Genomic DNA, 123,994 nt, shown 5'->3' on the forward strand with positions numbered 1-123,994 from the left:
CTTAAAACTGGATATTCCCTTTTTTTTCTAATATAACATGACCTGAAATCTCTCTATATCAATTTCTATTCATCTTTTTATTGTATTAAAAGCACTTGGGATTTTATTGGACTTTTGTGATATAATATGTGTCAATGTCTGAAATGCGGTAATTGTATGTTATACTTAATTAAAGTAATGGTAAGGCTCTGAGAACACAGAATCCTTCGTTTCCCATAAAGAAACTGGAGGGTCTTTATGGTAAACGCCCTTGCCAGATGTTTGCAGTGCAGATTTCCTCATCACAAGGTTACTTATACATAGATTTTCTTTTCCTCAACCGCTCTAACAGTCCGAGTGGGACCACAGGACCACTCGGACTGGTGAACATGCTGATGTGTGTGAAATGTGTCGGTTGAAAAGTGCCAAACCGACAACACCTTGTATGAACGCGGGTGTTTGTCTTGACTTTGCCCCTCAGGGTTTTTCTCTCTCCACCCTGAACACAGCCGGGGCCCGTTAGTAACACCTTGCATTCGATTTCTCATGTTCACTCGGTCTTACCTTGCATCAGCTGTTTACTGAACAGTTGCATCAGTGCTCGGCTGCAGGGCAGATAAAGCCTCCATAGGATCAGACCTGGGATCAGCTTACTCTTTTTACACCCTGGCATTTAGCATAAATAAGTAACTTCAGCAGGTGTCCTGGGGAAAATATGCGATAAATGTATTTTTGTAACTCACCAACTCAGAAACCACTTTGTGCTCAAGAGACACGTCTTAGTCTTTACACAAAAGCAATTACTGACGTCCTGCAGGCAAAGACCTTCTTTTCACTTACTCAAAGACTGAGGCAATTAACTCACTAACATTTACCCATGTGGCATCTTTAACTTCTACTTCTACACGGGAGCGATGCCAACCGAACCGTCCAATCACTGAGACGTCTGAGCGGCTCTATTTAACACAACTGTCCAATCGCAGTTCAGGTAAGACACAATATTGATACCCGTTATCGCTCAGACTGGTCCGATCCCTATCGGTCCCAGTGGGTGGTCCTTTAAAAGCCACTGGTCCTGACGATGTGGTGCCACATGCAGAAGGTCCCCACATGGTGCTGCTCAGTCAGACTGCAGGACCCCGTAAACCCTGTTGAGGTGAGAAGATGAAATCCCCTTTCTGACAGCACGGTTCAGAACTAGTGTTCCATCTTCTGTCTTTTCCTTCCAGCCTCTTCTCCCTGCATCCACCGACAATGTTTAACTCCACCTGGAGTCCCACCGGCAACTTCTTCAACTCCACCACCCCCGGTGCCCCTGCTGGACCTCCGCCGTGGTACCAGTACCACATGTGTTCAGTGGCCCCTTACGGCTACGTGTTCTACTTCTTGCTCAAGATTTTGAACCTGTTCGTGGGGACGCCCTGTAACATCCTGGTCATCTGGCAGATCATCTCGAAGAAGAGCGACGCCTCCACCTCGGACACCTTCATCTTAAACCTGGCCATCCTGGATGCCTTCTTCTGCCTGATGACCCCCTTAGATATGATCAACCGCCTGCTGCTGGGGGACAGCAACTTCTGGTTCTTTCTGAAATTCACTTACGGGGTCAAAGATTTTGCACCACTCTTTTTGGTGAGTTATTGTTCCCAATACTTCAGAGTTTATAGAGAAGTCATAAGTGTATATATTATATTTCTGTACAACATCCATTTCTATTGCTATTTTAGATTTAATGAAGCTCTTAAAACTCATAACTCATATAAGTGTCTCTGAATTGAATATGAATCTCATCTTTTGAGATGTATTTATTCTTTTAAGTAGAAATCTCATCAAGGTATTTTAGTATCTTGTTTCCAGAGAAAATAAGTATAAATTAATAATAATAATAAGATAATAATTTAATGAGAAATTAAGTAATCCATCTGTTTATCTACCTGTGAGATTTAAACACAGTCACTGATACTGTTATTGTTCGGGGTATTCAATTCCATTCAATATTTTATAATAAAAGAAAAAGTAAAGAAGTTCATGTATGGATATTTAAAAAAAAATGAGAGTGGAATTACAGTATTTTCTGCCCAGATTGAAAAATACCACAATTGCCTCTGAACGATTATTCTTAGTTTTAGTGCACTTTTTGTAGTTCAGTGTTCATTTTAAATTCTTCTCCACTGGTTTAGATTAAAGTCACTGAATCTGAAACAGGTAGAAATAGATCAAGCACTAAGGTCCCACTCCTTCACTGCTCTGCTTCCCCAGGTGTGTATCTGCCTCGACCGCTACATCGCTGTGGTCCACCCGGTGCTGTTCACCAGCGTCCGAGACAACAAGATCCGCATCGGCACCTCCGTGGCCGTGTGGGGCTTCGTGCTGGCATACGGCGTCGCCAAAAGCCTCCTGGACGAGGTGTCGGCCAGCGCCATCTTCAGCGGGGTCATCCTCTTCGCCTTCGCGGTCATGGTCTTCTGCAACATCGCCATCATCTGGGTGCTGCGGCGCTCCGTGGCGGGCAAGGAGGTGATGCACCCGGTGAAGAAGAGGGCCTTCAAGACCGTAGTGAACATCCTGGTCATCATCGTGGTCAACTACCTGCCTGCTGTGACGCTCATGCCCTTTGTGCCATACTACACACTGGTTCAGTACCACTGCCAGGTCACCACCAGCGTGTTCGCCCTCATGGATATGAGCTGCAGCCTGGAGCCTCTCCTCTACATCACCAAGATGGAGATCAAGTGCTGCGGGCGGAGTCTGTCCGAGAAGCCCGAGGAGGTCAGGGTGTAGGAATCAAACCACCAATCACGAATAAATTAATACTGAGCTGGACAAAACCAGAACGCAGTCTCTACAACATCTGGTTCAAACTGACTCTTTCTTGTCAGTTTCCTGAACATTACATCATTCATTTATCATTTGCAGTGGCAGTAAATGGCCGTAGAATATATTTAAACGCATAAGTTGTAAATGTATTAAATCTGTTAATGTAACATTGTATAACTAGTTAAAGATGGATTCAAAAGAAGCTCTAACTCATATTGGTTTGCTGCGTTTCCTCCTCACATCTCTGCAGATTTTCTAGAATCCAAGTGTTTTTACTACAAAGTAGAAACTGTGAGAATAATGTTTGCAGTAAAATAACCATTGGAAAATAAATAATTTCAGGGATTTATAATCTTTGTGTGTGGGAATGAGTGGGAATCGTTTTAAACCCGAGTCATTTTGTTGTGAATCTCCTTCAGACATTCCAAGCTGGCTTCAGGTCCATCCTCCGAGCTCACATATCCAGGGTATGTTGGGTAGAACCGGGGCGTTCTAGGTTCAGTGATGTCACCTCCTGCCATTGATGACGTCGGTGAAAACAGTGGAATCAACTTGGCATGTGCATAGTCAATCTCAAATCCCTCGAAAATAAGCCCCACCCGAGAGGCCCCCAACCCCTCCTCCAGAAGTCGGGACACCTTCTGAGTCGCCAGCACCAATCCTTCATAATCTGTTTTTTCTAATCTGAATATATCAGAGGTCAAAGGTCGGCATGGGACCAGCACAGTGAGTCCAGGGGAGTTGGGGAAAGGCGTGAGGAAGGCCACATGACCCTCGTCCTCCCACACGCGCCACTGCTGCTCCTCCCCACGCACGATGCGCGAGAACAGCCCGGGGTGAGCCGGGTCAGCCCCGAGGAAGGTCAGATTGGAGTCGCTCCACCTGGGGGCTGTCTTAGACGTGCAGTACCCCAGGTCCTGGGCGTTGTGCTCCTCCTCTCCCGCCAGGTGAGGGCGCCACTCGTCATCCAGACAATGCAAGGGGAGGACACAAATCTGTGGAAATGAAAATAACATGAAAAATGAAAACAGAATGGACTGACAGGACTCAGTCAAAGTCAGAATCAAAGTAAAACTGGATTGTTTTTAACGTGAAAATTACGCTTGTGTGTTAAAATAGCTGTTATGTCAAAGGAGTCTGGCAAGTGAGCTCGTGAGACAGTCAAGTTCCGGGTTGTTTTATTCTTAAATTAACGTTTTTAATTAAAAATGAACTGAACCGACCTTCTGAGGATGAAGCTTGTAAACAGCATCAAGTTACCATGTGACAATATACTGATTTCTTCTTCTCCTCTTCCTCTTTATATGAAATAGACAAGTTTAAAAACAGAAACATTAAATCTCACGCTTCCTTTTTTCAGATTCTTCTTCTAGCGTTTGGTAAAACTGTTATAAAGAGCTCTACCCCCATCTACTGGACAGGAAGTGTAGTGCAGTGGCCCAGAGGATGAATCTACATAGAAACAGAAATACATACATTTATAAATAAATATAGTAGAAATAAATGTCATATTAGAAATGTATATTTCAATAATAAAATTTAGAAACTAATGTGGAAAATATGTTTAAAAACAGATAGAAATTGTTTATTTTTCATTAAACTGTTTAAATCTGCATTCATTTAACTATTTAAACTTGTTTTAACCTACTTATCCCAGTTCTGTATTTATTGTATATACTGTACTTTATATATTATTATTTACAGTACTACAGTAACAAGCTCACAGAAACTCTCTGGCTGCAGTTTGAAGAAGTGACACCAGAGGAAGCTCCTGAGCTGCAGATTAAAGGACAGTGACTCACTACAGGAGACAACATGTTCAACAACAACTAGAACACAAAGGTGCAATAAACCTAATCACTCAAATTCCATCTGCACCACTTATCAGGTTTTCAGCAGACGTGTGAACTCGTCTTACGCTTGGTTTGTGTTGTCACTTCCTCTTTCTGCAGAAGATCACATTCCTGAGCTCACTCTTCCTCTTTCTCCCGCCTTTGTTTCCAGTTACTATGCCATGAAATGACTCCACACACACACACACACACACAGAAATGCACATACCCAAAAGATATTAGTCCTCACAATAAAAGAAATAGAGAAGGAAAGGAAAGAAAGAGAGAAGGATCCTTCCTAAATTAAATAATCTACTACACATGACAACAGGAGGACATAGTTAAGACATCCTGTGGTTTTCATGAGGTCTCACGTGAGGAGACAGTTGAGGTGCGGAGAGAAAAATGTGTCACTCCACTTTGTGGCAGTAAATCTGTTGTGCTAATCTTCAGCCTGTGACCCGGCTAATGAGCTCAGCTGCTCAGAGATCCCCTGATCTGAGAGCAGCAGCATCAGCTGAGCTCCAGGGAGATGATTCACTCAGACATGAGGGGCAGACACATGGAGAAACTCAGGAGAGGACACTGAATATACAGACATGTCCTTCTTCAAGTGTCATATATGGGATCCAACACAGTTTTCCATTATATAAATAACACTTTATTTGGTTTTTAAATTATACCAGTGTTGGGACATGGTTTTTGTGCAAACCACAGGCCTCCTTTCAGTCAAACTTGTTACAAACATGCCGCATGTGCTTGAGTGGACTCAATCCCCCAAGATGCAACAGGTTCCATCGATCTTTGAAAGTCAAGGAACTCAGTCTCCCAGAGGATGTAACAGGATGCTGCATGTCCTGGGGTCTGGGCAATGTCACACAAAGGTGTCAAGAGCCACCAGGGTCAACTCCTATTGGTCACTCTGGTCCAAGACCTGTGAGGTCACCGGGGCCAATATAAGGAGAGGTCTCCCCAAACTCTCTCTCTTTCTAGAATCCTTCCGAGGGCGGAAGGCTGCTACAGCCTCTCTTCTTCCATCTCTCCGAGGGCGGAAGGCTGCTCAAGCTCTGATCCAGCTTCCTTCTCTATCCAACCCACAACCGGAGGTCAGAGGTGCAGCTCCCCTGCCCACACTCTTCAAGGAAATCTCCTCGCCCTTCAAGCTCTACCGAACTCCTCGTAGCGACGCGATGTCCTGCAGGAAAACTTCAAACAGCATCTGAGCACACCGCTCGATAGAATCATGAATGCAGAACTCTACGACCACAAAGGAGACGTCACAGAACTGCAAACTGAACAGAAACTTCTTTTCCTCTTTCCCTCGGACTGGTAACATATACTGGGCTTAATAATTATACATGCTAAGCAAGACTGTTTACTCAATTCTGTGTGTTTACAAGTTTGATATATGCTGTGATGTTGTAGGTATAAGTTAAATGAACGTTAATGGCAGTTAGGCTCGCCACAGGCTTGGTCCCTGACTATCATTATCTGATTAACATACACACAGACACGCATAGCATCTCACCTAGTTAAACCTTCCCCCTGTGCCGTAAAGCAACCTCAGAAGAAGGGGGGGGGGCTCTTATCTTAGGGACCATTCTTTAAAGCATGCTAATTTACATTCACACACACACTCACACAACTCCTGGTTAGTTAGTTTGATTGTTTAGTAATTTGTGTTTTTATACTTTTTTATGTTCATAATAAATGTTCTTCTTTCACAAATGTTCTGTCATTAATATTGCATAAGTGAATTTTGCCAACCGTAACACTGTTAAGAACTCCATAACCTTCATTGTTCATTATATAATCTTTAATGGTAAAATATTGAGATTTCTAATTGAACTAGATCTAAATGAGACTGATCTTAATCACTAAATTGGCTATCTTTTCCCTTCTATGAAGGATGGCCCCGCGAGAACTTTAACCAGTTAAAGTTATGATTTAATATTAATATTTTAAATATTAATGTTTTATATTTTATTTTGATAACCAAATATATTGAGTGCTTAAGGCACACCATTCTATGGTAACACTTTTTAAGCACTATTGCACAACACCAGCCCAAACAGGAAACAGGAAAAACACAGAGAGGAACTTGAGCAAGAAATATATGTATTTACATACATCAAGGAATTATTTAGCAAAGGGGTTCATATAGAAAACATTTAATGGTTTATAAGTTATGAATTTTTATAAGAAGTCCTCATGTACCCGTAAAGTTTATTTAGTTTTGCTACTGTACATTCAATCTGATGTTAGAAGCAGGAAAAGTACATTTCCAAATACATGTTTGCTGCTATTTACTGGCAGAGAACGAGAATTAGTGAGGTGATCACAACATTTACTGACACAGGATGTGATGTCACAAACTTCCTAGGTCATTTTAATTAACCCAGAGGTAGGAGACGGAACTGGGCTCTTCCTTTCTCTGAAGTTGACTCATAAATGTTTAAACCACATGTAGTTTATGGGCGTGTCTAGCTTTACTGGTCACAAATGGCAGGAACTGTGTCATAAAGGTTTCCTGTTTTCAGGTCTCCACACAATAAAACACAGCAACACACATTTTCTCAGTCCCGTCCTTTTTCTTTTGTTCTCGCCTACGTTTCCCAAAGAGGAAACAAAACTCTGATCATCTTAAAACCGGTTGAGGAACCAGTGAGGTCTCTGGTGCAGGTTGTTTGAGGTTAATGCCCAAAGTGACTCTGATATTAATGTCAGAGTTTCATTCAGTATTCAGTGAGCAACAACTTTAAATAACCTTTGATATTTTATTGGTGAAATTAGTCTTTTAGTTGATTTTACTTAGATTTTCTTTGACTGTATCTATTTCTATTAAATAATAATATTATATTGTTATACACTTGAGAATTGTCGTCAAGGACAGAAGTCTTTTTCCTCTTCTCCTGGTTTGATCCATCATTGTTTGAAATATCTTCACCACCAAGTACAAATATATTTACTGTAAACTGTGAAGATGTTTCCTCAAAACAAGGTGTGGATGTGCAGGAAGATTAAAACTTTAAAACATTCAATTACATGTATGTTAATGTAATGTGTGATTTTGTTCACTAGCCCATATCTGTTGATGTCAATGCTATCACTAAAAGTAAACTTTAAAAATGCAAAGGGAGTGGAAACCAAGCTCGGAATCAGCGGAGCCAACAAACGCTTTAACCATTTGTTCTCAGTCCAGTTTGTTATGGCTGATCTTTCCTTTCACAGGGATTCATCTGAAAAAGTCCTTGAGGCCTGAATTCCACGGTTTGACTCTCGATTAGAGAGATTCAACGAACATAAGTCCAAATTATGATTTTAACGTACACACATTGTGAACAAAGTAATCACAGCCATCAACGAAACAAATCAACCAACAATAAAATCACGTGACCAATCGTTACCAATCACTGTTATCACAATAATACATTTAATTTAAGAAAACGATATTAACCAATAATAACAGACCATAACAAATCTAATAATGTTGCTACTTTCATTCTACTTCAGTCATTCTGCTTTCAGGCTACTGAAGTCTTTAAGTTATTGATTGCTGTTGTTGTTCATGGATATTAATGTATTTATCCTTATTTATTCACATGAACAGGTGAGACAAAGTTGTCTGAAGGTGAAAAATGAAAGAACCCTCGACTACATTCATGGCTCCTACACCATTCATATATAAGACACAACCTTGCACTGGTCGTAGAGTAGGTAGTAGTAGATCCAACTGTCACATATTCATGTGTTGTAGTTGATATCAGGCAGGAATACACCTGCTAACGGCCTGAGCTCACAATATCTGAAAGTGTCAGATTGCTTGGCTCTCACTGACTTACACTAGACTAACTTTAGCCTCATGGCCTTACTAGGTTTCAGCACCTTTGTGAGGCAGATGCCATCAAGTCTTGTGACATAATGTAAGATATAGCTGAGGACTGTCTCGGCGCTCAAACACTCCCAGTACTCCAGGGGCTTGGTGTGAGTCAGATCAGGCCCCGTCAGACCAGTTGAACCGGCTCGGCTCCAGGAAACAGACGAAACAGATGTGCAGTTTTTCAAAGAGCGTAAAGAAATGAGAGGAAAGCTTGAGACTGGACACTCAGCTGTTGGCTCATTTGGGTTCGTTCACACAATGGTATAGATGCAGATAAAAGCTAATGGAGGCAACTGCACCTTCATGAAGGTTGTATTTGTCCACACAACAAACTACAGCCTTCTTCTTCTCCGGGACAACAATGCTCCAGGAATGGGAGAAGGGGTTTTCTATGTGGAACTCGAGACACACAGTTATGTGCATTTTGAAAGAATATAGTTTAAACTTTGGGGGAAATGCTCATTTGTGCGTTAGAGGTGCGTAGATAATTTTACCTTTGGACAGAGCTATGCTAGTTCCCCATGTTTTACTCCTGCTAGCTAAGCTAACTGGTTGATTTTAGCTTCATAATTACCGTACATATACAAATACTGAAATGCTATAAAGCAATGTTCAATATACTGAGCTTATATAATTTATTGCATAAAAAGATGGACACCTCCCTAAACTGAAGCCAAAGGAGCTTGATTGCCCCCTGCTGGCTGGCTGCAGTAAAGGTAAAAAACCCTGCCTTCTCCATGTTAGCGGGTGGGACATGGGCCAAATTTAAAGCCCAAACATAAACTATAATATAGAAAATCATATTGAATGTGTTTTGTTCAACACATCATTTCATGTGTTTTCATGTGTTTTCAGCTGTTGAACAGCCTCTTCAGTCATGATGCTGTGTCTGGTCCCCGAACACAGAATGAGAACTGTGGGACCTTTGTGTTTAAAGCCATATGGACAACACAGAGAACAAAGTGTTTATCAGAGTCAATTACCGTCATCTTTTTTTATATTTAGACATCTGATGTTCAAAGAAATCCAAAAAGTCACTGGAATGATTCATTTACTTTTCTAACAATAGTTTTCTCTCTTTAAATTGCTACTGCCTGACTATTGCCTGACTATTTGACTACAAATCCAATTTGTACGACAAACTGGGATGTTTATATGATTTATTAAATAAAAACATTGAAACATATGTAAAGTTTGATATTGCATTTATTGTTTTAAAAGTTATATTTTCCAATCCTGCACATGCTTATTACAGAAACAGCGACACAAACACAATGTTGTAGCCTATGACTGTTGCATATTTTCTAAATAATGAATGTTGTTGTGGACGTACAATCAATGTTGAGTAGCTTCCTTTTTTATATCGACTCCTTATCACACATATAACAACAGTTGTAAAATTTAAAGAAAATCAAGGATACAAATTTTCTAGTTTCTGGTTTGCAAACAAGCATTTACACACACACACGCAGAAACTAACTGTGCTAATTTCAACTTTTGAATATTCTCAAAAGTAACTAGAAGATCTCATACCTCCACCAAGGCCGAACAATCAGAAACATGTCAAGTTCTTTAGTAAAAATGATAAATGAAAAGGAAAGTAAAGCCCCACCCATCTACACAAATTCAGGCAAATCGGTTACATAGATATTAAGTGATCCTGCTAACTAACTAACAAACAAACAAACGCTGATGACAATGCTCCATGACAAAGCTGCGTCTTCCATTATTTATCTCGAAACTGGCGGGAAAATGTTTTTCTAATTTGTCCTGAGACACTTTCATAAAGAACCCAAATATTTTTTATACCTCTCAAAATAACATAAGACGTCTCTAACTTGATGACCTCAGTCAGAACTCATCGTTTGCAGGTGGCATATGATCTAAACGCTGCAAAGAAATAAAGTAAATATTTAATATGTCTCTGTGGTTCACTAGCGTCTCAAAGCCGTGGTGACTGTCTTCGTCTCGGCAGCAGAGCCGCGGCGACACGGCAGCTTCTTGGTTCGCTTCAGATAACACAGCGGCTGAGCCACGCTGCTCAGAGACAGAACTGTGTAGGTCACACTGGTGAGGGCTGAGTAGGGACCCAGCAGACTGGAAAGACACGCCCTCAGCAGGTATTCACAGAACGAGGGGGAGTAGTGGACGATGACCAGCACAAAGGAGGTGAGCACTATCTTGAACGCGCGCTTCTTCATAGGGTGGAGCTCCTTCCCGCCGGGCCCTGTCTGGCGGAGGGACCTGAGAATCAGCACGCTGCAGGTGGAGATGATCGCGATGACACAACACAGGAGCACCATGATCACCTTCCACCGCAGGGGTCTGGAGTATTTCATCAGCAGGCAAGAGAGAGCTGTGACCACGTTCACCACGAAGCACATGGACAGCCTCAGCCTGGGAACCTTGAGCCGGAGGAAGACCAGCGGGTGGCAGACCGCGATGTAGCTGTCCAGACTCAGGAGGCAGAGCAGGAGCGGCCCTCCGGCTTGACTCAAACTCCAAGCCACGAAGTTGGCCGACTCCACTGATGGAAGCCACAAGAACCGGATGAACTCAGAGAGGATTATAAAGCAGAATAACAAGTCGAATATGGCCAGCTGGAGGGTGAAGATCTCGGAGGTGCAGCAGATGCCAGGTTTGAACAGCAGGAGGCTGATGACCAGAGCGTTGGCAGGAATTGCAAGTGGCGGCACGATGATGATCGTGGGCAGGTAGCAGTACAAGATCTCCAGGAACAGGATCTTCATGTTCACGGTTACGTTACCGGAGACGTGTGTCATATTTGAGGTTGAGTTGAATTCCTCTGTTGAATATCTGTAAAATAAAACAACAGGCAGAACTTTATCGTTTGATTAAGGTGATCACCGGGTGTTTCGTTCTAAATGCTCCACGTTCAGGTAACGTACAGCATCTGATCCTGTTTTAAAGGGGACATATTATGAAAATTCCACTTTTGTAGTGCTTCTACATGTTAATTTCGGTATCTGGCATGTCTACTGTCCCAAAAATTCTGGAAAAAAACAACTCCAATTTGTTGTGGTTCCTAAATGTCAGAAACGATACGCTAGAGTACGTCGAATGGGATTACGACCAAAATAAACGTCATAGTCACACCATGCCCATGTAGGGAGTCTCGCTACATGGCCCGGTTAGCTCGCGAGCTAACGCTAGCCGGGGAGCCAGGCCCGCAAGCCAGCACCCTAAGGGCTCCCCCGGCTAAGGGAGCCCGGCTCCCCAGCTGGCGTAAGCTCGCGAGCTAACCGGGCCGGTGGAGCCTGGCTAGCGTTAGCTCGCTGCTGCTACCCGTCAGACATTTAAGTGGCCGCATAAACGAGGGACCACCGGGACACCTCTAAACGTTGACTCAACAGTGTGGAAGGATGCTGCTGCTGCGCCAGCTCAAGCTCCAACTGCTCCAACTGCTCCCACTGCTCCCACTGCTCCCACTGCCCCCACTTTGGGACTGTGCTGGGGAGCTGGGGCTCTCGCAGCCAGGCTTTGGCCCACCTGACTCTGTTTCAAAACGATATGGTTGCAAGATTGTATCTTCGTCTCCAGTAGCCATATTTCTATAGAGGTAATGGATAGCTAAAAATCTGGGTGCTTGTATCTCGTGAAGGAGGGAGGGGGGGTGAGGGGGGGGCGGGGCACTCAAAACAGCTCAATCTGAGGAGGGCTGTTTTAGACAGGGTAAAAAGGTGCTGTTTTAAATGATCCTTGGGGCATTTTGACCAAAATATGTTACAGACATTTCATTAAGACCCCAAGGAACCATATCAACTTGTGGTAAAATGGGCATAATATGTCCCCTTTAAGGTCGAGTTTGCAAAAATGAAGGCAAAATATCTTGGATACAAGAGCTGCCATCTTGTGTTGACTGCAGATGTGATCGTGGTGTGAAGCCAAATACACTCAACTTTTCAGCCTCTTTTCACTCCTTGTTTTGTTTTTTGTTGGAACGTATTTGCTAAAGATAGAATGTTGTCGATGTAGAAACCAAAATTAAAACCACACAACCTTGTTCTGCTCCATGTATCAACAAATAAATGCTTAGACTTGATCCAGAGGAGGAAAATGTTGAAAACTGCTCACAAAGTTCAAGAAAGTCAAGAAATATTGGATTATGTGATGTTACCTGATCCACTCGACCTCCATCCGTCCAGGTTTCGTGGTTATTATCTAAACAAGCAAACAGACGGGTGAAAACATAACCTCCAGACATAACATCAGATTATTTGTCTTGTACCAGGTGTTTAACTCGATGCAAATTCACTTTGATGCCTCACATTCAAATCATGAGTTACTTTAGCTCAGAGTTTATTCTGTGCGGTTGAGTTTTACAGAGTTTTTCTTTTATCTTTGAGTATTCATGATGTTTTTCGGAGAAGCTCGGCCGCTCTCTTGATCAAATGACACGATGGCGCGTGATCTGTTCGGTCGAACCACAGTCTGTGTTGACTCTGACTCTGCAGCTGAGGATTCTGGGAATTCAGTCTAGCGTCCAACTTCTCTAACACCAACCTTTCCAGTTGTTTTCCCTGACGCGTCTTTCAGAAGCCTGTTGGTAAAATCAGGTAAATTGACATCGTCATGTCAGAAACAGACGTGTACTCCGGATCAGGAGTTTTTCCAGATCTTCAGAGTTTAAGACTCAACATGTTCAAACCCACGACTCGGCAGCAGGTGGAGATCATTAAACATCTGGTGCATCATCACGACATTAAGTCGTAGTCTAAGAAACTGTGGGATCTTCCACGTAAAATAAAAACTACTGTGAGTCTGATGTATATCAGATTATTACTAACAATCGTTTAGGGCGTATAAACATTTGTGAAAGAACCACTTCCTTTGAACAGAAAGATGATCTGAGCTTCTTTCCTTTGAAACACTTCAGCTGCACTTAATATTCACATGTTCACATCTTTTATCTTTTAGACTCAATCATTGTAACTAATGTATTTTTTGCATTCATTTAGAAAATAAAACAACTGAAAGAAAAAAAGCCAGACGAAAATTAACCCAACATGATTTTTATTAGTTTTGATAAAGCACGATGCAACAAAGGGAAATAATAAGAGGCTATTTTTTAAATACTTAAATTATTTTCTTCTATTATTAAAGTGACAGAATTTCTTTTGCAGAAGTCACTTAAGCAGCAGCATCGATGTTCTGCCCTTTGTATTATAGTTATCATCCAGATCCACATTCATATTGTATAATTACTTTTTATTGACGTCCATTTCTCTTAGATTTCTCCTCTTTGCAGCTGCAACACAGCAAATTTCCCTTTTGAAGTATTTTCTTTCTCTTATCTTAAGATTTAGTTTCATGAACCCGTGCATTTAACTCAAAAGAAACATTTAACGTTCAAGTCAATAAAAACACATTCCGTCAGAGCAACATTTACAATCACTTTACCTGTTAACACCGTGGCGTTGGTCACCGGGCAGAGATGAGATCGGTTCAGACGAAGACAAACACCTGAAACTTTTCCTCAACTACTCGTCTATATGTGGATTGATCCATGTAAATTCAAAGTTGTGTGTGTTTTTAGACCCGGTGCATAAGGACAGCATCATCTGCATTTTGTGACACCACCCAATTTAACTAATCCCTGGACATGAGGCGCATCCTCACATCCTGTAACAAAGTGATCTTTACATCATCGCTGACTGTCCCTTCGGTTTTAAATGAACAAACACCAAAGAGCCGGGAGAAAGAAATCCAGAACCACTGATTTAACCACAATAATCTATTGAATCTTGTCATTGATTTGATTGAATTCATCTGCCTGCTACATTCTTCTTAAAACTGGATATTCCCTTTTTTTACTAATACTACATGACCTGAAATCTCTATATATCAATTTCTATTCATCTTTTTATTGTATTAAAAGCACTTGGGATTTTATTGGACTTTTGTGATATAATATGTGTCAATGTCTGAAATGCGGTAATTGTATGTTTTACTTAATTAAAGTAATGGTAAGGCTCTGAGAACACAGAATCCTTCGTTTCCCATAATGCAACTGGAGGGTCTTTATGGTAAACGCCCTTGCCAGATGTTTCCAGTGCAGATTTCCTTATCACAAGGTTACTAATACATAGATTTTCTTTTCCTCAACCGCTCTAACAGTCCGAGTGGGACCACAGGACCACTCGGACTGGTGAACATGCTGATGTGTGTGAAATGTGTCGGCTGAAAAGTGCCAAACCGACAACACCTTGACTTTGCCCCTCAGGGTTTTTCTCTCCCCACCCTGAACACAGCCGGGGCCCGTTAGAAACACCTTGCATTCGATTTCTCATGTTCACTCGGTCTTACCTTGCATCAGCTGTTTACTGAACAGTTGCATCAGTGCTCGGCTGCAGGGCGGCTGCAGATAAAGCCTCCATAGGATCAGACCTGGGATCAGCTTACTCTTTTTACACCCTGGCATTTAGCATAAATAATTAACTTCAGCAGGTGTCATGGAGAAAATATTCGATTATGTATTTTTGTAACTCACCAACTCAGAAACCACTTTGTGCTCAAGAGACACGTCTTAGTCTTTACACAAAAGCAATTACTGACGTCCTGCAGGCAAAGACCTTCTTTTCACTTACTCAAAGACTGAGGCAATTAACTCACATACATTTACCCATGTGGCATCTTTAACTTCTACTTCTACACGGGAGCGATGCCAACCGAACCGTCCAATCACTGAAGAAATCTGAGCGGCTCTATTTAACACAACTGTCCAATCGCAGTTCAGGTAAGACACAATATTGATACCCGTTATCGCTCAGACTGGTCCGATCCTAAAGGGGCATCGGTCCCCGTGGGTGGTCCTTTAAAAGCCACTGGTCCTGACGATGTGGTGCCACATGCAGAAGGTCCCCACATGGTGCTGCTCAGTCAGACTGCAGGACCCCGTAAACCCTGTTGAGGTGAGAAGATGAAATCCCCTTTCTGACAGCACGGTTCAGAACTAGTATTCCATCTTCTGTCTTTTCCTTCCAGCCTCTTCTCCCTGCATCCGCCGACAATGTTTAACTCCACCTGGAGTCCCACCGGCCACTTCTTCATCAACTCCACCACCCCCGGCGCCCCTGCTGGACCTCCGCCGTGGTACCAGTACCACATGTGTTCAGTGGCCCCTTACGGCTACGTGTTCTACTTCGTGGTCAAGATTTTGAACCTGTTCGTGGGGACGCCCTGTAACGTCCTGGTCATCTGGCAGATCATCTCGAAGAAGAGCGACGCCTCCACCTCGGACACCTTCATCTTAAACCTGGCCATCCTGGATGCCTTCTTCTGCCTGATGACACCCTTAGATATGATCAACCGCCTGCTGCTGGGGGACAGCAACTTCTGGTTCTTTCTGAGATTCACTTACGGGGTCAAAGATATAGCGCCGCTCTTTTTGGTGAGTTATTGTTCCCAATACTTCAGAGTTTATAGAGAAGTCATAAGTGTATATATTATATTTCTGTACAACATCCATTTCTATTGCTATTTTAGATTTAATGAAGCTCTTAAAACTCATAACTCATATAAGTGTCTCTGAATTGAATATGAATCTCATCTTTTGAGATGTATTTATTCTTTTGTTAAGTAGAAATCTCATCAAGGTATTTTGGTATCTTGTTTCCAGAGAAAATAAGTATAAATTAATAATAATAATATTCATAATTTAATGAGAAATGAAGTAATCCATCTGTTTATCTACCTGTGGGATTAAAACACAGAGTCACTGATACTGTTATTACTCGGGGTATTCAATTCCATTCAGTATTTTCTGCCCAGATTGAAAAATACCACAATTGCCTCTGAACGATTATTCTTAGTTTTAGTGCACTTTTTGTAGTTCAGTGTTCATTTTAAATTCTTCTCCACTGGTTTAGATTAAAGTCACTGAATCTGAAACAGGTAGAAATAGATCAAGCACTAAGGTCCCACTCCTTCACATGCTCTGCTTCCCCAGGTGTGTATCTGCCTCGACCGCTACATCGCTGTGGTCCACCCGGTGCTGTTCACCAGCGTCCGAGACAACAAGATCCGCATCGGCATCTCCGTGGCCGTGTGGGGCTTCACGCTGTCATACGGCGTCGCCAAAAGCCTCCTGGACGTCGTGAAGGCCAGCGGCATCTTCAGCGGGGTCATCCTCTTCGCCTTCGCGGTCATGGTCTTCTCCAACATCTCCATCATCTGGGTGCTGCGGCGCTCCGTGGCGGGCAAGGAGGTGATGCACCCGGTGAAGAAGAGGGCCTTCAAGACCGTGCTGAACATCCTGGTCATCATCGTGGTCAACTACCTGCCTCCTGTGGCGCTCATGCCCTTTGTGCCATACTACACACTGGTTCAGTACCGCTGCCAGGTCAGCACCAGCGTGTTCGCCCTCATGGATCTGAGCTGCAGCCTGGAGCCTCTCCTCTACATCACCAAGATGGAGCTGAAGGAGATCAAGTGCTGCGGTCGGAGTCTGTCCAAGAAGCCAGAGGAGGTCAGGGTGTAGGAATCAAACCACCAATCACGAATAAATTAATACTGAGCTGGACAAAACCAGAACGCAGTCTCTACAACATCTGGTTCAAACTGACTCTTTCTTGTCAGTTTCCTGAACATTACATCATTAATTTATCATTTGCAGTGGCAGTAAATTGTCGTGGAATATATTTAAACACATAAGTTGTAAATGTATTAAATATGTTAATGTAACATAGTAAAACTAGTTAAAGATGGATTCAAAAGAAGCTCTAACTCATATTTGTTTGCTGCGTTTCCTCCTCACATCTTTGCAGATTTTCCAGAATCCAAACTTTTTTCCTACAAAGTAGAAACTGTGAGAATAATGTTTGCAGTAAAATAAGCATTTAAAAATAAATCATTTCATGGATTTGTCATCTTTTTGTGTGTGAAATTGTTTCCCTGCCTTAAAGCTTTAAATGCACTTTTTAATCTTACGTGGGTATAAACGTATATGAGTTAAAGATTCTTTCTTGACTGGTGTTTAACGTGGTCTCCACCTGAAACCAGCAGCTGGTTCCCAGAACATCCTTGGAGAAGTTTAAGAAAACTGTTTTCAAAGATCATTGAGAATAATGAAAGTAGATGAGGACCCTAGTTTAACTGGATATTCCAAGAGAGACTCATTAACTCGTTCACATCTTGAGTCCACGTAAATGACGGCCCGGAGCGGGTGCTGGTGCAGAGAGCACTGATTAAGCAATTAGTCCTTTATTAAGCCTCATCATGGGAAACCCACTGTGGGACCAATTAGCAGGAATGTAATGAGCGGCCACATTGTGTCATTGTCCACATCATAAATACACAACACACTTTAATAAGTAAAGAACACAGATAAACAGCATATTTATTCTAGTAAGAATCTTGCTGCACACTGCACAAGATTTAACTTTGTGACCTGGCCTCCACCAAGAAGGTTAAGTTTCTTTTTTAGAAAAATTACAAAAACACAACTGAACAGTTTTCAACGAGACTATGTTTCATAGGTCAGTGGGTGGATTTACATTTTAACTGGTTTCCTGGAGAATAATTCAAGTCTTGCTGAAGATAAAAACCCAGGCTTACAGTTCCTTGCATAAGTATTCACCCCCCTTGGACTTTTTCCCATTATGTACTGTTACTAACTGGAATTCAAATAGACTTAAATAAACTTTTTCCCGTTTGATCAACAAAACATGCTTTGGAGGTGCAAAATAAATTTTATTGTGACACAAACAATAATGAGAACAAAAAAATTGACATCTGTTGGGTGCATAAGTATTCACCCCCCTGTGTCAATACTTGGTAGAACCCCCTTTCGCTGCAATTACAGCTGCAAGTCTTTTGGGGTATGTCTCTACCAGCTTTGCACATCTAGAGATGGAAAGGTTTGTCCATTCTTCTTGGCAAAAAAGATGAAGCTCAGTCAGATTGGATGGAGACTGTGAACCGCAATCTTCAAGTCTTGCCATAGATTCTCTATTGGATTGAGGTCTGGGCTTTGACCGGGCCATTTTAAGACAATAACATTCTTTAATCCAAACCATTCCTTTGTAGCTCTGGCTGTATGTTTAGGGTCATTGTCCTGCTGGAAGATGAACCTCCGCCCCAGTCTCAAGTTTTTTGCAGACTGCATCAGATTTTCTTCAAAGATTTCCCTGTATTTGTCTCCATCCATCTTTCCCTCTATTCTGACCAGTTTCCCTGTACCTGCTGAAGAGAAGCATCCCCACAGCATGATGCTACCACCACCATGTTTCACTGTGGGGATGGTGTGCTCAGGGTGATAGGCAGTGTTGGGTTTTTGCCACACATAGAGTTTTGCATTGAGGCCAAAAAGTTCAATTTTGGTCTCATCTGACCAGAGCACCTTCTTCCACATGTTTGCTGTGTCTCCCACATGGCTTCTGGCAAACTCCAAATGGGATTTTTTATGGATCCCTTTCAACAATGGCTTTCTTCTTGCCACTCTTCCATAAAGGCCAGATTTGTGGAGTAGACGACTAATAGTTGTCCTGTGGACAGATTCTCCCACCTCAGCTGTGGATCTCTGCAACTCCTCCAGAGTAACCATGGGCCTCCTGGTTGCTTCTCTGATTAATTTTCTTCTTGTCCGACTCTTCAGTTTGGGTGGACGGCCTCCTCTTGGTAGGTTTGCGGTTGTGCCATATTCTTTCCATTTTCTTATAATGGATTTTATGGTGCTCAGAAAGATATTCAAAGCTCTGGATATTTTTTTATAACCTAACCCTGCTTCATATTTCTCCACAACTTTATCCCTGACCTGTTTGGTGAGCTCCTTGGTCTTCATGATGCTGTTTGTTCAGTAATGATCTCCAACAAAATCTGAGTCCTTCACAGAACAGGTGTATTTATACTGAGATTAAATTGCAGACAGGTGGACCCTATTTACTAATTATGTGACTTGCAAATGTGACTTGTGAATGCAATTGGTCGCACCAGATCTTTGTTAGGGGTTTCACAGTAAAGGGGGTGAATACATATGCACTCAACACTTTTCAGATTTTTATTTGTAAATAATTGTGAAATAATTTTAATCTGTGGTTATACCATGACAAGATGTAGAAAAGTCCAAAGGGGGTGAATACTTATGCAAGGCACTGTATCTAGGGAGCTGATATCTGTGTGTTCAGTTTGGTGCAGATTGAATTTAAAGGGATCTCCTTGGGGGGGGCGGGGTACATGAGTGGGAATTGTTTTAAACCCGAGTAATTTTACTGTGCATCTCCTTCAGACATTCCAGGCTGGCTTCAGGTCCATCCTCCGAGCTCACGTATCCAGGGTATGTTGGGTAGAACCGGGGCGTTCTAGGTTCAGTGATTTCACCTCCTGCCATTGATGACGGAGGTGAAAACAGTGGCATCAACTTGGCATGTGCATAGTCAATCTCAAAACCTTCGAAAATAAGCCCCACCCCAGAGGCCCCCAACCCCTCCTCCAGAAGTCGGGACACCTTCTGAGTCGCCAGCACCAATCCTTCATAATCTTTTTTTTCTAATCTGAATATATCAGAGGTCAAAGGTCGGCGTGGGACCAGCACAGTGAGTCCAGGGGAGTTGGGGAAAGGCGTGAGGAAGGCCACATGACCCTCGTCCTCCCACACGCGCCACTGCTGCTCCTCCCCACGCACGATGCGCGAGAACAGCCCGGGGTGAGCCGGGTCGGCCCCGAGGAAGGTCAGATTGGGGGGGGCGTCCGGAGACAGGAGTTTGGCTCGAATCTTGGTTTGGATTTCAGTCAGGCTGGAGTCGCTCCACCTGGGGGCTGTCTTAGACGTGCAGTACCCCGGGTCCTGGGCGTTGTGCTCCTCCTCTCCCGCCAGGTGAGGGCGCCACTCGTCATCCAGACAATGCAAGGGGAGGACACAAATCTGTGGAAATGAAAATAACATGAAAAATGAAAACAGGAACAAACTGTCACATCCACAGCTCCACGGTTGGTAACCTTCATGTCTACTGTTGCTGAGGTGCTGGAGGATGTTGTCATGTGTTGTATAGTGTTCATGAATGTCACCACCTGGTGGACGGGAGTGGAACAGCTTGTTGTAGCCATGTAGAGGCTAAATTTCCTTATTACCGCTCGTCTGCAAGAACCTTTTAGTTCCCTTTTAGAACGTTTCAGGGACTAAAAGATTACAGTTTTTTTTTTCCCATCATGGCAGAAGTACAACTTTTCAACACATTGGTGCTGGCAAATCGATATTGGCAGTAAAGTAGCTTTAAAATATGATGATGACCCTTCTACAGGTCTCACTGGCTGCACTGTACAGCTCTCACCTGGGCCGGCCTGTCTCTGTGGGGTCTGCTGACCAGCGCACACCTACGAACCCCCAACCTCTCACACAGCAGCTGGGACACGGCTCTCGCTCCCAGCAGCCAGGACAGGTACACCGGCTCCTGCAGGTGGAAGATGCTTCCTCCCGGGCTGCCGGGGGTCAGGCTCTCCAGGATAACGGAGCCAGGGGTCCAGGGCCTTGGGTGGAGGTAGGCCACCAGCCCCTCAGACTCCCAGAGGACATGACGGGAGAGAGCGGAGGACATTCTGTGGAGCGAGAGGAGAAGATCATAGTGGAAGATTGAAGTGAGACACATAGATTTTTCTTTTCAAAATAATAAAAACCATTGTGTCACAGTCTCGTATTCATATAAGATTTTTTTTTTTATTTGATGGGACCATGTATTTGATTTGTATTAAACTAGGTAGTGATAAAGCTGTATTTTCTAAAATGTTCTGATATTGTCTGATTTAAATAAATCTGCAGTTTATTTCATAGTTTTCAAAACAAATATTTGTATTGATTTAAATAAATGCAGACCAGATGGTTTATATTTACATAACAATAACATTTTATGAATATTTTCAGTATTCCAGTTCTATATGTAATTGTAGTTTTTAGATCACTTTGATAACGTTATCGATAATTGACACCAACTTCAAGCTTTTGCGTTAAAACACGAGCAACTTAATAAATGACATGTGAGCCGTATTGCAGAATGGACTGACAGGACTCAGTTAAAGTTAGAATCAAAGTGAAACTCAATTGTTTTAAACGTGGAAATGACGCTTGAGTGTTAAATTGGCTTTTATGCCAAAGGAGTCTGGCAAGTGAGCTCGTGAGACAGTCAAGTTCCGGGTTGTTTTATTCTTAAATTAACGTTTTTAATTAAAAATGAACTGAACCGACCTTCTGAGGATGAAGCTTGTAAACAGCATCAAGTTACCATGTGACAATATACTGATTTCTTCTTCTCCTCTTCCTCTTTATATAAAATAGACAAGTTTAAAAACAGAAACATTAAAACTCACACTTCCTTTTTTCAGATTCTTCTTCTAGCGTTTGGTAAAACTGTTATAAAGAGCTCTACCCCCATCTACTGGACAGGAAGTGTAGTGCAGTGGCCCAGAGGATGAATCTACATAGAAACAGAAATACATACATTTATAAATAAATATAGTAGAAATAAATAAACATGTCATATTAGAAATGTATATTTCAATAATAAAATTTAAAAACTAATGTGGAAAATATGTTTAAAAACAGATAGAAATTGTTTATTTTTCATTAAACTGTTTAAATCTGCATTCATTTAACTATTTAAACTTGTTTTAACCTACTTATCCCAGTTCTGTATTTATTGTATATACTGTACTTTATATATTATTATTTACAGTACTACAGTAACAAGCTCACAGAAACTCTCTGGCTGCAGTTTGAAGAAGTGACACCAGAGGAAGCTCCTGAGCTGCAGATTAAAGGACAGTGACTCACTACAGGAGACAACATGTTCAACAACAGCTACAACACAAAGGTGCAATAAACCTAATCACTCAAATTTCATCTGCACCAACTTATCAGGTTTTCAGCAGACGTGTGAACTCGTCTTACGCTTGGTTTGTGTTGTCACTTCCTCTTTCTGCAGAAGATCACATTCCTGAGCTCACTCTTCCTCTTTCTACCGCCCTTGTTTCCAGTTACTATGCCATGAAATGACTTCACACACACACACACACACACACACACACACACATACACACAGAAACACACAAACCCAAAAGATATTAGTCCTCACATTAAAAGAAATAGAGAAGGAAAGGTTAATGACAAATCTCATGTTGACTTGAATTCTGTTTCCTTCTTAAGATAAATAATCTACTACACATGACAACAGGAGGGAATAGTTAAGACATCCTGTGGTTTGCATGAGGTCTCACGTGAGGAGACAGTTGAGGTGCGGAGAGAAAAATGTGTCACTCCACTTTGTGGCAGTAAATCTGTCGTGCTAATCTTCAGCCTGTGACCCGGGTAATGAGCTCAGCTGCTCAGAGATCCCCTGATCTGAGAGCAGCAGCATCAGCTGAGCTCCAGGGAGATGATTCACTCAGACGTGAGGGGCAGACACATGGAGAAACTCAGGAGAGGACACTGAATATACAGACATGTCCTTCTTCAAGTGTCATAGGTGGGATCCCACAAAGTTTTCCATTATATAAATAACTCTTTATTTGGTTTTTAAATTATATAAGCCCAAACAGGAAACAGGAAAAACACAGAGAGGAACTTGAGCAAGAAATATATGTATTTACGCACATCAAGGAATTATTTAGCAAAGGGGTTCATATAGAAAACATTTAATGGATTACAAATTATACATTTTTATAAGCAGTCCTCATGTATCCGTAAAGTTTATCTGTTAGTTTTGCTACTGTACATTCAATCTGAAGTTAGAAGCAAGAAAAGTACATTTCCAAATACATGTTTGCTGCTATTTACTGGCAGAGAACGAGAATTAGTGAGGTGATCACAACATTTACTGACACAGGATGTGATGTCACAAACTTCCTAGGTCATTTTAATTAACCCAGAGGTAAAAGACGGAACTGGGCTCTTCCTTTCTCTGAAGTTGACTCATAAATGTTTAAACCACATGTAGTTTATGGGCGTGTCTAGCTTTACTGGTCACAAATGGCAGGAACTGTGTCATAAAGGTTTCCTGTTTTCAGGTCTCCACACAATAAAACACAGCAACACACATTTTCTCCGTCCCGTCCTTTTTCTTTTGTTCTCACCTACTTTTACTGTATCTATTTCTATTAAATAATAATATTACATTATTATACACTTGAGAATTGTCTTCAAGGACAGAAGTCTTTTTCCTCTTCTCCTTGTTTGATCCATCATTGTTTGAAATATCTTCACCACCAAGTACAAATATATTTACTGTAAACTGTGAAGATGTTTCCTCAAAACAAGGTGTGGATGTGCAGGAAGATTAAAACTTTAAAACATTCAAGTACATGTATGTTAATGTAATGTGTGATTTTGTTCACTAGCCCATATCTGTTGATGTCAATGCTATCACTAAAAGTAAACTTTAAAAATGCCAACGCAGTTGAAACCAAGCTCGGAATCAGCGGAGCCAACAAACGCTTTAACCATTTGTTCTCAGTCCAGTTTGTTATGGCTGATCTTTCCTTTCACAGGGATTCATCTGAAAAAGTCCTTGAGGCCTGAATTCCACGGTTTGACTCTCGATTAGAGAGATTCAACGAACATAAGTCCAAATTATGATTTTAACGTACACACATTGTGAACAAAGTAATCACAGCCATCAACGAAACAAATCAACCAACAATAAAATCACGTGACCAATCGTTACCAATCACTGTTATCACAAAAATACATTTAATTTAAGAAAACGATATTAACCAATAATAACAGACCATAACAAATCAAATAATGTTGCTACTTTCATTCTACTTCAGTCGTTCTGCTTTCAGGCTATTGAAGTCTTTAAGTTATTGATTGCTGTTGTTGTTCATGGATATTAATGTATTTATCCTTATTTATTCATGAACAGGTGAGACAAAGTTGTCTGAAAGGGAAAAATGAAATATCCCTCGACTACATTCATGGCTCCTACACCATTCATATATAAGACACAACCTTGCACTGGTCGTAGAGTAGGTAGTAGTAGATCCAACTGTCACATATTCACGTGTTGTAGTTGATATCAGGCAGGAATAGACCTGCTAACAGCCTGAGCTCACAATATCTGAATGTGTCAGATTGCTTGGCAATGACTTACAGTAGACTAACTTTAGCCTCATGGCCTTACTAGGTTTCAGCACCTTTGTGAGGCAGATGCCATCAAGTCTTGTGACATAATGTGAGATATAGCTGAGGACTGTCTCGGCGCTCAAACACTCCCAGTACTCCAGGGGCTGGGTGTGAGTCAGATCAGGCCCCGTCAGACCAGTTGAACCGGCTCGGCTCCAGGAAACAGACGAAACAGATGTGCAGTTTGAATGTGCAGTTGCGTAAAGAAATGAGAGGAAAGCTTGAGGCTGGACACTCAGCTGTTGGCTCATTTGGGTTCGTTCACACAATGGTATAGATGCAGCTAAAAGCTAATGGAGGCAACTGCACCTTCATGGAGTTTTTTTTTTAGTCCACACAACAAACTACAGCCTTCTTCTTCTCCGGGGGAACAAGGCTCCAGGAATGGGAGAAGGGGTTCTCTGTGTGGAACTCGAGAAACAAAGTTATGTGTATTTTGAAAGAATATAGTTTAAACTTTGGGGGAAATGCTCATTTGTGCATTAGAGGTGTCACAAGTAATGTTATCTTTGGTCAGAGCTATGCTAGTTCCCCATGTTTTACTCCTGCTAGCTAAGCTAACTGCTTGATTTTAGCTTCATAATTAGCGTACATATACAAATACTAAAATGCTATAAAGCAATGTTCAATATACTGAGCTTGTATAATTGATTGCATACAAAGATGGACACCTCCCTAAACAGAAGCCAAAGGAGCTTGATTGCCCCCTGCTGGCTGGCTGCAGTAAAGGTAAAAAACCCTGCCTTCTCCATGTTAGCGGGTGGGACATGGGCCAAATTTAAAGCCAAAACATAAAATAATAGTTTCTCTGATAGTCATTTAAGCCGTTCGATGTGTGTCCGCCAAGTTGGTTTAATATAATTTTCATACAACAAAAATGGGGTAAAACATCATGAATGACAGCTGAGACTGACTCGCAATTGGTCGAACAATTCAGGATTTAGATTTCATATCATAGTTTTGCTTCATTTCTGGATGGTGCGAGAAAGTGGAAGTCTGTCGTTCATCTTCATAAACAAACTATGATTCATACCAATAAGAGAAAACACAAAGACTTCATCAGTTTTATGACTTTTGTGTGAATGTAACACAACACACAACCCTCCCAGAGAGAGCCAGGGATGTTAATTCTGTTCTTTGTGTATCCCTCTGGCTTCCCTCAGGACGGACGTTTCCTCTTTTAACTTTCCTCCCTACAAAGCATTCTGTTGTGTCCTGGTTCAGAACAACTCAGTCGTGAAATACCTCATGACCTGAGACACATGACTGCACACAAACACACGCACAGATTCTGTCCCCTCAACTGTCTGTGTTTAATTGTGTGAGGCGAAAACAGAGTAACGTGACAAGACAAGAATCAACGTTGCCCTGCCCGGAGCCACCGAGTGTTTCATCTTTCAAAAGTGTCTCCAACAGAAACCGGATTCCACGTGCACATGAACCCACTCTGGATTCTTAAGGTCACTCGTCTCACATGGGGATGAACCACATGAGAAGCCGGTTCTCCCTCTACCCACACACTGCTCATCCCTCTCACCATAGTCAGTAATCATATGTCAGATGTCATTATCCATGCAGAAGGAGCACGATACAGCAATTACAGCTATCACCACAGATGATATGAAGTTTGAGAGATCCACAAACAGTAGAGGAAAGTTCTGAAATGTTTGTTTTTTTCCACCAATAAAAGAAACGCATCTCCACAGACTAATAATTAAAGGATTTTTCCTTCTTACAAAACCTGACATTTTGCAGAGCAGCTTAAAACAAGTGGTGTAAATCTGTCGGCCTCCAGATCCTGGTCAGGGATTTCTTCTTTAATGTTGCGAGATCAAACTTTTTTGGTGATTTCTCAAAGAATTATGTGGGAATCGTGACGGGAAATATTATATAGAATATAAATGTGGTTTCATAATTTGTCCTGAGGGACAAAGTTTTGGATTCTAGTTTTGGATCATATCACAAAGTCAGTTTGAATACTGATGTCTGAGGATCACAACCCACAGGACAAGGAAAACAGTTCGGTTCACATCTGGAGGAAATCAAAACTGAATACTGAAAAGCCCCAGGAAGAAACTTAAAGTAAAGAGAAAGACAGACATGTGATAAGTTGTGTGTTTGTATGCCGCGCACACTATAGACTCACACAGAGACTTGCTGAGTCATTTCAATGAAATAACAACATGGTTTCTGTGAGTTACGCAACATGGAGAAGTGTTTCTATTCTCCAGAAAAAATATCTGAGAAGCATAATATAAAACAACATGATTCACATGTATAAAATAATGTACTTTATATTATTTATTATTTATTAACAGCCACAAGCAACAGGAATCACCAGAACTAGTGGAGTGTGAAGCATGTGGACACTTGTATTAATCATGTGGATTAACTTGTGCTAAGCTCCCAGGTAACTCAGCTGTGACCTAAATATCCAAGTCACAATAGAGAGTCCTGTGTTATCGCTTCTGCTTCAGGTCGACGGCTCAGTCAGCGCTTCTTATCAGAGTGTTCCCAGGAGGGCAAGGCCTTTCTACTGGGGAATCTGTCAGGGAGGAGTGTGGGTGTATGTGTTGGTGTGTGTGTGTGTGTGGGTTCACTGCCACGACAAAATTTACACAGCTGCTCGACACCAGTCAGCACATTGAGCTCACACACACGTTCGGGTCCCTGTCAGATACTACGTCCACTTCATTCAGTCTCAAGAGGCAAAACTTTAATTAGAACCAAAACTAATTTTAATGTTGTTGCTGTTAAAACTATTAAACTAAGGATAGGTTTAAAGTTGTGTGTATTTTGAAGCAGTGACCAAACAGGCAATAGCTCTGAAGTGCAAAATGTCTCACACACGTTCACACACCTAACCCTAACCCCTTCACAGGCACCACAGAGACGTCCATTCATTACTAACAGCCCAACCAGAACCTGACCTCTGACCCTAAACAGGAGCAACTCATAACTTAACCAAACCTTAAGTAAACTTTCATAACTTAAAGTCTAACCCTGACCGAAACCTCATTCTTAACCCTGAAACAGATCTGGGAAAGTGGGTCAGAAAGTTAAGGGACCGGCCCACGATTCCCCAAGATGTCCTGACTCCTGAAGATAAACCCACACAGAGATATCTTCACACAGACACACACTCAAACTGAGACGTCTGTGCTCCACCCGCCCTCCTCTATCGCCCGCCTGTGAAACCCTCCCTGTGAGACCCTGGTGAGTGTTTTCTGTTTTCACGATTACAAGTAAGGACCTTCCCGTAAAACACTGGCCCAGCTGTTTCTCTCTCCACCCCCCCCCCCCCCCCCCCCCCCGTTTTCTCGCTTCCTGACTGAAAGCTCCAGGTAGAGACGGACGGCTCAGTCGACTGGTCTGAACTTGTCTTTCAGGTTAAACCTCAGGAATTTATTTGCACATGCAAACTACGAGGAACTGTATTTTCAACCCTACTTAGTTTTGCATTTTGCAAATAAAAAGTCCACAGAGATGGGAAAATGAAAAATAAAAGTAAAACTAATCATGAACAAGTCGAGAAAAGAGAGAAGTCGATCTTATATATCAAATGGACAAGGCAATTCTATCTTGTACCACATAAACAAAAGGTAACGTCGTTTTTACTTTGAACTGTTGTTTAAAGTTATTTTATCAATATTTAGCATTTCGAGAATTAAGTTGGAGTGTCGAGGAATATGTATATTATTAACTTGATAGTTCTTCAGAATCTGTTTTAGAAACAAGGACATTCTCTTTTCGTGTGATGAGTTTCATGTCAGTTCAGAAGGAACCGAACCAACTCGACAGATGGAACTCTGGCAGATCTGAGGTTTTTATTCTTAAACTGATCCTCAAGCGTTCACACCCTCCTCCTGCCACCAGCTTATCAGGGGTGTTAATTTCCCATGACTCAGCAAACAGAGTTTAAACACCCACATGTAAATCCTACTACTAGGAGTAGAATACTGGTTTATCTCTGCTGAGCTCTCTGTGACCACTACAAGACTTCATTAACATTTCATTAATAAATTCAGGCCTAATTTCTCTGGTTGTTTACATTATATTAAATGTCAACTATCAGATGAAAAACAAGCTGTCGTTTCAACTTTATTTGAAATTATAGGCCTGCTCACAAAGCTGTTATCAATATGAAATTCTTGATAACTAGACACCGAAGGCTGCATATTGAATGTTGTTGGTGGTGTTGATTAAACCTGATCAGTTGTCTTTTCCTCTGAGCCACTTTAGAAAAACACTCGACAATTCCATGTTGAATTTCAGCAAAACTGTTTTTAGACACTTAAGAGCAGCTAAATGAAATTCCACCACTTGAATTTAGATAGACTTTACCAGTCGAGGAAAGTCGCCTTTTCAGGCACGAGAAGAATGAAAAAGCACATCACACAGGTCACTTGTGTACAGAGATATTTATTAGAAAAAAAAATGAGCAAAGCATTTTACAAAACCAAACACCTGCAATAACAGACTGAGCTACTTGAGATATGATCAGGTCTTATCCAGCTTTAAATAACAAAAGCCACGATCAGCGAGCGGAAGATAAACCTATGTACACAAAGAAAAAAAAAGAAACACGTGGATAGTCTGACATCAAGAGTTTGGCTTGAGGCCCCTTTCTGGACTTGAAGCTGTTAAGAAGAAGGTCAGTAAACAGGGTGAGGCTGGGTTTTAAAAAGGAGTGGGTAACATGGAGTTATTTTATTGAAGGTAAGAATTTGGAGGATTGGTAACTGGTGCGAGGAGTGTGAAGGAATCTGTCAAGTCTACAACACTACTGTGAGCTCGGACTCACGCCTTTGCATCAAGTCTACAAAGACAGACACGCACTCTGCCGGGTGGTGGGACAGGAGTACGTGTGGGGATCGAACAGGGGACTGAGAGACGAGCATGTACAGATGCTTCACCAGACGACCCCCCAGCCCCCTGCTCTACTCTCATCTCAACTTCCACAGGCTCTATACGTCTCATTCAGCCGCAAGTTTCATACTTCCTCTCACGTGCCGTTTTTCTTTAATCTCTTAAGATAATATATTGATATACAATGCTGCTAGTTACAGCATGTGGGCACTGGAGCAGAAACACGACTCCGCTGCAGAGCGGCTGGACCACAGCCTCTCATTTAGCAGCAGAGAGGCTCTTGTTGCGGCGCTTCCGAACTTCCTCCATCAGATCCTTGAGATACTGAATCTCACGGCTTATGGACTCCGCCTTCTCCTCCAACTCTTGGTTCCTCTTCTCCAGCTCATCACACTCGTTGGACAACAGGTCATTCTCGACCCGCTTCTTCTGCCGGTAGCGTGTGGCTGCCGTCTTGTTCTGCTCCATCTTCTTCAGTTTCTTCTCAACCACCTTGGGAGCGCCGGACACCGACTTGACCTTGGCAGCCTTGGCCGAAGGGGAGGAGGAGGCGGTGGGCTCTGGTTTGGTGTAGGGCTTTGTCCTGGAGGAACCAGCTGTAGAAGAGAGGGTGGGAGAAGGAGAGGGGAGACGAGGCGGTGAGCCGGCAAGGGAGTCGATTCCAGAGTCAACGTCACAGTCGTTGGCCGGCTCAGGGATAGAGATGAGGGCCGGCTCTTCTTTGTTGGCAACAACCAACAATAAGGGACCAGGGATTGGGAGGGAGATCATAATGGGGCTGGTGGCCCCAAGGCTTCCACTTGGATCCTGGATGATGGCGGCGGTGACAGTTGTGGCCACTTTGTCCAGCATGTCCACTTCACTTAGCTCGAACATGATTGCTGGAGAGGTGGGTGGTGGCGAGGGAGCTGGAGACAGAGGCTCGGACTTCATAACAACAACCTGAGCCACCTCTATCTTCTCAGCCTCAGCTTCCACAGGAGACGGGAGCTCCAGAGGGAGGGCAGGGATATCGGACAAAGACAGACCAAGCACCAGGCTCTCAGGAGAGGTAGGGACGGCTGAGTCGAAGGAGTCGAGATCCAGATCCATCTGGGAGTCAAGAGAGGCCAGAAGATCCTCAGGAGAACTGGGAGAATCATCAGGTGAGCAGGCGCCAATGAGAGAATCCAGGTCAAAATCACTCAGGTCGATTTTCTCTGTCATCCATTCCATGCCTTCAAAGGAGTCATCTGTGGACAAAGATATATTTCCATTTAATCAAAGACCTCAAGCTAAAATCAGTTTCTATCAAAACCTGTCTCATATTTCTAGATGACAGTGTTTACCAAGACACACGCCTAACAAACAGATCTTTAAGGAATGTAACTAATGCCACCTGATGCTTATAAACCGAACAAAGAAGGTTTTTAATATGTACTTATGGTCTGGAGGAAATTCAGAAGCAGAACCTCTCTTCCTTCACATATCACCAATGATCAGTGAGTCACTCTTACCTTTGCCACAGTCTGCGCTGATGTGGGTGTCGAGCAGGCCGCCGGCACTCAGCCAGGGGAGGGAGTCTACTCCGGCCTTGGTTCCCAGGAACGAGGAGGGTTGGGCGGGAGGAGGGGAGGGGGGTGGAGAAGACGACAATGTCTGATAGGGAGACAGGGAAGATGCGTAGGAGGAGAAAGAGAGGGGGGGCGAGGCTGGAGCCTTCCCCTCTAGAGAAGAGGAGGGAGAAAGAGCTTCTTCTTCATCCTGGTCCAGAAGAGGCCCCATGTGGTCAGCCGCCAGAAACGAGGGTTCTGTGCACAAGGAAATCCTTCGTTAAGTATCAGACTCTACAAAAAGTATGCAATTATTAAAGTTAACCTGCTTCAGAGCATATCCATTATCCCAAAGTTAATTTAAAAAAGGACCGTTTAACCCGTGTGTGTGTGACACCAACCTAAGTACAGGGCCCCCACGTCCTCCAAGGCCAACTGCGAGAGTGTCATGGCTGCTGCTGGTCAGTGTTAAACGTGAATGGGTGATTAAAAACAAAGGAGAGTCCGGTGGTTCGGTACTGCTGTCGACGGCAGCAAAGCTGAGGGTGGTTCCCGAGAGAGACCTGGGTAGAGGACACAGAGATGCACATGACGTTAGGAGGAGAACACAAAAGAACAACACTCAGTGGGATTTAAGAGGTTAAAGGTGTGTGGAGGCACTTTGAGCTGATTGGGCACAAACCAGCTTTAGTCGTTTTTTTTTAAATCACACTCCTTCCATTTCATATCTTTTGGCTCTAGTTGTTATTCTGGGCTAAAATGGTGATGGATCTTTTCTGTCCAGTAAAACTCTTTATCCTGTTTTTAAATCTGCTACACACTCCTTTTATAAATGTGTGTTTTCCTGACTAGGGGGCCTAAATGCTTTTTGTACATTTCTTTACTTTAAACTTAGCTGTTTTATAAAACTGTATTTCATGTGTTTGTCATGTGAAAGACTAAGTTTTAATAAGTGCAGGTACAGTTTAACATTAACTATAAATAATGATTAATAACATTCCCACGAGAGGATCTGGTCAACCACGGCTGTTCTTCCTGCTACTACTGCAAATCACCCCCATGACGTCAACCCTCGTGCAAACACTGACACTTCCTCGTACGTGTCCCCTGACGTCACGGCAGCTGACAATCGTCTGTGGAAGGGGGTGTGGTTATTGTGAGTCTTTCCGCTTCACAGGAAACGCCCCACCCGCCACCGGGGCACAACATTGCCTAATTTGGTCATGTTTCTGTCGGAAGCCCCGCCCCCTCCGGGTGAGAACATCCGCCATTTTCACAACACAGCGCGCGCCATTTTGGCCGCGCCACGTTGTCAAGAGTTCTCAAACACACTACACAAAATTTAACGTGGGAAAAAACACGTGAACTGATAATTGGCTACTGACGCCTGCGTGCGTTTTAAATAATCTTTAGTTGACATGTGACCGGCAGCAGCGGAGATCAAACACTTAGAAAAGAGGAGGCGGAGGAGCGGCTCGGCTCTATCCTCAGGTGACACTGAAACCAGACACCGACACAAAGATCCACATTCCCCCCCGATCAGCTGTCGGTCCCCCCGCTGGAACTCCCAGGAAACCGCCCCCTCCCATGAGTCCGTGCGGTTCTCAACCCACTGCACAACTTCACCCGCACTTCCCGGGAGATTAAAGACTTTAAAACAGTTAAAAAGTACTTACGCCATTTTGCCAGAAACAGCCAATGCAATTCGCCGCTGCACTGCCGGGTTGATGCCGCTGCACAAGTAGCCGCTGCACGCCGTCAATGAGCCATAGCAGCGAGGGGAGAGAGTCCGTGGAGAGGAGAGAGAGAGCGGGAGGGCAGGAGTCAGGCACCGGGGGAGGAGGAGACGAGGATGAAGAGGGCCAGGTCAGAACATAAACAACCAGCGGAGACAACCAGGACACTGTCAGCGCGGGGAGGAGGTCACCCGGGACTATATAGAGCAAAGCACTGCTAACAGTGTTCCTCCGCAAAGCTGCGATCACTCCGCAGGATTCTGGGTTGTGATTGGCTGGAGTCGTGCGGCTGACGTACTTGATATAGTTCCTCTATGTACACGTCAAATATAGGTCACAGACCAAATGTAAACATAAAGCTGGTGATGGGTTTTTACATCACAGACGAAATTAGTAAATATCAAACTATCATATGTGTAAACAGAAGAACTGTGTTAAAGTCAATATACACGTTATAGCAGCTGTTTTGAACAGAGTTGAAGTTTTAGACACATCATCTGTCATTCAGTCCATAATCAACTAGATTAAATGTATATAGTATTACATTTAATATGTGTACATGTCTCAATATAAAGTAAAAACATTGGAATATAACTCTTTAACTTACATTTTATTACACTCTCAATATTCTCATTTTTAAGATGTTGTTTAAACAGAGTTAAAGTTTCACAAACATCCTCTTTCATTAGGCCCCTTTGTGTTTTTAAGTGTGTTTATTACATCACATGTTGTAATAACTTCATCCATTGTATGTAGTTACTTATGAACAAACCTAAGTAGGAACATATAATCATATTTGTGTATTCTACCATCACATATGTCGACAGGCTCTTTCCTTTCTGTGGTTGGTTCCTTCACTATAAGTCGTTTTTTCTATATTAGTTGTTGGTGTGTCATCACATCAGCAGAAGTCCGCCTCTTGCTCAGACTTAATAAAAAGCTCTCCTGTGAATTCACTGCAGCTGCTGGATAAACCGAATGAACCCTGCTGGAGTTCACAGAGCTCAGTGCTGGGCGCCCTCTAGTGGGTAGAATCATTATGAATATCTGAGCATCGTGTGGTTTAACAGAGAACAACAAATACAGAAAACAACAGGCACTCAGATTAGACCGTTTACTCTATGTAATCCAAGTTAACTACAAGGATGAAAACTGTAAAAAGGAGGGTTATGAAGTTTAAAGAATTTCTTTAACACAAACAGACAATATACTTACTGTCCTTGAATCAATAAGTCAATAATCAATAAGTCCTTGATTTGCATGAGCTCTCCCAGTTCATCATTGAGCACGTCTGACAGTCGGTGAATTTCATTTGCAAATTGGACTCAAAGCTGTTCTCCACCTTGTTAATCTTTTCCTTGGGTGAAGTAGATCTCAATGCTAAGCCTTGAATATTCAAATTAGTCAATTTAATTGTTAGGATCTCTCTTCTGGAAAGAGTCTCATGAGTCGTTTAACTCTTAAAAAAAACCTTGTTGCAAGTAGATTTATTTCGACTACAGCCTGAATGAAAGAGAAAACTTTAGATTTTGCTTTCCACAGAATAGAATGCATCAGAACTAGAAGTGAAACATTAACAACACACATGGAGAATAATCAGAATATGTGTCTCTCGAATTATTGAAAATGTGTTGAACTAATTCTTTGAACCTCTAATGTATCGCTCTCTCTACATAAATCTACTTTTTCATTTTAGAAATGTGAAAACAAAAGGTGACGAAAAGAGATGATGAATGACCAATTATGAGATATTTCATCATTATATTCATTAGGCATAAACTCATAAAATAAAATATTCACAATAGATCCTTATGACTAGACAACGATTGTAACTAGAGCCTGTCCAAAAGTAGCCATTGGCCAGTATGCACTGATATGAAGACTGCATTCTTTAGAATAAATAATGCAGAAATGATGGGTATTCATGTTTACAGTTTATTTTCTTAATTCCCGTTCAATTTCTATCATATTTTTGTTTGTCTTTTTATTTATACTAAAGTTTATGGTTGACATTAAAATATCAAGCCACAATTACCTTTCTTTTTCCTCGTGTTTTATGAATTACAGCCCACTAAATTCCAAGCTGGTAAATCAAATGGTCCCAGTGTGTGAAGTCCAAACACCAAAAGCGAATAAAAGCGTTTCTCCTCATGGGTTTCCTCCTTTCTTTATGAGACGTGAAGTCGATCCAACTTCCAGATCATAGCCTGGTCCAGAGAATCTACTCTGATCCACAAAATGCAGCCCAGACGTCTCTTCTCAAGCTGCAGAGTCTTTGTGTTCGCTTCATTTCTTCTGCTTGACAGTCGTGCCAAAGTATTCCTTCTGGAACTGCTGGAACTCCTTCTCTGTGAACACCGATTCGACTGGCTTGGGCTCCTTGGCCGGTCGCTCCGGGTGATCCCTAGACTGTCTCCCAGTGTTGTGATTCAGGATCTAAGTGGGAAGAGGAACAGTTGTCAAACTCATTTGATTGGACAAGTGAAGAGAAGCAGACGCAAATATGACTTAAAGGAAACATCATCAAATAATATAGAAAAATCGTGTTCCAAACGAGCCTTACAGGTTTGTGAAGTAAACTATTAGATGTCTCTCTTACATTTATACTTAGAAGCAAAGTGTTGTAGTTGTCTGTTGAGTTATCGGTGGACAAGTGTTTGCTAAAAGATGGAAACTGCAGGATTACCCTCCACGGTATAGCAACATCTCAACCGTACTCTGTAAAGTGCCTAATGTATGATATAATATGAATATAGACTGAATGTTGATGCCAGTGGAGCAGGACCGAGGACGTCCTTACCTTCAAAGTGTCTGAATCTGTGGTTTTGCTGATGGTTCCCAAAAAGTACTTGAGGTTTGCCTGCATGTGGCTCTTCCCTTGCTTCTTCCTGAACTCCTCTGTAACAAATAATGGAGGAGACGAGGCAAACATTATCACAAAGATTGTGCAACAACTGTTAAAGCACATTAACTATGACATGTGTGATTTAAGGATACTGAAAAAGTGCTGGTGCTGGCGCAGGACTACGAGCAGACGCACCCACTGCGGACTTGATCCTCTTGTTTTTGACCGTGGCTTTGCTCTTGCCGTGGCCCTGGCGGCCCTGCAGCAGCTTGACCTGCTTGGTGACCCCCTGCCGCTTGGTGCTCACCAGGTCCATCACAGTGGCTGAGCTGGGGGTCGGCTGCTGCTTCCTCTTCTTCTTCTTCCCTTTATTGACATCTGGCAACAGGCACAGGACACACAGCGAGAGAGAGAGAGAGAAGTTAAACAAGGTAAAATAGTCCTGCAAAAACACTGCATTTGACTCTAAAATGCAATAACTACTGATGACTGCAGCATAATAGATATATGTTTTAACTGTGTGCAATCTGTTATTTAATTCTTCGTTAAGTCTATGCAGCACACATCGTTATATTTGTTCAAAACAAGGAGAATCAATGCTCTCTGTTCTGTTCTCCATGACGCGAGGTCACTGGCCAATGATGCGAACCACTTGACATTAAGTTTTGATATTAGTTTCAAATTTAAACTGTTTAAATGTTAGATTTTTAGTTCAGTTTTCCATCGTCTGCATTAAACACTTGATTAATTGTTCCTTTGGAGGAATGTCAATGATATTCGAGAGAAACGTAGCTACATTAGCATCAGCAGCATGAATGAGAGCAAACTCCCACACGATGCTAATGCCCGTTAGCCGCCGAGCTAAGCGGCCGCGCTGACCTTTGATATCGTGGCTGAGCAGCTCCAGTCCTCTCCGCAGCAGAGACGCAGACATCCTGAGGAAACCGAGTCAACACAACGAGTCAACACAACACAAGAGACAACTTGAGACAGCCGAGCAGCGACACGTGAGTCCGTCAACATCCGCAGAGACACTTCGGTGTGCACCGGTCAAAACCTGCCGGGTAAGAAACAGTATGAACCGTATGTTCCTACCTAATAACAACAACATTACTACTACTACTACTACTACTACTACTACTACAATTAATAATAAATACATAAATCAATAAGAATTATGAAATTATTTATTGAGCACTTTTCAACACAAAGTACAAGGTGCTAATCATGGTTATTATAGCTGCTCTTCATTACTTTTGAATCCCTACTACCGTAGCCCAAAAATATAGGTACTATTACTACTACTATAAATAATTTAGTAATAATAATAATAATAAACAATCATGCGCAATTACAACTTTACTTTAGGCTTATAGGGATTTGTAAATATACTTATGGACATTATAATCACATTATAATGTTATTTTATTATGATTACTATACTACCTCTACTACTACAGTTAAACTTATCGTTATTTTTTATTTTTTACTAGTATTTCAGTAATGTTACATTTACACCTTTGTTTAGCCTGTAAGTGAATCGTTACAAAGTAATCACATTACTGTAACGACTCATCACTCACTTCCAGCTGCTGCAGGGGCGTGTACTTGTTGTTCTCCCTCTCTCCCTCTCTCCCTCTCTCCTCTCTCTCTCTCTCTCTCTCTCTCTCTCTATCTCTCTCTCTCTCTGACCTTTGGCCCAGGGTTCTCTGTAGAACGTGTATAAACTGGGAGACCTGTCAGTGTCTTCCTCTGCTCTCTCACCATGGCGCGTCAGGCACTGGTCACCAGTAAGTGGCTGGCGGAGGCTGTGGGCGCTAAGGGGAAAGTGCGCATCTTGGACGCGTCCTGGTATTTACCGAAGCTGCGGCGCAGCGCCCGCAGCGAGTTCGAGAGGAGGCACATCGCGGGCGCATCTTTCTTTGACATCGACCAGTGCTGCGACAGAACCTCTCCCCTGGACCACATGCTGCCGCCAGAGAAGCTCTTCGCAGACTACGTGGGGAACCTGGGGATAGAGAACGACACGCACGTCGTGGTGTACGACGCCAGCGAGTTCGGCGCGTTCTCTGCGCCCCGCGTGTGGTGGATGTTCCGGGTGTTCGGGCACCGCGCGGTGTCGCTTCTCAACGGTGGCCTTAGGAACTGGGAGCTGGACGGCCGACCCGTCAGTGGCAAGTACATGAGACCGGAACCCAGCGAGTTCAAGGCCTCTCTGAACCGGACCTGGGTCAAGACCTACGAGGACATGCTGGAGAACCTGGACACCAAGGAGTTCCAGGTGGTAGATGCCAGGCCCCTGGGCCGGTTCCGAGGACTGGACCCTGAACCCAGAGACAGTGAGTGGTCTGTCAGGGAGTCTGTGTAACCTGAACCATCTCCAGTTAATTAAACCAGTATATAATCAAACAAATCATAGTAAGAAATAACACAACTTCAGTCCTGTTTGATCAGGAGCTGCTTCCTGAAAACATCCTTTGATCTTATAACTTTAGTTTCCTGACTTGTCTCTGCTCATTTGACATTTTAATAATATATCACAACAACTTTATTTCTTCACAAAGAGGCCAAATAGAAACTTAAAGTAGGCCCCTGGCACAATAACAGTGTGATATTAAGATTGTTAATAGATGGCGGTACTGCACCTGGTCAATCTTAAACCTGAACATGCAGGGCCCCTTGGCATGGGGCCCTGCATGTTCAGGGTATTTCATTGGGGTTAAAGATCATTGGACAATTCTGGTCTATTTCTGGATCCTGTCACAATTTGATTCATACATTTAATTGTCCCTGACAATTGTCCCTTGTGTGATGATAGTATATAAAAACATGCTCTCCCAAAAGGTTTCTACACTAAGTTATATGAACCAGACTTGAATGAATCCAGGTCTATTGATTGCACTGATCAAGTTACACATGTTAACTGATTAAGACACTGTTCATTCATTGGTCAGATAAGTAGACGTGATACTATACAGGAGCAGATATGATATCACCATAACACAAAGACGATCACATTATTTCAATCTACTGGGTAGAAGTAAGGATTGTTGGATATTTGGGATTTAAAATAACCCAAATGATGAATAAACACCATATTAATAATAAACTATAATCACACCAGAGAATCAAATCACTCATTGGACCAGAGACCTTAATCAAATAGCAGCTTCTCTGTCAGAACACTTGTATATTAAATGATTATCTATTGTAGATCTCTGGAGGCTTTCATTCTGAAAAGGGAAAAACAATATTCTGATTTTCACTCTGAAATACAGTTTCTTTATATAATAATACATTTTTCTCACTAATGCTTTTAACGAGGTTTGCCACCACCACACAGATTCAAGTGATAAACATTTGACTTCACGATCTGTGAGACAATCATTAACTTTATTCAGCACAACACTGTACCTGAGAAATCAATGACAGTGACTGGTTTCAGAAGTGAAACACTAAAGAGTGAAGTGAAATATCTGTATCACTTCTCAATGATTAAAAAAAAAAGATTAATAAGAGCAAATTACGAGTTCCATAATGAAGATGTAGCCAACATTGTTCTTAAGTTTCTCAAAGGTTCTACAGTGAAATCCTCATGAAGCCTCTACTCGATTACTTCCTTGTCCTGCAGAGTTTATTCAGGGCAAACACTGAATCACTCAACAACACAAATACACAGTGAGCAAACAGGACCCACACAGTGTATCTACTGATCCCCAGTCACTGACCCATGAACTACATATAACACACACACACACACACTGGCACACAGGGTCCAGGCTCACCGGAGGACAGTAGCAGGGAATGAGTGGTTGTCTACACAGACAGATGAGGACAGTCTGTGTGCAGTGATAAGCAGGACGTGCCTTATCTACATCTTCACACACACTCACACTCACACACACACACGTATATGTGCTGCCACTCACACTAAAGATACACACACACTTATACCAAGTGCAGTGATGTGTTGGTTCAGTGCCCGTCTGCAGGTGAAACTCCACAAATCAGTATCAGCAGTGAACTTTGAATCCAGCTGTTTTCAGTGCAGTGCGTGTGAGGCTACTGCTGCCATGTTGTTTCGTCATATTAAAGTCATAATTCCACATCTATATCTATATCTATATCTTCTACTGCTCGTATCCCTGTGGACATTTTGCAAAGTATGATCCTCACAATTACAACCTTGTATCAAACCTCACTGTTTGGGACCAAATACATTATTATAACTGTATAAATCCATAAACATGGTATAAGTACACACTTCAGATTCAGAATCTCTAACTCTTCTCTCTCTCTCTCGTTGATTGACAGACACAGAGCCCGGCCACATCCCCGGCTCCATCTGCGTGCCTTTCAACTCCTTCCTGTCCACGTCGGGTCACTTCCTGCCCAAGGAGCAGCTGCAGACTGTGTTTGGCCGAGCGGGAATCGACCTCGGTCGCCCTCTTTGCATCCTGTGCGGCTCGGGCGTGACCGCGTGTCAGGTGGCGTTTGCGGCCCACGAGTGTGGGAACCCGGAGGCGTCGGTGTACGACGGCGGCTGGTCGGAGTGGTACACCCGCGCTGCGCCCGAGCACGTCATATCCGAAGGACGAGGGAAGCACTTGTGATTGGCTGAGAAGTACAGGTCGTGTGGTGGTTGGAGACTGGGATCAGACTGGGATCAGACTGGGACTGACTGACAGGAGAAGAGAGGAGGAGGTTCTTTGATTGCTGTCGGGGGGGAAAGTGTTTAAAGGAATAGTTTTACATTGTGGGAAATACTTGTTGTCTGATCTTATCCAAGGTTGGATTAAAAGATGGATTCCTCTCCTAACCTGCTTTATACTGTATGAAGCTACAACCAGCAGCTTGTTAGCTTAGCTTAGCACAAAGACAGTCCGCCTGGGTCTGTCCAAAGAAGCTAAATCCCCCCCCCCCCCCCCCTCCCTCCCAGCACATCAGAGGGAGATTTGACACCTGCATCGTCGGGCCCGGACCTTTGTGGTCTCAGTCCGGATCAAATTGAATCAGGGTTCAGTTCTTTTGCAGCGTGAAAACACTTTGTGGATAAACGATGGAACAAAGACGTGAAGCTTGATTCAGACCTCCCGAGTTTAAAATGATAATTTACTCACACAAATGTGAAATCTTTGAGCTCACAGATGAACGTTGATAAAGTGTTGGTATCAAAATCCTCTGTTTGAGTTCCCAACATGTGAAACTATTTCTTCAACAGTGAAAAAAAAAATTATATATATATATATAAATACATTAAGTAAATAAATATACAATAGATGATTCAGCTGAAGAGCCAGTAATTTGTGACCAATGACCTTTTTATAAATTTTGAAAAGATATGTTTACAGCTACAATGCTTGTGTCTAATAAAACACTTGGAATCACAACGAGTCGATATTAATATATTCGTGTTTTTGTTTATTTGTTTAGACTCAAGGTCTGAAGGTCATTGATCACATCTCACATACAGCTTACATTGTCAAGTAACAATTATAAGACACTATTACCAAATATAGTTTTTTCTTTGGGAATTCTCTGAATTTCTTTGTCATTCCAAGGTTTTGCTTTTGGTTATAAGAGAAAATTAAAGCTGGTAACTCAATATGATTTTTTAATTCTCCTCGGTTGACTTGAAAATTGAAAAGGGGGTTCAATTTTTGTTTTAAAGATTCTAAACTGTACAATTTGTCATGAAAACCTGCTAAAGCCCACGTGAGATGGAAAAGCAAGAATCATAGCTAATAATAGAAATATAGAAATACGCACAAACGCACTTTTGGCTCCAAAAGTAATTGTCCTATGAAACAAATACTCAAAAATCTCCCCCGGCATTGACCATGATACACAACGTCAACTAAGACCAGTTGAAATTAGGAGAAGTGAGAATATCCAGTTCCTCTTTTTCTTTAATAGGAGAACTTAGCTAAGGGCCTTTTGTAAAGATTACAACCTTCCATTTCCTTTCATGGAAGCCGGACAAGCAGCACGAGGAGAAGGCCACCTGCTTCTTTATCTCGGCTCTTCCAGTCAGAGGGAGTAGCCGTCTTATCCTGGTCGTTACTGGTGAGTGTGTCGATCTGACAAAGAAATTATTTCTCTTATCTTGCTAAGAACATGGAGTCCAAAGACAGAGTTCTGTCCCTGTGAGCAACCTCGTCCAAAAAGTCCTAAATTCTTACTTTCTTAAATCATCTTTAAAAATAAAATAGGAAATCTGATATAGTCGTACTAGCAAAAAAGTAAAAAGTCAAATATTGGACAGTTGTGACATGTACTTAATAATCCTGTTCAACACTGTATTAATATATTTTTCTATTTTATTAATACAATGTGAATAAATGTCTGATTCTCAACAGAACGCTTTTTTCATGATGAGTTCACACAGCGTCCACTTGAGGGCAGCAAAGCACTAGAGCAGTTTTTCATTACGGTTCATGTTACAGCTACAGCCTGAACTCATCTAGTTCAACACGTGCCTTTACTAGTATTTGTTATCTTGTGTGCATAACTTAATCTACTAAGAATTCATGTGCGTCACTAATGAGTTCAGATGCACGCAGCCACCATGATGCACAGAATGTTCACCTTGAAGCGTCACATGGTAAAATTTGTTCTGCTCCTATGTGAAAACACAGGATTGTCATCAGCGGGAATTATGTGCACAAACTCGTCTTCTCAAGGTTATTGTGTGTTAAAGTTTGTGTGGGAACAAATCATCTTGTGTGATTAGAGAGAAAATCCCTCGCTGGGAGTTTTAGGTTCTTTACACTATCTCACAATGATGAAGAAAGTGAAACAGATTCCTGGATCAGAATCAGAATTCTTTTTATTGCCATGTACATTTGCACATACAGGAAATTGCCTTGGTGATCCGGCCCCTTGATCCAAATCCGTCCCACAATTGAAAGGGTCCTTCCTTGGATCCGGCCCCAGCACTTCTGAAAATATGATGGAAATTAGTTTGTTTAACAAACACAGACAAAATCATAACTCCAACAGGAATCCTTTAAGTTTCAGATCGAAGGGATTCTCGAGTTGACAGTTTTGGGTTTTGTTTTTCTACATTCAGGGGAATTTCCTCGGCACCTAAATTGGGAGAGCACACACTTCTGTCACTTCTTCAAACATGTGATTGTGACACGGCCTCTTGGAAACATGTCGAACGGGTTTTTTCCATGTCGTTGTTTCACATCTATTGAAACATGGATAGCGTGTCACCCAGATGCGGCTTCACACCTCGTTCACAGAAACCACACTCAACCACTCTTTTCCTGTAACTCATTTCATATCAGCTCAGATCCTCAGAGAAGAACGTAGCATTTTCAGCACACACCCGCCATGGACAGGACTTCTCGACTGCTGTGTGTGTGAGGTTGACAGAACCGGCCGAGTTCTCGCAGGACGGGTAGGTTCTTCTCTGAGTGAACTCTAATTGAGCCAGTCTGTGGGAGGAAGTGAGGCTTTAGTTTTACAGGAGGATAGAATCGAGTGTGGTTGGTTTATGTGATGAAGAAAGATTAGAAGGGATCTAAATGTGTATATACTGTGTGAGTGTGTGTGTGGGTGTGTTTGTCTGTCAGCGATAGTGACCTTTAAACATTGAATCTTTCTGTGATAAGATCCACAGATGAATATGTTTTTTTTAGATCTTTCATTTTCAAAGAAACCCCCCAAAAATAAGAGATTACTCGATCTGACTGGAAATACAATGGCTTCTTCTTCTTGCTTCTTCTTCATTTTTCTGAAACAGGAGGAATCCATTTTTATATCTATTTATTAAAACTAGCATCTCAGCTGTCACTGTGGCATTATGAATGAACAGTGAAGTGAATGACAGAAGCCAACTATAAGAAAGTAGCTTGACGTGTACTTTGACTTTTTAGTTTGGTCCATGTCCCGACAACCAACTTGGAGGAGGTGGGACTTGTAACCTATACTGCATCCAACCACCAGGGGTTGATCCAGATATTTGACTTCAGTTTTGGGGGGCTGTCATGTCGTCCATCTTTATGTGTACAGTCCATTAGAGGCTGTGACTTTACAAACCTTTGCACCAGTTTCATCGAGAACATGAAGCATGAGGAGAGTTTTTTTTTCTTGTTAGAAGCAACAGTAGCTTACCGGGAAGAGAAAAGGATGAGGAAGTGGTTTGTGTGTGTGTGTGTGTGCTTTTTGGTGTGTGTGTGTAGTTTTTGGTGTGTGTGTGTAGTTTTTGTGGTTCCATTTCTTTGCTTGTCTCTATGAAATGGAGAGAACAGAGAGAGAAAGTGAGTAAAACAAAAAAAACCTGCTCTTGGAGCAGGTTGGGGGAAGTCCAAATGTCAGACGAAGATAAAAAAAAGGTAAATGAAACTTGTTATCCATCGAGTACAGCACTTGATGAATTGAGATTAGAAGGTGTTGAAACCCCCCAGTGATCCGCAGACGCTGCTGGCTGTACTCACATCCAGGATACTGCAGCTTCATGTCTGGACATTGGGAGGAAGAGGAGACACATCGTCAGTCTCTATATTTTCTACTTTTTTATCTTAAAAGTTCATATAACCTTTAGTGCGAGTGGGTGTGATTTACATCTTCTGTGACAGAAACTACAAAGAACTACTTCTTATATTTGGTTTAAAGATTTTTAAGCCACCACAGAGTATTTATATATATATATATATATAAAGAGTATTATAAATCATTATATATATATATATATATATATATATATATATATATATATATTGTGCTCTTCAGAGGATCTATTCAGTTGAGAACTTGAAAAGGGAACTTGGTCGTCTTCCTGGTAACTGACACGTTTGCTCGTTTCTAATAAAATACGCTAATGGAAATCATGACTTGATGGTGTGTGACATCCCCTCAAAGATAAGATAAATGAATCTGTAATCTGTGACCTGTCGTACGCAGGAAGTGCATCATGAAACATTTGGGTTCTCAGAAAAAAGCGTTGACCGTCATCGTGATTACTGATTTCTCAGTAAGTGACCTGCAGCGACTGTGAACATCATTTCCACATCCTCTTTGACACTTGCCTGACGTTCTCTTCCAGGGAGTCCGGTGGAATGAAGCACCTTGAAGCAGCGGACTACAGATGTAGAGCTTGGGTTAATTTTGTACTTTCACATCTGCCACAATACAAGAGTAAACCTCCATGTGTGAAGAATAACAAACATCTCACCTCTCAGCGAGTGGGGCTTGATGTGGTGACGGCTGAAACTAACTACTGAAGCTTTTCAATACTAAAATCAGAAATCTACTTTTAAAATATGAATCAAAGGGGATCTAAGTGCTGCTGTACAGGACTCTGGATCCCATCTACGGGGGGGGGGGGGGGGGGGGTGGAAATTAATTAAATCAAACATAAAAGATTAAAAAAAATCTAAAGTGTTGATCCTGAAACTTGAAGTTTGACTAAACATAGGACTATATTTATAATTCATAAGAAATGTGGCACATTCAAACAGGTGTTTGTCAGCCATGGAACCAGACTGAGGGCAGATGTGAAATATGTCTATTTCTGCTTTTTGACCGTGGGCGTCACGGGTATCTTGACGTCTTTGTGGTCGGGGTTATTTCAGAACGTTATCAGCAGGTTATAGGTATAAAATATGACATGTAATCCCTCTCTCACTCGTCCTCGGTTGCATCTGCTTCATCTGCACAGAATGAGAAGGAGGAACCAGTGAGCTGCAGGCCGGAGCAGTCGACCGTCTGGCTGGAAACAACAATCCCCAGAGGTTTTTAGATCTCCCAGAACCCCCCCCCCCCATCATGATTGATGACAGAACAAATGGAGAGAAATAAGAAAACTGCTCTGCTGGTTCTTCTCGCTGTGCTTCAAGTCCTCAGCGTCAGGATGCTGGATTGTCCCGACCAGCCGGATCAAAGTAAGTGATTTAATGATTTTATGAAAAGATCTTTCTGTAAAAAATCTCACATGACAGATTTGGCATTTAACCATTTCCCCACAGATCTCACCTGCCACACTGACTACAACCATTCCATCACTTGTGTGTGGAGCAGTGCGTATGAGCACAGGGAGGCTCTGTGCACACTTCACGCCAAAAGGTTAACTGATAAGCCAAAGTAAGGACGGAAACCACAAAGATATCATATATGTTCTCAAGTACTACAGCATGCAGTGAAGTGACCGGAGCGTTTTTTCTCTTTTTCAGTAGTCATGCATACAACGCTTCCTGTGACCTGGAGCCGGCTCATGTGTCCGGACCGGCGCTGAGGAAGTGCACCTTGGACTTTAAAACAAGTTACAAGGTAAGTTTGAAATTTAAGATCCTGTTAAATATCTGTGCAAATCAAAGGTGAGACAAATGTTCCTGTATTTTTCATTTGCTTCAAACCTGTCTAATGTGCAGGGACACAGCATCTATACGTTTAAACACCTGTAGTGTGTTCGAGAGGTGATTTTGTTAGTGTCAAAGTTCAGCCAAGTTAAAAGCCGACTCCCCCCTAGTCCAGTCCATACTGCCAATGCCTCACATTTGCATAATCATGTCAAGTTTGTTATGACACAGAACAAATTCAGGGAAAATGATGTGTTTTCTAAATTGGAGCATGTTTCAAGTGATAACACAAACCCCGATCAGAGCGGAACTTGTCTCCTTTAAATCTCTTATTCAGGAGAGAAACTGTCCAGCAGCTCTGATTCATTTACATCTTTTTCATCTTGTATTAACATACATTTTTTTAATGTTTTCTCAGTTCCTGTCCTTTCACATCCTGTCCATAAACCTGGAGTGTGCCCCTGCAAAGCAGATTTTGACCATCTCCTTCAAGCCAAGCTGCCACAGTGAGTGTGATGAGTGAGTGTCTGTGCATTACCTTGTGATCCATGGTGACCAACAAATCATTTGTGTGATCCCGCAGTCAAGCTGCATCCTCCAGGTGAACCGGGAATCAACGGCACCACCGCTTCCTGGATCTCTGAAGTGGAGGAGAGCCCAAGGTTCATTGCTTACACCGGCCAGCTGCAGTGGAAAAGATGGGATCAGTCATGGAGTGTGTGTATACATTGTGCTTGTTTTAATACAGTGTGAGTGCGTGTGTGTGTGTGTGTGGTAAAACTAAGTGTTTGGAGATCTTGAGAGTGAATCTTAGATGATTTATTACAGTGGCTCTGAAGGTCAAAACCAAACCACATTTAACGATGTTACAAAATGAAATGAAAAAAAAGAAAAAAAAACAGAAAAAGGGAGAGGCGGTGGACTAGTGGCAGAAACTTGGACTATGGGCAGAAAAGGTCTCTGGTTCGTCTCTGGTTCGACTCCACTGAGAAACAACAAAAAGACGAACCTGGATTGATCTGTCCAAAAATCCAAGAGGATTCTCCCTACCCTCTCTAGTGCCCCTGAGCAAGGCACCTTACTCCCCCAACATCTGCTCCCCGGGCGCCGCAAATGGCTGCTCACTGCTCTGTGTTTCCTGCACCAGATGGGTGAAAAAGCAGAGGTTAAATTTCCCTAAAATTGCATCTTAATCTTAACCTTGTCTCTAAAGTGTTGTGTTGTGTGAACTGTTGTGGTCTTTTGACCCTCAGGGCCTCTCTAATACTTACACATGATCTGTAGAAAACCCAAACATCAGTGGACGGAGAGACGTGTTGAATGTCCCCTTGTTTGTTTTTCTTCTTCGCCAGGATCCCTCCATGCAGACTAAGCAGACAAAAAGCAAAAGCTGTGGTCAGGAGTGCACGGCTCAGCTGGACGATGAGACGCTCGCACTCGGAGAGAAGCACGAGGCACGTGTTCGAGTGAAGCCTGATGTGGGTTCGGGCGTGTCAACGTGGAGTGAATGGAGCCCTCCTGCATCGTGGGTGTCCCCTGTGGGAATCACAAGACCACCATCACAACTATTATCAAGTAAATGTTAAATGTCAAGTATAACCAGAATAAATTGGTTAATTTAACCTCAGTGGAAAGTAACAAGTTTCCGAGATAAATTTAGCATTTGGAGATTTGTTTCATGTCAAGAATTCCAGGGAAGGAAACCAGCTGGACGAACTTTAAATGAATAAAGAAAAAAACGGCGATTCTCTTATACGACATGTCAAATAAGCTTATTCTCTTTTTGTATGCGCTCAACCCAGATTTGTCACACAGTGTGCCGACCTCTGAGCTAATGAGAATCCCTGTGTTCGTCAGGTTTAACTGGAGGCATATTGGCCGTGATCAGCGGGGGGGCAGCGCTGGCCTCGATTCTGGCCGTCATCCTCTTTAGGACTGAAAAAGCCTCTTGGTGAGCAGACACCACCACACACAGAAGACTTCTGTCCTATACGTGCATTGCATTCTGTGTTTTCTGACAGCTGCCATGTCATCCTGTACTTCAGGGTTTACGAGAAGATGAGAGGTCCAGACCCTGGAAAGTCCTTCCTTAAAGATGTCAACTTCCAGGTGAGCATATTCAATTCTTTCAATCTTAGTCCTCATCGCTTGATTTAGTTTGTTCCAGTTTATTCTAAATAAAGATACACACTAGATTCTGGTGTGAAAAGGAATATTACAGTTCATATACTTGGGCATCAGAACAAGCAGCGTGACTCTAACGTGTTATTAAAATAGCTTAATTACCTATTTAGCAAATGCAGGAAATGAGTTGTGGTCATAGGGAGTTGCTTCCAACTACCAAACACATTTTAGTCCAATGTCACCTCTTCAGCAAGTCAGTAATAGCTCTGTCTGTCATTGGCTGTTGGGGCAGTTAGCGTTCGGTGGTTTCCCCAGATAACTGACTGATAACCGCCTGCTGGAAAATGTTAAAAATGTTAAACAGTGAAAGGTGTGAACCAGCTTCACAGCTCTCTGCAGCCTGGGCACCCCCAGCAAACGCTTTCTGACAAATCCACAGTATCGTTTTAAAGATGGAAAAATCTCAACACATATTAAAGAAGGCAGAGAACCAAACTAACAGATGCGCTTATGTGGGATGTGAAACCAGACAGAAAAAAATAATCATCAGACAAAACATGTGGCATTTACAGAATCAAGAAAACAGGAAGAAGATAGAAAACCTCATGAGCACCTTACATTTCTCCTTTTGCAGTTGATTTTTGCAGGTTTATAACCTTGTAAATTGTTTTTGTTCTGCATATTGTTAATTAACTCGATGCCTCCTCCCACCTTCTCTCTTCCAGAACTGGTTGAGCCCTCACCTGGCAAACGAGTCCTTCCTCTCCTCCAGGAAAGTGGAGGATATCTCCTCTGTGGAGATGGTCTCCTCCGTGGATGCTGCCACACTATGCAGCAAAGAGGTGGCTCTGCTGGCGAAGATGAGAAGTGAGAGCATCTGCCAGTTGAACAGCTCCATATTTCTGAACCCAAGTTACTCCCACCTCTGTCCTCCTCCACCTTTCCCCCTGCCCTCTGCCTGTGATGCACCTCATGGCGCTCGTCACAGTCTGGGTGACGGCAGGAATGCGGAACAGGTTAGAGAGGAGGAAAGAATGAAAGAACTGGAAATGCTACAGCTTCTTTCCAAAGGCAACAGCAGCAGTGAGCCATTGCCAGTCGTTTCGGACTATGAGAAGGTTGAGAAGCTCCAGGTGGAATGCTTGAGGCTCCAGAGACTAGACTCAGGGATGTGCAGTAGTGAAGAGATCAGTCAAGAGATTCTGGAGGCCGATAACATCAGTGCCAATGAGAGTCATGACAAAGCACCGGAGGAGAAACAGGGAGGAATCGGACCAGTCGATTTTCAGAAACTGTTTGGAGGCAGTGGAAGCGTTTTTGGCAAAGGGTCAATTCAGGTTTGTTCCGACTACGAGCAAGTGCAGAGGCTGCAGCCGGAGAGCCCGGAGCTCCCCAGCCAGGATTCAGGGGTTAGCAGCGGGGGAGAGGAGCGGGCGAGCCACGATGAGAGCCTGGAAGACGAAGACAAGTCCAGCGAATCCACACACTTCCTGTTTCCTCCTCCTCTCGCATCAAGTGCTCTGCCACGTTCAGGGATTTCTTTCCCACAACAGTTCTCTGGTTTTAGTCCAAGTCCAAGTCTCAGACCCTCCGGTGAGGGATACATGCCGGCGAGGACAGGAACCGTGTTGAACATAAACTGAAAACTTTTCATCCATCAACATGAAATGTGCAGCACTCGATGACAGCTGGAGACGTTTAGCTCGTGCAAGTTCTCAATAGTTCAGCCGATTGCAGAAATCAAACGTTTGACTGTCCCAGATGAAGAACGTAGCAGGAAACTTCTACAGTCACACTTTGCACGATGTGTTCCAACAACTGACTCGGATGTTTGTGCTCTCCAGCTTATTTCAGATGAGATTACCCAGAGTTCAGTGCAGGTGTCAAAGCAACACATGTCACAACGTATCGTAGATTTACGAAGTGAGCGATGTCCTTCATTGAAGGGATGACCCTCTTTTTGAAAAATGAAAGAAGCTTATTTTCAGTCTATTTAATGTTTTTTTACTGTGTTTCTATAAACTTCTGAAAAATGACAACTTTATGTGAATGGGTTTTTATGATATTATGAGAGTCTGTATGATAATTTAAACAGCCGATTTATTTCATGGATATACATCAGTGGCTGGTTTACCAGTGATGTATTTAAATAACATACACAGCTTTAATGCTGTGTATGTTATTTAAATGCTGCAAATGAAGCTCCTATAGTTAGGGCCCGAGCACCTCCGATGGGAGGCCCTATTGAAATTGCAGGGATTATTCTGAGCTTTTTTCAACGTGGTCAAAAAGTTTTAATTTTGGTTGTATTTGTGTGTTTTTTTAATATATATATATGTATTTATAATAAAGGATATGATTAAAAAGTAAAGCATCAAGCCTCAATTCCATTTATTTACCATATAGGTCAGAAAACATAATCTTAGGAATCATTGCCAATACATTCAAAGACACACACACACACACACACCCAGGCTGATAAAATGAACACAATCCATAGGTCGGGCTCTGCACATGATATATAATATTTTGGGTAGCTGTAGAAAACTTATCAGATTAATTATGTGGCTGGATTAAGGCCATGAAGTCAGTGCATTCACTGCTTTTTTAAGAATTTGAGACTCTCGGCCTCAGAGGGTTTTTCTCTCGGTGCAGCAGACTCACGTCATGGCCCTGTTGGGATTTCTTGTTTACATGGAAGGTGAAATGAACTCTGTGTAACGGGTTGGGTATCTAACTGGGCGAACACAACATCATTCCCATCAGACTTACCTGTGCAGGGGAGTTGACGGTTGCTGGGTGAAGGTTGGTGACATCAGTGCGCCTGCTGCCTACCTGACTAACACGATGAAGCTTTATTCCTCATCATAATCATTCAGGGAAAAGGGAAATAACGACTTTTTGAAAATATACTTTTGGGCAGACTAACAGAGAACGGCCTTGTTCTCTGTCGGAGGGAAGTCTGTGCTAACGTGATTTTCCAGAGAAAATCTAACCCTAAAACGGCAGAGCCTCTCAGCCCAGTGCCTGAATAAAACCCACTGGGGAACTATCCCACTCAGAAACTGCGTGAGACAAAACACTTGTGATTGGATTTTATATTGCAATTTTTATCTGTTCTCCTCCACAGGTTGAAGCTGGCGCACAAGCTGTGGCTCCGCCCGTCAGGAAGACTCGATCCTTCAAATGTCTCCTGGCCGTTGCCCTCAACGTCCTCATCATCCTCATTGTCGGAGGGGCCTTGCTGGGCTGGTACCTCCTGGGTGAGTACTTCTATCTTGTCTTCTCTATTCAGTACTTATCTAGTTTTAATCCACATGTGAGACATGAGTGTATGCACAGCAGTGATTTACTCACCTTCCTCTCCAACAGAGTTCAGGGTTTGGTTTGAGGAGCCTCGGGTCCAGCAGCAGTACACAGCCTACATGTCCATCCTCAACAGGAACTTCTCTGCTGATCTGTCCACTCACGGCAGCCCTGCGTTCTGGAACGAGGCCATGGGAGTAAAGACCATGGTGAGTAGGGACTGTGAATTCCTGTGATGCTGATGTAAACTGGAATAACTTGGATCACGACAGTCAGAGACTCAAGTGCTTTTGTGTCCTTCCTGATAGAAATACTCTGAAGCTAAATGCATTCTGAGGTAAGACTGTAAATTAGGGAGGTTGATGGTGTTTTTCTGTTTCTTCTTTCAGGTAGCAAAGATAATGAGAGGCTCAAGTCTTTCTCGATACTTCATCGACACCAGTGTCTTCGCCTTTGCGTACGTGGATCAAACTTTTTCATGTACAGATCGATAATAACTGCAAACTGTGAAACCAGTGTGACTGAACTGGCTCCAGTCTGGTACCATCTTAGCTGAAAGTGGATGTTCCTGCCCAGATCCAGGACAGCCGGGTTTAACCAAACATAACTCACCGTGTTGCCACATTCATTACCTGTACCTGAAAAAGTTGTGTTTTTATCAGCTTTTGTTTGTTTGATTGAAGGATTAAGCAAAAACTACAGGACGGATTACCATCAACTTAGAAGGATGCAATATTGGTCAGGGAAGAACTCATTGAAATTTGGTTTGGGGAATTTACAACTGCCCAATAGCAGAATCAGAATCATCCTCACCAGTCACAATCATTAAGTTTCCAAAACTAAAAACAGATCGTCTGGCTCACTCACAGGAAATGCTTGAGTGGCCTTCCACATGTGCATACCGCTTGAACTTTCCGATCAATGCTAATGGTCGTGCGTGTTGTTCTCCGCTTTGTTTGTTTCAGAAATGGTAGTGTTGTTGCTCACGTCTGGATAGTGATGTCGGTGCCAAGCAGCCATGTTGGGTGGCTAACGCAGACGAAGGTCGCTACGAGCCTGGTGAAGGGCTTGAGGGATGCTGGAGGCTCGGGGGAGGAGGGACCGATGGTCAGCGTCGATGGATACCTCATCCACCTCCCTTCGCTGTCGGTCAGCGGTGAGAGAAACAGAGGAGAGGAGGAACGTGCATGTTTGATATGAACAATCCTCACTTTGGCATCATCTTCTTTGGCTTGAGCTTAAAGATTACAGAACTTTAGAGACCTTTAATAGGATCTTTCTCCTTTTTGAAGGACGTTATCACAATGAGATACGACTTCAGTGTCAAAACCTAAGCATGTGTTTAAGTTAACTTTCCAGAAACGAGCATGACAGAAGATAGCGTGTGATCTTAGCATCTTAGCTGGGACACTCATAGTCACACGTGGTTAGCCAACACTAAGCTCTTGGCATTAGAGGTAAGCTAATGCTAGATTTCTATTGTATTCAGTAAGAGAAACTGACACAAGCCACAGGGTTAGAGCCTGTGACGGCTTCATCTGCAGCCACAGTGTGACCCGCAAGCTGCAACACTTTCATTTCTCTTAGTTACCCACAGACACATCACAACACAGGGCTTATTGTGTTCTCTATATGTAGCGTTTAGTTAACTTTTGTCAATCATTGAGTTTTAGATTAATCTTATTTTCTGTTTTACCAGTTCTGAGGAGGTCTCCTGATGTCCATGGCTCACCTGGCAAAATGGTTTGACCCAGGAAACAGTGGATTTAAATACAGGAAGTGCCAATAAGTGTGAAAGTGGGCTGATCACCTGGTATATCATCCCTTTAGTTAGTTAGTTAGTTAGTTAGTTAGTTTGTTCATAGCTGCTGTTTATATCAGTTCCTTTTACCGCTTTAGGGCCCATTCCTTGTTTGTGGGAAATTAAGTTTCCTCTTTCTCTGGCTGAATTAATTCATTGTTTTCAGAACCATCTATGACTCAGTGCCTTTTAGCTCACTCTCTTACACAAGCTAATGGTGTTCCTGTACCACACCAATATTTGCCAGCTATGCTAAAATCCATATTTTAAACACACGACTTACTCATTATCATCAGTATGCTTTCCCTAAGACTGTTCCTACCACCAGAAGGTGTTGTCCGGTGGCCTTGTGGCTCTCAGTGGCCCCGACACACAGCGTTCCTCCTGCCGGTGGCACCTCCAGGCGGAACCTGGCTCCCAGCTGGAGCTACGCGTGATGATACTGCTGGCACAGTGCCAGGACCGGCTGTCGGTGTTCGATTCCCTCACCCCCACCGATACTCGCCTCATCTCATCGTGAGTCTCTTTCATGGATCTTTCACCGGCTGTGACACATTTGCTCAATCCTGACCCTCTGTGTGACGATGGTTGACCTTTGGAGATATGCAAATTCTCTTATTTTTATCTTCTCAGTGTTGATGGCTGCAGTCAACAGGAGCGTTGGCCCAGAATCATGTCTTCAGGGGAGTGGATGACGGTGGTTTGGACACAGGGACTTGACAACTTCATGGACCCCTTCTCTTTGTCTGCACAGGCCCGGGACCGCCAAGGTGAGACCATCTAAACCACCACACCTTCCTAACTAGTCCTAAAATCCTCCCACTAGCATGCTGACCCAGAGGTTGACGGCCGAGGTGTTGGTGAATAGGTTGGATCGACACAGCAGGTTCTCTCCTCAGAGATCTGTGAAGCTCAGTCCTGGATGCTAGAGAATTCAATTCATTACCTTTTGGATTCATATTGTGAATTGAAATATTTCTCTCCCAGAGTGTAATTCGACCATAGAGCTGTGGGCAGTGTCAGGGTACCAGGGGACACTGAGGACCCCCTTCTACCCAAGCTACTACCCTCCAGACACCAACTGCACCTGGGTCTTTATTGTAAGACACGCCCTAATCCTTTTTCATTCTCTGCCGGTTGATTTAATGATTGTTGCGTTGATGCCTGACTTGTTTTGTTTGGTGTGTGTTTGCACCTCATTGTATTTTTGTATTTACTCTAGGTGCCCAGTTCATGGATGGGTCTGTCTCTGGAATTCAAGGGCTACAAGTTGAACAGAGCTGGTGACACTGAGGTCTGCACCCAGGGTCAGTGGGTCATCCAGAACCGCAGGTGAGTCTAGACTAGATCAGCAGAACTCTGACTCGCTGTAGTGAAGTCTGAGAGAGTTTTTTATACTATGAAGTTAGTATTTGGGTCAACAAATATACGGTAAATGTTGAATTGTGTTTCATCCATATCATGACTTATTATTTGTTTGACTTTATGTCGCTTATCTTTCCACAAATTACAATGTGTACCATTTTGACTTATGTATCTAAGGATCGAAATGAGAATAACCCGAAAGGTCCTCAACACGCTCAGACCTACTTTAATATTTCTTTAGTGTTTTTCTAACTTCTCATCGACTTTGTAGAGAAACGTACATTAAGTGGAGTTTGATCCCAGCGTCTCTGTCCCTTGCCCAGACTGTGCGGGACCAGGAGTGCTCAGCCGTACACTGAACATCTGTCCCCGCTGTCCAGGGTGGTGACCGTCCTCCTGACGTCCCAGGTGTCACTCACAGGGCCGGGCCTCCAGCTGCACTACAGCGTCTTCAACCTATCAGATCGTAAGCTGTGGATGCAGGGGAGAAACAGACAAGACGTTTAGATTAGAGAGAGAGAGATGATTTGCTTCAGTTGTGTACATTTTATCTAATTGTGTATCTGTGTGTTGTGTAGCTTGCCAAGGCAGGTTTCTGTGCACCTTTAATGGCCTGTGTGTTCCTGCCTGTGATGGAATCAAGGACTGTCCCAATGGACTCAATGAGAGGAACTGTGGTATTTCCATCAATGCTCGTTTCCACATAATGTATTTTTTCCTTTGAGACACAACAACAATTGATAAGTTCACAGAAGCCCAGTAAAGTCCAACGCATATATAAGTTTGAGCCATTTACTGCCAGATGAAAGTGGTATTATAACAAGACTTCCTGATTGTTTGAAGTCTTGACACAAGGGTACAACAACATGGGGGGTTCAGGTGGAAACAAACCACAAGCCTCCAATACACAACTTGTGATGCCACTTGTGACGGTTGAGCCAGTTTTATGTGACAGAATTGGCTAACAGCAGAAATGTTTAAAAATTTGAGACACGAGCCTTGTGGATGTGCCGCTGCGTAGGAAAGCAAGCTGGCTTTAAAAGTCAGAGTGATGCTAACCGGATTTGATTGGCCTGCTTCTTCCCCTTGATTTCTTTTCTCCACTGTGAACGGTGGATTTAAATATAGGAAGTGCCAATAAGTGTGAAAGTGGGCTGATCACCCAGTATATGATCCCTTTAGGGAGTTTGTTAGTTAGTTAGTTGGTTTGTTCATATTTATATCAGTTCCTTTTACCTCTTTAGGGCCCATTCATTGTTTGTGGGAAATTGAGTTTCCTCTTTCTCGGGCTGAATTAATTCATTGTTTTCAGAAACATCCATTACTCAGTGCCTTTCAGCTCAGTCTCTTACACAAGCTAATGTTTGTTCCTGGCCCGCATGAGTAGTTGCCAGCTATGCTAAAATCCATAGTTTAAACACACAATTTACTCATTATCATCGGTATGCTTTCCCTAAGACTGTTCCTACCACCAGAAGGTGTTGTCCGGTGGCCTTGTGGCTCTCAGTGGCCCCGACACACAGCGTTCTTCCTGCCGCTGGCACCTCCAGGCGGAACCTGGCTCCCAGCTGGAGCTCCGCGTGATGATACTGCTGGCACAGTGCCAGGACCGGCTGTCGGTGTTCGATTCCCTGATCCCCAACGATACTCGCCTCATCGCATCGTGAGTCTCTTTCATGGATTTTTCACCGGCTGTGACACATTAGCTCAATCCTGACCCTCTGTGTGACGATGGTTGACCTTTAGAGATATGCAAATTCTCTTATTTTTATCTTCTCAGTGTTGATGGCTGCAGTCAACAGGAGCGTTGGCCCAGAATCATGTCTTCAGGGGAGTGGATGACAGTGGTTTGGACACAGGGACTTGACAACTTCATGGACCCCTTCTCTTTGTCCGCACAGGCCCGGGGCCGCCAAGGTAAGACCATCTAAACCACCACACCTTCCTAACTAGTCCTAAAATCCTCCCACTAGCATGCTGACCCAGAGGTTGACGGCCGAGGTGTTGGTGAATAGATTGGATCGACACACCAGGTTCTCTCCTCAGAGATCTGTGAAGCTCAGGCCTGGATGCCAGATAATTCTAGATTAACTTTTGGATTCATATTGTTAATGGATATATTTCTCTCCCAGATTGTAACTCCACCATAGAGCTGTGGTCATGGTCAGGGCACCAGGGGACACTGTGGACCCCCTTCTACCCAAGCTACTACCCTCCAGACACCAACTGCACCTGGGTCTTTATTGTAAGACACGCCCTCATCCTTTTTCTTTCTCTGCCGGTTGATTTAATGATTGTTGCATTGATGCATGACTTGTTTTAATTGGTGTCTGTTTGCACTATATTGTATTTTTGTATTTACTCTAGGTGCCCAGTTCATGGATGGGTCTGTCTCTGGAGTTCAACGGCTACAAGCTGAACAGAGCTGGCGACACTGAGATCTGTACCCAGGGTCAGTGGATCGTCCAGAACCGCAGGTGAGTCTAGAACAGATCAGCAGAACTTGCTGAACTGAAGTCTGAGAGAGTTTTTTAAACTATGAAATTAGTACTCAGGTCAACAAATATACTGTAAATGTTGAATTGCGTATCCGTATCCATACCTTGCTTGCTATTTGTGTGACTTTATGTCGCTTATGTTTCCACAAATTACCACGTGTACCATTTTGACGTATGTACCAAAGAATCAAAATGAGAATAACCGAAAAGGTCGGTGAACCTCAAACTACACAACAACACGCTAAGACCTACTTTAATATTTTTTTAGGCCAAACCTGGAGGCGGCAATAAATAGACCATATACGAAAGTAATCATCAGCATACACGTAGGTCATACACCTGTCTGTGGTGAGACATGTGACAGGAAGCCTGTGAAATGTTTCCACACAGGTCATGGGGTGCAGACCTTTCAGTTGGTTTCATCAACAGCTGCTTGACAGACTTATGTATAAACACCACACACACACACACACACACACACACAAACACACACACACACACACACATCAGACTACTGACATCAGAACGCCAATGCAGAAAGGTGCTTATTTAAAAAAAATAAAATAATGGATATTAAAAATAAAAATGTAGCGTTCAAATCATCCCACTGTTCGATTCTGTATTGAGCAACAGGGGGCAGCAACATCCCATGTGTGGCTATTTACTTTAAAATGATAAATCTTTAGTGTTTTTCTAACTTCTCGTCGACTCTGTAGAGAAATGTACATTAAGTGGAGTTTGATCCCAGCGTCTCTGTCCCTTGCTCAGACTGTGCGGGACCAGGAGTCCACAGCCGTACATCGAGCGTCTGTCCCCGCTGTCCAGGGTGGTGACCGTCCTCCTGACGTCCCAGGTGTCACTCACAGGGCCGGGCCTTCAGCTGTACTACAGCGTCTTCAACCTATCAGATCGTAAGCTGTGGATGCAGGAGAGACACAGACAAGAGGTTCAGTTGTGTGCATGTTATCTAATTGTGTGTCTGTGTGTTGTGTAGCTTGCCCAGGCAGGTTTCTGTGCACCGTTACTGGCCTGTGTGTTCCTGCCTGTGATGGAATCAAGGACTGTCCCAATGGACTCGATGAGAGGAACTGTGGTATTTCCATCAATGCTCGTTTCCACATAATGTATTTTTTGCCTTTGAGACACAACAACAATTGATAAGTTCACAGAAGCCCAGTAAAGTCCAACGCATTTATATGTTTGAGCCATTTACTGCCAGATGAAAGTGGTATTATAACAGGACTTCCTGATTGTGTGAATTCTTGACACAAGGGTATAACAACACGGTGTATTCAGGGGTGAAAACAAACCACAAGCCTCCACCACACAACTTGTGATGCCACTTGTGACGGTTGAGCCAGTTTTATGTGACAGAACTGGCTAACGGTAGAAATGTTTAAACATTTGAGACACAAGCCTCTGTGATGTGCCGCTGCATATGAAAGCAAGCTGGCTTTAAAGTCAGAGTGATGCTAACCGGATTCGATGGCCCTGCTTCTTCCCCTTGATTTCTTTTCTCCACTGTGATGGCAGACGGTTCCTCCCAGTATGAATACATGTGGTATTTGGCAGCTCATTAAAACACAAGGCCAATATTTGTTTTGTTCTTTATGTGTTGATATAGCCGGGTCATGAAGTAACCTCCAAATACTATAAAAAGCGCATTTATTGCTTTGTTATATAGTATTTAAATTGCATAGATTGTCATATTGTGTGTGTGTGTGTGTGTGTGTGTGTGTCAGTGTGTGTGGCTCAGTACCAGTGTCCAGAGGATGACAGTAGATGTGTGGACTACACCAAGTTGTGTGACCAACAGCCGGACTGCCCTGGAGCCTCAGATGAGATGAACTGCACTCAAGGTAACACACACACACACACACACATACACACACACACACACACACACACACACAACACATAAGATAAATGCTTCTTTTCATGCTGTTGTGTAGAATATTTACTGGAGGTCATGGGTAAAGTGACACTGGGAAACACACAGGGTGGATACGTGCTACAGCTGCAGCAGTTTGTGTTTTCATCTGTGTGTGTGTGTGTGTGTGTGTCCAGGTGTACAGTGCACAGATGTGACGTATGTGTGTGCTGATGGAACGTGTCTGAAGAAGCCAAACCCAGAGTGTGATTCTGTTGCCGACTGCCCAGATGCCTCAGATGAAAAACAGTGTGGTCAGATAACACAAACACACACACACACTTTGCAAATAAAGACAGCAAGTACATGCTAAATACTGTCTGTGTGTGTGTGTGTCTGTGTGTGTGTGTGTGTTTAGACTGCGGCCTGAGGCAGGCCTCCAGTCGTATTGTCGGGGGCACCAACGCCTCGGAGGGGGAGTGGCCATGGCAGGCCAGCCTTCAGGTGCGGGGGGGCCACGTCTGCGGGGGGGCTCTCATCTCCAACCAGTGGGTGGTGTCCGCCGCCCACTGTTTCTATGACGACAGGTACGTGCAGGAAGAGAGAGAGAGAGAGAGGAGGAAGTGGTGGGATGAGCGAGGTGTTATAAAGTGCTGCCTCCACAAACTAAATAAATAAATAATTAATTATTATTTCTCTGTTTTCTTTGAATTTCCTTTATTTTCAGAGCTTGTGTTGTGTCTTTGCTGTTCAGACTTTAAGTGTAAAAGCCTGTTTGACTCGAAATCAGCATATTTCTGTATTAATATAAATTTCTATCTATGACAAGAAACCGACCGAGGCCAAACTTAAAGCGGTGACATCCTGTTGAGGATTAAAAACTGCTCGGCTTGTATTTTTTTACTGTTTTATAATTAATAATTAGTAATTATTAAAGTTTGCATTTACTGAATCATAAAACTTTGACAAGGCTTTGGAAGCAAAATAAATTTACTTTTAAAAGACACGAAAGAGGTAAAATTATTGAGATACTGAATCTTGGGATATTTAGTTCTTAATCGATAGAGAATGAACAAGTATAAGATAAAGCTCCTATAACATATGACAGGTGACCTTCTCCTCCTCTTCCTCCTCCTCCTCCTCCTCCTCCTCCTCCTCCTCCTCCTTCTCCTCCTCAAGGCACAGCTCCGCCTCCTTGTGGACAGTCCACCTGGGTAAACTCCTCCTCAGTCCCAGCAGCCCCACAGAGGAGGTGGCCCGAGTCCTGGAGATCCATCTCCACAAAGACTACGACAACAGAACCTCCGACTACGACCTGGTCCTCCTGAAGCTGGACCGCCCCCCCCTCCCCTCCGCAGCCTGGACCGGCTCTTCCCGTCTGCCTGCCCCCGCCGACCCACCCGCTGGATCCGGGCCTGCTCTGCTGGGTCACCGGCTGGGGGGCTCTCAGCGAGGGGGGTGAGAAGGGAATGGGAGGGTGAGGTGTTGGTAGACAGTGGGATTTAGTATTAAAATGGATGTTGGGACATGATTTTTGTGCAAACCACAGGCCTCCTCTAAGTCAAACTTGCCGCATGTGCTGGAGTGGACTCAATCCCCCAAGATGCAACAGGTTCCATTGATCTTTGAAAGTCAAGGAACTCAGTCTCCCAGAGGATGTAACAGGATGCTGCATGTCCTGGGGTCAGGGCAATATCACACAAAGGTGTCAAGAGCCACCAGGGTCAACTCCTATTGGTCACTCTGGTCCAAGACCTGTGAGGTCACCGGGGCAAATATAAGGAGAGGTCTCCCCAAGATCTTTCTCTTTCTACAATCCTTCGAAGGCCAGCAGGCTGTCCAGCCTGTCTTCTCCTACATCGCCAAGGGGGGGGGGCCTGGCTGATCCAGCTTCCTTCTCTATCCAACCCACAACTGGAGGTCAGAGGTGCAACTCCCCTGCCCACACTCTTCAAGGAAATCTCCTCGCCCTTCAAGCTCTACCAAACTCCTCGTAGCGACACGATGTCCTGCAGGAAAACTTCAACCAGCATCTGAGCACACGGCTCGACAGAATCGCGAATGCAGAACTCTACGACCACAAAGCCAGGAGACGTCACAGAACTGCAAACTGAACAGCAACTTCTTTTCCTCTTTCCCTCGGACTGGTAACATAATCTGGGCTTAATAATTATACTACGCTAAGCAAGACTGTTTATTTGATCGGTGTGTGTTTATAAGTTTGATATATGCTGTGACGTTGTAGGCATAAGTTAAAGGAAGGTTAATAGTTAGGCTCGCCACAGGCTTTGTCCCTGACTATCATTATCTGATTAACATCCACACAGACACGCATAGCATCTCACCTAGTTAAACCTTCCCCCTGTGCCGTGAGGCAACCTCAGAATAAGGGGGGGGGGGGGGGGGGGCTCTTATCTCAGGGACCATTCTTTAAAGCATGCTAATATACATTCACACACACACTCACACACCTCCCTGTTAGTTAGTTTGATTGTTTAGTAACTTGTGTTTTTATACTTTATTATGTTCATAATAAATGTTCTTTAACAAATGTTCTGTCATTAATATTGCATAAGTGAATCTTGCCAACCGTTACACTGCTAAGAACTCCATAACCTTCATTGTTCATTATATAATCTTTAATGGTCAAATATTGAGATTTCTAATTGAACTAGATCTAAATGAGACTGATCTTAAATCAATAAATTGGCTCTCTTTTCCCTTCTATGAAGGGTGGTGCCCCGCGAGAACTTTAACCAATTAAAGTTATGATTTAATATTAATATTTTAAATATTAATGTTTTACATTTTATTTTGATAACCAAATTTATTGAGTGCCTAAAGGCACACCATTCTATGGTAACTCTTTTCAAGCACTATTGCACAACATAAATGGTGCCCCGTGTGAGGGCGGAACGCTGCACCTAATTAACATAAATGGTGCAGCCCGTGTGAGGCAGAGTACAGTTGGCAAAAAAAAAAATTCATGACTATGCAATATTAATGTGTTTTTTTCATTTTTGGCAAAGGCCAGAAATAAGTGAATTTGGAATTTCCAGTCAAGCCAAAGGCTTGAATTCAATTCCACTAGTCTGCTACCGGAGTAGACATTCAACCTTATTTACAAACAAGTGCATTGTGGTGAAATTTAATTTACTCATTAAATTAAATCTTTATTAATAATTAATTATTAAGAACTACCACTTTAAGTCCCATAGTGTTACCCTTAAAGATTGCTATTGTTGCTAATAATTCTAGTTGAACGTTCTTTGTTGAAATTTTAAGAATTTCTTTTAACATTTGAATATCACATATTCAATGTTAACTGGTCAAGCTGCAAGATTGCCTGTAACTGTTAAAATTTTTTGAATTAAGACATAGCGTGCCACCGGCCCTATGTAACAGAGCTTGTACCTGGCTGTTACTGCCTAGCATATCAGCCTAAGTTGGATAAGAGAACATGAGAAAGAGCCACAGCGTGCTTACAGCCCTGTGAATTTATAGAACCCCTAACTGTTACTGCCCTGCATATCAGTTAGTGTGATTCAAAGTTTGGTGAATTGTTTTACTCACCATAGTTTTGGTTAGGCTAGTGTATGATCAAATCTACACTACAAGGTGTCTGCCATCGCAACACCAAAGCCAACCACACTGTTTTTGATTTATAAACTTAAATCTAATCCTTACATTTCAGATCCAACAATGGCGAACCCCTGTGTAGAACAATTTGTTTCTTCCCTAGCACCGAGCCTGAACCCTGGCTATCCTGAATTCATCAACAAGTTGAACTTCAATGAGTGTAATAAAGAAATAGATTCTTTACTTAATGACAGGTGTGATGCACAAACAGCATCAAAGGGTCCATTGTTGAGATGTATGATTCTTAATTTCCACAGGCAAATCAACCTTGCCTGTCAGAGCAAAGCAGCCATGGAACAGGAGGTAAATACCCTTAGAGCACAAAATGCTTTTCTCCTCCAGGAGGTTCAGACTGCTAGTAAGAAAACTCTGCACTATTTGGAAGACCTGCACTCAGCAGAGTCAGATCTCTTTTTACACAAGGAGGAATTGTTAAAACTTAGATTAGAAGGCGCGGCCTCACATCAGTTTTTGAACCAATGTGATTCTGGTTACTCCGATTCATACTCCTCTGATAGTGTACGGTTAACTCCCTCCTCACTCCCAAGATGGGACAGAATCCCATCCGACCTGAAGTCTTTGGGAATGAAGTCACTTTCTGATCCTCCACTGACAGGAAGAGGTAACAGCTTCTTAACCGCCCATCTCTCTGACTCTGAGACTGACATTGATGACATATGTAGTTTATCTTCAAGAACACATTGTGCCTCATACACTTCTCATCCACTACTGCATGACACATTGCTCCGTGCACAACTCTCGAAAGGGGGGACTTCAACATTCAAAAATGTTTTAGCACCTCCCCCTCAACCAGAGAGACCTGTAGCAGGAGATGCACGCAGCCGGACCTCACAGTGTCCGCGCTTCGAGTTGCTGGAGTTTCTAGCTAAAGATATTGAACAATTTGATCCAGACAACTGTGATCACAACATTGATAATTACTTTAGAGAACTAGATCTCAGCTTAAGTGATGTGCCAAATGCAACAGAAAGAGAGAAGGTTAGACTTGTGGTAAAAACCAGCACTACAGCTGTTCACAAGTTTATTCAGTCACTTCCTTCCAGTGTCGCAAGTAACTACACAGAGCTCCGTCAAGCACTAGTCGAGGAATTCTCTTCTACTGCTGATGAGATAACAGCCATTGTTACAGCATCCGAAATTAAACATTCACGTCGCGAAAATCCCAAGGATTATTTCAAACGTTTAAGACATGTTTATTTTTATGGAAAGAACGAACCAGGCCTAGAAGAAAATCCCACCTTCAAGGCCATGTTCTTACGTAACTTACATCCATGTATCCGCACACATGTAGTACTGATGACACAGGAAGGAAAACCTTCAATGCAGCAGATCAGGAAGATGTCACAGGTGGCTTGGGAAACTGTTATCAGTCTCAAGGCTACAGTTGGTGCAACCAAGCCTGTCAGAACAAACACCAAGGTGTCAAATTTATCCACAGCCTCAAAAAGGCCCCCTCACAACAAAACGAGGGGGGGTGACAGCAGGCAGCATGGGGACACAGAGCGTATCCGCCATGTTCACCAACTGCCCAGAGATAGGCATTCCCACAGTAGAAGCTGCAGGAAGCCGTACTCTGACATTCTGGCCCAAACAGACAACCACTACTCAGAAGATGACGACAGCATCTCTGAGTACACTTCAAAATATGGTTATGACCGAGCACACAGTGACAGCGCCTCTGAACGCAACTTAGAGCCTGGCCCCGCAGCGCGTTACAGCCCTGAGCCGAGACACAGGCTATCCAGAGCTCGCTCCTCACGGCCATAACCATAACACAGTTAAATCCTGTACGGACAGTCAGTATTAAGTTTCATGCAGTTAAATAGGTAAAAAAAGTTTTGTTAGCGACAGCAGCAAACTCAAAAACCTAAATTCTGATTAAACTTATATACCACTGCCAACTTTGTAAATATGTTTGGATCGAACACCTTTCATATTCATGTCATATTCAAGAGTCCATACCAAACAGGGTATGACATTAGCATATTATTACAGAAACAATGACACAGTCATTTGAATTTTGAGATTTAGAAAATTATGACATCCTTCTGCAGCAAACCTGAGAAGTTTTAAATTGTTAAATCTAACAGATACGACTGAGTACTACATTGAGTAAGATCCAATGAGGTAACAAAACTCTTGGACATTCCAAAAAGAATGACCTTATCATTGTACGTGCCTCTCTATACATCTTGTCTTACAATTAAAAATGTCACATTTTTCTGTTTTCTCTCTAAACCTAGTGAACAGCACAGGCTGTTCATATTGAACTGTTACTGTAACTCTGAATGATTTGTCTATTTTGAATCTTGCTTAGCTTAACTAGATACTATATACAAATGCCCAGATGTTACCGTCCAAATTAACTGACAATTGACCTTTCCAGCCTTGCATTAAACATGTTCAGATATGCCCTCAGGAACTCACGTCAGGTGCGATCCTTGAAGCCACAGGGGGGATGTTGGGACATGGTTTTTGTGCAAACCACAGGCCTCCTCTAAGTCAAACTTGCCGCATGTGCTGGAGTGGACTCAATCCCCCAAGATGCAACAGGTTCCATTGATCTTTGAAAGTCAAGGAACTCAGTCTCCCAGAGGATGTAACAGGATGCTGCATGTCCTGGGGTCAGGGCAATATTACATTACATTACATTACATTACATTTCATTACATTTCATTACATTTCATTACATTTCATTTAGCTGACGCTTTTATCCAAAGCGACTTACAATAAGTGCATTCAAACCCGAGGGTACATACCAAGGACGACAAGAATCAAGAAAATACAATTTCTTCAAATAAAGCAAAACTACAAAGTGCTATAAGTAAGTGCCATTTAAGTGCTAGTAAAGTGTTAGTTTCAAAAAGTTGTTAGTGTTTTTTTTTTTTTTTTTTTTTTTTTTCATTCAAGGTAAAGTCGGAAGAGGTATGTTTTTAGTTTTCGGCGGAAGATGTGTAGACTTTCTGATGTCCGGATGTCAATGGGGAGCTCATTCCACCATTTAGGAGCCAGGACGGAAAACAGTCGTGTTTTTGATGATTGTTTAGCTCGCAGTGAGGGAGCAACGAGCTGATTGGCCGAAGCAGAGCGGAGTGAACGGGGTGGGGTGTATCGTTTGACCATGTCCTGGATGTAGACTGGACCGGATCCGTTCACAGCATGGTACGCAAGTACTAGTGTTTTGAACCGGATGCGAGCAGCCACTGGTAACCAGTGAAGGGAGCGGAGGAGAGGAGTAGTGTGAGTGGATTTAGGTTGGTTAAAAACCAGTCGAGCTGCTGCATTCTGGATGAGCTGCAAAGGTCGGATGGCAGTAGCAGGTAGACCTGCCAGGAGCGAGTTACAGTAATCTAGACGTGAGATGATCAAAGCCTGGACCAGAACCTGCACCGCCTTCTGAGTGAGAAGGGGGCGTATTCTCCTGATGTTGTACAGCATGAATCTACAGGACCGTGTTGTTGCAGAAATGTTGGCAGTAAGGGAGAGTTGGCTGTCGAGTGTTACGCCCAGGTTCCTAGCCGTCGGAGTGGGGGTTAACACAGAGTTGTCAAAGTTAATAGTCAGGTCGTGGATGGGAGAGTCTTTCCCTGGAAGGAAAAGAAGTTCAGTTTTGTCAAGGTTAATCTTCAGGTGGTGTTGAGACATCCACTGAGAGATGTCGGTCAGACAGGCAGTGATTCGTGCTGCTACCTGTGTTTCTGATCGGGGAAAAGACAGGATTAGTTGGGTGTCATCAGCATAGCTATGGTAGGAAAAGCCATGTGAGTGAATGACAGAGCCGAGGGAGTTGGTGTACAAAGAGATCACACAAAGGTGTCAAGAGCCACCAGGGTCAACTCCTATTGGTCACTCTGGTCCAAGACCTGTGAGGTCACCGGGGCCAATATAAGGAGAGGTCTCCCCAAGATCTTTCTCTTTCTACAATCCTTCGAAGGCCAGCAGGCTGTCCAGCCTCTCTTCTCCTACATCGCCAAGGGGGGGGGCCTGGCTGATCCAGCTTCCTTCTCTATCCAACCCACAACTGGAGGTCAGAGGTGCAACTCCCCTGCCCACACTCTTCAAGGAAATCTCCTCGCCCTTCAAGCTCTACCAAACTCCTCGTAGCGACACGATGTCCTGCAGGAAAACTTCAACCAGCATCTGAGCACACGGCTCGACAGAATCGCGAATTCAGAACTCTACGACCACAAAGCCAGGAGACGTCACAGAACTGCAAACTGAACAGCAACTTCTTTTCCTCTTTCTCTCGGACTGGTAACATAATCTGGGCTTAATAATTATACTACGCTAAGCAAGACTGTTTATTTGATCGGTGTGTGTTTATAAGTTTGATATATGCTGTGACGTTGTAGGCATAAGTTAAAGGAAGGTTAATAGTTAGGCTCGCCACAGGCTTTGTCCCTGACTATCATTATCTGATTAACATCCACACAGACACGCATAGCATCTCACCTAGTTAAACCTTCCCCCTGTGCCGTGAGGCAACCTCAGAATAATGTTCATAATAAATGTTCTTTAACAAATGTTCTGTCATTAATATTGCATAAGTGAATCTTGCCAACCGTTACACTGCTCAGAACTCCATAACCTTCATTGTTCATTATATAATCTTTAATGGTCAAATATTGAGATTTCTAATTGAACTAGATCTAAATGAGACTGATCTTAAATCAATAAATTGGCTATCTTTTCCCTTCTATGAAGGGTGGTGCCCCGCGAGAACTTTAACCAATTAAAGTTATGATTTAATATTAATATTTTAAATATTAATGTTTTACATTTTATTTTGATAACCAAATTTATTGAGTGCCTAAAGGCACACCATTCTATGGTAACTCTTTTCAAGCACTATTGCACAACATGGATTATGGACATTTCCTGCATATACTGGGAGCGGTTGACCAATCAGAGCAGACTGGTCTTCATGGGAGGGGGGGCTTTAAAGAGACAGGTGGTAAAACCAAGTGTTTCAGACAGAGGCTGAAAAGAAGAGCTGCAGCAACTGACAGTTTGTGGAAAGGGATGTTTTGTGAACATATGAAACTTCAATAGTAATAACACAGTTAAAAAATATCATGAATTAGTCTCCTTTGAATTAGTGACTTTTAAAGATTTTTCCTTTAGGAAACGTACAACTACATCTAAGTCCCACAGTCTCATTGCAATTAATACCAATGAGTAATCAGAGCTCACTTTAGCTCATGAAACAAACCTTTTTTCAGCTGAGTTTGCTCCAAGTTGTTCAAATGCTAATAATTACATCCTGATAAATTGTTTTTTCATGATCACCACAAGAAATTCAATAAATCCCCCAAGGACTGTAAAGCTCTAATCTTTAAAAAATCTTTTCCACAGGACAAAAGGTCAAGGAATGTATGTATTTAAAACAAAATATATTAAACCTTCACTAAACCTTGTAAAAAGAAGCTTTTACAATAACTATGCAGCTTTATAAACATTAACAATCTTAAAGTGGACTTTTATTTGGTGCACTTGACTTGTAGGTTTCATTTTTATGGAATTAAGTCCAAACACAGGTTTTTTATAGTTTTGCAATAAAGTTGTTTTATTCCTGTTCCTGGACGAACATAAAACTTTATGTTCCACTGGCTTTTTTTGTGGTATGCAATAATAACACATAATTTTCACAGGATGTGATCTAATGTTGTTTTGTGTGGTCTTTAAAAAAAAAGGCAGTTCATCAGTCGCACGTTGAATGTCACACCTAAAGTTTCCTGAGAATTGACGGGATGTTGTTTTGCTTGTTGTTGTGATAAACATCCATAAGTTTAATGTTTGACTTTACGAGGTGAGTTCTGTTCAAGTTGAAGAGTCACTGAGGAGCTGATGTCCAACCCTCGAATTAAAACCGAGCAGTGAAGACGTCAGTAACTTGAGGGAGAAGAGTAAATAAAGTTTATTTTTTGTCTTTACTAAAAAGAGGAAAAATCTGTTCTAATCTACTCACTGACCTGTTTGACCTTTGACCTCCTCCAGGCAAAGCCAGTAATGCGCTTCAGAAGGTGGACGTTCGTCTGGTCAGTGAGGAAGACTGCGTCCGCTCCTACGGCAGCGTGATCACTCCCAGAATGCTTTGCGCTGGTTTTAGCGCTGGAGAGAAAGACGCCTGTCAGGTAGGAACACACACAACCACAGATTGTTTCCTCTCCACGTCAGTGAAGCTTTAATTTAAAGTTGCATTATAATTAATTTTTTATCTAAACCATGTATTCAATTACTATGTGAAATGGAAGATGGCACTTAGCAGCTCGCAGAGAAGTTGATCCACCATCCTAAATGTTTTCTGCTTTGTTTTAACATTTTTATTTCTCCGGTTGAGTCTTATCTCCTCAGCGTTGCTTTGAGCTGAAGTGAAAAAGCCTTAAAACTATGAGCCCATAAAAGTCTGGCCATTCTTTTCTGTCTGAAGCCGACTGAGCCAGGGAGATAATTAGCCAAGCTCAACCCAAACCTGATGTTTTCCCAGATTACAGGCACGTGTAATATAACAAAAATCTAGTAAATAGCTGGGCGAGTGTGATCAGACCCAAACCCCGATATCATTTCCAGACCTCTGTGGTCCAGACCCACTCGGGTCGAGACAGCAGACAGTTGGAAGCATGGAGCTGAACACAGTGAATCTGTATTTGTCAGTTGAACTGAAATCACAACTCCACCTGCTAATGCTGCTGTTTGTCTGCTGGGTGTGTGTGACACTTTCACATCCACAGTGTGATCACACTCTCACTTACTCTGACTCTATAAAAGAGCTGCTTGCAGGTCACTGTGCTGCCCCCTAGTGTACTACATGCTGATTGCAAGCTTACATCAGAGCAAACGTTAAACTGTGCACTACAAACAGCTTCCTACTATTCAGTAAGGTTCCTATGACATAAAACATTTGAGGAAATTGAATGTCAATAAAAAGATCCAGTCCGGATGTATTTAGTTCCCCCTTATTATCTAGATATTGACCATCATCTTTTAGTACTATTGTCTTTATTGAACATAGAGCTGTCATAACTCACTTCATGCCACTGTAACACTTCCTGTCTCTGTCAGGGGGACTCCGGGGGTCCCTTGGTCTGTCAGGGGCCGTCCGGTCGCTGGTTACTGGCCGGGGTGGTGAGCTGGGGCAAAGGCTGCGCGCGTCCAGGCTACTATGGCGTCTACACTCGTATCACCAGGCTCACTGACTGGATCAAGAAGGTCATCGCCCCCCCCTGAGTCCCTGAGGATCCATGTCATCATCATCAGGACAAGTGATGATGTACATGATGTTTCAGCTTTTCATCTATACAGTAATAAAAACATGCCAAAATACAAAACATATAATGAAATGTGTAATATGATAATACATATTCAAATAAAATAATAAAGCTAGAAATCTTGATCAGATATCATTAAGAATTCTCTATCTCTCTCTGAATCTATCTATCTATCTATCTATCTATCTATCTATCTATCTATCTATCTATCTATCTATCTATCTATCTATCTATCTATCTATCTATCTCTCTCTCTTAATCTATCTTTTTATCTATCTATCTATCTATCTATCTATCTATCTATCTATCTATCTATCTATCTATCTATCTATCTCTCTCTTAATCTATCTTTTTATCTATCTATCTATCTATCTATCTATCTATCTATCTATCTATCTATCTATCTATCTATCTATCTATCTATCTATCTATCTATCTATCTCTCTCCCTGAATATATCTATCTATCTATCTATCTATCTATCACTCTCTCTCTCTCTGAATCTATCTATCTATCTATCTATCTATCTATCTATCTATCTATCTATCTATCTATCTATCTATCTATCTATCTATCTATCTATCTATCTATCTATCTATCTATCTATCTCTCTCTCTTAATCTATCTTTTTATCTATCTATCTATCTATCTATCTATCTATCTATCTATCTATCTATCTATCTATCTATCTATCTATCTATCTCTCTCTTAATCTATCTTTTTATCTATCTATCTATCTATCTATCTATCTATCTATCTATCTATCTATCTATCTATCTATCTATCTATCTATCTATCTATCTATCTATCTATCTATCTATCTATCTCTCTCCCTGAATATATCTATCTATCTATCTATCTATCTATCTCTCTCTCTCTCTCTGAATCTATCTATCTATCTATCTATCTATCTATCTATCTATCTATCTATCTATCTATCTATCTATCTATCTATCTATCTATCTATCTATCTATCTATCTATCTATCTCTCTCCCTGAATATATCTATCTATCTATCTATCTATCTATCTATCTCTCTCTCTCTGAATCTATCTTTCTATCTATCTATCTTTCTATCTATCTATCTATCTATCTATCTATCTATCTATCTATCTCTCTCTCTCTGAATCTATCTTTCTATCTATCTTTCTTTCTATCTATCTATCTATCTATCTATCTATCTATCTATCTATCTATCTATCTATCTATCTATCTATCTATCTATCTATACTTGGAAGATCATATTATTTTCCAGTGTAATTATTATTTTATTATTCTGTAAACCATAACGACACTCGTGCCCTGTGAAGCGTATCAACAGTTCTCAAACTGGCCCCCGGGGGCCACAGAGACCATCCATCATCCCAGTTGTCCACACAGTTATTGTGCAATGTTTAAAATCACCTTAATTTTCAATTGGGAGGGAAAGTGACGATATGAACAGCAATGTTTCAACTATTGACGTAATTGTGAAAAAGAAATAACACAGATTATGATGATAACTTGATTTGCTTGTAGAATATTCCATTCATATTAATGTTAACATGTTACAGAGCATAGTCTGATTGTAACTTGTTGCAAATGCTGGTAAAACTCAAAAGGGATGTCAAGACATATACATTTTCTTATCATCTTTATGTCAATGCAAAAAACGGTGCTGTCGCAAAACTTTGCATTGTGTCCAATGGGGGGGGGGGGTAATTTATTGAGGTCAAGGTCATAACAAGTATCAGGTTGGAATGCTCATTCATTAAAGATTTGAATCCATTCTAAATCAGTACACAAACTGCTTCACCTGAATGTCACAGCCCTTGCATCTGGATGACAATGGATGAGTTTCCTGAAAATTGAAAAGGGGATTCAATTTTTGTTTTAAAGATTCTAAACTGTACAATTTGTCATGAAAACCTGCTAAAGCCCACGTGAGATGGAAAAGCAAGAATCATAGCTAATAATAGAAATATAGAAATACGCACAAACGCAATTTTGGCTCCAAAAGTAATTGTCCTATGAAACAAATACTCAAAAATCTCCCCCGGCATTGACCATGATACACAACGTCAACTAAGACCAGTTGAAATTAGGAGAAGTGAGAATATCCAGTTCCTCTTTTTCTTTAATAGGAGAACTTAGCTAAGGGCCTTTTGTAAAGGTTACAACCTTCCATTTCCTTTCATGGAAGCCGGACAAGCAGCACGAGGAGAAGGCCACCTGCTTCTTTATCTCGGCTCTTCCAGTCAGAGGGAGTAGCCGTCTTATCCTGGTCGTTACTGGTGAGTGTGTCGATCTGACAAAGAAATTATTTCTCTTATCTTGCTAAGAACATGGAGTCCAAAGACAGAGTTCTGTCCCTGTGAGCAACCTCGTCCAAAAAGTCCTAAATTCTTACTTTCTTAAATCATCTTTAAAAATAAAATAGGAAATCTGATATAGTCGTACTAGCAAAAAAGTAAAAAGTCAAATATTGGACAGTTGTGACATGTACTTAATAATCCTGTTCAACACTGTATTAATATATTTTTCTATTTTATTATTACAATGTGAATAAATGTCTGATTCTCAACAGAACGCTTTTTTCATGATGAGTTCACACAGCGTCCACTTGAGGGCAGCAAAGCACTAGAGCAGTTTTTCATTACGGTTCATGTTACAGCTACAGCCTGAAATCATCTAGTTCAACACGTGCCTTTACTAGTATTTGTTATCTTGTGTGCATAACTTAATCTACTAAGAATTCATGTGCGTCACTAATGAGTTCAGATGCACGCAGCCACCATGATGCACAGAATGTTCACCTTGAAGCGTCACATGGTAAAATTTGTTCTGCTCCTATGTGAAAACACAGAATAGTCATCAGCGGTAATTATGTGCACAAACTCGTCTTCTCAAGGTTATTGTGTGTTAAAGTTTGTGTGGGAACAAATCATCTTGTGTGATTAGAGAGAAAATCCCTCGCTGGGAGTTTTAGGTTCTTTACACTATCTCACAATGATGAAGAAAGTGAAACAGATTCCTGGATCAGAATCAGAATTCTTTTTATTGCCATGTACATTTGCACATACAGGAAATTGCCTTGGTGATCCGGCCCCTTGATCCAAATCCGTCCCACAATTGAAAGGGTCCTTCCTTGGATCCGGCCCCAGCACTTCTGAAAATATGATGGAAATTAGTTTGTTTAACAAACACAGACAAAATCATAACTCCAACAGGAATCCTTTAAGTTTCAGATCGAAGGGATTCTCGAGTTGATAGTTTTGGGTTTTGTTTTTCTACATTCAGGGGAATTTCCTCGGCACCTAAATTGGGAGAGCACACACTTCTGTCACTTCTTCAAACATGTGATTGTGACACGGCCTCTTGGAAACATGTCGAACGGGTTTTTTCCATGTCGTTGTTTCACATCTATTGAAACATGGATAGCGTGTCACCCAGATGCGGCTTCACACCTCGTTCACAGAAACCACACTCAACCACTCTTTTCCTGTAACTCATTTCATATCAGCTCAGATCCTCAGAGAAGAACGTAGCATTTTCAGCACACACCCGCCATGGACAGGACTTCTCGACTGCTGTGTGTGTGAGGTTGACAGAACCGGCCGAGTTCTCGCAGGACGGGTAGGTTCTTCTCTGAGTGAACTCTAATTGAGCCAGTCTGTGGGAGGAAGTGAGGCTTTAGTTTTACAGGAGGATAGAATCGAGTGTGGTTGGTTTATGTGATGAAGAAAGATTAGAAGGGATCTAAATGTGTATATACTGTGTGAGTGTGTGTGTGGGTGTGTTTGTCTGTCAGCGATAGTGACCTTTAAACATTGAATCTTTCTGTGATAAGATCCACAGATGAATATGTTTTTATTTAGATCTTGCATTTTCAAAGAAACCCCCCAAAAATAAGAGATTACTCGATCTGACTGGAAATACAATGGCTTCTTCTTCTTGTCTCATAAAAATCTATATCCGCAATATTCTGGCTTCATTTTTCTGAAACAGGAGGAATCCATTTTTATATCTATTTCTTAAAACTAGCATCTCAGCTGTCACTGTGGCATTATGAATGAACAGTGAAGTGAATGACAGAAGCCAACTATGAGAAAGTAGCTTGACGTGTACTTGACTTTTTAGTTTGGTCCATGTCCCGACAACCAACTTGGAGGAAGTGGGACTTGTAACCTATACTGCATCCAACCACCAGGGGGTGATCCAGATATTTGGCTTCAGTTTTGGGGGGCTGTCATGTCGTCCATCTTTATGTGTACAGTCCATTAGAGGCTGTGACTTTACAAACCTTTGCACCAGTTTCATCGAGAACATGAAGCATGAGGAGAGTTTTTTTTTCTTGTTAGAAGCAACAGTAGCTTACCGGGAAGAGAAAAGGATGAGGAAGTGGTTTGTGTGTGTGTGTGTGTGCTTTTTGGTGTGTGTGTGTAGTTTTTGTGGTTCCATTTCTTTGCTTGTCTCTATGAAATGGAGAGAACAGAGAGAGAAAGTGAATAAAACAAAAAAAAACTGCTCTTGGAGCAGGTTGGGGGAAGTCCAAATGTCAGAAGAAGATAAAAAAAAGGTAAATGAAACTTGTTATCCATCGAGCACAGCACTTGATGAATTGAGATTAGAAGGTGTTGAAACCCCCCAGTGATCTGCAGACGCTGCTGGCTGTACTCACATCTTCATGTCTGGACATTGGGAGGAAGAGGAGACACATCGTCAGTCTCTATATTTTTTTCTTTTTTATCTTAAAAGTTCATATAACCTTTAGTGCGAGTGGGTGTGATTTACATCTTCTGTGACAGAAACTACAAAGAACTACTTCTTATATTTGGTTTAAAGATTTTTAAGCCACCACAGAGTATTTATATATATATATATATATATAAAGAGTGTTTCTAAGCGTGTTTCTAATAAAACACGCTAATGGAAATCATGACTTGATGGTGTGTGACATCCCCTCAAAGATAAGATAAATGAATCTGTAATCTGTGACCTGTCGTACGCAGGAAGTGCATCATGAAACATTTGGGTTCTCAGAAAAAAGCGTTGACCGTCATCGTGATTACTGATTTCTCAGTAAGTGACCTGCAGCGACTGTGAACATCATTTCCACATCCTCTTTGACACTTGCCTGACGTTCTCTTCCAGGGAGTCCGGTGGAATGAAGCACCTTGAAGCAGCGGACTACAGATGTAGAGCTTGGGTTAATTTTGTACTTTCACATCTGCCACAATACAAGAGTAAACCTCCATGTGTGAAGAATAACAAACATCTCACCTCTCAGCGAGTGGGGCTTGATGTGGTGACGGCTGAAACTAACTACTGAAGCTTTTCAATACTAAAATCAGAAATCTACTTTTAAAATATGAATCAAAGGGGATCTAAGTGCTGCTGTACAGGACTCTGGATCCCATCTACGGGGGGGGGGGGGTGGAAATTAATTAAATCAAACATAAAAGATTAAAAAAAATCTAAAGTGTTGATCCTGAAACTTGAAGTTTGACTAAACATAGGACTATATTTATAATTCATAAGAAATGTGGCACATTCAAACAGGTGTTTGTCAGCCATGGAACCAGACTGAGGGCAGATGTGAAATATGTCTATTTCTGCTTTTTGACCGTGGGCGTCACGGGTATCTTGACGTCTTTGTGGTCGGGGTTATTTCAGAACGTTATCAGCAGGTTATAGGTATAAAATATGACATGTTATCCCTCTCTCACTCGTCCTCGGTTGCATCTGCTTCATCTGCACAGAATGAGAAGGAGGAACCAGTGAGCTGCAGGCCGGAGCAGTCGACCGTCTGGCTGGAAACAACAATCCCCAGAGGTTTTTAGATCTCCCAGAACCCCCCCCCCCATCATGATTGATGACAGAACAAATGGAGAGAAATAAGAAAACTGCTCTGCTGGTTCTTCTCGCTGTGCTTCAAGTCCTCAGCGTCAGGATGCTGGATTGTCCCGACCAGCCGGATCAAAGTAAGTGATTTAATGATTTTATGAAAAGATCTTTCTGTAAAAAATCTCACATGACAGATTTGGCATTTAACCATTTCCCCACAGATCTCACCTGCCACACTGACTACAACCATTCCATCACTTGTGTGTGGAGCAGTGCGTATGAGCACAGGGAGGCTCTGTGCACACTTCACGCCAAAAGGTTAACTGATAAGCCAAAGTAAGGACGGAAACCACAAAGATATCATATATGTTCTCAAGTACTACAGCAGGCAGTGAAGTGACCGGAGCGTTTTTTCTCTTTTTCACTAGTCATGCATACAACGCTTCCTGTGACCTGGAGCCGGCTCATGTGTCCGGACCGGCGCTGAGGAAGTGCACCTTGCACTTTAAAACAAGTTACAATGTAAGTTTGAAATTTAAGATCCTGTTAAATATCTGTGCAAATCAAAGGTGAGACAAATGTTCCTGTATTTTTCATTTGCTTCAAACCTGTCTAATGTGTAGGGACACAGCATCTATACGTTTAAACACCTGTAGTGTGTTCGAGAGGTGATTTTGTTAGTGTCAAAGTTCAGCCAAGTTAAAAGCCGACTCCCCCCTAGTCCAGTCCATACTGCCAATGCCTCACATTTGCATAATCATGTCAAGTTTGTTATGACACAGAACAAATTCAGGGAAAATGATGTGTTTTCTAAATTGGAGCATGTTTCAAGTGATAACACAAACCCCGATCAGAGCGGAACTTGTCTCCTTTAAATCTCTTATTCAGGAGAGAAACTGTCCAGCAGCTTTGATTCATTTACATCTTTTTCATCTTGTATTAACATACATTTTTTTAATGTTTTCTCAGTTCCTGCCCATTCACATCCTGTCCATAAACCTGGAGTGTGCCCCTGCAAAGCAGATTTTGACCATCTCCTTCAAGCCAAGCTGCCACAGTGAGTGTGATGAGTGAGTGTCTGTGCATTACCTTGTCATCCATGGTGACCAACAAATCATTTGTGTGATCCCGCAGTCAAGCTGCATCCTCCAGGTGAACCGGGAATCAACGGCACCACCGCTTCCTGGATCTCTGAAGTGGAGAAGAGCCTAAGGTTCAGTACTTACACCGGCCAGCTGCAGTGGAAAAGATGGGATCAGTCATGGAGTGTGTGTATACATTGTGCTTGTTTTAATACAGTGTGAGTGCGTGTGTGTGTGTGTGTGGTAAAACTAAGTGTTTGGAGATCTTGAGAGTGAATCTTAGATGATTTATTACAGTGGCTCTGAAGGTCAAAACCAAACCACATTTAACGGTGTTACAAAATGAAATGAAAAAAAAGAAAAAAAAAACAGAAAAAGGGAGAGGCGGTGGACTAGTGGCAGAAACTTGGACTATGGGCAGAAAAGGTCTCTGGTTCGTCTCTGGTTCGACTCCACTGAGAAACAACAAAAAGACGAACCTGGATTGATCTGTCCAAAAATCCAAGAGGATTCTCCCTACCCTCTCTAGTGCCCCTGAGCAAGGCACCTTACTCCCCCAATATCTGCTCCCCAGGCGCCGCACATGGCTGCTCACTGCTCTGTGTGTCCTGCAGCAGATGGGTGAAAAAGCAGAGGTTAAATTTCCCTAAAATTGCATGAGTGTGCCTCTGTGCATGTGTTTGGGACAAATAAATGCATCTTAATCTTAATCTTAACCTTGTCTCTAAAATGTTGTATAATGTTTTGGGATGTCATCTCATCATCTCATTTTCATCCGCTTATCCGGGGTCGGGTCGCAGGGGGAGCAGCTCAAGCAGGGGGCCCCAGACTTCCCTTTCCCGGGCCACATTGACCAACTCTGACGGGGGGATCCCGAGGCGTTCCCAGGCCAGTGTTGAGATATAATCTCTCCACCTAGTCCTGGGTCTTCCCCGAGGTCTCCTCCCCACTGGACGTGCCTGAAACACCTCCCAAGGAAGGCGCCCAGTGGGCATCCTTACCAGATGCCCGAACCACCTCAGCTGACTCCTTTCTAAGTGAAGGAGCAGCGGCTCTAATCCGAGTTCCTCACGGATGGCTGAACTTCTCACCCTATCCCTAAGGGAGACGCCAGCCACCCTTCTGAGAAAACTCATCTCGGCCGCTTGTACCCGTGATCTCGTCCTTTCCGAACTGCAACCCCTCCCCACCCCGACTACGCCTCGATATCCTGTCCATGTATATCACAAACAGGATTGGTGACAAGGCGCAGCCCTGGCGGAGACCAGCATCCACTGAGAACGAAACTGACTGGCTGCCGAGGACGCGAACACAGCTCTCGCTTTGGGAGTACAGGGATTGGATGGCCCTGAGGATAGACCCCCTTACCCCATACTCCCGCAGCACCTCCCACAGTTTCTCCCGGGGGACCCGGTCATACGCCTTCTCCAGATCCACAAAACACATGTAGACCGGATGGGCATACTCCCAGGCCCCCTCCAGGATCCTTGCGAGAGTGAAGAGCTGGTCTGTAGTTCCACGTCCGGGGCGAAAACCGCATTGTTCCTCTTCAATCTGAGGTTCGACGATCGGCCGAACCCTCCTTTCCAGCACCTTGGAGTAGACTTTACCAGGGAGGCTGAGAAGTGTGATGCCCCGGTAATTGGCACACACTCTCTGGTCCCCCTTTTTGAACAGGGGAACCACCACCCCAGTTTGCCACTCCTTTGGCACTGTACCCGACTCCCACGCGATGTTGAATAGGCGTGTCAACCATGACAGCCCCTCAACACCCAGAGCCTTTAGCATTTCTGGCCGGATCTCATCAATCCCTGGGGCCTTGCCACTGCGGAGATGTTTGACCACCTCAGTGACCTCCACCAGGGAAATTGACGATGAAACACCATCAACCTCGAGCTCTGCCTCCAACATAGAGGGCGTGTTATTCGGATTCAGGAGTTCCTCAAAGTGTTCCTTCCAACGTCCGACAACCTCCTCAGTTGAGGTCAACAGAGTCCCATCCTTACTGTACACAGCTTGGATGGTTCCCCTTTCCCCCCTCCTGAGGTGCCGGATAGTCTTCCAGAAACACTTTGGTGCCGACCGAAAGTCCTTCTCCATGACCTCTCCGAACTTCTCCCACACCCGCTGCTTAGCCTCCGACACGGCAGCAGCTGCAGCCCTTCGGGCCTGTCGGTACCCTGCAACCGAGTCAGGAGTCCTCCAGGATATCATATCCCGGAAGGCCTCCTTCTTCAATCGGACGGCTTCCCTGACCACCGGTGTCCACCACGGTGTCCGAGGGTTACCGCCCCTTGAGGAGCCTAAGACCCTGAGGCCACAGCTAGCCGCCGCAGCTTCAGCAATGGAGGCTTTGAACACCGCCCACTCCGGCTCAATGCCCCCAACCTCCACAGGAATGCCAGAAAAACTCCGCCGGAGGTGTGAGTTGAAGATACCTAGGACGGGGGCCTCCTCCAGACGTTCCCAGTTCACCTGCACTACTCGTTTGGGCTTACCAGGTCTATCCGGAAATTTCCCCCACTCCCTGATCCAACTCACAACCAGATGGTGGTCGGTTGACAGTTCCGCCCCTCTCTTTACCCGAGTGTCCAAAACATGCGGCCTCAGATCAGATGACACGATCACAAAATCGATCATTGATCTTCGGCCTAGGGTACTCTGGTACCAGGTACACTTATGAGCACCCTTATGTTCGAACATGGTGTTTGTTATGGACAATCCATGGCTAGCACAGAAGTCCAATAACAAACGACCGCTCGGGTTCAGATCAGGGAGGCCGTTCCTCCCCACCACGCCTTTCCAGGTGTCTCCATCGTTGCCCACGTGGGCGTTGAAGTCACCCAGCAGAACTACGGAGTCCCCTACTGGAGCCCCATACAGGACTCCATTCAGGGTCTCCAAGAAGGCCGAGTACTCTGAACTGCTGTTTGGTGCATACGCACAAACAACAGTCAGAGTTTTCCCCCCTACAACCCTTAGGCGCAGGGAGGCGACCCTCTCGTCTACCGGGGTAAACTCCAACACCGCGGCGCTCAGCCGGGGATTTATGAGTATCCCCACACCCGCCCGACGCCTCACGCCCTTGGCAACTCCGGAGAAGAATAAAGTCCAACCCTTATCCAGGAGTACGGTACCAGAGCTGAGACTGTGCGTGGAGGTAAGCCCCACCAGATCTAACTGATAGCGCTCCACCTCCCTCACAAGCTCCGGTTCCTTTCCCCACAGCGAGGTGACGTTCCACGTCCCCAGAGCCAGCTTCTGCCGCCCGGGTCTGGTCCGTCGAGACCCCCTACCTTCGCTGCCACCCATGTGGCTGCGCACCCGACCCCAACGGGTCTTCCCACAGGTGGTGGGCCCATGAGATGAAGAGAGGGGGGGTGCCACGTAATTTGTTCGGGCTATGCCCGACCGGGCTCCGTGGCAAACCCGGCCACCAGACGCTCGCCATCGAGCCCTCCGTCTGGGCCTAGCTCCAGACGGGGGCCCCGGGCTTCCTCCGGGCTGGGTCCCATCTCCTCTTTTGTCGATATTCATTGAGGGTTTTGAACCATTCTTAGTCTGGCCCCTCACCTGAGACCACTCTGCCATGGGAGACCCTACCAGGAGCACAACTCCAGACAACACAGCCCTCAGGTTCACGGGGACACGCAAACCTCTCCACCACGATAAGGTGACGGTTCAAGGAGAGGTTTTGGGATGTTTTCTTGTGTTTTCCAAAATGTTCTTTTCTAAAGTGTTGTGTTGTGTGAACTGTTGTGGTCTTTTGACCCTCAGGGCCTCTCTAATACTTACATATGATCTGTAGAAAACCCAAACATCAGTGGACGGAGAGACGTGTTGAATGTCCCCTTGTTTGTTTTTCTTCTTCGCCAGGATCCCTCCATGCAGACTAAGCAGACAAAAAGCAAAAGCTGTGGTCAGGAGTGCACGGCTCAGCTGGACGATGAGACGCTCGCACTCGGAGAGAAGCACGAGGCACGTGTTCGAGTGAAGCCTGATGTGGGTTCGCGCGTGTCAACGTGGAGTGAATGGAGCCCTCCTGCATCGTGGGTGTCCCCTGTGGGAATCACAAGACCACCATCACAACTAATATCAAGTAAATGTTAAATGTCAAGTATAACCAGAATAAATTGGTTAATTTAACCTCAGTGGAAAGTAACAAGTTTCCGAGATAAATTTAGCATTTGGAGATTTGTTTCATGTCAAGAATTCCAGGGAAGGAAACCAGCTGGACGAACTTTAAATGAATAAAGAAAAAAACGGCGATTCTCTTAAACGACATGTCAAATAAGCTTATTCTCTTTTTGTATGCACTCAACCCAGATTTGTCACACAGTGTGCCGACCTCTGAGCTAATGAGAATCCCTGTGTTCGTCAGGTTTAACTGGAGGCATATTGGCCGTGATCATCGGGGGGGCAGCGCTGGCCTCGATTCTGGCCGTCATCCTCTTTAGGACTGAAAAAGCCTCTTGGTGAGCAGACACCACCACACACAGAAGACTTCTGTCCTATACGCGCATTGCATTCTGTGTTTTCTGACAGCTGCCATGTCATCCTGTACTTCAGGGTTTACGAGAAGATGAGAGGTCCAGACCCTGGAAAGTCCTTCCTTAAAGATGTCAACTTCCAGGTGAGCATATTCAATTCTTTCAATCTTAGTCCTCATCGCTTGATTTAGTTTGTTCCAGTTTATTCTAAATAAAGATACACACTAGATTCTGGTGTGAAAAGGAATATTACAGTTCATATACTTGGGCATCAGAACAAGCAGCGTGACTCTAACGTGTTATTAAAATAGCTTAATTACCTATTTAGCAAATGCAGGAAATGAGTTGTGGTCATAGGGAGTTGCTTCCAACTACCAAACACATTTTAGTCCAATGTCACCTCTTCAGCAAGTCAGTAATAGCTCTGTCTGTCATTGGCTGTTGGGGCAGTTAGCGTTCGGTGGTTTCCCCAGATAACTGACTGATAACCGCCTGCTGGAAAATGTTAAAAATGTTAAACAGTGAAAGGTGTGAACCAGCTTCACAGCTCTCTGCAGCCTGGGCACCCCCAGCAAACGCTTTCTGACAAATCCACAGTATCGTTTTAAAGATGGAAAAATCTCAACACATATTAAAGAAGGCAGAGAACCAAACTAACAGATGCGCTTATGTGGGATGTGAAACCAGACAGAAAAAAATAATCATCAGACAAAACATGTGGCATTTACAGAATCAAGAAAACAGGAAGAAGATAGAAAACCTCATGAGCACCTTACATTTCTCCTTTTGCAGTTGATTTTTGCAGGTTTATAACCTTGTAAATTGTTTTTGTTCTGCATATTGTTAATCAACTCGATGCCTCCTCCCACCTTCTCTCTTCCAGAACTGGTTGAGCCCTCACCTGGCAAACGAGTCCTTCCTCTCCTCCAGGAAAGTGGAGGATATCTCCTCTGTGGAGGTGGTCTCCTCCGTGGATGCTGCCACACTCTGCAGCAAAGAGGTGGCTCTGCTGGCGAAGATGAGAAGTGAGAGCATCTGCCAGTTGAACAGCTCCATATTTCTGAACCCAAGTTACTCCCACCTCTGTCCTCCTCCACCTTTCCCCCTGCCCTCTGCCTGTGATGCACCTCATGGCGCTCGTCACAGTCTGGGTGACGGCAGGAATGCGGAACAGGTTAGAGAGGAGGAAAGAATGAAAGAACTGGAGATGCTACAGCTTCTTTCCAAAGGCAACAGCAGCAGTGAGCCATTGCCAGTCGTTTCGGACTATGAGAAGGTTGAGAAGCTCCAGGTGGAATGCTTGAGGCTCCAGAGACTAGACTCAGGGATGTGCAGTAGTGAAGAGATCAGTCAAGAGATTCTGGAGGCCGATAACATCAGTGCCAATGAGAGTCATGACAAAGCACCGGAGGAGAAACAGGGAGGAATCGGAGCAGTTGATTTTCAGAAACTGTTTGGAGGCAGTGGAAGCGTTTTTGGCAAAGGGTCAATTCAGGTTTGTTCCGACTACGAGCAAGTGCAGAGGCTGCAGCCGGAGAGCCCGGAGCTCCCCAGCCAGGATTCAGGGGTTAGCAGGGGGGGAGAGGAGCGGGCGAGCCACGATGAGAGCCTGGAAGACGAAGACAAGTCCAGCAAATCCACACACTTCCTGTTTCCTCCTCCTCTCGCATCAAGTGCTCTGCCACGTTCAGGGATTTCTTTCCCACAACAGTTCTCTGGTTTTAGTCCAAGTCCAAGTCTCAGACCCTCCGGTGAGGGATACATGCCGGCGAGGACAGGAACCGTGTTGAACATAAACTGAAAACTTTTCATCCATCAACATGAAATGTGCAGCACTCGATGACAGCTGGAGACGTTTAGCTCGTGCAAGTTCTCAATAGTTCAGCCGATTGCAGAAATCAAACGTTTGACTGTCCCAGATGAAGAACGTAGCAGGAAACTTCTACAGTCACACTTTGCACGATGTGTTCCAACAACTGACTCGGATGTTTGTGCTCTCCAGCTTATTTCAGATGAGATTACCCAGAGTTCAGTGCAGGTGTGAAAGCAACACATGTCACAACGTATCGTAGATTTACGAAGTGAGCGATGTCCTTCATTGAAGGGATGACCCTCTTTTTGAAAAATGAAAGAAGCTTATTTTCAGTCTATTTAATGTTTTTTTACTGTGTTTCTATATACTTCTGAAAAATGACAACTTTATGTGAATGGGTTTTTATGATATTATGAGAGTCTGTATGATAATTTAAACAGCCGATTTATTTCATGGATATACATCAGTGTCTGGTTTACCAGCCACTGATGTATAACATACACAGCATTAAAGCTGTGTATGTTATTTAAATGCTGCAAATGAAGCTCCTATAGTTAGGGCCCGAGCACCTCCGATGGGAGGCCCTATTGAAATTGCAGGGATTATTCTGAGCTTTTTTCAACGTGGTCAAAAAGTTTTAATTTTGGTTGTATTTGTGTGTTTTTTTAATATATATATGTATTTATAATAAAGGATATGATTAAAAAGTAAAGCATCAAGCCTCAATTCCATTTATTTACCATATAGGTCAGAAAACATCATCTTAGGAATCATTGCCAATACATTCAAAGACACACACACACACACACACCCAGGCTGATAAAATGAACACAATCCATAGGTCGGGCTCTGCACATGATATATAATATTTTGGGTAGCTGTAGAAAACTTATCAGATTAATTATATGGCTGGATTAAGGCCATGAAGTCAGTGCATTCACTGCTTTTTTAAGAATTTGAGACTCTCGGCCTCAGAGGGTTTTTCTCCCGGTGCAGCAGACTCACGTCATGGCCCTGTTGGGATTTCTTGTTTACATGGAAGGTGAAATGAACTCTGTGTAACGGGTTGGGTATCTAACTGGGCGAACACAACATCATTCCCATCAGACTTACCTGTGCAGGGGAGTTGACGGTTGCTGGGTGAAGGTTGGTGACATCAGTGCGCCTGCTGCCTACCTGACTAACACGATGAAGCTTTATTCCTCATCATAATCATTCAGGGAAAAGGGAAATAACGACTTTTTGAAAATATACTTTTGGGCAGACTAACAGAGAACGGCCTTGTTCTCTGTCGGAGGGAAGTCTGTGCTAACGTGATTTTCCAGAGATGCTAAATAACAGCTGTTAAACCTGGAGACTCGTATGGACAGTGAGATGGTTTGTCATGGAACAAAGGACGAGGAGTGATGTGATGGATTTCAAGATCACAACTGCTTCTGTGAAGGATGGGGTGAGTGATTCTAAAAACAGAAATACATTTGCAGTAGGGGTTTTATCAGTCGCCACATTTGGACTGAGCCGCTAGAGCAAACCGACAACAGAACTCGGTGTGAGAAAGATGGATGCTCTTGATTTGAACAATAGACTGAAGGAAAAAATTAACCCTAACCAAAAGGTGTTCTAGGTAGAGGGAGTTTAAACTAAAACGTGTTTCAGAGGATGTCACACCATGTTAAAGCCCTATGAGACAAATTGTGATTTATGAATACGGGCTATACAAATTTTTTTTTGATTGATTTGATTGATTAGCTAGAGGGATGAGAACATGACCCGTCCTCCTCACGTGTTCTTCTGTGAATGTCTTTTATAGTTTGGCAGGTGGAGACTTTAAAGGGGAAAGCCACTGGATACAATATTATCTTATGGGGCAACTGTGACATTTCACGAAAAGTCAATGGAAAAGGTCTTTTCCAACAAATAAAAGTCTGGATCCTCAACAGAGATAAATGTCACCCTGGAAGATAAAACGGCAGAGCCTCTCAGCCCAGTGCCTGAATAAAACCCACTGGGAAACTATCCCACTCAGAAACTGCGTGAGACAAAACACTTGTGATTGGATTTTATATTGTAATTTTTATCTGTTCTCCTCCACAGGTTGAAGCTGGCGCACAAGCTGTGGCTCCGCCCGTCAGGAAGACTCGATCCTTCAAATGTCTCCTGGCCGTTGCCCTCAACGTCCTCATCATCCTCATTGTCGGAGGGGCCTTGCTGGGCTGGTACCTCCTGGGTGAGTACTTCTATCTTGTCTTCTCTATTCAGTACTTATCTAGTTTTAATCCACATGTGAGACATGAGTGTATGCACAGCAGTGATTTACTCACCTTCCTCTCCAACAGAGTTCAGGGTTTGGTTTGAGGAGCCTCGGGTCCAGCAGCAGTACACAGCCTACATGTCCATCCTCAACAGGAACTTCTCTGCTGATCTGTCCACTCACGGCAGCCCTGCGTTCTGGAACGAGGCCATGGGAGTAAAGACCATGGTGAGTAGGGACTGTGAATTCCTGTGATGCTGATGTAAACTGGAATAACTTGGATCACGACAGTCAGAGACTCAAGTGCTTTTGTGTCCTTCCTGATAGAAATACTCTGAAGCTAAATGCATTCTGAGGTAAGACTGTAAATTAGGGAGGTTGATGGTGTTTTTCTGTTTCTTCTTTCAGGTAGCAAAGATAATGAGAGGCTCAAGTCTTTCTCGATACTTCATCGACACCAGTGTCTTCGCCTTTGCGTACGTGGATCAAACTTTTTCATGTACAGATCGATAATAACTGCAAACTGTGAAACCAGTGTGACTGAACTGGCTCCAGTCTGGTACCATCTTAGCTGAAAGTGGATGTTCCTGCCCAGATCCAGGACAGCCGGGTTCGACCAAACATAACTCACCGTGTTGCCACATTCATTACCTGTACCTGAAAAAGTTGTGTTTTTATCAGCTTTTGTTTGTTTGATTGAAGGATTAAGCAAAAACTACAGGACGGATTACCATCAACTTAGAAGGATGCAATATTGGTCAGGGAAGAACTCATTGAAATTTGGTTTGGGGAATTTACAACTGCCCAATAGCAGAATCGGAATCATCCTCACCAGTCACAATCATTAAGTTTCCAAAACTAAAAACAGATCATCTGGCTCACTCACAGGAAATGCTTGAGTGGCCTTCCACATGTGCATACCGCTTGAACTTTCCGATCAATGCTAATGGTCGTGCGTGTTGTTCTCCGCTTTGTTTGTTTCAGAAATGGTAGTGTTGTTGCTCACGTCTGGATAGTGATGTCGGTGCCAAGCAGCCATGTTGGGTGGCTAACGCAGACGAAGGTCGCTACGAGCCTGGTGAAGGGCTTGAGGGATGCTGGAGGCTCGGGGGAGGAGGGACCGATGGTCAGTGTCGATGGATACCTCATCCACCTCCCTTCGCTGTCGGTCAGCGGTGAGAGAAACAGAGGAGAGGGGGAACGTGCATGTTTGATATGAACAATCCTCACTTTGGCATCATCTTCTTTGGCTTGAGCTTAAAGATTACAGAACTTTAGAGACCTTTAATAGGATCTTTCTCCTTTTTGAAGGACGTTATCACAATGAGATACGACTTCAGTGTCAAAACCTCAGCATGTGTTTAAGTTAACTTTCCAGAAACGAGCATGACAGAAGATGGCGTGTGATGTTAGCATCTAAGCTGGGACACTCATAGTCACACGTGGTTAGCCAACACTAAGCTCTTGGCATTAGAGGTAAGCTAATGCTAGATTTCTATTGTATTCAGTAAGAGAAACTGACACAAGCCACAAGGGTTAGAGCCTGTGACGGCTTCATCTGCAGCCACAGTGTGACCCGCAAGCTGCAACACTTTCATTTCTCTTAGTTACCCACAGACACATCACAACACAGGGCTTATTGTGTTCTCTATATGTAGCGTTTAGTTAACTTTTGTCAATCATTGAGTTTTAGATTAATCTTTCTGTTTTACCAGTTCTGAGGAGGTCTCCTGATGTCCATGGCTCACCTGGCAAAATGGTTTGACCCAGGAAACAGTGGATTTAAATACAGGAAGTGCCAATAAGTGTGAAAGTGGGATCATCACCTGGTATATCATCCCTTTAGTTAGTTAGTTTGTTCATAGCTGCTGTTTATATCAGTTCCTTTTACCGCTTTAGGGCCCATTCCTTGTTTGTGGGAAATTAAGTTTCCTCTTTCTCTGGCTGAATTAATTCATTGTTTTCAGAACCATCTATGACTCAGTGCCTTTTAGCTCACTCTCTTACACAAGCTAATGTTTGTTCCTGTACCACACCAATATTTGCCAGCTATGCTAAAATCCATATTTTAAACACACGACTTACTCATTATCATCAGTATGCTTTCCCTAAGACTGTTCCTACCACCAGAAGGTGTTGTCCGGTGGCCTTGTGGCTCTCAGTGGCCCCGACACACAGCGTTCCTCCTGTCGGTGGCACCTCCAGGCGGAACCTGGCTCCCAGCTGGAGCTACGCGTGATGATACTGCTGGCACAGTGCCAGGACCGGCTGTCGGTGTTCGATTCCCTCACCCCCACCGATACTCGCCTCATCTCATCGTGAGTCTCTTTCATGGATCTTTCACCGGCTGTGACACATTTGCTCAATCCTGACCCTCTGTGTGACGATGGTTGACCTTTGGAGATATGCAAATTCTCTTATTTTTATCTTCTCAGTGTTGATGGCTGCAGTCAACAGGAGCGTTGGCCCAGAATCATGTCTTCAGGGGAGTTGATGACGGTGGTTTGGACACAGGGACTTGACAACTTCATGGACCCCTTCTCTTTGTCCGCACAGGCCCGGGACCGCCAAGGTGAGACCATCTAAACCACCACACCTTCCTAACTAGTCCTAAAATCCTCCCACTAGCATGCTGACCCAGAGGTTGACGGCCGAGGTGTTGGTGAAGAGGTTGGATCGACACACCAGGTTCTCTCCTCAGAGATCTGTGAAGCTCAGTCCTGGATGCCAGAGAATTCAATTCATTACCTTTTGGATTCATATTGTGAATTGAAATATTTCTCTCCCAGAGTGTAATTCGACCATAGAGCTGTGGGCAGTGTCAGGGTACCAGGGGACACTGAGGACCCCCTTCTACCCAAGCTACTACCCTCCAGACACCAACTGCACCTGGGTCTTTATTGTAAGACACGCCCTAATCCTTTTTCATTCTCTGCCGGTTGATTTAATGATTGTTGCGTTGATGCCTGACTTGTTTTGTTTGGTGTGTGTTTGCACCTCATTGTATTTTTGTATTTACTCTAGGTGCCCAGTTCATGGATGGGTCTGTCTCTGGAATTCAAGGGCTACAAGTTGAACAGAGCTGGTGACACTGAGGTCTGCACCCAGGGTCAGTGGGTCATCCAGAACCGCAGGTGAGTCTAGACTAGATCAGCAGAACTCTGACTCTCTGTAGTGAAGTCTGAGAGAGTTTTTTATACTATGAAGTTAGTACTTGGGTCAACAAATATACGGTAAATGTTGAATTGCGTTTCATCCATATCATGACTTATTATTTGTTTGACTTTATGTCGCTTATCTTTCCACAAATTACAATGTGTACCATTTTGACTTATGTATCTAAGGATCGAAATGAGAATAACCCGAAAGGTCCTCAACACGCTCAGACCTACTTTAATATTTCTTTAGTGTTTTTCTTACTTCTCATCGACTCTGTAGAGAAACGTACATTAAGTGGAGTTTGATCCCAGCGTCTCTGTCCCTTGCCCAGACTGTGCGGGACCAGGAGTGCTCAGCCGTACACTGAACATCTGTCCCCGCTGTCCAGGGTGGTGACCGTCCTCCTGACGTCCCAGGTGTCACTCACAGGGCCGGGCCTCCAGCTGCACTACAGCGTCTTCAACCTATCAGATCGTAAGCTGTGGATGCAGGGGAGAAACAGACAAGACGTTTAGATTAGAGAGAGAGAGATGATTTGCTTCAGTTGTGTACATTTTATCTAATTGTGTATCTGTGTGTTGTGTAGCTTGCCAAGGCAGGTTTCTGTGCACCTTTAATGGCCTGTGTGTTCCTGCCTGTGATGGAATCAAGGACTGTCCCAATGGACTCGATGAGAGGAACTGTGGTATTTCCATCAATGCTCGTTTCCACATAATGTATTTTTTGCCTTTGAGACACAACAACAATTGATAAGTTCACAGAAGCCCAGTAAAGTCCAACGCATTTATATGTTTGAGCCATTTACTGCCAGATGAAAGTGGTATTATAACAGGACTTCCTGATTGTTTGAAGTCTTGACACAAGGGTACAACAACATGGGGGGTTCAGGTGGAAACAAACCACAAGCCTCCAATACACAACTTGTGATGCCACTTGTGACGGTTGAGCCAGTTTTATGTGACAGAATTGGCTAACAGCAGAAATGTTTAAAAATTTGAGACACGAGCCTTGTGGATGTGCCGCTGCGTAGGAAAGCAAGCTGGCTTTAAAAGTCAGAGTGATGCTAACCGGATTCGATGGGCCTGCTTCTTCCCCTTGATTTCTTTTCTCCACTGTGAACGGTGGATTTAAATATAGGAAGTGCCAATAAGTGTGAAAGTGGGCTGATCACCCAGTATATGATCCCTTTAGGGAGTTTGTTAGTTAGTTAGTTGGTTTGTTCATATTTATATCAGTTCCTTTTACCTCTTTAGGGCCCATTCATTGTTTGTGGGAAATTGAGTTTCCTCTTTCTCGGGCTGAATTAATTCCTTGTTTACAGAAACATCCATTACTCAGTGCCTTTCAGCTCAGTCTCTTACACAAGCTAATGTTTGTTCCTGGCCCGCATGAGTAGTTGCCAGCTATGCTAAAATCCATAGTTTAAACACACAATTTACTCATTATCATCGGTATGCTTTCCCTAAGACTGTTCCTACCACCAGAAGGTGTTGTCCGGTGGCCTTGTGGCTCTCAGTGGCCCCGACACACAGCGTTCTTCCTGCCGCTGGCACCTCCAGGCGGAACCTGGCTCCCAGCTGGAGCTCCGCGTGATGATACTGCTGGCACAGTGCCAGGACCGGCTGTCGGTGTTCGATTCCCTGATCCCCAACGATACTCGCCTCATCGCATCGTGAGTCTCTTTCATGGATTTTTCACCGGCTGTGACACATTAGCTCAATCCTGACCCTCTGTGTGACGATGGTTGACCTTTAGAGATATGCAAATTCTCTTATTTTTATCTTCTCAGTGTTGATGGCTGCAGTCAACAGGAGCGTTGGCCCAGAATCATGTCTTCAGGGGAGTGGATGACAGTGGTTTGGACACAGGGACTTGACAACTTCATGGACCCCTTCTCTTTGTCCGCACAGGCCCGGGGCCGCCAAGGTAAGACCATCTAAACCACCACAGCTTTCTAACTAGTCCTAAAATCCTCCCACTAGCATGCTGACCCAGAGGTTGACGGCCGAGGTGTTGGTGAATAGATTGGATCGACACACCAGGTTCTCTCCTCAGAGATCTGTGAAGCTCAGGCCTGGATGCCAGATAATTCTAGATTAACTTTTGGATTCATATTGTTAATGGATATATTTCTCTCCCAGATTGTAACTCCACCATAGAGCTGTGGTCATGGTCAGGGCGCCAGGGGACACTGTGGACCCCCTTCTACCCAAGCTACTACCCTCCAGACACCAACTGCACCTGGGTCTTTATTGTAAGACATGCCCTCATCCTTTTTCTTTCTCTGCCGGTTGATTTAATGATTGTTGCATTGATGCATGACTTGTTTTATTTGGTGTCTGTTTGCACTATATTGTATTTTTGTATTTACTCTAGGTGCCCAGTTCATGGATGGGTCTGTCTCTGGAGTTCAACGGCTACAAGCTGAACAGAGCTGGCGCCACTGAGTTTTGTACCCAGGGTCAGTGGATCGTCCAGAACCGCAGGTGAGTCTAGAACAGATCAGCAGAACTTGCTGAACTGAAGTCTGAGAGAGTTTTTTACACTATGAAATTAGTACTCAGGTCAACAAATATACTGTAAATGTTGAATTGCGTATCCGTATCCATACCTTGCTTGCTATTTGTGTGACTTTATGTCGCTTATGTTTCCACAAATTACCACGTGTACCATTTTGACGTATGTACCAAAGAATCAAAATGAGAATAACCGAAAAGGTCGGTGAACCTCAAACTACACAACAACACGCTAAGACCTACTTTAATATTTTTTTAGGCCAAACCTGGAGGCGGCAATAAATAGACCACATACGAAAGTAATCATCAGCATACACTTAGGTCATACACCTGTCTGTGGTGAGACATGTGACAGGAAGCCTGTGAAATGTTTCCACACAGGTCATGGGGTGCAGACCTTTCAGTTGGTTTCATCAACAGCTGCTTGACAGACTTATGTATAAACACCACACACACACACACACACACACACACAAACACACACACACACACACACATCAGACTACTGACATCAGAACGCCAATGCAGAAAGGTGCTTATTTAAAAAAAATAAAATAATGGATATTAAAAATAAAAATGTAGCGTTCAAATCATCCCACTGTTCGATTCTGTATTGAGCAACAGGGGGCAGCAACATCCCATGTGTGGCTATTTACTTTAAAATGATAAATCTTTAGTGTTTTTCTAACTTCTCGTCGACTCTGTAGAGAAACGTACATTAAGTGGAGTTTGATCCCAGCGTCTCTGTCCCTTGCTCAGACTGTGCGGGACCAGGAGTCCACAGCCGTACATCGAGCGTCTGTCCCCGCTGTCCAGGGTGGTGACCGTCCTCCTGACGTCCCAGGTGTCACTCACAGGGCCGGGCCTTCAGCTGTACTACAGCGTCTTCAACCTATCAGATCGTAAGCTGTGGATGCAGGAGAGACACAGACAAGAGGTTCAGTTGTGTGCATGTTATCTAATTGTGTGTCTGTGTGTTGTGTAGCTTGCCCAGGCAGGTTTCTGTGCACCGTTACTGGCCTGTGTGTTCCTGCCTGTGATGGAATCAAGGACTGTCCCAATGGACTCGATGAGAGGAACTGTGGTATTTCCATCAATGCTCGTTTCCACATAATGTATTTTTTGCCTTTGAGACACAACAACAATTGATAAGTTCACAGAAGCCCAGTAAAGTCCAACGCATTTATATGTTTGAGCCATTTACTGCCAGATGAAAGTGGTATTATAACAGGACTTCCTGATTGTGTGAATTCTTGACACAAGGGTATAACAACACGGTGTATTCAGGGGTGAAAACAAACCACAAGCCTCCACCACACAACTTGTGATGCCACTTGTGACGGTTGAGCCAGTTTTATGTGACAGAACTGGCTAACGGTAGAAATGTTTAAACATTTGAGACACGAGCCTCTGTGATGTGCCGCTGCATATGAAAGCAAGCTGGCTTTAAAGTCAGAGTGATGCTAACCGGATTCGATGGCCCTGCTTCTTCCCCTTGATTTCTTTTCTCCACTGTGATGGCAGACGGTTCCTCCCAGTATAAATACATGTGGTATTTGGCAGCTCATTAAAACACAAGGCCAATATTTGTTTTGTTCTTTATGTGTTGATATAGCCGGGTCATGAAGTAGCCTCCAAATACTATAAAAAGCGCATTTATTGCTTTGTTATATAGTATTTAAATTGCATAGATTGTCATATTGTGTGTGTGTGTGTGTGTGTGTGTGTGTCAGTGTGTGTGGCTCAGTACCAGTGTCCAGAGGATGACAGTAGATGTGTGGACTACACCAAGTTGTGTGACCAACAGCCGGACTGCCCTGGAGCCTCAGATGAGATGAACTGCACTCAAGGTAACACACACACACACACACACACACAACACATAAGATAAATGCTTCTTTACATGCTGTTGTGTAGAATATTTACTGGAGGTCATGGGTAAAGTGACACTGGGAAACACACAGGGTGGATACGTGCTACAGCTGCAGCAGTTTGTGTTTTCATCTGTGTGTGTGTGTGTGTCCAGGTGTACAGTGCACAGATGTGACGTATGTGTGTGCTGATGGAACGTGTCTGAAGAAGCCAAACCCAGAGTGTGATTCTGTTGCCGACTGCCCAGATGCCTCAGATGAAAAACAGTGTGGTCAGATAACACAAAAGCACACACACACACACACACACTTTGCAAATAAAGAGAGCAAGTACATGCTAAATACTGTGTGTGTGTGTGTGTGTCTGTGTGTGTGTGTGTGTTTAGACTGCGGCCTGAGGCAGGCCTCCAGTCGTATTGTCGGGGGAACCAACGCCTCGGAGGGGGAGTGGCCATGGCAGGCCAGCCTTCAGGTGCGGGGGGGCCACGTCTGCGGGGGGGCTCTCATCTCCAACCAGTGGGTGGTGTCCGCCGCCCACTGTTTCTATGACGACAGGTACGTGCAGGAAGAGAGAGAGAGAGAGAGGAGGAAGTGGTGGGATGAGCGAGGTGTTATAAAGTGCTGCCTCCACAAACTAAATAAATAAATAATTAATTATTATTTCTCTGTTTTCTTTGAATTTCCTTTATTTTCAGAGCTTGTGTTGTGTCTTTGCTGTTCAGACTTTAAGTGTAAAAGCCTGTTTGACTCGAAATCAGCATATTTCTGTATTAATATAAATTTCTATCTATGACCAGAACCGACCGAGGCCAAACTTAAAGCGGCGACATCCTGTTGAGGATTAAAAACTGCTCGGCTTGTTTTTTTACTGTTTTTATAATTAATAATTAGTAATTATTAAAGTTTGCATTTACTGAATCGTAAAACTTTTACGAGGCTTTTGTATGCAAAATAAATTTACTTTTAAAAGACACGAAAGAGGTAAAATTATTGAGATACTGAATCTGGGGATATTTAGTTCTTAATCGATAGAGAATGAACAAGTATAAGATAAAGCTCCTATAACATATGACAGGTGACCTTCTCTTCCTCTTCCTCCTCCTCCTCCTCCTCCTCCTCCTCCTCCTCCTTCTCCTCCTCAAGGCACAGCTCCGCCTCCTTGTGGACAGTCCACCTGGGTAAACTCCTCCTCAGTCCCAGCAGCCCCACAGAGGAGGTGGCCCGAGTCCTGGAGATCCATCTCCACAAAGACTACGACAACAGAACCTCCGACTACGACCTGGTCCTCCTGAAGCTGGACCGCCCCCCCTCCCCTCCGCAGCCTGGACCGGCTCTTCCCGTCTGCCTGCCCCCGCCGACCCACCCGCTGGATCCGGGCCTGCTCTGCTGGGTCACCGGCTGGGGGGCTCTCAGCGAGGGGGGTGAGAAGGGAATGGGAGGGTGAGGTGTTGGTAGACAGTGGGATTTAGTATTAAAATGGATTATGGACATTTCCTGCATATACTGGGAGCGGTTGACCAATCAGAGCAGACTGGTCTTCATGGGAGGGGGGGCTTTAAAGAGACAGGTGGTAAAACCAAGTGTTTCAGACAGAGGCTGAAAAGAAGAGCTGCAGCAACTGACAGTTTGTGGAAAGGGATGTTTTCTGAACATATGAAACTTCAATAGTAATAACACAGTTAAAAAATATCATGAATTAGTCTCCTTTGAATTAGTGACTTTTAAAGATTTTTCCTTTAGGAAACGTACAACTACATCTAAGTCCCACAGTCTCATTGCAATTAATACCAATGAGTAATGAGAGCTCACTTTAGCTCATGAAACAAACCTTTTTTCAGCTGAGTTTGCTCCAAGTTGTTCAAATGCTAATAATTACATCCTGATAAATTGTTTTTTCATGATCACCACAAGAAATTCAATAAATCCCCCAAGGACTGTAAAGCTCTAATCTTTAAAAAATCTTTTCCACAGGACAAAAGGTCAAGGAATGTATGTATTTAAAACAAAATATATTAAACCTTCACTAAACCTTGTAAAAAGAAGCTTTTACAATAACTATGCAGCTTTATAAACATTAACAATCTTAAAGTGGACTTTTATTTGGTGCACTTGACTTGTAGGTTTCATTTTTATGGAATTAAGTCCAAACACAGGTTTTTTATAGTTTTGCAATAAAGTTGTTTTATTCCTGTTCCTGGACGAACATAAAACTTTATGTTCCACTGGCTTTTTTTGTGTTATGCAATAATAACACATAATTTTCACAGGATGTGATCTAATGTTGTTTTGTGTGGTCTTTAAAAAAAAAGGCAGTTCATCAGTCGCACGTTGAATGTCACACCTAAAGTTTCCTGAGAATTGACGGGATGTTGTTTTGCTTGTTGTTGTGATAAACATCCATAAGTTTAATGTTTGACTTTACGAGGTGAGTTCTGTTCAAGTTGACGAGTCACTGAGGAGCTGATGTCCAGCCCTCGAATTAAAACCGAGCAGTGAAGACGTCAGTAGCGTGAGGGAGAAGAGAAAATATAGTTTATTTTTTTGTCTTTACTAAAAAGAGGAAAAATCTGTTCTAATCTACTCACTGACCTGTTTGACCTTTGACCTCCTCCAGGCAAAGCCAGTAATGCGCTTCAGAAGGTGGACGTTCGTCTGGTCAGTGAGGAAGACTGCGTCCGCTCCTACGGCAGCGTGATCACTCCCAGAATGCTTTGCGCTGGTTTTAGCGCTGGAGAGAAAGACGCCTGTCAGGTAGGAACACACACAACCACAGATTGTTTCCTCTCCACGTCAGTGAAGCTTTAATTTAAAGCTGCATCATAATTAATGTTTTATCTAAACCATGGATTCAATTACTATGTGAAATGGAAGATGGCACTTAGCAGCTCGCAGAGAAGTTGATCCACCATCCTAAATGTTTTCTGCTTTGTTTTAACATTTTTATTTCTCCGGTTGAGTCTTATCTCCTCAGCGTTGCTTTGAGCTGAAGTGAAAAAGCCTTAAAACTATGAGCCCATAAAAGTCTGGCCATTCTTTTCTGTCTGAAGCCGACTGAGCCAGGGAGATAATTAGCCAAGCTCAACCCAAACCTGATGTTTTCCCAGATTACAGGCACGTGTAATATAACAAAAATCTAGTAAATAGCTGGGCGAGTGTGATCAGACCCAAACCCCGATATCATTTCCAGACCTCTGTGGTCCAGACCCACTCGGGTCGAGACAGCAGACAGTTGGAAGCATGGAGCTGAACACAGTGAATCTGTATTTGTCAGTTGAACTGAAATCACAACTCCACCTGCTAATGCTGCTGTTTGTCTGCTGGGTGTGTGTGACACTTTCACATCCACAGTGTGATCACACTCTCACTTACTCTCACTCTATAAAAGAGCTGCTTGCAGGTCACTGTGCTGCCCCCTAGTGTACTACATGCTGATTGCAAGCTTACATCAGAGCAAACGTTAAACTGTGCACTACAAACAGCTTCCTACTATTCAGTAAGGTTCCTATAACATAAAACATTTGAGGAAATTGAATGTCAATAAAAAGATCCAGTCCGGATGTATTTAGTTCCCCCTTATTATCTAGATATTGACCATCATCTTTTAGTACTATTGTCTTTATTGAACATAGAGCTGTCATAACTCACTTCATGCCACTGTAACACTTCCTGTCTCTGTCAGGGGGACTCCGGGGGTCCCTTGGTCTGTCAGGGGCCGTCCGGTCGCTGGTTACTGGCCGGGGTGGTGAGCTGGGGCAAAGGCTGCGCGCGCCCAGGCTACTATGGCGTCTACACTCGTATCACCAGGCTCACTGACTGGATCAAGAAGGTCATCGCCCCCCCCTGAGTCCCTGAGGATCCATGTCATCATCATCAGGACAAGTGATGATGTACATGATGTTTCAGCTTTTCATCTATACAGTAATAAAAACCTGCCAAAATACAAACATATAATGAAATGTGTAATATGATAATACATATTCAAATAAAATTCTCTCTCTCTGAATCTATCTATCTATCTATCTATCTATCTATCTATCTATCTATCTATCTATCTATCTATCTATCTATCTATCTATCTATCTATCTATCTCTCTATCTATCTCTCTCTCTCTTAATCTATCTTTTTATCTATCTATCTATCTATCTATCTATCTATCTATCTATCTATCTATCTATCTATCTCTCTTAATCTATCTTTCTATCGATCTATCTATCTATCTATCTATCTATCTATCTATCTATCTTTCTCTGAATCGATCTATCTATCTATCTATCTATCTATCTATCTATCTATCTATCTATCTATCTCTCTCTCTCTGAATCTATCTTTCTATCTATCTTTCTATCTATCTATCTATCTATCTATCTATCTATCTATCTATCTATCTATCTATCTATCTATCTATCTATCTATCTATCTATCTATCTATCTATCTATCTATCTATCTATCTATCTATCTATCTATCTATCTATCTATCTATCTATCTCCCTGAATCTATCTATCTATCTATCTATCTATCTATCTATCTATCTATCTATCTATCCTCCCTCCCTCCCTCCCTGGAAATGAGCCACAATCCACAGGAGATACTTGGAAGATCATATTATTTTCCAGTGTAATTATTATTTTATTATTCTGTAAACCATAACGACACTCGTGCCCTGTGAAGCGTATCAACAGTTCTCAAACTGGCCCCTGGGGGCCACAGAGACCATCCATCATCCCAGTTGTCAACACAGTTGTTGTTTCACAATTGTGAAATGTTTAAAATCACCTTCACTTTTCAGTTGGGAGGGAAAGTGACGATATGAACAGCAATGTTTCAACTATTGACGTAATTGTGAAAAAGAAATAACACAGATTATGATGATAACTTGATTTGCTTGTAGAATATTCCATTCATATTAATGTTAACAAGTTACAGAGCATAGTCTGATTGTAACTTGTTGCAAATGCTGGTAAAACTCAAAAGGGATGTCAAGACATATACATTTTCTTATCATCTTTATGTCAATGCAAAAAACGGTGCTGTCGCAAAACTTTGCATTGTGTCCAATGGGGGAGGGGGGGGTAATTTATTGAGGTCAAGGTCATAACAAGTATCAGGTTGGAATGCTCATTCATTAAAGATTTGAATGCATTCTAAATCAGTACTAAAACTGCTTCACCTGAATGTCACAGCCCTTGCATCTGAATGACAATGGTTGAGTTTCCTCATTAACAACCCAGGTGGGACTTGAACCCACAATCCCCAGCTTCGGAGGCTGATGCCTTATCCATTAGGCCACTGGGTTGATGGATCACCAGTATTGTTACTTGTAAATCTACCCAACCCAGTCCACATAGATGCACCAACATGATTTTCATCTGAGGTTCATCGTCGATTGTTCTTCTTTTAGAAAATAAACTAAAATCACACGCATATCCTCAATTTCCTCCATCGCAACAAAACATTCTCATTTCATTAGCATCTGAAAATAAAATAGTTTCCTAAAGATGTGTCTCTATCCACTGTGTGAGATCATAACCAGTTTCCCTGGGGGGTCTCAGGAAACTATAGCATCTCAGTTTGCTTTTCATCGTGAGGAGAGCAGCAGAAAAAAGACGTCTGCAGCCTCTTCAATCAGTTCTTCTTCAGAAAGCCAATCAGTTCTGCATTCAGACGATTCAGCAGCTCATCCATGTGTCGTACAGATCGGCCCTCAGACTCCAATCAGTGTAATTCACCAGGAACACGAGTGTGGTCCAGAGCAGAGGAGTGATTATCAGAGGAGAGAGAGCCAGGAGGAAAAGGTCGGCAGCGTAGGATGTTGATTAAATCATGGACATCGGCCATTTTGCTGCTCTTTTGTTTTGCTTTGCCTGTAACAACAGATGGAGCAGACCTATTTCCAGCCCACACAGTAACAAGTGCCATCTTTCCTCAAATCTCATTAGACGAGCGACCGCGGCGTTCACATTCATGAACAAACATGCTGCACTGGAACATCATCATCCACATGAAAATCTATTTTTAGAAGTGCAGAGTCTTTCCAGAGCCATATTTCACGAAACGCTGTTTGTTTTTTGCGTGAGTGAAACAAGTTAAAATCGAATAACAATGAGACTCATGCGCTGGAGGGACTTCTGCTTGGATTGTCAGAGTGTTTCAGGGTTTTGTTAACATGATTATCTACCGTTAGAGTCTAGAAGCGCATACGTGGAGCCACAATAAACTAAATGAAGGATACATTCTTTAAAAAGGAGTAAAAATCTCCATATTTTGTTATTCATATTTTGTACCTCCACCAATGAAGCTTTGTTTTCATTGCTGTTTGTTTGTGTGTCAGTAAGATTACACAAAAAACCGTTGGATGGGTGGGACACAGGCTAAAAAAGAACATATTGACTCTGGGACCAGGTTTTATTAAAGCTCTGGATCCAGGATTCTTCTTCTTCTCATCACTGGGAAGTCAAATAAAAGCTGAGGAGACCCTGGAGCCCTTGAATGACCAGAGTCTGCAGAGGAGAGGCTGCCAAGTGAAGCTGAAGGTTGACGGATGCCATGACCGACTTTTCTTGGCTGAAGGCAGTGATGACTCTCTGCAGATGTTTTTCTCTGCTCCGTCATCTGTTGGCTGGTTAGAGCTTCACATGCGTTGGGTTAAAGAGTTCTCAGGTCGATGCAGGGGAGTGAGAGCAGATACTCTACGTGTCCGAGGACTGTTGACCCCGGGATGTGGTTGAGGGGTGGAGGAGGTCAGACAAATGCTGTGCAGCAAGGTCGTGGAGGCTTTTAGAGGTGAGGAGGAGGGTTTAGTGAATAATGCGTGATTAAACTCTCTTGACACACCTTTCCCCTCTTCCTACAACTTAGGGTTAGGGTTAGTAGTAACTCTACTACAACTTGTAGAAGAAGAAGAAGAAGAAGATACATTTATAACTTATCTGTACACGTAGATGTTGAAACAATGATCAGTTTCTAATCAAGGTCAAATAAAAGTACACAATTTTACCTGAACCACAGTGAGCAACCAGACTTGCTCCCCTGGGCTGTAGTCCCTTGCACAGATCTATAGACCTACACAAACCTCATTCTGTTCCGTTCTCTGTATGAAATTGCCCTCATATCCAACTGCTGATTTGAAATCAATCCTTCCACTTGACGGCGGTGCAGAGTGATTGTTTGAGTGTGTCACGTATCGCTGTGCTCAGCATGAATCATCAGCCAGCTACTGGACCTCTGCACCGAGAGCAGAGACCTCTCGTCAGAAAGAAAATGATTCAAGGTTTCAGGCCAAGTGAAAAACACCCTGAGATGAAATTAAAGTATTCGGCAGTTTCCCAAACGTCCTCTCTGACCTCAGAGCCTCCAGTAGGTCTCATTCACTGGAACATACTTCACATTGCACAACTGAGCAGCCGTTTATCAAACTCTCCACAGCTGCTCAAACCACACAAACACACTTGAGTGCAAATCTGTTGTTTAATTAAAGGTTTGAATCAATGAAAGATATTCGCCCATGATCGGTGAAAGTGAGAAGACATTGACCTTTGTATTTAATACATCACGTCTTCGTAAACAGATCACACTGTGATCACACCGTTTTCGCATTAACACTGCAGCTATGGCTTTTAAGAGTCTGAGTGTGTGTGTGTGTCTGTGTGTGAATGTGTGTGTGTGTGTGTGGTAACAACTGTCCACAGCAACATGAAATCCACTTCATCTCCATCGAGTAGTTTACTCGCTCTCCCCGGGGCTGCTAGATTAAAACATCTTCACTGCACTCGCTGAACCGTGGAGACTGGCCTCGCAGTGTGAGCTGTGTCCTCGTGCGCGAGGAGATTTACAAACCAATTCTTCACGGGTTGGAGAACCAGCGCCGTGGACGCAGGCTCAGAAGCATCGTGTTTATCTTCATAACTCAAAGACGTGACACGTGCACTGGAAGTGAAGCAAAACCAGCAAAGAGACAAAGAGGCACAAGTTGCATTCATCATTTTTTAAATACACTTCTTAGCCTTTAAAAAGAAGAGAAACAAATAGGATGCAGATGTTTTGAAGCCTTGAGTTTGATATCGTGTTCACCACCATCTTTTTTCGTTTTTTTTAAATGAGTAACCACAGGGGGTGGAGCCTGACTGAGAGCTTGAGGGCACAGCACGCCCACCTACACCTGCGACCTGCACCCATTGGACAGTATGAGCTGTCAATCACGTGGTATTCACGTCTCTATGCATACTGCGCTTTATCGTCTATTTGACACCAAATGGAATCATAATATACTAAATGAACATCAAGGCCTATTGAAGAAGACTTGAAACTAGAGATTGAAACCATAACGTTATAAAGGAAGTTAGAAGTAGAGTTGTTTTTTTTCAAGTGAATGCAATACGCTTCAGTAGAATGTGTTTATCTTTATAAGAATGGTAGTTAGTCAGGTGACATTAAAGAGAGGAGGTGGGAAAACCCCTGTTTTCCACATTAGACTAGAAGTGTGAACATACATTTCCCTTGTTTTGTATTGAACCTTCAAAACTACCAGCAGGAAGTTGCTGGTTCAGTTTTGCTGTCGGCCTCTTGCTCGTCTGTAAACTGTTGAAAAGCTCTATTGTTGTGTTGCTGCTCTTGAATTCAGTATTTGTGGTGTTGAACAGGAAACTGCTGTAAAGTGCACTTCACAAGCCTCACTTATTCTGTCTCTGTCGCCTTTTCAACGGTTGCTGAAGTGGTGAAGGTCACATTTGCTGTTCTCTCTCACTCTCACTCATCTACGGCATATATCAAAAAGCTCCATCTCTATTTTTTTGTGTGCAATTTGTGCCTTGTGTGATGCTGTGAGTGGTTGTTGTCTGTTTCCCAACCATAGTCAGAGAAAGGAGCTTTTCAAGGAGACATGTGATGCTTTTACAGTTTGTGTGTTGTACTGGTTTGTGGATGAAAAGATTCTCCAAAGTTAAAAAAAAAACAGAGTGGAGCAGCTGGCCAATCAGTGCAGACTGTATTTATCAGGAGAAGGGGCCTTAAAGAGACATGAGCTAAAACCAAGTGTTGGCGACAGAGGCTGACTAGAGGAGCTGCAGCGATGTGAACATTAGACCATGTGAACCTTTTCAAGTAAAAACCCAACATGTAGCAATGAAACGTTAAGCATGTTATTATATGTCTATATAAATCTTGTCCATCTGCAGGTTGACTTACATTCGACGGGTTTGCTTTTATGAACTTGAGTTTTCAACAAGTGGAACTTTAGACCTCTGGGTGGAGCAGGAGGAAAAGACAGGAGGTCACCAAGAGTCAGTTCGACTCATTTCCCCCGGGAACAACGTGCGAGCCCCAATCAAATTCTCGTGAAGTCAAAACACTCTGGAAAAAACAAAGTAATTACCTGACGTCGACATCCGTGGAGCCAGAGCGATGAGGTGGATGAAAACAGCTGCTTGCACATTTCACTTTCTCTGGACTGATTAGGGTTACCGGTCGTCCCCCGAAACCAAACAGCTGTGAAACCCCAGCGGTGACATATTGTCCTGCCTCGTCCCGTCTCTCAGAGACACAGAGAGTGGACGTCAGATCCAGTTCAACTCGTTTAACACAAACAACCTCGTGGGTCAAATGTGATGGTGATGAAGAGGTAAACACCAGCGCTGCAACAAGGTTGGCAAAGCAGGCCATTACCTAGTGCCCCAAGCTGACAGGAGCCCCCCCCCCCCCCCCCGACAAATGGCAGCTACTGGGGGTTTTGTGATCTGATTGAGAAGACTGCAATGACACGATGGTCAGAAACTTCGTACTTAAGTATTGTTTTTTATATACAGTCTGCACTTTGTTGAAAATGTGTACATTAAAAGAACAGTTTGAATATTGGAATGTGTGGTTTGGTATCATATGTTTCCTAGGTGTGTGTGTGTGTGTGTGGGGGGGGGGGGGGGGGGGGGGGTTTGGTTTGAGATAGGGCCCCCCAGGTCGCTTTTTACCAAGGGGTCCCCAAATTTACTTGAGACACTCCTGGCCAGTTAAATCAACACCGTGTCAATTGAACTGAGCAACAGCGCCCTCTGCAGCCACAAGTAGAAACTAATCCTGTTGGCCTAAATTTATCCAAACTCCATTATTAATTCTTAATATTTTACAAGTCTCCTTGTTGAATATTGGAGACAAACAATGGGTTTTGAATGACTTTTAACTAATTTGCAGTTTCGGGCTCACAGTTTAAAAGTCCCCATTTCAGTCAATATGATTTTGAAAGCTTTTATTTTAAGTCAAAGTAGAACGTTGCTTAAATTGGACAAGACTTATATCTATCTAAATCATTGAAATAATAATATATTAGATAAGATATAGAATAATTTCAAGATATTTCTAGTTCAGTTAGTCTCAACGTCTGCAGCCTCCATGTTGTGATTCAGACGACTGAATTCCACAGAGTTCTTCAATCACACTGCCCCTCGACTCGTCTGTGATTCCTGCCTTCAGCTGTTTATGAGCTTTTTTTATTTTATGTATATTTTCAAAAGGTAAAAAAGAAAAACTCTAGTTAGTCTTTCCCTCCTCCATCTCTCCCCCGCTCCCCTGGGGCCTCCCCCCCCCTCCTCCTCGGCACTGATGGGTTGAACGGCTGACGGCTGTGTGTTTTCGTTGCGGTCGAGATGTATCTTGGGAGACGCGGTTACGCTGGAGAGAGGGAGGATGTGGGAGGAGAGGAGGAGGGTGTGCAGAGGTCCAGCAGGAAACAAGTGAGAGAGACGGAAAAGAACTGAAGACAGGATGAAGAACGAGGCAACACTTTAAAACACATGTTTTCTCTACAGGCTGACGTCGAGCTGAAATTCTACTTTCTGTGTTTCCTTGCCTTAAAGAAAAATAATACTTTCTGCAACCCAATCGATGTTTTGGCAGAAAGTTTGCAGTTTTAAAAGTGATAAAGTAAAAAAAGCTGTTTGCCAATAACGAAAGAGGGATTTGGGATCATGCATTAATATGTGATGTACCACATGGAAGCTGCAAACTTCTTTGAATATAAATGTTCATTATTTTGTTCACTCTGTCAGTCCCTCCTGACTTTGCTCGCTCACTTTTTCTCTTTCTTGCTCGCACTCGACACACACTGACACACACTGACACACACACACACTGGAAAATTTGAGCACATTGTGGAGCCTGAGTGTGCGTCACAACAACAACGTGGGCACGAGCGACACTTGTGGTTCCTCTGGTTTATGTAGCGTCAAGACCAGAAGTTTGGAGCCTGTCGCTTCAGAGATGCAGGGACGTTGAGTTGACCCACGAGCTCCAGCTGACATAACAGATCCATAAGATTTAAACATTTTTTTGCCAGACGACCTTGGACTCTTCTGCAGGACCCCCCCCCCCCCCCTAGAAATGCAGGAACCCTGAAATGAAACCTTGAACCTTTAGCCAGGAGAAGACCCTGAATCATTTTGGGAATCGTGTGCTGCTCAAACTGAGGATCCTTTGTTATGGGACAACTTTGTCTGTCGGCCTTGAAATGGAGACTGGGAAGGAGCCGGCCTTGCCCCCGTAATGTGAAACCACTTGTGTATTTATACTCAGGTTAATAGGGATCACGTGTTTCTTGTTTTCCAGCTGTGACGCTCATGGCTGTGTGGGGACCAGTACCCCCCCGATGCCACAATGCTCTTTATTTTGGTGGTGTTGTAAAAGAAAGAGGAAAACAGGGGGGAGGGTTAAGGATGTATGCTTTTCCTGTAGAAGAGGGGAAGAAAGCGGGCAGAGAGAAAAATAAGAGCCGACGAGAAGGAGTGGATACTTAGCTTGAGAGCTTTGAAGTACATGTGTGGGTTTTGGTTCTGAGAAAAGCACAAAATGAAATATATAACCATATGGAAAATCACGGTCTAACATTTAAACACACACTCGAGGGCACAGGGTGATTCATCACGAGAAGCAGCACTGCAGTTTCACAACGTTGAAGTAGGTAAACATCAACCACATCACTCGAGAACGAGAGAAGAGAAAAGAGAGATCAGACGAGAGAGACTCTGGCTGAAGAGAGAGAGAGATGACAGGAGACAGAGATGGAGACGCCTCGTTAGGTTTCTCTCTGTTTGTGAGCGAGCGCATGCCGAGCGCTGATTAGCCTGACCCACATTCACTCCCTCTGAAAGTCGTGTTTAATCAAGGCTTTGAACGGCTGCGGCTCATCGCCACTGAATGCAGTTTAACACTGTAAAGAGGAAGTAGGGGGGGGGGGGGGGACTTGGAGCCAGACACACTCATTTGGATCAGTTAGAAAGTGAAGTTTACAAGTCAAATGTTTTTTATATCAACTGGAGGATTTTCAGCATTATTGCAGAAGGCTCAGTGTCCACAGAGATAATGTGATTCTGAATAACATGATAATCAGAGGGCGGTGACAGTCTTCTCTCCTTATTCCTCCTGGAGGCAGAACACAACAAGACTGTAAATAAACCCATAGGATGTGAATGTCAATCATTGTTTGAGAGAGAGAGAGAGGGAGAGAGAGAGAGAGAGAGAGAGAGAGAGAGACAGAATCAATCTGAATACCAAACCCCGCTAGTAAACACAAGGTTTAATGATCTGAATTGTATGACTTTAAAAGTCTTAAGCATGTGAAAGGATTATGAACTAGATTTTGTTGCTTTACTTCCATCTCGCTTTAAAACATTTTTCTTTTGGAGACATGTTTTGGTGTCATGCATCGTTTGTAACTTCTCTGTGTCTTTCTCAAATCCACAGAAATCAATGAAATAATAACAATAATGGAAACACCCCAGTCAGAATTATATTCCAACAGTCTCTGTAGTGTGAGAGATAACGCGGTGTGGGTTATTCTGTGCTTCCACTACTTCCTCTTATCTTCAGTTATGGGGAAGTGTAAGTTATGAATGGCCTATGATGTTCCTTCCAATCTGTTGTTCTTGACAAAGATCATAAACAACTGGAATCTTTCATTAAACCACTGAGGCTGACAAACCGTTCCCTTGCTGTTAAATGGCAAAAGAGTTTAAGAACATGGAAGTGGGGCATAAGTGAGAAGAGCCGTGGGAGGTTGAGGACTTCAAGGCAGAACATGCATCAGCGGATAAAAGGTCAGAGGGAGAAGTAGAATCTTCTGAAAAAACAGCTCAGTAAAAGGGAGAAGGCAGAGAGCAACGCACAAAAAAGAATAAAACCGAGAGAGAGAGAGAGAGAGAGAGAGAGAGAGAGAGAGAGAGAGAGAGACGAGGCAGAGGGGCGAGCGAGAGGAAAGAGGATTCAGAGTTACTTAAGAAAGATGAAAAATAAGCAATGTGAGAGGAGGATGGACACACACAGACCCCAAATGACCCGCTAAGCCACATGATGGAAAACTCCATCATGTCAAGCTTCAGCTGAAGAGACGTTAGAAAAGACCTCAGTGATGTGAGGGAGGGGGGGGGGGGGCAGGGGATGACAGATGGACAGAAGAGGAGAAAATTGGATTGAGAGAGCGAGGAAGATTTTAGAGTGAGAGAGAAGAGATGACGGAAAAGAAAGATAGAAACAGAGGCGGACTGAGAAGGTGCTAGAGTCAGATCAAATAAATAAAGTCTGCTCCTTCTCATAGCTTCAGTCATAATTCAAGTCAACAGGTTATCAATAATCATACATGTTGTGTCATCACTTCTCCTCCAGTGGCTTTTTGCATTGAATTACAATGAAGTGCAAAATCTAACTTTATTCCATGACAATCCAAAGCCGGCCTGGTGCGATGGAGCTTCAGCAAAAAGTTCACAGAGGGTTGATCCAAGGTTTGTGTGACTCATAAATTCAGAGTTATTGGAGACAAGGGGACGACAAAACATTTTCCTTTTCCCCCAAATGCAACGGAAACAAGTCAGAATTAGAGTTTATGCAAAAGACAAGGACGGACACAGGACTCCACTTATACAAACTGAGCACTTGGTCCAAAGTACACGTCTGCTGATTTAACAGCCAAAAAAAGAAGTGTGTCTGCACCAGACATGAGTCAAAAGTGTTATGCTGCCTCCTGATTGGTGCATTTCAGACACAAGTGGCGGTAAACATCGTCCTTTCTCTGTGCACCTGTGGGCCGCTGGGCGATGATGCAACACTTCTGACCTTCTTTAGCCCGAATGAAACAGACGAGTGAGTCTAATGTGCAACACTTTATATTTTCATGTACTGACGCTGCATGAGAGAATAACACAAACTAAGGGTATTTCTACGTGTGTGTGTGTGTGTGTGTGTGTGTGTGTGTGTTTGTTCTGAAGTTTGTCCTGCAACTACTAACCTCTTTCACGTGCACTGCTCCTCAGTAATTGGCTTTCATGTTCACAGAGGAACGGCTCAGCTTTTAACTGGTTTATTGCTCTTGGCCATGCAAACTCTCTAACCCACAGATATACACAAGAAAGAGAGAGAAAGAGAGAGAGAGAGAGAGAGAGAGAGAGAGAGAGAGAGAGAAAGCGAGAGAGAGAGAGAGAGAGAGAGAAAGAGAGACTGCAGAATGTACTTCTTACTTGTATTCATCACGCACACACACACACACACACACAGACACACACACACACTCCCCCCGCCCTTCCCTACATCTGTCTCTTCTACCACGTTGAGTTTCTGCATCGGGCCCAAAGGTTTTCACACTGAGCTCTGAGCCAATTATATAAAAGTTTTACAGCCATGGAACCAGCTACCAGATGAAATGTGAATACTTTTGGCACGTGAAAGGAAAACCTCACTTACTTCTCTTTACAAAGTAAGATTTGGAAGAACCCCCCCCACCCCCGTCTCAAACTCCACATCAAATGAGCGAAGACATGAAATCCACATCTGCAGCCAAGTCCTGCAGGAGACTCTGATCCTGCTCGGCCCGGCTGTTGATGACATGCGTTCATACACTGGGAGCCAAGGGGAATGGGAATGGGAACCAGTGGGAGAGAGGGAGAGCCGATTAACGTGGAACATATGGAGGACGCAGGAAGCACAGAACTCCGATCACAGACTTAAAGGAAAATGACGAGCGGCTCACGCCAAACGGTTGTTCTGCGTTTGGGAATATTTTCTGTAATGATCGGCTTTGAAGATCAAAGGCGTCCTGGTGGAATCGGGACTAAGATGGAGTGAGTGATACCTGTCGGTCCCCCCCCCACCCCCAGACCCCCGGCGATCAGCCCCGAGCGGCGTTTAGCTCACTCATCGCTGTGCTCTGGTCTTTCTGATGTGTGAGTGACTCCTGACATTGTGAATCATCCTCAGAGGAATCGCAGCATGAAAATAAAAAGTATCTTTGAAGTTCAGAGGGTTTGGTAACTTTTGAATTTGCTGAAGTCAGTGAAAGGTGTTCCTTCTTTTCAGGGATTCAAATAATAGACTGTAAATAAAGATGGATGACAGCTCCTCAATTGCTGCGCCAAAGGGTCTTGATAGCCCCATTTTTCGAGTAAGTTTGGTTTTTATTCGATATCATAAGAAACAGGGTGAAATGACTGACAGCTGAGACTTACTCGTGATTGGTCGAGAGAGTGAATAAGTGGTAGTACGATAAGCACGGCTCCACAATCACGGACGAATTTGTCGGCCACGTGATGAAGGACCCTTTGAAATGGTTGAGCGGCTGTGACGTGCTCAGATGAAGCCTCTGAACTGAGAAACAGACCCTCATCATTAATAATAGATAATTGAGATGATCCTTCCAGCCAGGCTGAAGAATCCAGTTACTACCTATTCTACTCTGATGAATGTCTCTCTCTGCAGCTGCTCAGCGTCCTGCAGCCGAGACGTGAGACTGAATTAGGAGATGAATCAGGAACTGTGTATTTGCAGAAGAACACTGTGTCGCCTTCTGTGGGAGAAACACGAGCCACTCCCTGAACATCTCAGGTCCGAGCAACCACAAACTCAAACACACTGTTAAAATCATAAATTTCAAACACATTGCAAACTCCACGCCCCCCATTTTATGACACTTTATAAGGAGAGTTTGATTTATAGGGATTATACACAGACTTTCTGGATTCAAGCTTCCTGTTTGACACAAATCCGGTGTTGAACTCTTGAACTCGTGGGCTCAGCTAAGCACACAGAAGAAAGATGTCTCCATAAAGATACTTTACTTCTGTAGTGGAGTTTTACTGAGGTTGCAGCTCCTGCTCTGCATTTAGTGACTGATTGTGTAAAACAATAAAAAGCTAAATCGTGTTAAGACAGAGCTTTTATTTATTGTAATGAAATAGAGGAATGCAAACTGCTGCTATTTCTGCTGCAACACAAATACCAACACACGGGTCACAAGTCAATATATTCACTGCATAGGTCATAAAACATTCTCAGACGTGAACTCCAGATAATACTGTGCAGACAAGAGTCAACTGAGAAGGCAGCAGGAGATTCTCAGCTCTCCAGTTCACACGGTGCAGGAAGAACAGGACGTCTTCGTTGGATTCTTCTACGAGTCTGATTCCTCTTGTTCCTCCTGACATATTAATTTGTTCTCTTCTCCAGTTTTGTGTTTGTCGTCTGTCGCTCTGTCTGGAGATTTCACCACGAGCAAGTGAGCGTCTTGTCCAACATTCACTCTCTTGCGGTGAATTCTCTGGGCTCAGTCAGACGCTCTCTTCTCTGGAAAAAAAAGTAAATCCAGAGCTACTGAGAGCTGCCTTCTCTCAAACCGCCCCTCTGGGTCATTTCAGGGGGAACTCTGGCGTTCAGGCTGAAAACAGCTCAATTGTTGTTTAGTTGAGTTGAAGAATCAGTGCAGAGGTAATTTACAGAGCCTGTAGGAGTCCTGACGTCTCCGGGGCCTCGGGGGAGCGTCTCACGCTCTTATCCGTCGGGACATTGTGTCCTCAATACAGAAGTACAAGTTCTTTTACCTCACACATGAGATTTCATTTCTATTCTTTGTGTGTTTGCTCCACTTTGTCATTTCACCTCTGAGCAGAGCGAGACGACGGGAGCAGAACACGACCGGGACGCAGCCCTGGGGGGGGAGGAGGAGGACAGCCGAGGTGAAGCAGACCGAGGAGAGGGAGGGATTTAAAAACAGCAAAGACAGATCAGGGACAATTTAAGAGAAGAACTTTACAGATGTGCAGAACAGAAGAAAAGAGATAAGACAGCGACAGGAACACGGTCAGGTCAACTCATGACATCATCCCTGGGTCCACTGGTTGGATTGGTGTTTCCAGTGGTTTCAAGGACGAGCGACACTGGACTGGAACATGGTGCAGGAATTTACTGAGGCAGCTAAAGTGCAGCAGGGAACAGATCATCTACACTGGACACTTTAAAACCATCTCAGCCTTGTGGGTTTAAACCAGTGAGAGAGATGAAGCTGGCTCCAGGCTGAGGCTGCTGAGGGAGGGAGGGGCTTTGTTCCAGATCCCCCCCCCCCCTTGATGTTTTATTATTCTGTTTTACCTGGGGGATTTTTATTTTACGATTCATTTCTACTGACGTTTATTTAGTCATATAATTCCCAAATTACCTTTCAACAAGTTGTACTATACAGAATGTACTGTGGATTGAATATGCATACATATACATATATATATATATACATATATATATATATACGTAGCAGTATATACTGATATTCTTTTTGTTTACCATGTATATTCGCCTCTAAACATATAAACACTCTACACTCAGTCGTCCTGTGGCACTGCTCTTGACTCAAGTATATATTTATACAGACAATGTCTGTTGTGATAGGTGTATATTATATATATATATATATTCTGTATTTTTAATTTATTTATTTATACGGATGCATTTTTTAAGTCATATCCTGACTTATCTTATCTTATCTTATCTTATCCTGACTTATCCTGACTTATCTTATCGTGACTTCTTATCTTATCTTATCATATCCTGACTTATCTTATCCTGACTTATCTTATCTTATCTTATCCTGTCTTATCTTATCTTTTCTAATCTTATCTTATCATCGCTGTTAAAACAGTCTATGGTTAAAAACACAAACCTCTACCAAGGCCAGACAGATAACTGTGCCTGAGACCACCCGTGACCCCCTGAGTCAGATCCCTGTCTGCAGCGTTCACCGCAGTAACATCTGCTGAGGAGCAGTCACACGTCTGAGTGATGTTACCCTGTATTTACAGATGAGACATTTATGTGGAGCGTGTAAAACATTAAGTTTAACAAGCAGATGTGTTTTTTTTTTTCTGTTTCTCATTCTTCACTCTACGATAAGATGTTTGTATAGAGGATGAGATGACAGGTTTATGCAGATGATGGATCCAAAGGAAGATGTGCAGCGAGGTGTGATTCAAGGACTCCAGTGGGGGGGTTCATGGGAGGTGGAAGGTAAGGGGCTGATTAAAGGAGAAGAAGAAGCAAAGAGTCAGAGAGATGGAAACCTCTGTGATGGGATGAATAAAACTCCCATTAGTCTGGACTCTCTGAGGAGCAGTGATGGATGTGGAGTTTGAGGATGGATGGATGGATGGAGGAGGAACAGAGGCACAGAAGGAGAAGGCAGGAAGGGAGGTGTGGAGATGAAGGACATATGTGTGTGTGTGTGTGTGTGTGTAAAGACAGAGAGGGAGGGAAGGAGTGTGTATGGAAGAGAGGGATTGAGAGAGAGAGAGGGAGAGAGAGAGAGGTTTAGTTCCTCCTCTGAGGCTGACACCAGCAGTCTGTCCTCCTCTTCCTCGGCTGCAGAGACTCCAGGTAAGACAATCCTCCTCCACACCCCGCGACCCGGGGACAGACACTTTCTGACGACATATAAGAGACCGGAGGAGTAGAAGGATAAAGAAAGAGAGGGAGGAGAAGAATAAGAAGGAGAAGAATAAGAAGGAGAAGAGGAGGAAACACCCGGGGCGCGTTCGCGTGCGTGCAGAGACGTGCAGGATTCGAGAAGTTATTCACAAGTCGCCAACTCAGCAGCAGTGTGTGTGTGAGTGTTATTAAGTTGCATGCACGTATTTATCGATACGTGCACGAAGTTTTTGTGCGTATGTGTGCGTGTTGTTTTGTGTGCGTGTGCATGTTGTGTGTTTTCAGCCGTGCGCGCGGGGTTTATCTGGACTGCAGGCGCGTGCCAAACTGATGCTCTGGCTCTGTTGTAGACGTGGCTCCCTCAATGATTTCATTATGACTGTTGTTGCGCGCGTGTGGGGGTGTGTGTGTGTGTGTGGGGTGGGGGGGGGGGGGGGTAGACAGAGAGAGAGGGAGAGAGAGTTTGTGAGTGTTTGTGTTTGTGTTAGTTCATTGTCGGTGTATTATCAGGATCATGGTGCTAATTGTCCTTTTTGCTGTTTGTGTGTGTGTGTGTGTATGGTGGGGGGGGGGGGTGAGGTACAGCTTTATTATTTAACCTACATTCAAATGAACTGAAACACAATCTCAGGTTACATCGAATCAAACAGACCTTTTATACAATTTAGTGTGATTTGTATTTACGGGAATGTTCTGTTCTCTTGTGTTGATGCTGCGGAGCTGAAGTTACAAAACTTTGTGTTCATCCTTCCTGGTTCATCTGACGTGAAGTCAACACAATACACAACTGAATCTGCTTTATTACGTGTGGCTCATATGTAAGTTTGATTGATTTATGGTTTCAGAGTCTGTGAAGCGTCCTACACCCGAATTCACAACTTTCAAAATAACAGCTCTGTGATTCAGCTGGATATAAATCGACATTGTGACTTTTACTTTGTAGACAAATTGCCAAAGAGGAAGTGTTTTTATGAATCTTGAGATCTGTTCCAAATGGTGAAATACAGTTTATCAAGTTATGAAAATGTTCTGGCGGCCGTTTTGGCCTGAAGTCCACCAGTGGCCAACCGCTGCTGTGGGTTAACCAAGGACATCGAAGAAGACTCAACCTTAGTTATATAAAGATAAGTTTATGAATATTGAACTTGCACTTTGACAGTGAACTTCCTTCTATCCCATCCACACACAAACGGACAGAGACCAATCCTAAGAGTTGTACGTTAGTATTGTGTGATCCTCTGATCCTCTTAAATTGATTGCCCCCAGATTAACTTGTAGAACAAACTGTAGCTCTGACTTAAAGGTGCTATATGAATAAAGTTCATTCTTTTATCCCCGATGCAGGACAGGACAGGGTGGGAAACAAACACACAAACCCATATGTGGCACATCCACCTTGTGTTGAAGCGCTGATCACTCTGTGTCTAAGCATGTTTGACAGATGACAGCATTAGCAGTTGATACGAGGGAAAAGAGCCTTGTGCCAAATATTTCATAACTTGGAGAATCAGCAGATGTTTTATGCTTCAGTTCTTTTGGCAAGAAGATAGTATAACTGTCCCCTTCTCTTTATAATGTATTAAGGTTTCTGACAAAGTTGAAACACTCAATGGAAGTATTTAATAGCTTTATAGCTTCTATTATTTAATGTTCACAGTCCTCAGTGTCAAATGGATGGAAACATAAATCAGTGAGTTTCCTAGTGAGGTTTCATAATGGTCCCAGCTTCTACTGGTCCGTTTATTTTCACTGTGTTCGTGTTTGTGTCTAATGGGAACACTATTACATCAGCACTTTTCTATTTTTAATTCAGAGGTGCTGAGCTGCCAGCATTTAAAGTTTGAAAGTTATTATATTAAACATATCATCAGCTTCTTGTAAAACCCGTCTGTTGTTTTTAAATATGTCTTAAGTGTCTCTCTGTTTTAATGTTTGACTGATCTAGTGTTTATTATGGAAGTCACAATAAATCAAATTCTGGCTCTATCAGCTAACGTGATAACAACATAGATGGATGACACATCTCCCCTTCCTCCCACGACCCAGAAATTAACCCCATACATACTTTGACTTGTCCCAACTCCCAACATGGAGGAGACAAGATTTGTCTGTTGTTGCAGTCATTGCAAATTAACCGAGATATGAGGAAATTAATGAGAGAACTGTTTCCTCTGACCCAAGCCTGACTGTGACAGTGAAGCAGCAACAGTTGTGGTTATCATCAATAGCTGGAGAGAAATATGGAGTTTCATTTTCTCCGAGTGGAGCTACATCCATCATCTCACGTCGTGTTCACGCTCATCCGGTTCTGTGAGAGCATCAGGGACTCTCTCTCCCTTATCTCCCCCAGCCTTCTCTCTCCTGTTTACTTTTATTCTTTAGCTCCAGCTTTCCTATCCAGCCTTTTGTTTTTTCCTTCTCTCTTCACTGTAGATCTCTTCTCGGGTGATTTATGTCGGCATGTGAGGAACTGGAAGTGAAGACGCTTAGCGTGGGGATTGATGACAGGAAGCTGAGGGAGACAAGAAGGAGTTTATTGATGAAGTTGAATGAGGGAAAAGAGTCAAAGTCGTGTTTTAGGATTGTTTTGTACAAGTGATGCCTATTTTAAACTCAAGGACAATAAACTGGGACTTGTGTTTGTGTGTCTGTGTGTGTGTGTCATAAGCCAACTGAGGAGACAGAGTCATTTGAGGATTGAAAGTTAAGTCTTTGTCTAATAAGAAACCCCGGCTATCGTCTGATGACAAATTATTCTCTGGGGACGATGTCCAGTATCTTTTGTGGCTTCCTGTGTAAACGGTTGGAGTTTGGTTCAAGTCTCCTTCTTCTGCTCGCTGCTGGTCAATGTTTACAGTCTGACTGAGGTGTGAGACTTGAGTTTGAGTCCAGAGGGTTAGGGGTTTAATGTCCAGATGACATTTAGGCTATCATTGACCCAAAGATCTTGTCTCTCTTATGGCTCTGCAGATTCACATCTAGAATCTGTTTATAGAAGTGAAGCAAACTGTATTTATGGTTAATGTCAGACTGAGTCTCCTGGAAATGATTCTAGGTCAGTGTAATGTCCTCCTAAGTAATAGCCACACAACTGTGGGTGTGTTTGTGTTTGTTTTTATTCCTAGTTGGAGACTAGAGGAAACGAACTGGGACTAACACTGAGTCTCTCGTGGGTAGAGGCAGCTTTTCATCGGTTAGTTCTGGATTTTTGGGGAATTCAGGCTACAAGTGGTTTAATTTAAGGGTTCGGACAAGTTGAGGGCAGGGATGTGGTGTGATGGTTAAGGTTAGGATAAAGAAAACATCATAAGAAGACGTTAAAAGTCCACACACCAGCTGACGCTCACAGAAACTTCTAAATGCATCCAAAGTAATGGCACGGACTCTTCTTCAGACATCCGAGGACAAGCCACGTCTGAAGAGGGGCCGGCTCCCAGAGCAGCATCATCTGGTGTGAGGACGTTTCTTATCTCCTGGTTTTCTTCCTGGTTTGTTGAGTTAGGATGTGAGTGCGCTCATAAACTTCCCAAGGAACGCATTATGTCAACGAGTTGTTCCCCACTGGGATAGTGTGTGTGTGTGTGTGTTTGTGTGTGTATGGGGGGGGGAGTGTAGATGAGGCATTCCTAGGGAAGATCAGCAGCTCATATCGTCCTTGGAAAAGTGTGTGAATGTTTATTTCTGTGAGAGAGATTCAGAGAGCATCGGATAACTGCTGATGTTTTTATATCTGATTCACTCCCAGTGTGTGTGTGTGTGGGGGGGGGGGGGGGGGATTGTGTGTGTGGACGGTCAAATACATGTTTTTCCCATTTTTCAAACCTCTGGATCCCACATACGACACACAATCGTAAATCTCTGGTTTTGACCTTCAGTGAATACATGACAGGAAACTCAGGGACTTCCCTCAGATGACCTGTTTTACACTTTGAGATGATTTAAGTCTTTTGGTTGTGATTTACTTTTTCGGTGTGAAAGCTTTTCTCTTAATCCGACATGTGGAATGAAGGATTTCCCACATTTTCCAGAAACCTTTCAACAGCTGCCAGAGAGTAAATGTGATGAATTCATGCTTATTAAGAATGAGGCAGAAGTGTTCGCTGGCTGAGACGTCCTGGCTGCGTTGCACTTTGATCAAACTGAGACAGCTGCTGCTGCACAAACTTGCGTCTCTGCTACTTTTACGATGGATTTCTGTGAACGGACTAAACACGGGCACAAAACCACGAGTCTTCCATCAACGTCTGGGATTCACTGTCAGAGTTTAAACTCCTGAGTTGAGGAAACCTTCAAAAATCATGTTTACACTGTAGATATCTTGACACTTGGCCGGTTTTCCACAGGATTGTAATAAAATACACAACTAACTAACACAAAAAATGTTGGTTTTGGTTTCATGGCTTTTCGTTCTCTAGCTGGTCGGGCGTTCCTCTGGAGAACCTCATTTTAATAACCATTGTAAATCTTCCTGTTAGGAATGAAAGCATCACCAGAGAGTCGCTTGACCGTCCAGTTGAATTTAGAGACCTTGGAGGCGGGGCCAGTGGCTGATGATCCCTTCCTTTGATTGGTCGTTTAGATTCCACTCCAGTCGAGTAGCTGATCATTTGACAGATTTAAAGACCAAATGAAACCATGGTGGCAGCTTTCGTTCTAGATCTGAAAAGGTGACCTGCAGTAATTGAGCCACAGCAATAAAGACTCAGCCTGAAGAACCTTGTGGCTGAGCTGCTGCTGCACAAAGAGCCGTTCACCTGTTTATTCAAAGTTCACCTGAAGTGTGTTGGATATGACATGAAGGGTTTCAGAGTCACACGGATCCATAACAGCCATAACTCCTCCTTCTCTTTATCTTGATATGAATGTCCAATTTACCATTCTTCTCCTTTAACTCTTACACCTCCTTTCTCTCCTCCCTCTCTCAGGTCAGTGACAACCATGATGGTTTTGTGCCTGAGGCTGCTGTTGCTCCTCCCCCTGGTTTGCTGTGTCCCCTCCCCCTCCCGCCCCCCCTCCAGACTCTGCAGACGCTGCTGCGACCACATCGAGCCGTCGCCGGCCACCGGCCAGTACCAGATCCCCGAGGTCCGCACGGTCATCAACATGACCATCCTCAAAGGTGACTATCTGACCGAGGAATCCACAGGGCGTGAACCCCCACCTCCTCCACGTTAGCAGAGAGGACACGTAGCAAACTAATAATTCAGAGTCCAGGTCAAACCTTTTCCACCCAAAGATGGATTCTGTCATTTTAGGTTCTTATCAAGCTGGCATTTGTTCAAGTAATAACTCTCCCAGTTTGAAAACCTCTGGGAAAAGAGAAAGAGGCAGATTTGTGTGACAAGAGATTAAATAGACAATAGTTTTCCGACAGCTACACAATCGGAGAGTTTTGTGAGAACATGTGTTTTGGATTTCGGAGACGTCGCAGCCAGCTTCCATCTGATGAGTCATCACTCTGTTGTTTAATCTGCTGGTTCTGGGATAAGTGAACATGCCAAGTCTGATCTGACCCACCAGCAACTCCCCCGAAACCAGTCCAACTGCTGGACCACAAACACAAGAAATATCCTTCTGTTGATCTCTCACACACCAGATACTAGCACACACACACACGCACACACTCTCACAAACACACACACCAGATACTAGCACACACATAGTTTGGGTTAATCCAGGCTTTGTTATACCACAGAGAAACAATGAAAGTTTCCATCTGAAGAACTTGGGTCCAACTTTTAATTTCTTGGACACAGTTGGTTTCTCAAAAATACTTTCCACTGAGCCACAAACTGACTGCACTAGGTCGCACAATGATCTGCACCACTGCACATGAAGTCCTGGTAAATGGTGAAGAAGGATTAACTCTCCAAAACTCCACCTTTATCAAGTGTCATTGACTTCCATTTAGTGCATTCAACATTTACGTGGTGGCCATTCGGGGCTCAGCATCTTGCTCAAGGACACTTCGGCATGCAGAAGTTAAAAGACTGGAATCAAACCTCCAACCTTCTGGTAGAAATATACAGTAGTTTCCACTGTGGTATAAAATATTTGTGGCACAATGGTGATGCAAACGAGATCAAGTAGAAGAAAGACACTCGCTCCAAACTCCATCAGCAACTTTAGTTATGATCCCTGAAGGCTTGAGGGATTGACTGGTTGCTCATTGGTGGGAGACAGGTTGAGGGCGACTGCAGGAACCAGGAAGTAACTTCTCTCAAAGTGGACACTTCAGTTTTAGTTTTGCAAAGACTGAGCAGGAGGAAGAGGAGTCTCCAAGCGGCCACGTGTGTCTGACTTCAGGACGAAGGATCAGTTCCATATATGGCCGTGAGAGCAGAGGTGGCTGCTGAGCTGCTGTTTGTGGAAAGAGTCGCCTCTTGGGTTTGTTTTGTGGGCAGACAGATCCCTGTGGATTTGTGTGTGTGTGTGTGTGTGTGTTTATGTGTGTGTGTGTGTGTGTGTGTGTGTGTGTGTGGGGGGGCTCTCACTGTGGTGAACTCAGCCCGGTCCCACGTCCTGCCTGAAGGGAACAAGGCTGCCTCCTAGAAACAACAACAGAGATGTGACGAGAGATTCATGTGTGGCTCATGGGTTTGAATTCACCAAGTTGATTTAAAAATATTTATTCAACGCTGCATGAATGGAAATGTGTCATCCCTCATATAAAATGGTCACTTTCAACAGTTTCAATAAGCTTCAAAGTTTCTCAGTTTATTGTCGAGGGGATGTTTTCACAGCTCTGAGGCATTTTTATTATTTTTTACAGCTGCTTCATTGAGATGTGAGGATGGAGAGTAAGAAGTGTCACTTCAGTGGGTGGACGTTGGCTCATTCATCATTTTCAGAGCCTGTTGTCAGGTCATATATGAAATTTTAAAACCCAGACGAGACAACGTGTTGAGCTGTTGTTAGGAAACTTTGTAAACAAGAGGCGAGAATAATATTGTCCACCAAATTCTTCTCACATCAGCAAGTGTCCACTTCTTCTGCTATCAAGAATCAAACCAAAATATCTTAGAAAGGAAAAGTTCCATCTTGTGCCAAAGACATAATTTGGAGATTTTTTCTTTATGACATTAAAACTTCAAATTGAAAATAAAAAAATTAAGCGTTAACCTCGGATGTTCCTGTCGGCACCGCTCATCTGTGTTTCCTCTTTTCTTCTCAGGGGACAAAGGAGACAGAGGAGATAAAGGGACACCTGGGAAGCCCGGTCTGGAGGGCACGGCCGGCTGGCGAGGACCCTCGGGCCCTAAGGGCAGCAAAGGCCAGGCGGGCTCCCCCGGGGACGCCTGCAAGATCCCTCACTCCTCCTTCTCCGTGGGCCGCCGGAAGGCCCTGCACAGCGTGGACTACTACCAGGCGCTGGTGTTCGACACCGTGTTCGTCAACCTGGACGAGCACTTCAACATGTTCAAGGGCAAGTTCTACTGCTACGTGCCGGGGGTGTTCCTGTTCAACATCAACATCCACACCTGGAACTTCAAGGAGACCTACCTGCACCTGATGCACAACGACAAGGAGCAGGTGATCCTGTACGCGCAGCCCAGCGAGCGGTCCATCATGCAGAGTCAGAGCGTGATGCTGAACCTGGCGCTGAACGACGAGGTGTGGGTGCGACTCTACAAGCGGGAGCGGGAGAACGCCGTGTACAGCGACGACGTGGATGTTTACATCACCTTCAACGGATACCTGGTGGCGCCGAGCCTCCAGTGAGAACCTGGGAACAACGAGCGGATCGGCACAAAGCTCGGGGTCGGATTGTTTACTTTTTTTGGCCGTGGATTCCACTTTGTCCCAAGACAGAAGAACTTTACAGGACGTTAGAAGTTTGGTGCTTTTTTCCTCTCTGCCTGGAAATGAACAAACTGAAACGTGGACTTCCCATAAAACATATTAGAATCAAAAAGGAGCAATAATTAAGAGGAAAGGTAACGAAGCACACGATTAGGAAAGAATGTTGAGTCACTTCCTTTGTGCCAGAAATACAATTTTGTACAAAGCCCACAATGTTTCCCTCTTCTGTGCTGAGCTGCTTCTCCTCTCACTTCAGGGACTTTGTGTTAAAGTTCTCTCACTTGTCAGGAATCCTAAAATCTGTGCAATCGTTTTCATATTGGTGCTGAGATGAGCAGTGAGATTGAAATGTGTTTTCAGAGGCTGCTGTCGAACATTCAGCACGTTTCCTCGGTGCCTTTCAGAAGAACAGTTTAAAGGGTCAGTTCAGACGTCCTCACTTCTCCTCACTTCTCCAGACAGAGTGTGACCAAGCAAATAGTTTAAATTAATGTTTCATGATCATTTTATCTACTGCAGGAGATTTTAAAAACGTTTCCCTCACAGGCCCACGACCTCAGAGGCTTGTAAACGAGCTAATTGGATGGAGTGTGATGTCAGATCCAGTTGAATTATTTCTATAAATTCGTATTTGAAACATCTAAGACATTAATGTGGTTTCAATGACTTTACATTTCTCCTTATGATATTTCGGCCCTTGTGTGTTTTGAGCATCAGATGCAACGTTTACCTCTAGAACCTGTTCTCTGTCATGATGTTCTCGTTTGTCCACCACGAGCAGAAGGTTTATTTTTAACAGGGTGATGGTCCCATTGGTCTCGATGCCGGAGTTTGTGCTGAGTCCTATCTGCCTGATGAAGACAGTAAAATCTTTATGGATGGTCACCAACCACCGACCAGGGTACAGACCAAATGACGTTAGAACAACCGAGCATTGATTCAGGTGAAATTGATCAGTAAGAGAGAGAGTTAGATCATCTGGGTGAGAGACCAGGTCGACTCTATGAAGAGCTTTCACATAAGCATGATTCATTTCTGGTGTCTGTAATTGGAGGAAATGGTCGAGCTGTGTGTTTACGCTTTTCAAAAATGTAACCGCTCAAAGGAAGTGAACAAACAAATACAGATTCTTCCTCTGCCCACAAACCAGGTTAAAACATTTACAGTCAGACGATGCTGATCCTGAATCTCAAACAAAATCCCTGATCTATGAAACTAAAAAAACAATTTGACATTGAGACCGTTTTTGAAAGATGCCTTAAAAGAACTTGTGCCATTTCTTGAACTGACCCTTTAAACGTGAACATTTCCTAACATATCAAACAATAATAAAAACAACATGGTGCTTTATTATCAGATGCAGGAATGCATTCTGGTTCTTGATGATGAAATGTCATGTATTGTCACAGTCTGCAGAGCCGTGTATGTAAATATATGTATAATAGCTCATATCTGTGCGAACACTTAATGCTGTTTGGGCTGGACTGTGTGTGTTTGTGTTTTTTATTTCTCCTTCTTTGTTGTTCTGCATCACTCAACATCCTCCAGACACTTGATCAGAAGAAATTAAAGGTTTTCATCATTTTCCAGAGAACTCAGACGCCTGTTTCTGCCAATCACACGTCACACGTCACATGTTCACTGTCCTCTTTCCTTTCCTGCAGGAGTTGACTCACCATTGAGCCGGGAAATGTTTTTTTTTGAGATGTAACCTTTAAAAACCGGCCAATAAACAAAACAAACCGGGAGAAAGAGAGAAGCATTCGTCAGCGAGCCGGCTCCATCTGCTCGGCCACGTCTCCCATTAGCTGTAACACCGTCCTGAGGGAGCTGGTGCTGGAGGGAAGGCAGACTGCAGCGTTATAAATACTTTAAGCTCCGAGTGGAGATCTGAGAAGCTCTGCAGGGAAACAGAGCCGGACACAACTCAACAGTTTCCTGGATCATCAGCTCAGACCAGTGGGGGGGTGTTCCAACATGCACAGTAAGCGAGATGTTCAAGTGAGCTCAGGCTGATTCAGTTCACCTCATCATGTATACATGTACAAGTGGGTCAAATGAAATGATTTGTTTTGGTTCAGGTAAGTCGGACTTAGTTCTGTCATTTGAGCAGAACATTTAAACTTTGGTTTGAAATCTAGAATAACAGCAGAGACAATAGTTAACCAAGTTCTGTGGAAATGTCTCCTTCTTGTTTCTGTGTAATCTGTGTAAAACAAACAAACAAACAAACAAACAGACAGAGGTGAAAACATAACTTCCTTCAAGGTAAAAATGAGTTACGATCAAATCCAGGTGATAAATCAATCAAACCTGAACATATAAATAACCACAAACAGAATGTTTCCAGCTCAAACCCTTTGTTGTGTATTCACGCTCGATTTGTTTCCCATTAAAGATAACTGCACACACTTACCCTCCCAGTCAGAAGCAACAATCAAATCACCTAACTCCACTTTTACAGGAACGATGAAAACCAGCGGAACAATGAGGCTTCACTGTAGAATCACCTGTAATTATCCCTGCTGAGCGATACACACTGTTAAACACAAACAAAACCAACACACAGACTCTTTAACACTGTTAAACACAAACAAAACCAACACACAGACTCTTTAACACTGTTAAACACAAACAAAACCAACACACAGACTCTTTAACACTGTTACACACAAACAAAACCAACACACAGGCGGTTACACACTGTTAAACACAAACAAAACCAACACACAGACTCTTTAACACTGTTAAACACAAACAAAACCAACACACAGACTCTTTAACACTGTTAAACACAAACAAAACCAACACACAGACTCTTTAACACTGTTACACACAAACAAACCAACACACATATGGTTTAACACTGTTACACACAAGCAAAACCAACACACATACGGTTTAACACTGTTTAACACAAACAAACCAACACACAGACTCTTTAACACTGTTACACACAAACAAAACCAACACACAGGCGGTTTAACACTGTTACACACAAACAAAACCAACACACAGACTCTTTAACACTGTTACACACAAACACAACCAACACACAGACTCTTTAACACTGTTACACACAAACAAAACCAACACACAGACTCTTTAACACTGTTACACACAAACAAAACCAACACACAGGCGGTTTAACACTGTTACACACAAACAAAACCAACACACAGACTCTTTAACACTGTTAAACACAAACAAAACCAACACACAGACTCTTTAACACTGTTAAACACAAACAAAACCAACACACAGGCGGTTTAACACTGTTAAACACAAACAAAACCAACACACAGACTCTTTAACACTGTTAAACACAAACAAAACCAACACACAGACTCTTTAACACTGTTACACACAAACAAAACCAACACACAGACTCTTTAACACTGTTACACACAAACAAAACCAACACACAGACTCTTTAACACTGTTAAACACAAACAAAACCAACACACAGACTCTTTAACACTGTTAAACACAAACAAAACCAACACACAGACTCTTTAACACTGTTAAACACAAACAAAACCAACACACAGACTCTTTAACACTGTTACACACAAACAAAACCAACACACAGGCGGTTTAACACTGTTACACACAAACAAAACCAACACACAGACTCTTTAACACTGTTACACACAAACAAACCAACACACAGACAGTTTAACACTGTTACACACAAACAAAACCAACACACAGACTCTTTAACACTGTTACACACAAACAAACCCACACACATACGGTTTAACACTGTTACACACAAACAAAACCAACACACAGACTCTTTAACACTGTTACACACAAGCAAAACCAACACACATACGGTTTAACACTATTTAACACAAAAAAAAACAACACAAAGGGGGTTTAACACTGTTTAACGCTGACTAACAAAGTGATGGGAGGATAATATAATAGTCGTTGGCTCTGACTCGGTGCTCATTAATGTGTATATGTAAATTCTTTATAACAATTTTACATGAACAGCCTTTTTAGAGGTTTCAGAGTTGAAAGATTTGATACAGAAAAAAAAACTCTTTCAAAACTCTTACTTATTTAACTTGATTCATTTGATACAAATTTTCCGCTATTTTTCGTCAGTTTGTCCCAAGAAGAAAACAACAATCGGATGATGAGTGTGTTGCGTTGACAGTTCCCAAACACTCTAATGAATCTGTGCCCCCCCCCCATGGTGCAGAAACCCAGGTGGTCTCTTCCTCCCTCGTTCACCTGTGAGCCGTCCTGATGATGGATCTTCTGACAGGTTGGAGCTGGAGGCTTCAGCTGCAGCTTGAACTCTTCACCGCTGCCTTGTCGGCATGCTGTAGCTTCTATCAGTTCAGGTTAAGTATGTGGGTGTCACTCACGGTTACAATTACAACAAATCACTGTCTGCACACAACAGCTGGACAGAATTGGAAGTCATGAAAATGCACGATATCTCTCGTCAGTTTTTCACGTCTCCGAGACAAAACCTAAAAACCAGACCCTGTAATAGCTGGAAATATGAATTATCTGATATTATTATTATTATTATCACGTTTCCTTATGTGCAGATAAAAACAGTCAGAAAGGAGAGCCCTCATTACACTGTGCAGTTGTGATGATGTTTGTGTCTCAAAACCGAAAGAAAGTAC

The 123,994-nt window shown here is 43.2% G+C and overlaps 12 protein-coding genes and 1 non-coding gene across 15 annotated transcripts; 8 read left to right on the forward strand and 5 right to left on the reverse strand.

Moving 5' to 3' along the window:
• Positions 1-1,233: 1,233 nt before the first annotated feature.
• Positions 1,234-2,760, forward strand: LOC133953480 (G-protein coupled receptor 4-like). The gene is made up of 2 exons (XM_062387403.1): positions 1,234-1,611; positions 2,239-2,760. Exons 1-2 carry the CDS (start codon positions 1,234-1,236, stop codon positions 2,758-2,760), a joined length of 900 nt encoding a protein of 299 aa, XP_062243387.1.
• A 7,682-nt stretch (positions 2,761-10,442) lies between these two features.
• Positions 10,443-11,258, reverse strand: LOC133953481 (allatostatin-A receptor-like). Its single transcript, XM_062387404.1, has one exon. It carries the CDS (start codon positions 11,256-11,258, stop codon positions 10,443-10,445), a length of 816 nt encoding a protein of 271 aa, XP_062243388.1.
• A 4,280-nt stretch (positions 11,259-15,538) lies between these two features.
• LOC133953482 (G-protein coupled receptor 4-like) lies at positions 15,539-17,008 on the forward strand. The gene is made up of 2 exons (XM_062387405.1): positions 15,539-15,919; positions 16,478-17,008. Exons 1-2 carry the CDS (start codon positions 15,539-15,541, stop codon positions 17,006-17,008), a joined length of 912 nt encoding a protein of 303 aa, XP_062243389.1.
• Positions 17,009-17,844: 836 nt separating this feature from the next.
• Positions 17,845-21,922, reverse strand: LOC133953138 (uncharacterized). Of its 2 annotated transcripts, none has more exons than XM_062386916.1 (3): positions 21,704-21,840; positions 20,796-21,060; positions 17,845-20,389 (listed from the first exon to the last, which is right to left on the reverse strand). In XM_062386916.1, exons 1-3 carry the CDS (start codon positions 21,730-21,732, stop codon positions 19,718-19,720), a joined length of 966 nt encoding a protein of 321 aa, XP_062242900.1. In that variant the 5' UTR covers positions 21,733-21,840; the 3' UTR covers positions 17,845-19,717. The 2 variants fall into 2 exon arrangements, with proteins under 2 accessions (XP_062242900.1, XP_062242901.1); XM_062386917.1 differs by having other exon boundaries at positions 17,846-20,389; positions 21,826-21,922.
• A 7,117-nt stretch (positions 21,923-29,039) lies between these two features.
• atf4a (activating transcription factor 4a) lies at positions 29,040-32,955 on the reverse strand. The gene is made up of 4 exons (XM_062387681.1): positions 32,715-32,955; positions 31,440-31,601; positions 31,003-31,296; positions 29,040-30,738 (listed from the first exon to the last, which is right to left on the reverse strand). Exons 2-4 carry the CDS (start codon positions 31,486-31,488, stop codon positions 29,765-29,767), a joined length of 1,317 nt encoding a protein of 438 aa, XP_062243665.1. The 5' UTR covers positions 31,489-31,601; positions 32,715-32,955; the 3' UTR covers positions 29,040-29,764.
• A 1,566-nt stretch (positions 32,956-34,521) lies between these two features.
• On the reverse strand, positions 34,522-36,671 carry rps19bp1 (ribosomal protein S19 binding protein 1). The gene is made up of 4 exons (XM_062386965.1): positions 36,499-36,671; positions 35,815-35,997; positions 35,575-35,672; positions 34,522-35,210 (listed from the first exon to the last, which is right to left on the reverse strand). Exons 1-4 carry the CDS (start codon positions 36,551-36,553, stop codon positions 35,061-35,063), a joined length of 486 nt encoding a protein of 161 aa, XP_062242949.1. The 5' UTR covers positions 36,554-36,671; the 3' UTR covers positions 34,522-35,060.
• A 648-nt stretch (positions 36,672-37,319) lies between these two features.
• Positions 37,320-41,229, forward strand: LOC133953173 (3-mercaptopyruvate sulfurtransferase-like). The gene is made up of 2 exons (XM_062386966.1): positions 37,320-37,958; positions 39,934-41,229. Exons 1-2 carry the CDS (start codon positions 37,385-37,387, stop codon positions 40,230-40,232), a joined length of 873 nt encoding a protein of 290 aa, XP_062242950.1. The 5' UTR covers positions 37,320-37,384; the 3' UTR covers positions 40,233-41,229.
• Positions 41,230-42,899: 1,670 nt separating this feature from the next.
• On the forward strand, positions 42,900-50,428 carry LOC133953174 (interleukin-2 receptor subunit beta-like). Of its 2 annotated transcripts, none has more exons than XM_062386967.1 (10): positions 42,900-43,027; positions 45,290-45,512; positions 45,597-45,711; positions 45,801-45,897; positions 46,345-46,432; positions 46,510-46,643; positions 47,279-47,501; positions 47,784-47,877; positions 47,972-48,035; positions 48,776-50,428. In XM_062386967.1, exons 2-10 carry the CDS (start codon positions 45,404-45,406, stop codon positions 49,691-49,693), a joined length of 1,842 nt encoding a protein of 613 aa, XP_062242951.1. In that variant the 5' UTR covers positions 42,900-43,027; positions 45,290-45,403; the 3' UTR covers positions 49,694-50,428. The 2 variants fall into 2 exon arrangements, with proteins under 2 accessions (XP_062242951.1, XP_062242952.1); XM_062386968.1 differs by having other exon boundaries at positions 45,804-45,897.
• On the forward strand, positions 49,812-69,856 carry LOC133953483 (transmembrane protease serine 6-like). Its single transcript, XM_062387407.1, is given in 18 exon segments — positions 49,812-49,820; positions 51,181-51,313; positions 51,423-51,565; positions 51,746-51,813; positions 52,322-52,539; positions 53,454-53,673; positions 53,791-53,927; positions 54,145-54,257; positions 54,380-54,489; positions 54,846-54,988; positions 58,015-58,113; positions 58,763-58,879; positions 59,088-59,204; positions 59,309-59,477; positions 60,070-60,229; positions 60,231-60,348; positions 68,548-68,684; positions 69,613-69,856. Coding segments are annotated over 18 exon segments (2,376 nt in total). The 3' UTR covers positions 69,778-69,856.
• Positions 69,857-73,304: 3,448 nt separating this feature from the next.
• On the forward strand, positions 73,305-83,725 carry LOC133953175 (interleukin-2 receptor subunit beta-like). Its single transcript, XM_062386970.1, has 10 exons — positions 73,305-73,432; positions 75,559-75,780; positions 75,865-75,979; positions 76,072-76,165; positions 76,613-76,700; positions 76,778-76,911; positions 80,602-80,824; positions 81,107-81,200; positions 81,295-81,358; positions 82,099-83,725. Exons 2-10 carry the CDS (start codon positions 75,672-75,674, stop codon positions 83,014-83,016), a joined length of 1,839 nt encoding a protein of 612 aa, XP_062242954.1. The 5' UTR covers positions 73,305-73,432; positions 75,559-75,671; the 3' UTR covers positions 83,017-83,725.
• Positions 83,726-84,439: 714 nt separating this feature from the next.
• Positions 84,440-96,752, forward strand: LOC133953484 (transmembrane protease serine 6-like). The gene is made up of 17 exons (XM_062387408.1): positions 84,440-84,478; positions 85,123-85,255; positions 85,365-85,507; positions 85,688-85,755; positions 86,264-86,447; positions 87,410-87,597; positions 87,715-87,851; positions 88,069-88,181; positions 88,304-88,413; positions 88,770-88,912; positions 91,940-92,038; positions 92,688-92,804; positions 92,981-93,097; positions 93,212-93,380; positions 93,969-94,246; positions 95,440-95,576; positions 96,505-96,752. The coding sequence occupies exons 1-17, from the start codon at positions 84,440-84,442 to the stop codon at positions 96,667-96,669; spliced, it is 2,340 nt and encodes a 779-aa protein (XP_062243392.1). The 3' UTR covers positions 96,670-96,752.
• A 1,296-nt stretch (positions 96,753-98,048) lies between these two features.
• Positions 98,049-98,121, reverse strand: trnar-ccg (transfer RNA arginine (anticodon CCG)). The gene has a single exon. It is a non-coding gene; the product is annotated as a tRNA-Arg (tRNA).
• Positions 98,122-116,474: 18,353 nt separating this feature from the next.
• On the forward strand, positions 116,475-120,979 carry c1qtnf6b (C1q and TNF related 6b). The gene is made up of 2 exons (XM_062387036.1): positions 116,475-116,658; positions 118,714-120,979. Exons 1-2 carry the CDS (start codon positions 116,478-116,480, stop codon positions 119,259-119,261), a joined length of 729 nt encoding a protein of 242 aa, XP_062243020.1. The 5' UTR covers positions 116,475-116,477; the 3' UTR covers positions 119,262-120,979.
• The last annotated feature ends 3,015 nt before the right edge of the window (positions 120,980-123,994 follow it).

This window comes from Platichthys flesus, chromosome 5 (assembly GCF_949316205.1).
Source record: "Platichthys flesus chromosome 5, fPlaFle2.1, whole genome shotgun sequence".
In the NCBI taxonomy this organism is placed as follows: Eukaryota; Metazoa; Chordata; class Actinopteri; order Pleuronectiformes; family Pleuronectidae; genus Platichthys; species Platichthys flesus.

Bases quoted from the DNA above. Each gene is read 5' to 3' on its own strand.
- c1qtnf6b (XM_062387036.1), top strand. From the start codon at position 116,478: ATGATGGTTTTGTGCCTGAGGCTGCTGTTGCTCCTCCCCCTGGTTTGC. The intron at 116,659-118,713 runs GTGACTATCTGA...TTTTCTTCTCAG, and splicing joins CAACATGACCATCCTCAAAG to GGGACAAAGGAGACAGAGGA.
- atf4a (XM_062387681.1), bottom strand. From the start codon at position 31,488: ATGACACTCTCGCAGTTGGCCTTGGAGGACGTGGGGGCCCTGTACTTA. The intron at 31,297-31,439 runs GTTGGTGTCACA...CCTTGTGCACAG, and splicing joins CGTGGGGGCCCTGTACTTAG to AACCCTCGTTTCTGGCGGCT. The intron at 30,739-31,002 runs GTAAGAGTGACT...CTTTGTCCACAG, and splicing joins CAGCGCAGACTGTGGCAAAG to ATGACTCCTTTGAAGGCATG.
- LOC133953175 (XM_062386970.1), top strand. From the start codon at position 75,672: ATGACAGAACAAATGGAGAGAAATAAGAAAACTGCTCTGCTGGTTCTT. The intron at 75,781-75,864 runs GTAAGTGATTTA...ATTTCCCCACAG, and splicing joins TCCCGACCAGCCGGATCAAA to ATCTCACCTGCCACACTGAC. The intron at 76,701-76,777 runs GTGAGTGTGATG...GTGATCCCGCAG, and splicing joins CTTCAAGCCAAGCTGCCACA to TCAAGCTGCATCCTCCAGGT.
- LOC133953173 (XM_062386966.1), top strand. From the start codon at position 37,385: ATGGCGCGTCAGGCACTGGTCACCAGTAAGTGGCTGGCGGAGGCTGTG. The intron at 37,959-39,933 runs GTGAGTGGTCTG...GTTGATTGACAG, and splicing joins GGACCCTGAACCCAGAGACA to ACACAGAGCCCGGCCACATC.
- LOC133953174 (XM_062386967.1), top strand. From the start codon at position 45,404: ATGACAGAACAAATGGAGAGAAATAAGAAAACTGCTCTGCTGGTTCTT. The intron at 45,712-45,800 runs GTAAGGACGGAA...TCTCTTTTTCAG, and splicing joins AGGTTAACTGATAAGCCAAA to TAGTCATGCATACAACGCTT. The intron at 47,878-47,971 runs GTGAGCAGACAC...CCTGTACTTCAG, and splicing joins AGGACTGAAAAAGCCTCTTG to GGTTTACGAGAAGATGAGAG.
- LOC133953481 (XM_062387404.1), bottom strand. From the start codon at position 11,258: ATGAAGATCCTGTTCCTGGAGATCTTGTACTGCTACCTGCCCACGATC.
- rps19bp1 (XM_062386965.1), bottom strand. From the start codon at position 36,553: ATGTCTGCGTCTCTGCTGCGGAGAGGACTGGAGCTGCTCAGCCACGAT. The intron at 35,673-35,814 runs GTGCGTCTGCTC...TATTTGTTACAG, and splicing joins GAGGATCAAGTCCGCAGTGG to AGGAGTTCAGGAAGAAGCAA. The intron at 35,211-35,574 runs GTAAGGACGTCC...CTTCCCACTTAG, and splicing joins CAGATTCAGACACTTTGAAG to ATCCTGAATCACAACACTGG.
- LOC133953480 (XM_062387403.1), top strand. From the start codon at position 1,234: ATGTTTAACTCCACCTGGAGTCCCACCGGCAACTTCTTCAACTCCACC. The intron at 1,612-2,238 runs GTGAGTTATTGT...CTGCTTCCCCAG, and splicing joins ATTTTGCACCACTCTTTTTG to GTGTGTATCTGCCTCGACCG.
- LOC133953138 (XM_062386916.1), bottom strand. From the start codon at position 21,732: ATGCTGTTTACAAGCTTCATCCTCAGAAG. The intron at 21,061-21,703 runs GTCGGTTCAGTT...CTCGCTCCACAG, and splicing joins ACAAGCTTCATCCTCAGAAG to AATGTCCTCCGCTCTCTCCC. The intron at 20,390-20,795 runs GTGAGAGCTGTA...TCATTTCCACAG, and splicing joins ACAGAGACAGGCCGGCCCAG to ATTTGTGTCCTCCCCTTGCA.
- LOC133953484 (XM_062387408.1), top strand. From the start codon at position 84,440: ATGGATTTCAAGATCACAACTGCTTCTGTGAAGGATGGG. The intron at 92,039-92,687 runs GTATTTCCATCA...TGTGTGTGTCAG, and splicing joins ACTCGATGAGAGGAACTGTG to TGTGTGTGGCTCAGTACCAG. The intron at 94,247-95,439 runs GTGAGAAGGGAA...GACCTCCTCCAG, and splicing joins GGGGGCTCTCAGCGAGGGGG to GCAAAGCCAGTAATGCGCTT.
- LOC133953482 (XM_062387405.1), top strand. From the start codon at position 15,539: ATGTTTAACTCCACCTGGAGTCCCACCGGCCACTTCTTCATCAACTCC. The intron at 15,920-16,477 runs GTGAGTTATTGT...CTGCTTCCCCAG, and splicing joins ATATAGCGCCGCTCTTTTTG to GTGTGTATCTGCCTCGACCG.